Source organism: Colias eurytheme, chromosome 23, assembly GCF_061535395.1.
Source record: "Colias eurytheme isolate Ceu_HAF_F1 chromosome 23, ilColEury1 Martin Lab GWU primary, whole genome shotgun sequence".
Lineage (NCBI taxonomy): Eukaryota > Metazoa > Arthropoda > Insecta > Lepidoptera > Pieridae > Colias > Colias eurytheme.
The window spans coordinates 116,705-243,177 of NC_143002.1; the positions used below are offsets into that span (position 1 = coordinate 116,705).

The 126,473-nt window shown below is 36.6% G+C and overlaps 6 protein-coding genes and 2 long non-coding RNA genes across 11 annotated transcripts; 4 read left to right on the forward strand and 4 right to left on the reverse strand.

Annotated features, from left to right (window-relative positions):
- Window positions 1-16,483: 16,483 nt before the first annotated feature.
- Window positions 16,484-17,400, reverse strand: LOC149898069 (uncharacterized). Its single transcript, XR_016458095.1, has 2 exons — window positions 17,310-17,400; window positions 16,484-17,005 (listed from the first exon to the last, which is right to left on the reverse strand). It is a non-coding gene; the product is annotated as an uncharacterized LOC149898069 (long non-coding RNA).
- Window positions 17,401-17,648: 248 nt separating this feature from the next.
- LOC149898070 (uncharacterized) lies at window positions 17,649-32,068 on the reverse strand. The gene is made up of 7 exons (XM_090115555.1): window positions 31,968-32,068; window positions 30,222-30,339; window positions 29,837-29,907; window positions 21,655-21,730; window positions 19,240-19,386; window positions 18,491-18,650; window positions 17,649-18,209 (listed from the first exon to the last, which is right to left on the reverse strand). The coding sequence occupies exons 1-7, from the start codon at window positions 32,061-32,063 to the stop codon at window positions 18,071-18,073; spliced, it is 807 nt and encodes a 268-aa protein (XP_089971681.1). The 5' UTR covers window positions 32,064-32,068; the 3' UTR covers window positions 17,649-18,070.
- On the forward strand, window positions 22,614-28,950 carry LOC149898071 (uncharacterized). Its single transcript, XM_090115299.1, has 2 exons — window positions 22,614-26,218; window positions 26,288-28,950. Exons 1-2 carry the CDS (start codon window positions 23,024-23,026, stop codon window positions 28,442-28,444), a joined length of 5,352 nt encoding a protein of 1,783 aa, XP_089971425.1. The 5' UTR covers window positions 22,614-23,023; the 3' UTR covers window positions 28,445-28,950.
- A 2,533-nt stretch (window positions 32,069-34,601) lies between the features above and the next one.
- On the reverse strand, window positions 34,602-89,062 carry htt (huntingtin). The gene is made up of 43 exons (XM_090115255.1): window positions 88,920-89,062; window positions 88,702-88,843; window positions 88,396-88,517; window positions 87,915-88,132; window positions 86,470-86,601; window positions 85,597-85,730; window positions 85,089-85,281; window positions 83,902-84,050; window positions 80,948-81,082; window positions 80,532-80,641; window positions 79,986-80,110; window positions 78,862-79,550; window positions 78,066-78,262; window positions 77,611-77,730; window positions 70,160-70,415; window positions 69,849-70,023; window positions 68,229-68,477; window positions 67,613-67,788; window positions 66,815-67,327; window positions 65,410-65,570; window positions 64,846-64,939; window positions 59,111-59,213; window positions 58,496-58,590; window positions 54,786-55,019; window positions 53,825-54,212; window positions 52,942-53,128; window positions 49,747-49,879; window positions 49,424-49,606; window positions 48,944-49,062; window positions 48,610-48,741; window positions 47,660-47,806; window positions 46,493-47,528; window positions 46,103-46,296; window positions 45,619-45,771; window positions 42,618-42,809; window positions 41,989-42,137; window positions 41,634-41,761; window positions 39,857-40,048; window positions 39,269-39,444; window positions 38,225-38,360; window positions 37,022-37,157; window positions 36,094-36,455; window positions 34,602-35,753 (listed from the first exon to the last, which is right to left on the reverse strand). The coding sequence occupies exons 1-43, from the start codon at window positions 88,982-88,984 to the stop codon at window positions 35,343-35,345; spliced, it is 9,141 nt and encodes a 3,046-aa protein (XP_089971381.1). The 5' UTR covers window positions 88,985-89,062; the 3' UTR covers window positions 34,602-35,342.
- A 14-nt stretch (window positions 89,063-89,076) lies between these two features.
- LOC149898073 (uncharacterized) lies at window positions 89,077-91,096 on the forward strand. Of its 2 annotated transcripts, XR_016458083.1 has the most exons (4): window positions 89,077-89,431; window positions 89,703-89,880; window positions 90,660-90,764; window positions 90,929-91,096. It is a non-coding gene; the product is annotated as an uncharacterized LOC149898073 (long non-coding RNA). The 2 variants fall into 2 exon arrangements; XR_016458082.1 differs by lacking the exon at window positions 90,929-91,096 and having other exon boundaries at window positions 89,083-89,431; window positions 90,660-90,845.
- A 3,178-nt stretch (window positions 91,097-94,274) lies between these two features.
- LOC149898074 (pyridoxal phosphate homeostasis protein) lies at window positions 94,275-96,140 on the forward strand. Its single transcript, XM_090115427.1, has 4 exons — window positions 94,275-94,423; window positions 94,505-94,862; window positions 95,447-95,688; window positions 95,898-96,140. Exons 1-4 carry the CDS (start codon window positions 94,331-94,333, stop codon window positions 95,964-95,966), a joined length of 762 nt encoding a protein of 253 aa, XP_089971553.1. The 5' UTR covers window positions 94,275-94,330; the 3' UTR covers window positions 95,967-96,140.
- Window positions 96,141-100,118: 3,978 nt separating this feature from the next.
- Window positions 100,119-120,373, forward strand: LOC149898075 (uncharacterized). 3 transcript variants are annotated; one of them, XM_090115402.1, is made up of 5 exons: window positions 100,119-100,372; window positions 114,951-115,347; window positions 115,701-115,868; window positions 119,350-119,485; window positions 119,709-120,373. In XM_090115402.1, the coding sequence occupies exons 2-5, from the start codon at window positions 115,122-115,124 to the stop codon at window positions 119,839-119,841; spliced, it is 663 nt and encodes a 220-aa protein (XP_089971528.1). In that variant the 5' UTR covers window positions 100,119-100,372; window positions 114,951-115,121; the 3' UTR covers window positions 119,842-120,373. The 3 variants fall into 3 exon arrangements, with proteins under 3 accessions (XP_089971528.1, XP_089971529.1, XP_089971530.1); XM_090115403.1 differs by lacking the exon at window positions 100,119-100,372 and adding an exon at window positions 112,241-112,386; XM_090115404.1 differs by lacking the exon at window positions 100,119-100,372 and adding an exon at window positions 112,272-112,294.
- On the reverse strand, window positions 115,992-119,160 carry LOC149898076 (uncharacterized). Its single transcript, XM_090115405.1, has 3 exons — window positions 118,092-119,160; window positions 117,745-117,836; window positions 115,992-117,000 (listed from the first exon to the last, which is right to left on the reverse strand). The coding sequence occupies exons 1-3, from the start codon at window positions 118,241-118,243 to the stop codon at window positions 116,822-116,824; spliced, it is 423 nt and encodes a 140-aa protein (XP_089971531.1). The 5' UTR covers window positions 118,244-119,160; the 3' UTR covers window positions 115,992-116,821.
- Window positions 120,374-126,473: the final 6,100 nt, after the last annotated feature.

Genomic DNA, 126,473 nt, shown 5'->3' on the forward strand with positions numbered 1-126,473 from the left:
CCATTCCATCCATTCATTAATAGTTGTCCATATTTACTATTCTGCTGTCTTTATAAACTTGTATAACTTTACATTACATATTATACCGCAACTATAAACGTTTTCTGTCTTAGGGTTGTGAATTGAGATTGTATCGAGTCACCTTCGTGCAAAATAGCCTCAGAAGGCTAAAACCCGATATATAAAACCGAAGGTTGCCATGTTAATCTGTGCTCGATAAGAAAAGGTTAACTCACAATTAAACATTAACAAAGTAAAACATGAACCAAATTAATTTCACAGAAATATTTGAGGTAGTGTTACCGCACGCAATATTTTTACAACCTACCCCCAAATTGCTTTAATTAACCACGCGGAGGACTGTACGTAATAAAATGAAGTTACGACAATCCTGGATTGTACCTTTTTAGGGTCTTTTACGTACATCGTAAAACATAGCTAATTATAATTTAAATTTGGATAACTTTTCTGTCTTTATATTGCCGTTTATATAATAATAAATCTAATTTTTTGGACATTATTAATTTGTTCCTGTTATAAAATTGCTACTCCCTTGCGCCACATTCGCTCGTTGACACACAGTTGACCATCGTACGGCCATCATCAGTCAATAAAAATTTTCAATTAAAGTAATATATAACTAATATTGTAACAAACAAAAAAAACATTCCTCTTCATAATATTATGAAGTATGAATTATGTAATACTAGCTTTCCGCCCGCGGCTTCGCCCGCGTTTTCAAAGAAAAACCCGCATAGTTCCCGTTCCCGAGGGATTTCTGGGATAAAACCTATCCTATCTCTCAAGTTGGATCGAACTGCACATGGTGTGCGAATTTTATTATAATCGGTTAAGTGGTTTAGGGGTCCATTGAGGACAAACATTGTGACACGAGATTTATATATATATTAAGATTTACATAATACGATTATAATAATTGTCTTTAGTTGTTTAAATGAACTCGGACTATACATAATTCAAATTAAATTAAATAAGTGGGTACTTAAAATAAAGCTCTCAAATATTTGCTTTGACTGAATTTAAAATAATAACAGCCGCAGTGGTCAAACGTGACCAAATTATGTATTTAAAGCTTTCTACGAACTATTCTAAAATTGAATAATATTCTATTTGCATATTAAATAAAGTTTTATTTTTTAAATATTATATTTTTTTTTATTAATCATTCTAATAACTTCTCCCACCGAATGGATTACGAAAAATTAAAACTGTGTTTATATAATTGAAAATCATATAAAAACTGAACAATACCTACAAATCACAATTTATAAATTCACTCCAATTTCCTGGTAATTGTAATAGGTACATAACGACGATATTAATTTTGTCTCCTTTTCGTCGTAGCTGTAGGTACCATTCGGCAGAACAACATCACGATTTTCACTTGCTCACACGAGCGAAAGAATTTCTCGTGAATAACGCAAGTTGTAAAATTCACAGTCAAAGAGAATAATTCGGTTATAATGCACTGGTAAATATGGAACAACTGCTATTGTCTTTGTTATTTAATTAAGAATATGGGAATTAACAAAGAGGGAAGGTTGGCGATTCTTGAGCTATGTTCCGTAGTTTGTGAAAAAGAGCTTAAGTTAATTGTACTTACATAAATGAATGTCTAGTCTACGAAGGACGAGGAAAAAGTAGTGAAGGCCTGATAACTCAGTGCAAAAAAAACTGTGTTTTCAATGTAAATATAATATACTTAGATACAAATTACAATTAGCCTGAAAATCCAGTCAATTTGAACAAGAAAAACACAATGTTAGTGAACTTAGCAGATCATTTTTAGCAGATCAAAAAAAAAATGTGAGTTCTTATCGCGTGCAGTTGAGTTCTACAGTTCCTGATACTTTTTAGAAATAGTTCTGGCGTTTTTACCTTAAAAAACGACATTTGAAAAAATGATCTGCAACTTCCCGTAGCAGATCATTTTAAGCAGATCAAAAAAAAAATGTGAGTTCTTATCGCGTGCAGTTGAGTTCTACAGTTCCTGATACTTTTTAGAAATAGTTCTGGCGTTTTTACCTTAACAAACGACATTTGAAAAAACCCGACCTGGACCCGGCTTAACGTGATGCTAAGACGTAATGCTACGACGTGATGCTAAGACGTGATGCTACGACGTGATGCTACGGCGTGATGCTACGCTGTGATGCTACGGCGTGATGCTACGGCGTAATGCTACGGCATGTGTTACGGCGTGATGCTACGGCGTGATGCTACGGTGTGATGCTACGGTGTGATGCTACGGCATGATGCTACGGCATGATGCTACGGCGTGATGCTATGGCATGATGCTACGGCATGATGCTACGGCATGATGCTACGGCATGATGCTACGGCGTGATGCTACGGCGTAATGCTACGGCGCGATGCTACGGCATGATGCTACGGCATGATGCTATGGCATGATGCTACGGCATGATGCTACGGCGTGATGCTACGGCGTGATGCTATGGCATGATGCTACGGCATGATGCTACGGCATGGTGCTATGGCGTGATGAAATATGACATAAATAAATTTTCTAGTGTTTCATTTTACGCGAGTATTTCTAAAAAGTATCAGGAACTGTAGAACTCAACTGCACGCGATAAGAACTCACATTTTTTTTTTGATCTGCTAAAAATGATCTGCTACGGGAAGTTGGCAGATTATTTTTTCAAATGTCGTTTTTTAAGGTAAAAACGCCAGAACTATTTCTAAAAAGTATCAGGAACTGTAGAACTCAACTGCACGCGATAAGAACTCACATTTTTTTTTGATCTGCTAAAAATGATCTGCTACGGGAAGTTGGCAGATCATTTTTTCAAATGTCGTATTTTAAGGTAAAAACGCCAGAACTATTTCTAAAAAGTATCAGGAACTGTAGAACTCAACTGCACGCGATAAGAACTCACATTTTTTTTTTTGATCTGCTAAAAATGATCTACTAAGTTCACTAACATAAAAACACATACCTCTACTACGTATACCTCCGACAAACAATTATTAATATTGAATTTGTTAATTTATAGACTTTAAGTTAGTTGACTGGATTTTCAGGGTAATTTGTTTATTTATTTATTTATGTTAGATTCATCATCACCACCATAATATCACTATAGGGTTGCTTGGAAGAAATCGTTCACGAGCGATAATGCCGCCCAGATTACATCTCTAGTATGAGTAATAATAACAAACTATTCATTTATTCATTCATTATCTTTTTAAAGTTTAAAATAATTTAGCCAACACTTAGTTACTAAGTCTTTACATATTATTACTACTCGAAAACCCCTAACAAAAACTAATAAAATGCTACGCATTTTCAAACATTCGCAAAAATAACATTTACATAACAATATCGTCAAAAGTCAAAGCGGCAATCTTCAGCCAAAGGGGACATTCTGATTCGTTTATTCGTTGACTCCAAAAGATTCACAAACACGGATATAACACAACACACAGATAATATAATACACTACGTACTGGCTCGTCTCGAATATCCGGTGCTTTCATTGTTAAAGATCCCTTCAAACGCTTTCCCTCAAGGCCGAAGTTTTGGCGGGAAACGTGATAAAAATACGGAGCTAAAGTGACAGAATAAACTATGTGCGGTTTGAAGTCGAGTCGGGAATGTTTTGAAGCGTGAACTACAAGCTCAGTCCAATGATCAAATAGGAAAATTGCTTATATTGGCGCTCGGAGCTATGGTTACAGGAAAATCGGACGTTTAATACAATTATTTCGATCTGTTTTGAAGCTTTCATGTGAAGTGTCGTTGTGGCTGTGATCAAAGGAAATCACGGAGATTTGGAACTAATTTTGATGTGAAATAAATAGTACATGATATTATATGTATATTATTTTTACAATGGTACATATAAAAAACATTGCTTTTCCTTTATTAAGTTGGTGAATATTGATGGCATTTTTTTAAGGTGAATTTAAAAGCTCTTTAGCATTTTTATCTCGATAAATACGATTATTTACACCAGCTTATTGAAGGTGTGAAATGTTTAAAATCCTTCATTAGTAACATATAGGCACAATATAAGTTTATAGAAAGCTTCATATAAGTGCTGAGTCATTAATATACACGTTTGATATAATTAGCGACGTAATTGCTGTCATTAACACTCAATTAGTGAAAATTCAATTTACAATAATATTATATTTAAGCTGAAGTCAGAGGTATAAGTATTGTTCTACATAACAATAATATTTTATTTTTAAAACAGTTTAAAATTGCTTTCAAATATGTACATATGGATATAAGATAAGTATGGAGTCTGCTGACTGCTGTAAGATGTCAAAGCTTCAAAATACGAGTTAACATTTTGTTAAAATGTTAGCTTGAATGTAAATTAAAACTACGTAAAAATGCTATAGATATTTTTGTATCGCCAATGTTAAAAAATACGTGTATTTAGCACGGAGCCAATCCATAAATATTGCCCTAAGGGAAAATCGCTTAATGCAGCGAAAGCGCTTAATGTAGGGAATACAATACCATTGAGCTACTTAAATGTGTTTATATTTAAAAGTATAGAAATTTTATTGTTTTACTAGCTTTTCGCCCGCAGCTTCACCCGCGTAGTCAAAGGAAAATCCGCGAAGTTTCCTTCTATATGATAATCCAAGTTACCCTCTATATGTGTGTTTTAAATTTCATGAAAATCGGTTTAGCAGTTCTTGCGTGGAAGAGTAACAAACATACAAGCATTCGCGTTTATAATATTAGAAGGATATCCTGAGTAGATGTAATTTAGGAAGTTGACAACGTTACTCCTGTCCCTGTACCTTGTCGCGGAATACTATAAATCTTTTGTAGGATCTCATTCATTTCATCCTACACCCTACATCCTACAGGCTCCAGGAAAGGAAATAAAGATTTGGTGACGTCAACTTTGGGTAAGGTTTAATGCCACCATTTACCTGTGAGAAGAATAGCCGACCTATGATATTATTTTACTGAGTTTTGACTGATTAAACAAGGGGATGAAAGCGTGACAAATAATGATTATATACAGTAGTAGGTACGATTACAATAACTACAAATATTTAAATACTAATGTTGTATTGTTTTAAATGTTATTTTTCTTAATTGATATTAGGTAAGTACTCATTTATTTAATTTATTTAGAATCGAATCGGTGATAAATGTTAAAAATAAGTAAGGAGGATTCGAAAGTGCTTCTAAAAGAAGTCTGATTGAATAAATAAATGTTTGAGTTTGAGTATATTAGAATATTGTTTATTTTATTGAACAGTGCAAGTATAACAGAAAATATAACTAGTTCGGAACACAAATATTCAAATATGAAGCACCATTTTATAGGATTTTCTCTTTTTATCATAATCGCCAGCTTTACGAGAGCCATTAACGTAAAGGTAGCCCCCGACAAGCTCCCGACTGGCTCAACTGAAAAGTTACGTAACTATTATATCCTACCAAAACTTCTAAATTTGTTCGCATTTGGTCAATACTATAGTAGAACTGTAATCTATTTATATAAAACAAAGTCGGGTTTGTTACAATACTAGATCTGCTGGACCAATTTCCATGATTTTGATTCGTTTGATTTGTGAATACACCTATTAAAAACTCGACGAATAAATATTTCCCTTGATTGTTCCTTTTTTTCATCCATCCATAGTATATTAATGAAATACTGTAGGTACCTTTGTTAATATTTATTTCGTACCTATCATTGTATTAGGTTCATCAAAGCCTAAATTAGTTCAGCTAGAAACTCCATAGTTTGATTATTGAACACACTTTTTCTTATTTAACGTTGGTAAAATCTTACAATAGAGTACGGACCATCAACTAAGGCATCAACCGGGTCATAAAAACGGCAAACAAGATATTAGATTCAAATCAAATCAAATTTAAATGAAATCAGTTTACAGGAGAAATAAAATGATATCATCCATTTGTTTATTGATACCAAATACAATTTTTTATGTTAGCACAGTAAAAATACATATTTTTATAAAGCCCATATTCAACTGTCACTAGAAAATAACATAGTTTAAGCTTTATTATAATATATAAGTAAGAGGATCATGTCACGATAACCCGTCGCGCCACTCGGCCCGCCGAACGCCATAAACCACACATAAGCCGACAGAAGTTTTTCATTTATTTAAATACCAAATACGCGCTTTATCAAAATTTCGGCTACATTATGCAAAGTAGAGTGAAATTGCTCGCCTTTTTGTAATTTTATTTACGAATATTTCGCCGTAAATTCGTTCGAGGGAGACATAAAGTACGGTGGTTGCTCCTTATCTGAACCGAGTTAGGATAATTATTTTGAGAGATTAAATTTCACGGTAAAAAACGGGTAGCGTTAAACTTTTAATGTACATATTTTGAGGAATAAAAATTACAAAATATTATTTAATAACCACAGGACACATAAATACGAGAAAGTATTTTACAAAAATACGAGAAAGCATTAGATCTTTTAAAAGCATTTCGAACCAGTGGTAAATAGTTTCACTGTATTTTAACAATTCAAAAGCACTAGTTGAATAAATGAATGTGTGCGTTTGAATGGCTTGTTTTTTTCAGTAACAAGGACTGTAATAATACTGTAATACGTATATAATGAAGTATCATTGTCATTTTTATAAAAGTTAAACGTATTTTGTTATCTTTAAAAAGGCATTAAGTGTTATAAAGTAAATAATACTTAACAAAAGCGGATAGTGTTCCATAGAGATGCTATCTTAGCTGAGAGGTCAGTAACGAGCGTCTTTGTCTCGTCTCAAAGCTTACGGATAACATCTGGAAACGATATTCTTTAACAAATATATATTTCAAATCGTGCAATTTCATCGACTTAGATTTATTGTATTGCTTTATTTTCAACTGGGTTTTAAAAACAACTAGCTTGCTACACGGCTTTGATTCGGTTGAAATTTTCTTTGTAGAGTTTGAAATTTTTAAAAACTTTATAGTTTATAAAAATATGATGATAATGTGTTTTCCCGATTGAAACTATCTGTATTCAATAATCTATAGAGATAATACCAAAGGGCCTACAGATGTTGGCCCTGCACTCACCTCTCCCCGGATAAATCATTCATCATAATATCTATTAAAGTGATGAAAAAGGGATCACATTTCATTTTTTGTCAAATATCTCTTCTCCAGTTCCTTTGCTCCAGTAGAAAATCAATAAGAACTGTTTTAGTAAGATTATCTAAAACACACTAATTTACTTTAAAAGCATTAGTAACTACTCCATTAAGTATTAAACCCAAGAGCAGAAACGTGTAGGATTTAATTAAAATCAATTATAATTCAAAGATGGATTAGTGGAACATGTCGCGGGATATTATAGTAGCATAAATCAAGTTCAGTCTATATTCTAGTGTTCAAATGTTCACTGTGTTAACGGGAAAGGATTGCGTAGAAATGAAACTAGGCGTATGTAACAGCTCAGCAAGGTGTGGTGCAAGTTAAAAGAAATTGAATTTATAAGCGTAATAAATAAAATTTCATTGTAAAATGAACGTTGTAAATGCGCTACATTAAAGTGCGTCACTCACGGTGAAGATACTATAATATTTTATCTTCAGATACTGTTATATTTTATATTACAGTATGTTATGGTATCCGGTATCAGCGTTCTGACCATCATTTTTCTTTTTGTCATTGCGCACTAAGACCCCTGTAGAACCGCCATCCTGTTACAAATGACCCACAAAATTTCGGGTCATTTGTACGCGCTTAACTCTGTGCGTAGAGCAATGGTCGCGATAGCTTTCGTGCGTTTTTTCTTTAGAAAATCAAAGTACATAGGTAAACTAGTCTTCTAGACCAAAAACAATATAAGTAAATTATAAAAAAATATACTGTTTATTGTGACTAGTGTTCATTTAATCGCTGAATAAAGCAATGTTTATTAACAACTAGCGGTCTGCCCCGGCTTCGCCCGTGGTACATGTTTACGTTTTCTCTACATAAGAACCATCCTCGTACTTCAAGGAATAAAATAAAAAAAGAATTATGGAAATCGGTTCAGCCGTTCTCGTGTTATGCGCTTACCAACACATTTTGCGATTCATTTTTATATATAAGACTAGCGGTCCGCCCCGGCTTCGCCCATGGTATATAATATTTACGTTTTCTCTACATAAGAACCATCCTCGTACTTCAAGGAATATAATAAAAAAAGAATTATCGAAATCGGTTTAGCCGTTCTCGAGTTATGCGCTTACCAACACATTTTGCGATTCATTTTTATATATAAGACTAGCGGTCCGCCCCGGCTTCGCCCGTGGTACATATTTACGTTTTCTCTACATAAGAACCATCCTCGTACTTTAAGGAATATAATAAAAAAAGAATTATCGAAATCGGTTCAGCCGTTCTCGAGTTATGCGCTTACCAACACATTTTGCGATTCATTTTTATATATAAGATTTGAATGACTTGTAAACTAGCTTTATTTATTTTTTTATATTAATTTATTAATTTTCGGTTTACTTGTTAAGATTAATACCAAATTCAAAAAAACATAATTTATTATATCGAACTTACATTTTCTATAGAATCTTGTGGCTCGCTCCTCCAAAATATGCCTAAAGTATAGAAAAGCCGGTCGTAATTCCGCTCATCAATCATCGAGATCGGGATGCAAATGTGTAAACCATGTTAGGAGCGCGATGACGTCACGGATTTAACTCGATGTGATTGGCTTTTGACACATTAATGTGATTCTTTTGTTATACCCAAAATGGCCGCGTCATACGTTCGTTATTTGCTGTTTGTTGATCAGTTCGACAGTCATTAATTTCTGTAAGTGTGTAATTTATCAGAGTGTTTTAATGTGTGAGTAAAGGTATATTATTTATTTCTTTGGATTGATGGCAATAAATCGTGAAGCATATTGATTGTGATTTTTGAGCATTTAAGAAAGAAAATTTTACTGTAAAATACGAATAACGAAAGATAGGAAGTGTCTACAACATAGTAGTTTATTTTTTGTTGTAATTACACCATTAGAAGTTTGCTTCAAATATTATACACATAATTATGTGGCTAAGTAGCCACATTTTACTTCTTTGTCTCTTTTTCACTCACAATAGTCGTGAGTGCCGTGTTTGAAGATCGAATGTTGTGTTGGTAGCTTATCTACACCTTTTTACTCATAATATCATTTCCCATATCTATTTACCTCAAATATATACCCTGATTTAAAAGACACGTACAATATCCTACATTTTGCCTACACAAAGGGCGTTCAAAAAGTGCGTATCCCGCTAATTTAGTTGGTATGTAAATCAGCGGTGGGCTGCTCAGCGCTCGTGCAGAATAACATCGTAAATCATGGTCCACCTGCGCCAAAACTGGGATGGATAAATTGGCAGAGAGCATCTGTCTATGAAAGCTTTAAACTGCTTACATTTTAGATTTTTGTAGGTAGGTATATTTTGGTAAAATTGTTCACTTGGTTACGAGTACAGAGGCGAGTCAGTAAATACGCTCTCGGCCGAGAGAGTTGCCGAACCGAGTGGGTGTTTACACGTATTTCACTAGTGGCGAGTCAGTTCAGTTTTGATCACTACGCGGACGTCTGCAATGGATCGAAAAAAAAATGAATTTAAACGGGTTTTAAATCGGCTGTTACCAGATATTATTAACGAATTGTGGGATTTATTAGAAGAGGAAGATCAACGAATTTGGACCAGAAAATGGATTTTAAGGCGAAATTTTTGATGGTGGTTTCCAAGCTCCATTGGCTAGCGGCCATTTTAATTGAGATTTTCGATCAATAATTCTTTGAAAAAATACAATGACGAAACGAACGAGTGGCGAGTGGCCATGTGACGCGACGAGTGCGTGTTTATACCTGCCGAGCGGGATAGCGAGTCGCTGCGGGGGCAGAAGAATGAAGCGGGGAGGTGGGTACTCGGCCGAGTAAACAAATTGGGATTCTAGTGACTGTCTCGCCGTTCTTCTCGGCCGAGTACTCGGCCGAGCACTCGTTAAAGTGTTTATACCAACCGAGCACTCGGCCGAGGACACTGACTCGCCACTGTACTCGTCAGGTGTAATCGCTCTATTAGGGAATAGTCTGGTGTGACTTAAACTGATGAAGCTTTCTATTAGTAGAAACATGTTCAAAATTCGTTAAGAATACAAAAAAATGGGTCACGAAGCGGAATTCGAACCCTCTGCAGATACATATTTCTCATTTATAAAGCATTTTTATGCTATAAAAATAAATTTCAAGCATTTAAATCCTTCTTCGGTTTTGTTCGAACATTGCTTTTAAAATGTTTCATATGAATGAAAAAAATAACAGTGATGATGTAATTTAAAGTTAAAAGGGAAATTTAATATGTATAAATTATGGGAGAGACGGTTCGGGCGGTGTTTATTACAAACTCTCTCAATTAATCATCAGGCTTACGATATATTATTATCTTGTTTATGTTGTTTTCGCGATGAAAACAAAATATGAAATTTGATTTTAAAATGGGTAACGCAAACAATTCGAAGCTTTTCGTTCGAATTCGAACTTCTTGAAAATTTGTGAAAAAGGCAAAAGGTCTTGTTTGATGTTGGTTTAGTTTTGATTATTTGAAGGCGGTTTAGGTTTTTGTTACAAAATAATTAATTATTATATTTTTAATCTCATCGCAGCTGTGCTAGGATGCATATCCTAGCAGAGCTAATAATTCTCACACGAGAAATTCCGCAAGATTTCATTATGCCTTCCTTTGTGGGGTTTTATGTTTAACTAGCCACTTACCTTTGTACGTAATTACTCATTATAGCTCTTATAAAACATGATTATAATTTTTTCTAGTGGTGTAATTAGAGTTTATAATGGTAGTAAATTTGAATGGCTTACTAGCTAGGTTATTACCTACTTACATCTATGATTTTCTGTTTAGTATTTTTTGTTTACTTTATAGGAGAATCACTATTTTTTATAGTTTTAATATTTTATTTCTTTAAATTCAAATTCAGAATGGTGTTTTATTGTAATTTCAGGTTATTTTTTGTTCTAGGTACTTATACTGACATACAATAAATAAAAGTGGCTGGTATAAATGAATTCTACGAAATAGCAAAGTGTTGCATGAAACATTGTAAGAAAATCTTTCGGAAAATGAGCTCTACCTATTGTAATATTAATCGTTTTTCATTAAGGCTCATTTTTCATTCCTTCAGCACTTGTAAGTGCTTTAGCGGCATTTTGTTACCTTATACTTATTGGAATTTGCTGTCCTATACTAAGAGATTTTTCAGAAACTGACTGTGTTAAAAAAAACTAAGGAAACAAGCACATTCTTAAATATTATTTAGTAACATAATTTCAACATGAAATAGTTTTATGGCTAGAGTATGGCGCCAAACGAGATTCAACTGTCAATAAATCAAGTAATACGATTAAATCCTTTAATTTCAAAGGCAGTATTAGGTAAGCCCAATTAACAAGTACATAACTGACCAGTTACTTAGATGGTTCAAGTAACACCCACTTAACTTCTCAAATAACACTTAACACTAGAGTACGCCATAGGCACCAAACCTCTGAATCCTGATAGCATAGCAATAATTTTGATAGCAAATACCTACAATAATAATATGTAAATTACCTACTTTGTGTCGATCGGCTATGTATGCAAGGGTTTGATGAATAAAATGTTATGTACCGTGCATGTAGGATTCTAATTTTACGATATATAATTTTATGTGTTATTTGTATATAAAAGTATGTACCTAATAAATCAATTACATAATTGATTTAAATTGAGACTATTTGACGAAATACTTCACTAACTTCATTTTAAGTCAGCAATTATTGACAAAGTGAAGCATTCCGTAAAACTTACCATAATAAACTTACCTGAGAATAAGAACACTCATAAGAGCAATCATCAGCAAAATGCCGTTTTTATACCAAAGCTTTATGGACGCAATAACCTTTGGCTGTGGAAAGAAATGAAGCATTCTGTGCGTTTATTTACATTCATTATGATCATTTATTTTGCGTTACTTCATCGATATGAATGACAATGGGAAGGACCCTGGATTTTTTTCGATGGCTCTTAAATAAATGACAAGATTACTTACAGTTCTGTTATGTTTTTAAATAAAGAGTCTTTATTTGTTTTTGTTTTTACTTATCGCCTTAATAAACTGAGTCTATTGGACTATTCGCTAAATTTAAGATGGCAAAAATCACACATTAATATTATTTTATATTAGTTTCAAACTTAACTTTATCATGTAAGATAATATATTAGACTTAATTTAATTTCTATAGTACGTATTTTTATATTTTTAATGCGTTAATGCAATGTCAAATGGCTTCATAACATTTAAGTCAGTATAAAATCTAGGAAAGTGACTTTATATAGGTCATATAAAAACTTTTTACCATTTCTCCAGACGCTCTTAAACTTTTGATGTAACCGTAAACGTTTAACGATTTGAGATAGTCAAATTATTATTATCTTTATTTCCTAATCAAAATCTGTTCAAGGTTACCACCAAAGTTTGATATTCTGTATTACCTATTCATTTAATTTTCATTTTAAAGAAAGCAATAACCTTAAGTTGAATTTTTAAAATGCTTACCTATCGTTCTGATTTTGTGTTAAAAAAAACCTAATATTCCAAAGTATTTTGAGCACCAAATGACGTCTATTATGCTGGCCACAGCCAGACACTTCAAATATATTGAGAGCAAACAAAAAAGCAATGATTTACAGCCGTTCATTACATCCAATAAGTAGGTTTGTGCGAAACGCGCCATTGTGGTTAGAAATAGCTGGTTATTGCGTTTTGTTCCGCTTTGCCCCGGGATAATGTCCTTTTGGCGTGTTCAGGGTATTGTTATTTATATATTTGCTGAAAATTTATCGGGTTATACTTTTTTGTTGTCACCATTATATTTATATTGTATTACAAAATTAAGATGACTATGTTTTTAAACGATACTAAGATAAACTTAATTAATGAGTCACATCGTTCAATCGTTCGATACATATCTTTTTCACTTAATTTTCTTGAAATAATTCATTATAATTCATTAACTATAATTCATTGTAATTTATTTACTTATATTATCTATTCACTGAGCTTCGGAGCAAGCTAGTTTGCTCCTCAATCCTTATACAAACATTAGATGCTTTTGCAAACTGACAGTGAATATTAATTATCATCATCAACATAATATGGGCATATAATATGTTCCCACAGTGGAGCTAGAAACACAGACATCTTATGAGGCTTCAAGTCATAAACAACCACACTGGCCAAGTCAGTTTGGCGAATGCGAATATTGACTTATTATTAATTAATTATCTAAACACGCCACAACAAAAAATACCAAGCGGAACCCACCACAAGCACTCCATCGCTAATGTCGTCTGGAGAGTACACTCACAGACAGACCGCTTTGTTCGCAAACAATGCTCTGTGCCGTATCGGGTTCACATCTCGCCGATTGCAGATGCAGGGTATGGTCAGATAACAAAACTCTAAATGTATTTATTAAAAAATGAAATGAGCACATTGTGTAACTCTATCGTTAAAAAATAACACAGACACGCATGATAGACTTCTTGTTTCTTTGTCTATCTGTATAAAAATGTATCGCCAGATGTGTTGCCAAGCCTAAAATTCGAGAACGGCGCGGCCAATTTGGGTATTTTTTTTAAATGTTTTTGTTAAGGCTCGAGAAAGGTATAGGTAATATAGAATTATTTCCAAGCAATGCTTGTAGCATTAGCCTAGTTATATAATTATATTGACTTACGAAGTCGCGACTACTAGTTCATTTCTATAAAGTGCAACACAAATATACAATAACAGCACTTTATTTGCGGACCTTACCAGTTATCTATACTAATATTATAAAGAGGAAAGGTTTGTATGTATGTATGTATGTATGTATGGTTTTCACGCATAAACTACTGGACCGATTTTGATGAAATTTGGCACAGACAATCTTTAGACCCTGAGAAAGAACATAGGCTACCTTTTATTGCGAAATATGTACCACGGGCGAAGCCGGGGCGGACCGCTAGTCGATACAATAAAATATGAACGGTATCAGTTAGAATGTAATACCTAATATTGGCAGGTTTAGGTATATGTTTACATAATATTGATTACTAGATATATTGTAACAATTATCAAAATCAGTTCATTAGGTTTTCCCATGAATTAGTAACAAACATACATAATATATCCTCACAAACTTTCGCATTTATCATATCAGTAGGACTTGTATAATTATACCTACTACGTCACCTGTATGAGGACCCTAATATTGTCAACTAGTTTCAGAATCAGTGATAATTTGCGATGTAAGCGCATTCACTGAAATATGTTACAGTTATTTATTACCTAGCGATACAAACTGTCATAAGATAACACATAAATATTAGTTATGGCTACTAAATCGTGCAAAATGTGTTAAATAGTTTGTTAATAAAACAAATCGAATACTTAAATATAGATACTTTTTTTTATTTTAGTTAAACTTATTGTTGTTGTATTTCAAAATATTTTCTTATAAAATAAAAGCAAAGAAATATGTAGGTTTGAAACACGAATTTTTTCTATTACATAAGTGACGTTTTCGACCGCCTCGCCACTTACGAATTCACCTCAGCAATTGAATTTGTTTCTGAAATTACATATGCTATAAAAATAATAAAATAAAGAATTCCTATCATTTTCGTACGAAATATAATATTTTAGTGCGCTCGAGGCGTGAATCGAAAAATTCAAATAGAATTCGCCCTTTGAAAGTTAACTGAGAGCTTTTCACAGTCTGATGAACAAACGCACGGAAAACTGAAGTTTCGTGTACATTTATTTTAATAAAAAGCATCATATTTTACTCGCATCTCACCGTGTTTAATGCATTTCAGCATATGCGGTGCATCGGAGCACGAACGTTCACAGGGAAGTGAAAATATTATTGATGGTAGTAAAAATAATATTTTAATGAACTAAACATTAAAACATATTTTTATAGGTTTTAAGCTTCGTAGTTTAATATGAAACTTACAATAAAACAGGGATTGTCTTATTAGTTATGCAAAATTCAACCACATTCAATCACTTTTTCCGTTGCGTAATCTGTTGCAATGTGATAAAAACTATAATCCAATGTAAAATAATGCTTAGATATTAAATGGTATATTTTATTTCAATATAATTTATATATAACAATACATTACGAGGGTAACTTTTAACATACCGTTAACAATTCCATCGCAAGATGAAAAACTCTACGTTCATACAACATATTATTATGAACGAAATTTAATAAATAAAGAGGTAAAAGTATTATCTAAAGAAAAATGCAATAAGCTGGAGTGCTATTGAAATCAGCATCAAATGAAAGGCTCTAATGATAGGATGCAACTCGATCGCCGCTACAAACCACTTGAAAATGAAATGATGCACTTTTCTAGCCTTTTGTTTATTTCTGAGTACCAGTATAAAATTACATATATTTAGAATATAATATGAATAGTATTCATGAATCTGTTGATAAAAATTTATAGATATTATTTGTATCTAGGTATTAAATTTGCTACGCATAGGTTATTTGCTACATATACTTTCTAATTTCAATAAAACTTTCATCACTAATTATTTAAAAAAAAATTTTTTTACTCCTTATTACTCAATTACATCGTTGTATAATTTACAAAGTTATCAATGATAGGCAAAAGAAAGAACTATTAGTTTTTTGAGGTATTTTCATTACATTAATTTAAATGGCATTGAATACTCAAATAACTAAATAGATTGAAAAACTGAATAGTCACAGTCCAGACTATAGTCACTACCCTAACTCCGTTCGTTTTTTGCTCCGTTTTAGAGAAATTTCAATTACTTAAGTTGGGAACGAATGATTCAGTTCGCTATTTCGCTTTTTCGCACAAAAACGGACTCTTGTGTATTCCATTCAATTAGACCTACTTGTCTGTAGCGACATTTAACTTCGTTATATTTTAGATGAATAATATCGATCGAGTGTTTTAAATTATTAAGTACCAACTACAAGCATCACTGTTATAAATGAACATAAATGGTTTGTGTGCAATGAATATTCTTTTTACTTGATAAAATTATCTTGATATTTTTTAAATTCCAGCATTAAGCATACTCAATCTCAAACATTTAGGGGAGACCGAGGGGAGTTGAAACAATTTTCACGTTTTGTTTGATATGACTCATACTATTATCAGAAATCTTATGGTACTGGTATCAATCGATAGGTTATTCTATACACTTCCGAATGGTTAGCATAAATAAACGGTAAGCGTTAAAGATGGTGCTTAAAAATTGACTTAGTCGTAACAAGTCAACTTGTTTCAATTCCCCTCATACCGAGGTAAGATGAAACAGAGGTCGAGGAGAGTTGAAACATAATGATTTTGGGGAGTAATAAGAGCTGCAAAATAAAAATGATGATTTAATTCAAAGGTTTTAATTAAAACTTATATTTTCAAGTAATCAACGACTTTTATAAGTAATATTTTAATGACATTTCAGTCAAGTAGGTCTAATACAAATAATAAACACCTAAATAACCAAAAATTAACATGCGTAACATCAATTATAATCAGTCAAATCAACAAAATGTTTTACATTTTTATAAAACTAAATCTTTGACATAAAATAGTTAATAATCAGTCGTTTTTTAAGTATGTATTACAATCAGTACCTACTATAAACTATTTAAGGAACAATAATCTACAAAATGTCAAAGACAAAGTTCTCCACCAGCACAAGTTTCATGAGCCCACAATTGGCATTTCGAACATTGAGCCCACTTTTCTTTGGATCTGTTATTTGAATATGATTCCATACAGCAAATACAACAGGATTCCTCTTCTTCTTCATCACTATCTTCGTTTCTTGACAACCTTAACCTTTTTAGTTTTACAGCCTGGTTTTAAACTTATTCTTGCTTTAGTTCCTCCAGTAGGCATGCTTAAACAAATAAACACATTAAATCAACAATAAAATCCGATAATCTTCGTACTTTTTAGCTATAATCAGATATTAAATTGAAAACAAGGAGAGTTGAAACAGTCTGTTTCAAATCACCTCGGTGAGAAAAAACCTCCCAATTTTTATTCAAATCACGACCAAGCAGTAAATACACAGAAATCAAATTTACCAAGTATATTTCAAGAATCAATAGATAATAAGTTTTTAAAACGTAAATAACTCAACCCAAAAAACAATACCAATATTAAAGTACGAGCATCGTAAAAAATCATGAAATACTTACTTTTTACGATTTTCGGCACATGTCATTCAGAACTACACAACTGCACAACTGACGTCATCGGCATGAACTGACGCGATAGCTGGTGGCGGGAGTTGGTTAAAAAAGACGTTGCCAGATCGCTAACAGTTTTAAGTTCGAAGAAATCGAGACTGTTTCAACTCACCTTTGTTTCAAAACCCCTCGGTCTCCCCTATCTATTCAATTAGATTTTATCTAAAATTGAATCGTGAAAGCATAGTTTTAACATATACCACCAAATTCAAACATATAAAGCAAATTAATGACAAAAATAAAAATACGATCGAGAAGTACATATAGAGGTAATAAATAAAACACACATTAATATCAAATTACTTTATTTAAACATACAAATAAATAAACTTACAACTAAATACGCTTATCATTACAACTTATAGTTTCTAGGTTAAATGTAAACAGTAAGCAAAGTACAACTTTACGAATTGTGGTCAATTAAGCCGAGGAAGTTGCCCTCAACTCCCCACTTAAGTATTCTGAATCTGAACAATACTCAACTTAATGCGCACAATTTTAGGGTCCCTACTTTGTTTGTTTCTTAACAACTGTCCCATTGAAGACGAAAACTCTTTAGCGAATTCAAATGTATTTTTCAATTTAAATCTTCACGTAATGATAGCAAATTGTTTGCATGAATTCGAAATAAAAATAGATCCTTTAAGTAATTGAGCCAAATTAACATACGGATAAATAAGTAGATTGTTGAAGAAAACTGGTGATTGTTTTTAATACAAGAATATGGTACCATCAGAGTGATTTTCTACTTTAATGGTGGGGGGAGGAGGGTCTCTCTCCAGAAGGTAGTTTCTCAGTACGATCAAACCGACGTTGGCGACGGAACACAGATTGGCACCGAGCAGTACCCTGAAATTATATTATTATGTTTGTAAAGCAATTGTTAGTACATTTCAATTTTATCTAGATTTTAAAAAAAGCTATTCAGTGTATTTATCATTATTTCGTCATCTAGGTAATAAGTTTTTTTAAGTGTATTAAAATATTCACTACTTTCTGTCTGGTACTAATATAATAATAAAAAAACGTATTTATTACGTATTTATTTAATGCAAATAGTTAATACGAAAAGAAAATCGATTTAGTCCAATAAGCGTCAAAATAAACACATAATATTATGATAAACTAACCAGTAAGAATAACCAAGTCCAGGGCCAGGGCTCAAGGAGCCCAGCGCAATGTAAGAGAAGGCGAGGTGGTCCTTCCACCCGGAGGTCAGCCAGTAGATGCCGAAGAACAGCATGAATGTCATACCCACCACTGTGGTAGCCACGTTCGACCAGAGACAACCTACAAGTCATAGCTCATAATAATATGAGAAAATGTAAAACATCGAAAATCTTAAGGCTATTTTATTTCAGTTATTTTAAGTCCCTCGAATATTACGTAGGTAGGTAGTAGGACATTGTGAAGAATAATATAGCTATTTCTGCAAAAAAGTGCTGGACAAACTATTTTTTATTTTTATTTTTGAAGTGAAACTTCTGTATCGGGGTTGAAAAAAAATTTAGTGTAACATTTTTTCGTTACGCGTGACATTTTTCCGTTATGCGCCAACTTTTTCTTATCCCTACCACGCGTGATTCGACGTATTTCTGTAAAATTGCATATAGTAAATTTTTTTTTGAAAAATAAGGTCATAAAGAAGTTTCACTTCTTACACTATTATAGTACGCCGCACACATTTTTTTAATGTTCATAAATGTAGTTCAACCTTCTCTACTTATAGAGGTCAGAAAGCGTTCTCTGAAATAACAAACATTATAAATGGTAAATGGTAAAACTACGTCAAGACGATTCAAAAGGGTTTCTTATTGAATAAATGTTTGAATTTGAGTTTGAAAGCATCATCATGAAATAAATAAGCTAATTGCCTTACCTGGCAAACCAAATATCGGTTCTGTGGGGTTCTTAGTAGCGTTGAGTATGGCGAGTCCCGCGGACAGCACTGCGAGTACGAGCTGCAGGAACAGTAGCGTGAGCAGACTCACGTACACTCCGTACGATAGTACAGGCGGCTCTGATACTGGATAAATCATTATAATTAATATGCTTGAATAAGATTAACTCATGAGTTTTGTCACCGATCGTTTTGAATTAAATATATCCATTTAAAGTGGGTCAAAATCGGACTGACTGTAGCGAGTCGGTAGTCGGTACATACAAACATACAGTTAAATAAGCGTGTTATAAATAGGTTAAATAGGTATAATAAGTTTTAATTATTTTACAAATGAAATATGGTGAAAAATAAAACATGAACAAAAAAAATTGTAAAATAATTTGGAAAATCCAAAAGTGCACGCCTCATAATTTTTTTTTAATAAATATTTATTATTATTTTTGTTTATTTAATAACAATTAAACCACATCGAATCAGACCCTGAAAAATGAAAGGGTTCTATTCCTGAGCATACTCAAGCGTAAGAGAAAAAAAAAGACTCGATTAGTAAAGTATTTCGGTCGCTATCGTGTTAACAAGAAAAAGGATCCGCACATACAGACACACGGACGTCCAAGACAGAACTTTTTTAAACTGTTTTTTAACTAGTTTAAATAACAAAAATGACATCAAAAATATCATGAACGTTAAAAATAGTGTTTTTTCTTAATATGTGTGTGTATGTATTATCTTACAAGTGCAATGTATGATACATAAAGACATTTTAAGTTTGAAAAATCAGGCCCAGTAGACAAAGTAACAATTACAAAACGATAACGAAGTTAGAAATCGCAAAAATGTATGGGATTGACATACGCCGCGTTAGATCACGTGGTCTATCTAATGTCAATCCCATACATTTTTGCGATTTCTAACTTCGTTATCGTTTTGTAATTGTTACTTTGTCTAAGGCCCCAGATGTTTTGCGCGAAGTGACAGTAGTACCCACCTCAACGCTTCGCTTATGAGGCGTGCAAAAGTTATTAAAGTGACTTTATCTGTATCTTTAATCCACAATATATAAACGTTGTTTTATAAATATCGCACCCAACTAATAATTCATCACTTAAATCATAATCCGATTAATAATTTTTAAATACTTAGATTTATAAATAAAGCACTTTTTAATGGATTTAAAAGCCGTAAAGCTTTTGAAACTAAGGGAAAATCAAGTGATTATCATATTGATATTTAATCAGCTTTGAAAGTTTTGTATGTTAATCCATACTAATATTATGAATGCGAAAGTAACTAAACTACTGAACCAATTTGCATGAAATTTGGTATGGAGATATTTTGATACCCGAGAAGAGGACATAGGCATACTTTTTACCCCTATGGAAAATGACGCATTCCCATGGAACATTCAGGTGGGCCGATCCCTTTTACGCCTAAACTACTGAACAGATTTAAATGAAATTTGGTAAGGAGATAGTTTGAGACTTAAGAAAGGACATCAGTTACTTTTGAAGGCGGGAAAACAACCCATTCCCATGGGAAAAATAACTTTACGGTGAATCTGATCACTTTCACTCCTAAATTACTAAAAATTGCTAATATAAACTTTTCACGTTTAATCACAACGAAAATATCGTTTCTGAAAACGTACATGCAACGCATAATCGAAATTAAGAAATGTCTATTATGTATGTATTTAAAAATTTACACCTTGCCTACACAATAATAATGTACAAGCTTTATACTGCAATTTAGTGATACAACTGAGTGGTATTTTGTTTAAGCTGAATATTAATATCAACGTTTAGCAGTTAGCTAGTATTCATTTCGGAGTCTGTTTGTGTGTGCCTTGTGTGTGCGCTGTGACAAAGCGACGAGCAATCTGTTACTAAAAGTGACTTTACAGTTTACACGACTTTGTAAGTTTCGTTCGGCTTCGGTTCGGATTATTTGGTGCCCTTTGTAATTTCTAACTCGACATGAGTTGGAAATTAGAATGTCATAGATTTTTTATTTGATAAGAACAATATTTTTGTGTGTTTGAAGATTATAAAGCCCAGTATTCATGTTTAAAATTTTTTAAACAACGAAGTTGCAGATTATATTATTGATGAAATCATTGCGAATTACAGATTTGATAAAGAATGTTCGTTCGTTTGTTATAGACAAAATTTAACCAAAAATTCCATGGAAATTGTTGTTGCTCAACAAATGTTTACATGTGAATTTGTATTCATGACTTGACGCAGACGTCTCTCAATTTTCTGTTCATGTAATCATCGTTCAGAATATTAAAACTTACTTATAAAGCGGTTTTGTCATACTTTTAAGGTATTATATAAATGTAGAGACAGATGAAAAAACAAGGTAAAAATATAATTGGATTATACTTACGCGGATTATTTGTGTCAACAGTGGTGAACGACACGCAGGCTAAGTTTGGTCGGAAGCCCTGCGCAAGAGCACGCACCTAGAAAAATTATAATAAAAGTACTAATATTTTTTTCTTTTCGTTTACTGTTTGCATGCAGTTCTCAATCTAATAATAAATAAATATTATTTTAAGACAAGTTACGGCCCTGCCTTCATACGAAACTGATGAAAACGCCGTTCGCACGGGAATAGAATGTTGGTCCGATTTCCCTTAGTTAGCATCCAAGCTTACGTCTTTATAATTATTAAAATGTATAAATTCATTCTTTAACTCCGGTCTGCATCGTGCAGACATGGGTGTAAAAGTCTCATTTTAGTCATTAAATGTAGTTTCTAAGTGTAAAGGACGAGCACACGCAGGCGGTAACGGGGCTCCCCGCGCAGCGGCTCCACGTGTATGAGGCGGAATATTAACGCTGCACGTGGAAGAGAGGCGCACCGCGGTTTCGACGAGGCGCACCGCGGTTTCGCCTATCGCGCTGTACTCAGTACGCCACGTGCATTGCGTTTACACGTGGAGGAGGCGTGGCCTAGGCGGCACATGCAAGACAGCCGCCGCCGCTTTGAGTCTCGCCGCCGCTTTTGGATGCCGCCGCCGCTTTGAGTCTCGCCGCCTTTTGGATGCCGCCGCCGCTTTGTGCCTCGCCGCCGGGCGGCCGCTTTGAATCTCCCCGCCGGCGACGCATATAAATAGCCCGAATTTTCAAATGTAATCAGTTCGAGCAAGTGCTTACTCCAGACCAGTAGCGAATAAGTACTAATAGTGATCAGTTAGAGCAAGTCCTTATTACAGACCAGTAGTTAATAAGTAATAGTGATTAGGTATAAATTGTAATTGTAAAAGGAAAATATATGTATGTATGTCGAAGGGAGGGTTTTATTTCGACCACGAATCCCAAAATTATACAGTCCACAACAACGTGTGGTCCTTCGATCGCCGGATAACAACGTGCGACCCTTCGATCGCCGGATAACAACGTGTGATCCAACGAGCACCGGATACTTCAAGGAAGAAACGCTGCACGTGGAAGACCAGATCCTGCCGAAGAGAGGTACACATCGGCGACGAGCTCACCTTCGAGGGACGAATATCGGCAAACCGGTAACGTTGGTACTAGCCTGCTGGTGTTTTTGATCGTCACCAGGCGAGTCAGGTACCTACCGACGGGGCCGCGCTGTTGGTACTAGTCCAATAAGGTGAGTCGTAAGGTTTTTTACGGGCAGACACGGGCCGCCAGTGGTGACCTAGTGGTACGCGCCGGGAATCAGGGGTGCTGGTCAGCGGAACGAGTCTGCCAGTATAAGCCTGCGGTGCGTCACCTCTTTAGGCATGGTGGTAACCCGCAGCCAGGGTGACGCTGTGGAAGTTGAAGACCGGAGCCAGGAGACAGAGCGTGTGCGGCAAGAACGAATGCGGCGGCTGGTGCTGGACCCGTTAGCATCGCCGTCTGACGCACGCTTGACGTCAGCCACAGAAACAATGGAGATCCCGCCGCAACCGCGACGGCATTCGCCAGCGAGATCCGCTAGATCGGTGCGGTCGTCGGCGAGTACGGCGCGGCGGATTAAGGCGGCGGAATTAGAAGCGGCAGAGCGACTCGCCGCTATCCAGAGAAAAGAACTACAAATTGAGAAAGAACTAATAAATAAACGCTTACAGTTCGAGGTGTCCGCCATACAGGAAGACGAGGACCTGCCGGAAGATATCGTCACCGCGACAGAAGAACGAAACAAGGTGGACGAGTGGCTCCAGTCACATCCTGTGCCGAAGGATGACAGACACCAGAGATCCGAACTAAGAAGAGGAAGATCGCCGACGCCGACCAGACGAACAGGAATAGAGCAGCTGGCGGCGTCCCTAGAGAAGATGGCGCGACCGCGCCTACGCCACGCGGACCTTCCTATATTTTCAGGTGCGATCGAAGAGTGGCTGCCGTTCCGAGCAGCCTACCGGGACACAAGCAGCATGTACCAAGTGTCCGACGCAGAAAACATCCAGCGGCTGCGTACATGCCTGAAGGGGGAAGCAAGGGACGCCGTGGCAGCGCTGCTTCACACTGCTTCATCGCCTGAAGCAGTCATGAAAACCTTGGAGCAGTGCTTCGGGAGGCCCGAGATAATTATCGACAGGGCCATGGAGGACCTGAAGAAGCTGCCGCGACCTGGAGCAGCGGCCAAGGACATCAACAGCTTCGCGGTGAAGGTACAGAACGTGGTATGCATACTTCAAACCATAGATAGAAAGGGATATTTATACAATCCTATGCTAGCAAGGGAGATATTGGACAAACTAAGTCCGCACCTGCGGTCCAGATGGTGCGACTATGCATATTCACAGGAAGGTACGGCAGATCCGGAAATTGTGGTGCTGTCCCGCTTCCTGATGAGAGAGGCGGACCAGGCGCTCCGCTACACATACGCGCCGACGAGCAGCACTGCGCCAGCGCGCAGAGACACCACGGCAGCAGCGGCAGCAGCGGCAGTGCGACCTGCTCCATCAAGAAGGAAGTCGGCAGTATACGCCATAGTTTCCAGCAGTGGTGATGAAGAGGAGAAGAAAGAAGAGAAGAAAGAAGAGAAGAAAGAAGAGAAGAAAGAAGAGAAGAAAGAAGACTTCTGCCTGTGCTGCGGGCGCGACCACACCATGGTTGCCTGCCCGCGCTACGCCAAGCTGTCGGTGGATGAGCGGTGGGCGCTGGTGAGGGAAAAGGGCGCCTGCTTCAAGTGCGCCACGAAGAGACATCGGCGCATCTACTGTCGAGCGAAACCATGCGGCGTGAACCAGTGCCGCCGCCCGCATCATTCATCACTGCACGACGTAAGAAGAGAAGAGCCTGCTGCGTCGACCGAAGAAACCGTCATGGCGGTTGCTGACCGCGCAACCGCACCGCCCCGCGCCGTTCTGCTGAAGATGTGTCCAGTTACCGTCGTCGGCCCACGGGGGGAGGTATCGACGCACGCACTGCTCGATGAGGGCTCCACCATCACCCTCATAGATGAGGACCTGGCGCAACAGATCGGCGCCGAAGGTCCCGCCACGCCGCTCCGCATCCACGGGGCGAACATGGAGCAGATTGAAGAAGGAAGTCGACTGGTGACGGTGCAGCTGCGAGGGCAGAGCGACGGGACACTACACGACCTGCGCGCCCGCACGATGAAGAAGCTACAGTTGCATCAGCAGTCCATCCCGGGTTCCCTGCTTCGGTACAGACACCTGCGCGACATACCGGAACATGAGGTATGTTACGAACAAGCACGCGCGGGTGTCCTGGTGGGTACCGACCACTGGGAGCACATCGTGTCAAGAGAGCTTCGGACGGGCGGCGCCGATGAACCTGCCGCCTCCAAGACAAATCTCGGCTGGGTGATACATGGGACAACGCCGCGTCGAATGATCATCGAAAGGGACTGCGTGCTTCACGTCCGAGAACAGCAGCAAGCGGACCTACGGCTACACAACCTGGTGGAAGAACACTTCAAGATAGAATCATTGAACATAGCCAGTAGACCGCGCATAGGTGAAGCCGACCGACGAGCAACGTCAATCGTCGAGATGACTACGAAGAAGACGCCGGGCGGGTATGAAATCGGCCTGCCATGGAAGAGAGATAATGTCCGCATGCCGCCGAGCTACAATGCCGCGCTGCGGAGACTTCTGAAGATTGAAGCCAAGATGGACGCCGCGCCGGAATTCGCAGCCGAGTACACCAAGCAGATGAACAACTTATTTGAGAAAAGGTATGCGGTTCCATGCGACGGCAGTGAAGGCGAGAGCAGCGTGTGCTGGTACCTGCCGCATTTCGCTGTGACCAATCCCAACAAGCCAGGGAAGCAGCGATTGGTTTTCGATGCGGCAGCCAAAAGCCACGGGATTTGTTTAAATGACGAACTGCTTGAGGGCCCAGACTTGCTACTATCACTGCCGGGTATATTATTTCGATTCAGGGAAAAGGCAGTGGCAGTCACGGCAGATATAGAGGAGATGTTCTTACAAGTAAAAATAAGACCCGAAGACCAGCCAGCGCAGCAGTTTTTATGGAGGGGGAGCCGACGCGACACGCCGCCACAGCACTACAAGGTGACGTCCATGATATTCGGTGCAGCGAGCTCTCCGTTTATGGCGCATTACATCCGTAATCATAATGCGCAGCAGCACGCAGAACAGTATCCAATGGCGTTGGAAGCGATAACGAAGAGCCACTACATGGACGATCTGGTGGTGAGCTACGCCGACGCGGAGGAAGCCAGACAAGCAATCGAAGAAATACGGACGGTGCACGCGGCGGCAGGCTTCAAGCTACGAGGATGGAACGCCAACGACAGGAGCGTGCTGAGGGACGTGCCACGAGAACTGCACGCCAGCACACCAACGCAGCTGGGAGGAGCGCAGCCAGCCCCGAAGATCCTCGGGCTAATTTGGGACGCCGAGCAAGACGCGCTAGGATTCAACACAGCAATGAACAGGGTACCGGTGGAGGTGCGAGATCGCAAGCGCCCGCCAACCAAGCGCGAAGCATTAAGTGCGGTAATGTCAATTTATGACCCATTAGGCCTCTTAAGTTATTTCACCATCCGTGCTAAAATCATATTGCAGAGCCTGTGGCGCCTCCAGATTTCATGGGACGAACCAATACCTGAAGAAGAGGGCGAGCAGTTTGCGGGCTGGCTGGCGCAGCTGGAAGCGGTCGGCGCGCTACGTTTGCCGCGATGCTACACAACGGACAACGTCGAAGACATCGAGCTGCACGTGCTATGCGACGCCAGTGAACAAGCGTATGCAGCCGTGGCGTACTGGCGTATGCGGCGAACGGACGGCAGCATACAAGTGAAACTCGTCTCGACGAAAGCAAAGGTGGCACCACGGCGCGCGCAGACAATCCCGCGCCTAGAGCTGCAGGCGGCGGTGATCGGCGCCAGACTCGCCGATCAGATAAGAAGAGAGCACAGGTATGACATATCTCGTACTTGGTTTTGGACAGACTCATCGACGGTGGTGCACTGGGTGCGCAACGATGCAAAGAGATACACGCCGTTCGTCGCGCATCGCCTAGGTGAGATTGGAGAACTAACACAAAGGGAAGAGTGGCGGTGGCTGCCGACTCATGAAAACGTTGCCGACGACGCCACCCGCCTAAGTTTCACCACGGGACATGATCGATGGTTCCAGGGTCCAGAATTCCTGACAAAGACGGAGAACCAGTGGCCCACGGAGAAGGAACTTCGAGAAACAACGGACGAGGCTGATGTACTGCATGTAAGCGAGCTGCCACGGAAGATGGAATGGCTGCCGGATCCAGAGCGCTTCTCCAAATTCCGCACACTGGTGGGAGCAACAGCAAGGGTGCTCGCATTCATCGACATACGCATCAGACACACGGCGACGAGACTAGAATGTCGCCACCTGGAGCAAGCCGAACGACTGCTGGTGCAGCGCGCACAGAACGACAGCTTTGGAGAAGACATAAAGCGAATCAAGGACGCGCGCCCCATCAGCAGATCCAGTAGACTGTACAAATTGGACCCGGTAATGGAAGACGGCGTGCTGAGAGTAAGGGGCCGCATAAACGCAGCCACGGCACCCGACACAATGAAGAAGCCGGTAATCCTCGACGGCCGGCACAGAATAACCAGACTAATAGTGTTACAGGAACATTGTGCCGCCGGACACGCCAACCGCGAGCGCGTCACCAACGACCTGAGACAGCGCTACTGGGTCATCCACCTGCGGCCTACAGTGCGCGCTGTGGAGAAGAACTGCGCGCTGTGCCGAGTACGCCGAGCAATGCCGCAGGTCCCAGCCAAAGGGGACTTGCCGCGCGCTCGCCTCGACCCGTTCCATCGACCCTTTACCAACTGCGGGGTCGACTACTTCGGGCCAATGATGGTCAAGATCGGACGAAGAAGAGAGAAGAGATGGGGCGCGCTGTTCACATGCCTGACATCGCGAGCCGTGCACCTGGAGCTCGTCGCATCTCTGTCAACGGACTCAGCCATCATGGCGCTGAGAAGGATGGCAGCTCGCAGAGGGTGGCCTCGTCTGATGTACTCAGACAACGGTACAAACTTCAGGGGCGCCGATCAAGAACTGAAGAAGGCGTACAACGAGTGGGCGCCGGCGCTACAAGAAGAAGCGCTGCGCCACCGGATGGAGTGGCGCTACATACCGCCGGGTGCGCCGCATCAAGGCGGTGCATGGGAGCGGCTGGTGCGGTCGGTGAAAACCGCGCTCGGCGCGACACTACGGGAGAAGGCGCCGCCAGAAGAGGTGCTGCGGACTCTACTCACCGAGGCGGAGTTCGCGGTGAACGCGAGGCCGCTGACTCACGTGAGCGTGAGCCCAGACGACCCCGAAGCCCTCACGCCCAACCACTTCCTGTTGGGCTCCTCAACGGGACTGCCGACGACGGGGCCGTGCGACGAAGCAGACCGACGGACCTGGCGCGCCAGCCAGGCACTCGCCGACCACTTCTGGCGCCGATGGATCAAGGAGTACCTACCGACGCTCGTGCCACGGGGGGAGGCGCGAAAGGACACGCGACGCCTCGAGGAAGGTGACGTGGTCATTATCGTGGACCACGTCTTGCCGCGCAACACATGGCCCATGGGGGTCGTGGTGCGCGTTCACGCCGGGCCGGACGACGCTGTGCGGGTAGCCGAAGTGAAGACCAAGAGCGGGATCTTCAGACGCCCCGTCAGCAAGCTCGTCGTGATGAAGGAGGCTACGCAAGCTACGCCGGGGGGAGGACTGTAAAGGACGAGCACACGCAGGCGGTAACGGGGCTCCCCGCGCAGCGGCTCCACGTGTATGAGGCGGAATATTAACGCTGCACGTGGAAGAGAGGCGCACCGCGGTTTCGACGAGGCGCACCGCGGTTTCGCCTATCGCGCTGTACTCAGTACGCCACGTGCATTGCGTTTACACGTGGAGGAGGCGTGGCCTAGGCGGCACATGCAAGACAGCCGCCGCCGCTTTGAGTCTCGCCGCCGCTTTTGGATGCCGCCGCCGCTTTGAGTCTCGCCGCCTTTTGGATGCCGCCGCCGCTTTGTGCCTCGCCGCCGGGCGGCCGCTTTGAATCTCCCCGCCGGCGACGCATATAAATAGCCCGAATTTTCAAATGTAATCAGTTCGAGCAAGTGCTTACTCCAGACCAGTAGCGAATAAGTACTAATAGTGATCAGTTAGAGCAAGTCCTTATTACAGACCAGTAGTTAATAAGTAATAGTGATTAGGTATAAATTGTAATTGTAAAAGGAAAATATATGTATGTATGTCGAAGGGAGGGTTTTATTTCGACCACGAATCCCAAAATTATACAGTCCACAACACTAAGTATATCTGAGTTTCTTTTGGGGCCTCCGGCTGCGGGAAATGTAATTGACACAATCCTGCTGCATGCATTACATAAATAATGTATCATCGACGAATTTTTATACATTCTTGTATTTTTACTGTATCCATCTATGATCTAGCCTGTTATTAAAAAATGGCACTTAATTGCAATTTTGATTGGTCTAAAAGTAAGTATTCGAAAATATCTCTACAACTCTATAATTATCATAATGCACTATCTATCTGTTTTAAGCACTTCATTCATGAATAATATTTGATAATAATTAAAACTAATCATAATAAAAATATCGTAAAATCATTCCTAGATAATCAAAGAAAACAATGGGAGTCACATGAACATCAATAATGTTATGACTATGAGAAATAATGTATTTCTGTGAACATAATATCATATTAGTTAGGTATATAGTTACTACTGAAATTAATGAAAGGAAACTTCGTTAATGAAACCCATTTTGACGACTTGTGACATCTACGAAACCCTACTTAATTACGTGACGAAATAGGTTACGTCTTGTACATTATATTTTAAGCAATCCACCAAGTCTATATTATACCTACATGTTATTATATAGATACTTAGTCCTTTTATGATTTGGCAATTTCATATACTTATACTTGTGTACCTATACTAATATTTTTGTTACAATAGCAACTCAAAACAAAGTTTCCAACTTCAACAAAATGCATCAAAATTCGGCACGCAATACAATAAAGTTCGCCTCTTTACGAGTCGCATGTCAAATATTATGCCACAGATACTAAGTTGTTCTATAAAATTATGGTACTTACCTCGTCTTCCCTCGCTTGTTTCTCCGTTTTACAGCTCACAGCGCACGCGTTTATGTCCGATAAACATGTCACTGGAAACAGATTCATTGGATTTTAAATTCATGAATTAAACATTATATTGTGAACAAATTACCCATTTATTATGGTTCTCTTTAAAATATAATTTATGGATAACTAAATAAATAAGCTAATTACTTAAAAATTTAAGATTCTGTGCCTGTTTAATTTTCATGTCAGCGCCTGACGAAGACAGAAAAATACGAAAGAAATTTGAATTTAATAATATGCAGGACGATAAAATATTATCTTAAGTCTACAAGCACATATAAAATTGCTCTATAACCTAAAACTAATTCCTATTTTCACTTTCCTAATTAAAACTTACTGTAAAGTCGATTATAAGAGGGAGTGATGAAGATATGTAATGCCAATTCCCCGTTGAACATGCCATAGCGGATAATGCTGTCCTTGTTCTGTTCAGCCGTGCTTCCCGTAGACACTACCTAAAAATATATATACAACAGGGATGTATTCGTAATTCATCCTGTATTTAAATAAAGTTATCACACTTTTTTACCTATGTCATGAGCGTTCAATATGAATAATTATATCATTGTTAATAAGCGTTCAATTCGCGCTAATCTTTAAGAATTAACTTCGCGAATTCAATGCATTCAGCATAATCAAAACATTTACTATCTGATATCAAGAATAAATTTATGACTAGAGTAAAATGTTATCTATTACAAAGAAAAAGTTGCAAAACTGATATTTTATTCAGTATTGGGGCCGAATATAACAATCCAGTAGGATTGAGCTGGCCAGCTGCGTCAGATGATGTAAATTCAATTGGTATATAACTTTGCTAGAGCCTCGCCTAAATTGAAAATTGTTTGTCTATGTATAAAAAGGTGAACAAGTTGGAATATTTATTCCGTTTGCGTTTGTTCGAGGACCGCGTTTTGTTTTTGTTTCTTGCTAATACTTTTATAAATGGAAAGTAGACAGAATTACACGCAAACTTTTGAGTAAGGGCCGGCGCCCACTGCCGGCACGGCACGGCATGGCACGGCAGAGCATCCCGCGGCGTGCAATGGCATCCCGCGGCGTGCAGTGGCATCCCGCGGCGTGCTGCGTGATCCCGCGGCATTCAGTGGCATGCCGTGGCATCCTGCTAAAAGCCCCACTAATGCTGCATAAGTTTCAACCTTATTTCAACTAGCTAGCAATCATAATTCCTCGACCCCAAAGTGACACATACGCCTCGCGGGATGCAATGGCGCGCCGCGGCATTCCTTGGAATGAAACAGCAAGACACGTCATGCCGCCGCATCCCGCGGCGTGCCGCGTCATGCTGCAGCATCCTGCGATACGTCGCGGCATCGTGGCATCGAAATAAAGTAACTTGAATTCTAAACTGATTGAAATAAGATTCAAAATAACTTCATTAGTAATAAAATCCTCTGCCCTGCCATGCCACGCCGTGCCGGCAGTGGGCGCCGGCCCTTAATGTTTATTTTAAATATTAGTTCACGATTATTGTTCAATAGGTACCTATAGGTATCTTCAGTAATTGTGATTCCTCTTTATTGTCATTATAGAGTCTACAGAACCTTTCTTAACATAACAAAATATATTATAACAGTGCATTGTTGTCGATAACATTTATAATTAGGTAGTAGACCGTACCATAAAATTATTGAAAGAATTTCACTTTCTTTAAAACATAACATTTGTATTTATACCTAGAAAAAATAGATTAAAGGCACCTACATATTTTAAAATATTCAATTTTCAAGCACAGGGAGCATCCTTAAATGGAGAGCTTTATTTTTTGCATTTTATGGTAGGTATATTATTGATATCAAGTCGATGTGGTGCAATGTGTTAGAAGTTTTATTTTAATGTTTAATAATAAATTATGATTTGAAACAAATCGAGTACCGCAGATAGCATTCCTATTTAAGAGCATAGGAATATAGGTTAATGAATAATTAGGTCAGTTTATAGGTATTTTTGTCGTCATAAAATGATAAACATCGCATGTTCTCACCATTGTCCATGTTGTCCATTGTCAATGTTTATCTAAGTTAGTATTTGGTAACTTCAAGTAAACGAAACATGAACTTACCCACCCCTCGCTAGCGAGTGCGACAATAATTAACAACACACTTAAAATTCCTGAGAGAAATGCACAAAAAATGTAACTTCGTCGTGTCTCCGCCATCACGATCACACAATACTAATTATTATCAGATAATTACGATAAGTATTGGATAAGCTATTGCTGATAATGTATAACGACTCATCAAGCTTGATAAAGAAAATATTTTGAATTGGATATATTTTCATCTTGGTTGGCGGAATTAGATAAGGTTATATGCGAATTAGGTTGTTGTGTTGCGTTTTGAGAATTACCTACTAACCTTTCCTACAAATAAATCAATTAGCTAAGTTAAAAACACATTTGAAACAAAATCCCACGAGGGTACTATTCTTAATCACACATTGAATATTCGTTTATGTTCACATTATGGTAAGCACTCCTTATGGCATGTATAATTGTGTAAAAGGGTTGCTTTGGGTTGCTTATTGTATCCATCCTAATTAAATTATTTGGCAGCAATTAGGAGAAGAAATAAAACAACAAAATATATTAAATAATTTATTGCGGAAGCTTTTAAAAATATAATTTAAACTAATCTATAAAATACAGTTCAGAATCACACGGTGCGACTACATACACGTTTACACTTACATTAGATAAACCAGTAATTTATTATTGCGTTTATTTTCAATAATTTCTCAAGTTTATTCATTATAAGGCTATTTTGGGCGATCTAAATCAAGATTTAAAGTTTTTTAAAAGTATCAAACAATACATGCGAGCTTGTCTTGAATATAGCAACCTAATCTTCTTATATATAAAAATGAATCGCAAAATGTGTTGGTAAGCGCATAACTCGAGAACGGCTGAACCGATTTCGATAATTCTTTTTTTATTATATTCCTTGAAGTACGAGGATGGTTTTTATGTAGAGAAAACGTAAATATGTACCACGGGCGAAGCCGGGGCGGTCCGCTAGTATATTATATATGTATATAAGTATATAGTTTATTTTTTCAATCCAATTAGCATACCGATATAATTATGTCAAAATTTATTGAATTACTGAATTTTCGCGCCAAAATAGCCTTATCCCTCGTCATCGAATAACATCTTTATCTCCAACATATTTGCTTACAAAATTTTAAACTATTTCCTACATATTGTATAAAAATCACGTATTTTCACACAAGACATTCATTATTTCAATTAAGGCTAAAAGCAGTTTCCCTTAGTTAGATTTTTATTTCAAGCAGGATTTGTTTAATCAGTATATGAGTTAAATTTTTAATACAACAAATAATAAAGATAATTTATTTCCAACTGAATCTTATTATTTAATACGATATCATGAACACAAACACAAAAAAATCATTCATTTCTGTATAATATTATGTACTAAATTGTTAACATATTAAAAATAATACTTCAAAAATCATTTGCGATCGAAAGAAAAACTCTGTTTGACCCGGGAAAGTATTTAGGACTCTACAGAAAGTTGCTACAATGACTTCTAGACTATAACAGTAAACACTAAGGCCATCCTAGATTTTGTACTACTATTCGTAACAACTGATTTCATAGTGTAAAAAACTGTACAGTAGGGTTGACACTCTATAGAAATAAATAAAATAATTAAAATAATATTTTTATGGAATGCATATGAAAATAATAAATAATAAATAAATAATAAAAATCTTTATTTATCCATACCTTCAATTACACTGTGTATGCCGCTCAATTTATATAAACACAATACTTAAAACTATGGACATTATCGTCTAAACTAGGCCGAGCCTGTATCTTAGACGATAATATCTTCCCACTATGTAATATAAACTAATTATTCACAATAATACAAACGTGATGCAAGCGTTCACAAAGTTATAAAAAATATAAACAAGAATAATTTTTAAGCACCAAATGAAACGACTAGACCGTTTTTGACAGGACCCAATGGTACATAGAGAATAAAGCAAACTCTTTATTCATATAAACACTTACAGATGTAAATTTATTAAACGAAATTTAAATAATTCACAGGGTTGGCAACAAAATTCTCATGTAACCAATGCATGTAGAACAAAATTAAAAAGTGACAACCCTTAATGGCTGTTGTACTGTACAGTTTTATACATTATGATAATATTATTTAGGGCCGATTTTTCAATGCTTGGATAAAACTTATTCGTCGAATAATGTATAAAACTACCATTTTAAAAACGTATTCTAATTGCCCGTTCCAGTTTACGTGGCATTTTAATATTATCGTGTAATACTTTATTGGACGGATAAGTTTTATCCAAGCATTGAAAAATCGGCCCTTAAACTACATACTAGACTTTCACAAAAACTTCTACTCAGCGATTACTTAAGTCTATAAATGTTTTAATGAACACTAAGTTTCGACAGTCGATTATTTCTTTCTATTTTAGTCTCGAAAATGTGTGATGTATACAAAGTGTTATTTAACTATACAAAAATATATGAATATTATTTTCATATCTATCATTTAATAAGAAATAAAATCATTAACTATATTCAGTTTAGTATCATCTTTATTTTTATTGCAATTTCTATACAATAAAAGAAACGGAAATGAAAAAAAGTAAGTATTTAATTTTAAACAAATGAAAACGGAATGAAACATTTAATTTCTTTTTCTTAAATATAACTAATTGAATAATTGTCCTATAATAATATTATATAGCCTAAACTTTACAGAAAGCGTCAAATAATCAAATAAATATATTATTGCATTTCAATTTTATTAAATTTCGATTAAGTACAAACTACTAAGGGGGTCTACGAAAAAGGAAAGTGGAAAATTCCTAAGATAATTTTTGAACAAAATTAAAAATGTGTTGTTTTGCAGAACAACGAAAAACTCATAAATCATTATATTGTATTTTAAAATGATTTTGTTGACAACAGCCGATTTCTATAAAAAAACATTCGTCTATAAAATAATATTTTGGAATATAATATAAAGGCATTGTATATTCTACATTTAACTTACAACCGCGTTTCACAAACTTTTTGCATAATATTAGAAGCCGATCACTCAAAAGTTACTCAAAATTGAGGCGCTCTTAAATTCTCACTTTATTTTTAGGTTAAACGGTTCAATTTTTTTTCATGGTTTGTATTAAACAGTATAATTATTTTGGTTTAATTTCAAGTAATAGGAGTTAATCTCAAAATTAAGTGACGTTTGAGTGGTCGTTACGAAACATATTTAATTGTTTTTTAAACATAATACAATCATTGACTACATTCGCATTATAAGGCATAAACAACTTTTTCAATACACAATTGACTAAAACATTTTCAAATTACATACTTTGACAAATTTAATCCATTTATTCATATAAAAAAATAATTTCAAATCTCAAATCACTAGCTACCCTCATTTACCAGATTCAAACATTGCTTCAAATCCTCCAAAACTTCATTCTCCTCGCACAACTCTTTCAATCTCATCAATTGCGGCTCAGTAAATTGCGAGTGCACCGCCACCAAACACAGGAACCTTCTATCCGCGAACGGCATACTATCACTTGGCTGGAGGAGATCGCTAAATATGCCTAAGTCTTGCTCCTGTTTGTAGAAGCCTTGTCGGAAGATGTTTAGGGCCAAAGGGAAGGAATCTCTAAAGTGGGGGGTGGGAGAAGCGCTTACTAAAAGGGGTAAAAGAGTGGGGGGGAGTAAGGGAGGGGGGATTTTCCCCGATACCAAGTGGCAGAGGGCTTCGAACATCCAACCACTGAGGACGGGCAGTTGATTCTGTGATACTGACGCTTCGAACACCTGTGGAAAAGTTACAGTTAATGAAAGATGCAAGGTATGAAAGATTACAATTGTTTATTACAATAAAAATAAAAAGATGAATGGCAAAATATTATAGTATAAGATAGTTGTAATAAATCATATTTAAAACAAAAGTACTGCATTATTAATTTAAAAGATCAATCGATAAAAAATAGAGAACTTCACGGGCATGTTAAAACGGGCCTGTTATTTTGTGATAAGAATAAACTATAATAAGTAAAACATCAATACATAGTTCAAGTATATTACGCAAACATTTACAATTTCTAAAATAATCATTAAAACAAAATTAAAAGCACATTTTTACACAATAACTCACCTCAAACACAACTTCACAGTTGGCCACACACCGCCGTATCCACTTCTGTCTATCCACCAATGTACTACAAGAACCACCCGCACCCTTCCCATCAATACAAGAACCACCCTTGCCGCACACATTACACAAGCGGCACGTATCCAAGAACTCAATAACCACCCGACTCAGCGTGGCCGCGGGCGGTAGAGTCTCCCGCAGGAAGTACCGCAGAGCGTTACACGCAGCCTGTATAGAGTCCCTTGTACGGGACGTGCGCAAGAGTCGATAGAGTAAGGTGATTCGCTCCATTGTGCTCATTAGAACGTCCGGGTCCATGTTGGACACGTCGGACGTTTGTTTCGGCGAGATTAGCTTGTTGCCCGCTGTGGAACAAACGAGCAATATGCTTTTAAGATAGGTATATTTAGGTAGAAGATAATGTTTAATGTATCCATTTTTTGAAGTGAAACTTCTTTATCGGGGTTGGAAAAAAATTAGTGTAACATTTTTTCGTTACGCGCCATCTTTGATTCGACGTACTTCTGTAAAGTTGCATATAGTAAATTATTTTTTGAAAAATAAGGTAATGAAGAAGTTTCACTTCTTACGTGTATACACTAGTACACGCACACATTTTTTTTATTAAAGCATTCTTATGTATGCGTACGCTGTATTTTACTTAAATGAAAGAATACATAGGTTTTATTTAATTCGACAGATTAAATTGCATTCATATCGCTAATCCATAGTTTCTTTAATATTTTTTCTACATTCTATGCATTTTAAAAATATAATTTTTCTAATGAATAGTATGCATTACAAATTATATAGTTAAATGAAAAAGTACGGTAGTGGGATATACTGAAATTATACAGATAAACATCTTCGAGCAAAACGATTTATCGAGCACCAAAAACTAAAATATGTAAATACATGTATAATTACTGACCAGAAAACAGATGCACCATGAGTATCTGCACGGCGTGCTGCTCCGAGTACTTCGTCATGTTCTCCAGCAACGTCTCTATTGTCGTCTTCTTTAGATCCTTCGGCAATATTCGCAGCCGCAGGCAGGATATTATACCCTAAATTAATTTTACAATTTGTATCATTTTAAAAATAACAAATTTCTGGCTTCAAAAAGAAAATAGTAGTAGTATATATAATTAATATTAATTGGTAAATTTTAAAATATGTAATGACGTTTCAAAAGTGCTTCTATAAGAAGTCTAATTGAATAAATAAATGTTTGAGTTTGAGTTTGAGTTTGAGAAATTTTACATCAAAAGGAAAACTAAAAATTTAATTTAAAGACGTTTAAAATAAAAAAGAAAACAAAATCCACAAAAGGACTATTCGCTGATACGATACGAATGGTAAAGTGTAATATTATTAAGAAACGTTAAAATATAATCACGACTTTCTTTTCTGTAATAACAAACAAACTTTACTGCAAGTGCAATCGAACAACTAAACAAAAACGCTACAAATTATGACCCTCCGTCGTTTCTAATAACGTCTGTAGGGGCTAGCCGTTCATCCTGAGTCAACGCTTTACACGATTCTATTTCATGACGGTAAAAATATCACCTTTACCAACCCAGCCTACGTTCGCGGCTCGTGTAAAGCGCTCGAGGTGTAGGCACTATATCATTACCAAAAAATCATTATCACGAAAGTCATGTGTGGTATCACGTGTGTCGAATGTCACGTGTTGTGTCGCGTCTGTCAAATGTCACGTGTGTCGATTGTCACGTGTTGTATCACGTGTTTCGATTGTCACGTGTTGTGTCACGTGTGTCGAATGTCACGTGTGTCGAATGTCAAGTGTCGAATGTCACGTGTTGCTGATTTTCAGCGATCTGGTTGAGCAACAAAATCATCATTATAGCAACTAATTAGCAACAAAAAAGCAACTAATTCTGGCGTTGTTTTTTTTTTCGCTAATTTTTCATCGCTAGCTTTACAGACCTTCGGTAAACTGTAGTATAATTAAAATATGTTGAAATATAATGTCTAGAAACTGCAAAAACACTATTAATTATGAACCTCCGTCGTTTTTAAAAACGTCACCTATATACGTACTTTAATTTTTAATCAATCACTTAATCTATGTTTAACGTAATTAATAAAAAAATAAACAGAAACTCACCCTAACAACCAAATCGGTACAATAATGTTGCGGGTGCTTGAGCAAGAAATCCACAGCTCGAGTGACCAGTTCGGGCTGCCAGGCCGCCAGCTCGAATAGTAGCGTCCAGTATAAACATTGCGCGTATACTGATATCCTGCGAAATAATTTAATTATTTTGTGCTACCGACATTACCAACAATACAATAAAAAATATTAACAATAATAACTAATAATGGTTTTAAACTTTGAACACACAGTGTAGATTTGGCATAAGATGAAAATAAATCCTATAATAAAAAGGAAAAATAAACAACAGACATAAAATATCACACAAATTAATGGCTTATTGTTGTGATCAACAGATTGCCATGATGCAGTTAAGGAGAGAAAAGAAAAAAAATAGAAAAAAGGTATACGATGACATTGCAACTATTTACCTATTTATTAGTGTTCGAAACGTCGGGAAAATAATATAATGAATAAATCGCGTTTAAAATCCGTTAAAAAGTCTTTAATTTCTAAATGTATAATACTCGCGTAAAATCAAACACTAGAAAATACTATTTACCTTATCTCAAAATATTCTATTCTTTGCATCGTTTAATGTGTACGGTATCCTGTGTACTATTTTCTATTCATTATTATATGTGATGTTAGTTGTTCTCTAATTTCTGTGCACCGTTTCTGTGTATTTACTGTGCTATTTCATATATTTAATGTATTTTGTTTCTTGTGAATACATTTTTGTACTGCTTATTGTGAATTATTATCTGTCTCAATTTCCGTCTAGTTTAATGTATCTGTGTGCTCTAATATGTGTGTGTGTAAATTTCAGTATAAACATTAGGTATCTAGGTAGTTAGTTAGGTGTGAAAGGGATAAAAAAACATACAGGCGTCATTCAACGTCATATTTTCTTGTTACAATTTAATGGTCATAGTGCAATCTCCAGTGTATTAGATATAAGCTTCTTGGTCGACCTATCGGCCGCATCCAGCTGCTGCAGCACCGTCTAGTTTAATGTATCTGTGTGCTCTAATATGTATGTGTGTGTGTGTATACCTATTGCCCGCATCCAGCTGCTGCAGCACATGGTCCAACAACGCAGCCCGCACGTCGCGCGCGGGCGCGGGGCGCAGCGCCAGCTGCGTGAGGCAGCCGCGCAGTGCGGCGTGACGGAGTGGCGCGTACGATGCTGAGAGGGAACGGATCAGCTTCTCGTATACCGCTGATGAGTCCTGTTATGGAGAGTATGTTATTATGTTGTGCATTTCTTGCGGTTTTATAGTGTCGTAAGTTATAAATAGCAACGACGTGTATAAGGAATAGTGTAGGTCCCAATACATATCCTTGGGGGACACCTGTTTGAGATAAATATAAATAAATAAATATTAAAGGACATTAAGTAATCGTCCGCAACACTTTTCGTTGAGAGATTTTTAAATCTGATTACAAAATTTGTTGTAGAATCGATGTAAAAACAATTAAGACAGGAATTTCTTATGGTATACCATGTCGAAAGCTTCCGCAAAAGCTAAGTAGGTAAATCTGAAAGCAAATAATTTTTTTGTGTTTGGTTTTGCATTATATTGTTGCAATGTGATCCGTTCGCATCTCCTCCTTGTTACCGTTGCCTGCGCCCCGCTGTACCTGTGCGCGCGTGACGGGCAGGCAGAGCGCGAGCGCGTGCAGCGCGGCGGCGGCGGCGCTGGGCCAGTGCGCGGGCGGCGCGTGCGCCAGCAGCCCGGCGGCGCGCGCCCACTGCGCCCCGCCGCTGCACGCCGCGCCGGCTGCACCCAGCGCAGATACCAGTGCCACGCGAGCCGCCAACCCAGTGTTGGCCTACGACAAAAAATACCTCATGTCGTACAAAAGATAATTATGTTGAAACTAGCGATTCACCCGCATACCTCCACTCCTGTTGGTCTTAGGGTGATGATATATAGCCTGTAACCTTCCTCGATAAATGGGCTATCTAACACTAAAAGATTTTTTCAAATCGGACCAGTAGTTCCTGAGATTAACGCGTTCAAAAAAAAACTATTCAACTTTACAGGATGTCCCACTGTTGGTATACTAAGATCAAAGGAGGTTATAGTTTTGCATACGCTGAGTACGTAAAAAATACTTATGAAATTCCAGACGCAGTTTTTCAAATAGATGAATTCTTAAAACTCTATGTGTATACCCATAACAAGCAACCCGCCCAGCTTTGCTAGCAGCATGTGACCTATCGTTTAAGATTATGTTTCCATAGACAAAATGCTCACATTAGCGAAGCAGTATATGCCGGCTGCGCGAAACTAGAGAAGAGAACATGGATTTTCAGGAAAAATTTAGCAAAAATTTTTTGATGTAATTTTATTGTTTTAGTATTATTTTCGTGATCAGTGTATGCAAAACTACAAGTCCCTTCGTACTTAGTATACCAATAGTGAGACACCCTGTATAATATTAGTAGAATAAATAATAATCACAAAAAATGATCCCCGAGGCAGCTTTCTTTGTATAAAAATATCAAAGAACTTATTAACAAAGAATAAAAAGAACAACCGTTTTTTGCAACAATAATATTTAAAAAAATGCTACTAAAAAAACTATGATGTACTTGATTGAAAAAATAATTATAATGTTTATAGAAAAACAATTTCTCCTATAATTCCAATTCGAAATTATCTTCAAAATCAAAGAAAGACGATCGACTTGTATGACACCTTTTATCAAATTGGAATAAATGAAGCTGATTGATTGAAACCTGCCTTTTACGTTCCACGACGCAGAAAGTTAATATTTAAGGCAATGGTATTTGGTTAATTGAATTCTCCAGCGATATAATAGGCATTTATACATAAATGGAACCGATATTCGAACTAAAGGTCTTCGCATATATAGACGATATAGTTTTAATAACTATGAGAAGCATGGTCGATGCTATGATATCAATTCGAGTTGTTTTCTAACAGATCGTTATAAAGAAATTAAATATAAAAATATGATCCTCCGAGGCATATCTATATTCAGTTTAAAAAAAAAGAAGTAAAGTTAAAATAAAATTGAAATTTTACTCTTTTTTTTTAATTTGGTCCGCTAACTGGACGTTACAACATTTAGAAACAGTGAAAATACAATCATAATCTTTGTGACTTAGTTGGACGGCCTTCTAGGAGCGAACACAACATGCAAACAATTATAAACCTACACTTGTAACAATAATTAAAACTAACAATTAAAACATATTAGTTACATATTTGTTAGAAAAAATTTTTTGATTGGTCTGACCGATGCATTAAACAAGTCAAGCTCATGGCAGACAGTATTATCAGTAGAACACATACGGTTGATAGGTGAATTTTGGCCGTATTTAACACGCCTAAAGACTCAACTCAAAAAAATCATATAATTATCATCAAACAAGCCATTTAAATACCTTAGGATCCAGCATATCATCGGCGACATCCATCAGCAGCTGCAGACAGCTGTTCAGGTCTATATCGGTTCGTTTGCGTTTGCGTTTCACCTCACGTCGCACGCGCCAGTGCGCGTCGTCGACGATATCTGATAATAATATTAAATTTAGTTAGGATATGACATTTACGATTGAATATCGAATTACCTGAATTAAAATCTATAGTTAAAGTAGCTTATTAGTCTTTTTAAATGTTTTTTGTCTGTGTTTTAATATATAATATATACGTGTTTTAAAGGTGCAACAAACTATTATTTCTTTCCTTCTAGTCAATATTTTCACAAATTTAAAAACTTCGAAAGCTCTAAACACTTACCGGACGCCAATTTCAGATATTCAGTACTGAACTGCGCGTACTGGTAGCCGTCGATGCCGTCGTTGAGAAGTGGAATGTGTTCGAGGTTCTCGTCGTCGAATATTTTGTACGCAGATGTGCCCACAAGGATGCTGCGGAGCCGCTGCATTCTAAAAATGTTGTTTTTTTTTTTTTTTGTTATTTTTATGCATATTAGGACACTACTCGTAACTTACTGAAGTTACTACGAATGGCAAATAAAATACAGTTTCTTGCTATTTTGCAACTGGATATTGGTGCTACAGCTTAAAAACTTAGTGTAGCCGATGCTTCGTAAAAATTATGCTATTTGTATATTGTAGCTTCTTGTCAATTTCATGCGAGCGAGCAGCTTTATTTTTACGCATCAGCGCCTACTATACTATTATAGTCACACCTGGTCAATGTACGAAAAACTGTACTTCGCGACCGTAATCACTACATAGTATAAAACAATCGCTTTCGCTATCCCTGTTTCTATGTATGTGTAAATCTTTAAAACTACGAAACGGATTTTGATATGTTTTTGTTTTATGTGTGATTCAAAAAGATTTATTTATAAGGTTTTAGACAAAGCGGGCGGAAAGCTAATATACAATAGTAGCACTAACCCATCACTAAGCGGCAGGTACCGTCGCGGCACGTGCGCGAGGCGGCCCCGCGGGCGGCGCGCGGCGGCCGCACACAGCGCCCGCGCCAGCCCGCGCACCGCGCAGTGCGGCCCGTTGCCCTGTAACGCGCCCACTAGACCCACCCAGATCTCCTCGAACTGCTTCTTGGACGACCAGCCGATCAGGTTCACCCTGCATGGAAAGCGCGGAAAAATATGCAAACAACACAAATTTAACAATATACAATTATAATATTTTAAAAAACCTGTATAGCCTAGCTGTGTAGCTGTAACTCTAAAAACCAAAGATAAATATATCTATCTCATTTGTAAATAAACGACTTCTTGATTTTATTCTTAAAAACAGCCAAGCTAAACCTGCTTCGAAATTGACATCACAATCAAAAGGAAACCAATATAGACCTGTCTGAAGCTTTTTATCAAATTGTGATGAATAAAACTGATCGATAGAAAACAGCTTTCTACGTTCCCTTAAGCAGAATCTTTACATTTAAAATAATGGTAATAATGGTTTGGTGTAAATGTTTCAGACACATAATAGTCAATATATAATACATAGATCAGGCCGATATTCGAACTACAGGTTTTCGCATATATAGACGATATAGTTATTATGAAAAATGATCGATGCTCTATGATGTAGACTGTAATTTCGAAATGTAATTTTTAAATGGATATCAATTCTAAGCTGTCTTCGAATTATATCAACACATGCAACGAGAAATCGATGCCTCCTAAGTATAATGAGTCAACTGACATTTTAGTAATTTTACAGGAGAGTGATTTGAAGGCAAATCGTTTATATTTTAATGAAATCAAATTAATTCGAAACAAAGTAAATGATTTTTTAATAAAAATTGTAAGCCCTTCCTTTGGTATAAAATGATTTTGCTGATATTTGTTTTTAAATGGCTTTTTTTGTAGATAGCTGGGTATACGCCGGCGGGACTCAATAGTGAAATGGTACAACTACCAGTTATATTTATGTACGTTGTTCATCAAAATCTATCGTTAACACCAAAATCACATGAAATAATGATTGTCATTTTATTAATTTAATTTTACTTTTGTTTGTTTTCGGGTTTGTTTATCTCAATAAATAATAAAATGCTGAAATTATGTCACTTGACTCATTATACTAGGAAAGTAATTAGCAAAGTTAACATTTGAAACCTCAACGTATACTGGACCAATGTAATTTACTGAGGTTTATTTTTAGGAATCTTTTTTTGTAATACCTTTCGATGTGTGGGATTAATAAAAGCTAGGAAGAAGAACATGAATAAGAAACCAATAACAACTCATTTTGAAGAATCACAATGTATTTTTAGCCATAATTAAGTAGGAATATCTTTTTAACATAATAGCTTTACTAAACGCTACAACGTGAACAAATCGCTATTAAAAAATATCAATTGGTAACTTACGTTTAACAATAATGAAAATTATAGAAATTAATAACGTAGTAATCCAGACATTTCTAGTGCTTAACAAATTAAAAATCAGTCGTTAGATCCATTAGAATCTATTCTAAAAGCTACAAGTAAAAACAAATCAACATTTAACAAATTAACAATGTTCCATCATCAAAGAGAAATAAATTAATAACGTAACAGTCTAAGGCATTTCTAATACTCAAAAATATCAATTTTAACAAATTATAGTCATATATCTATAATCAGAAGTCAGAATCGCTGTCGTTAGCTGCATTAGAGTTCGTTGAAATCAAATTATTATAAAATAAATGATACTCTTTAGGAATTACCAGTGCCTTACAAAGATCCATCAAATCTTTGTGCTTATTTTGGTCAACAGGAATGGGTATCTGATAAGCTAAAGAAATATTATTATCTACGTCAATATTTAACTCTTTTCTATTTCGTGTAGCTTTTGATATCTTTACACAATCTATCTACTTGTAACAACATCTTAGTATCTCGTTTTACAAAACAGCCTATATGGATAATCCGCTTAAACTAGTTCTTCTGTTACTTTATTCCAAGGCATTTTTGATCCATCATTGGTAGTTGTCCAGTTGTTTATAAGTTATAGCTTTGATTTAAAGTGAGTGAGACACTTTAGTAACTTTGTATGGCTTTTCATCAGATTTGGCAAAACTAAAAGCTGTAGCTGTCTTTCGTCGGTCTTTCAATTATAGCGTGCATACTGTCACCTTCATTTGGACCCACTAATAGAAAGCTATGACTAATATATAACAAACTTTGTTATAGATATATTATACATATTATAATACATTAAGAATATAATTCTGTTTCTATTTTGGCCTCCACAGTTGTCTGACCTGAACCGGTAATCTTTGACACCATTACCCACCGTGTCTTCTATAAACTTGAAAACACAGCTGGAAATTTCATTAGCGCCTCTCTTTGCTGTCTGTTGTCATAAAAAACAACAACCATAATATCATTCATTCATGTCATCAATCATCATAATATTATCGATTCCTGTGTAAATTTTTAAAATTTTCGCGCCCTGTTTGACTGCATTCTGTTAATATTATTAATTTAACATGTTAAAGAACAATTATTATCTAAAATGGCGTGCTTACTTGCCGCCATTCATAGTCTACTGAGCCGATATAAACTTGTATATCGATACAAGTTTATTGTGTACCCCCTCACGCCCCGCGTACACTGGTACAATGTCATTTAGATCAGTTTACGATGTACGATTTTAACTGATGCTGAAATTGATTTAGTATACGTGAAATTATCTCGGTAATTATTGTACTTTTTTAATTTTTTTTAACACGAACGTCTAGATCACGATTTATCATGTTCGTTTTTATAAAAATATGAAAATACCTAAATTTGTTAGTTGACTCAGTATACTTAGGAGGCATCGAAATGGTTACAATTTTGCAAAAATAATTACTTACAAAATAATGAATAAGTTTTGTATAAATCAAGAATTTATTAAGTGAAGGTACAAAGTACGGAAATTACAGAAGTAAAACCAACCTAAACAGGAACGCCTCAAGCACGTCCAGGTCCTGCAGCGCCTGCAGCGGCAGGTCCACGCGCTGCAGCAGCTCGCGGTCCTTGCGCGTGCGGACCTCCACGCACGACCACGCCAGTGGCGGAATTAGTGCCATGTTGCTCACTATTTCTATCCTATAATCATTGGGATTCAGATTGAATCATTTCGATAGAATTTTAGAAACGAATTAAAAATTAATATACGGCAAATAAAAAATATGAAACTGAGAAAAAATCTTTTGAAAAATGAAATCGTATTTATTGTATAATATTCATTAAAAAAAATGCAATAATCCTTACCTTGTAACAACATACAAGTTTCACATATTCAAAAGGCGACTAAAGTGTCAAATATAATGCAGTATTTAATTATTTCAAAGAAAATCGAAAGATTAACACGTGACTGTCAAATTCTTTACTTTCTCTTGCATTTTCAAAAATCAAAAATTTCAAAGAAACTGCTTACCTTGATAAACTAACAATTAGATCTTCAATGGGCTTCTTATAACGTCTTCCCAGAATATTTTCCCTTCTCACGTAGAAGTTCTGTTCCCAATATTCGATAAGAGTTATCAGTTTATCTCCAGTTATTATTATGTCCGGTTTGGGCCCTGGATCTTGCGTTTGTATGTGAGATTTGGATGTAAGTGGTTTATTATCCTGAAATAATTGTTTATTTAAATTTATTTATAAATCAAAATACATCTTAATCGATAGAATAAACGTGTATTAAGGTGCAGTTCATTATAAAAGAAATTTAAGCATTTCTATTGGAATAATGCATGAAGGAAAGCATTGTACATTCATGAAAAAAATAGAAATAGAATTACACATTATAAATAACTTATTATCATACCTTGACTAAATACTTGACCACAGCGTACAAACAACAAATAGCCGACTGTATTCTATTCATCTGGTTTTCCACGTTAAGCTCTGACCAAATCTCCTCAAACTTCAAAGCCTTTGCTACATTATCTATGGTCTCTATAATCACGTGGTCCACACATACATTATCTGGCATATTGGCGCGAAACGACATGTCATTGTGCACCGGACTTTCTAACACCTTCTTGTTACTTATCAAAAACGACAAATACTGCAACGAGACCACACAGAATATCGCCAAATTGCGTGCTAGAGTGCTCGGGAGTATGTTTTCTATACACTTTTCTAACAAATCACAGTCCGTATCATCAATGAGGTTTACTACTCTTTCTAGAGATGGAAGGAAACCGGTTAGAATTGTCTGTATCGTCATAAACTCTTGATAGAACAGTTTATCTTGAAATACTTGGTGGCACCGTCGCGTGTATCTGTCTATCGTTTGTTCTACATTCAAGTTAAAGTTCTCAGACTGACTGAGCGGTCGGCTTTGTTTTGGAAATAGTCTTAATATTTCTGCCAAGGATTTGTCTAGAGACGATATACTGCCTAGATACAATTTGGGCAATTCTGGTATGTTAATTTCACACTCTTCTTCGGTAATTTTTAAATTGCCAAAGTTTTCTTTAACCTCATTATCAACCATTGGTATGAAGAACTGTGATTTCGACTCTTTGCTGTCGCTTTTCTTGAAAACGTGGATGTTAACAACGTTCATCTTGTTGCTATCTATAGATGACGTCATTTCCTCTTTTTCCCTCGCCATTTCTCTTTCTTCTCTGGCTATCTCTCTTTCCATCTCTTTCAATTCTTGAACGGATACGACATTTAGGAAATCTCGTATAAATGTATCGCATGTTACTTTGAAACTGGCGCCAAGTATTTTTCTATCAAAGTCGGGACAAGACATCATCGTGTTGATGTCTTCGAGGGAAAATTTCGTTAATAAATTTGCTAAATCTGTATATTTTGGTACTTTTGGTAGTGCGCTATCTTGCTGACAGCATCTAGAATTTCAAAAAATAATATTGTTTACATGACAATTAATACTGTGAAACATGCACAAAATTATATACCTACACTTGTGACAACTTAATAAAACTAACAATTAATTAATATTAATGATACATATAGTTACCTGGCTTTAACCTGCGCCATCCACTGTTGGTCGGGTTCGGCAGCCCTGACGGCGCGCGGGTTGAGCGGCCGCGCGCCGCCCGCGAGCGGCGACAGGTCGAACGCGCTGCACGCGAGCGTGTTCAGCGCCGATACTAGCGGGCGGTACCTGCGTTTGTATTGTGTTGCTTTTTATTTATTTATGATTCCTTACAGCTATTCATAGAATAATTACATAATAATTGAACAATAAGCCAATGAAAAGGAATTCCGTTAATAGAATTATTATAAAGAACATGTGACAAAGAAAATTGATTTGAATTGATTGAAAAAAAAATGGGCTTATAAACTAATGACTAAAAACATTTGCAGTGTTATCGATAAATTAGTGAGCACATTGATTTAATATTGTTGCTACAGTAACTCATTGCCGTTCAAAACCAATTTTACGCCTTAGTAAGCTATATACAGCTGACTATATTACAGTCAAAGCAATGTGTTTTGACTGTAATATAGTCACTTAAATTAACCTACACCTAAAACAAATAAAAAAGAAACTTAGCACTATTATTACAACTGGTTTAAAAGTAGCATAGTTCTAAATAAGTTGTTTTCATTAAATACAAAAAAGTTTAATAAATATTGCGTCTGGCGTCTGCTTAATTCAGATATGAGTAAAGCGTTTGATTCTGTAGATCATTTTTTGCGTTCATGTAATTGAGAAAAGTATGCGGTCAGAAGAAAACCAATAAATAGATTAAAAAGTACTTAAAACAAAGGGAGCAGCGTGTTGAAATAATGAAAACTGTTAACGTAAATAAAATCATAATTTTAGTTTAATGACTGCGGAGTTCTGCAAGGGAGTAGTCTCGGTCCGTTTCTATTTCTATTATACATTAACAATTAACACAATCAAACAACACAGTTTCATACTAATAATCCTTCATCGAACACATATATTAAAGAACTGACCTCAAATGCACTTTGTCCTTCTGCAGTATCTCTAGCGCCACCTGCACGTCTTCTTTAGTCAACTGGCCCGTGATCTGCTCTAGTGGTAACTCTTTTAACATGTTACACCTGTCTATTGCTAGTTGCGCGAACCTGGAATACAGTTTTATGAATGAAATGTTAATTATTTTAGTGGATGACATCATTTTTTTAAAGTTTAATGAGTGCTGTACACATACAAAAAATATTTTTGAAGAAAATAAAACTTGATCAATAACAAATTTTAAAACAATGTTAATAGTATTTTTAGTGTCTGACTAACAAACACGTAATGACCTAACCTAACCTAACTTACCTAACAGCCAGTGAAGGCTCCAATTTACCAATAATGCGGCATATGAAGAATATCAGAGGCCCCGACTGACTCTCGTGGCATGTCGACAGTATTTTGTACGTGTTCAACGCGAATTCTCCCTGGAAATTTACAGTTGCCATAAATAAATTGTATACTAAAATTATTTTTTGAAGTAAAACCTCTTCAGGCGCATTGACTGTAAAATTTCAAGGTCGCGTCATGGCAATACCGTCACGTCATGGAGTACGGCAATTATTTTGGTATCTTTGAATTTTTTTTGTCGCCAGAGAAGTTTCACTTCTGACACGTGTGCCTGGCACACAAGCTTTTTTTCTATCTCACAACTTTCGACCGGTGAATTGATTTTGACATTTCTTTTCTTTAAAGCTGTTGCTTGTCACGTGGTCCCATTCAAATTTGGTTTAGTTCGTTGCCCTCGTCACTCGCAGGTGGCCGGCTCCCCGCAGCACACACACACACCTGGAGCGTGTCGCGGCAGCGCGCGGGCAGCGCGTGCAGCAGCAGCGCGGCGGGCGCGGGCGCGGCGCACAGCGCGGCCAGCAGGCGGCGCGCGGCCCCCTCGCGGCACCAGCGCACCAGCTCGCCGGTGCGGTTGGCGACCACCCACGTCGCTGCCACTGCGTCCCCAAGCCCGCTCTCCACCTGCGCACGACGTAAAACAACGTAGAAAAACGACCAGACCAGACCAGAAACCTAACTTTTACAGGAACCTAACTTTTACAGATACGTAACTTTTACAAAAACCTAACTTCAACAAAAAGCCAACATTTCCAGCCACGTACCACGTGGTCGGCCGCGGCGAGCGTGACGGCGAGGTGCAGCGCGTGCGCGGGCGGCGCCGCGCGGGCGCACAGCGGCGCGCGCCGGCTGAACCCCGCCAGCTGCTGCCAGTAGCCCGCCGACACGAAGCCCAGCCTGCACGCGACACACGAATGAAATTTTTATTTTATTTTATTTGTATAAGAACATAACAGTCATACATGCTTTCATATAAAAAAAGTTTTAAAATTCACAATGACCACACGACATGTTAAAATACAACATAATATAAAAAAACGAGCCTCACGCAAATGAATTAATCTATATACAGGGTGTCCCAAAAAGTAGTGATGGACGGAAGCCGGGAGGTAGAGGACCTAGAGGGCTATCCGAATCACCCCCATGTATGTTATGCGATTTTTCATATTTTCGGAGTTATGACATTTTTTTCAATTTTTCATCAGTCGCTGAGTACGACGAGATTTTTATTTATGGTGACGTGAATCAGTCGGGGCTGTACACACCTGCACAGCAGATGCGACCAGTGCGCGGCGAGCAGCGGGCGCGCGTGCGCGGCGCGCAGCACGGCGCGGCTCAGCGCGTCCAGCTGCAGCGGCACGTTCTCGTCGGGGCTGTACACACCTGCACAGCAGATGCGACCAGTGCGCGGCGAGCAGCGGGCGCGCGTGCGCGGCGCGCAGCACGGCGCGGCTCAGCGCGTCCAGCGGCACGTTCTCGTCGGGGCTGTACACACCTGCACAGCAGATGCGACCAGTGCGCGGCGAGCAGCGGGCGCGCGTGCGCGGCGCGCAGCACGGCGCGGCTCAGCGCGTCCAGCGGCACGTTCTCGTCGGGGCTGTACACACCTGCACAGCAGATGCGACCAGTGCGCGGCGAGCAGCGGGCGCGCGTGCGCGGCGCGCAGCACGGCGCGGCTCAGCGCGTCCAGCGGCACGTTCTCGTCGGGGCTGTACACACCTGCACAGCAGATGCGACCAGTGCGCGGCGAGCAGCGGGCGCGCGTGCGCGGCGCGCAGCACGGCGCGGCTCAGCGCGTCCAGCGGCACGTTCTCGTCGGGGCTGTACACACCTGCACAGCAGATGCGACCAGTGCGCGGCGAGCAGCGGGCGCGCGTGCGCGGCGCGCAGCACGGCGCGGCTCAGCGCGTCCAGCGGCACGTTCTCGTCGGGGCTGTACACACCTGCACAGCAGATGCGACCAGTGCGCGGCGAGCAGCGGGCGCGCGTGCGCGGCGCGCAGCACGGCGCGGCTCAGCGCGTCCAGCGGCACGTTCTCGTCGGGGCTGTACACACCTGCACAGCAGATGCGACCAGTGCGCGGCGAGCAGCGGGCGCGCGTGCGCGGCGCGCAGCACGGCGCGGCTCAGCGCGTCCAGCGGCACGTTCTCGTCGGGGCTGTACACACCTGCACAGCAGATGCGACCAGTGCGCGGCGAGCAGCGGGCGCGCGTGCGCGGCGCGCAGCACGGCGCGGCTCAGCGCGTCCAGCGGCACGTTCTCGTCGGGGCTGTACACACCTGCACAGCAGATGCGACCAGTGCGCGGCGAGCAGCGGGCGCGCGTGCGCGGCGCGCAGCACGGCGCGGCTCAGCGCGTCCAGCGGCACGTTCTCGTCGGGGCTGTACACACCTGCACAGCAGATGCGACCAGTGCGCGGCGAGCAGCGGGCGCGCGTGCGCGGCGCGCAGCACGGCGCGGCTCAGCGCGTCCAGCGGCACGTTCTCGTCGGGGCTGTACACACCTGCACAGCAGATGCGACCAGTGCGCGGCGAGCAGCGGGCGCGCGTGCGCGGCGCGCAGCACGGCGCGGCTCAGCGCGTCCAGCGGCACGTTCTCGTCGGGGCTGTACACACCTGCACAGCAGATGCGACCAGTGCGCGGCGAGCAGCGGGCGCGCGTGCGCGGCGCGCAGCACGGCGCGGCTCAGCGCGTCCAGCGGCACGTTCTCGTCGGGGCTGTACACACCTGCACAGCAGATGCGACCAGTGCGCGGCGAGCAGCGGGCGCGCGTGCGCGGCGCGCAGCACGGCGCGGCTCAGCGCGTCCAGCGGCACGTTCTCGTCGGGGCTGTACACACCTGCACAGCAGATGCGACCAGTGCGCGGCGAGCAGCGGGCGCGCGTGCGCGGCGCGCAGCACGGCGCGGCTCAGCGCGTCCAGCGGCACGTTCTCGTCGGGGCTGTACACACCTGCACAGCAGATGCGACCAGTGCGCGGCGAGCAGCGGGCGCGCGTGCGCGGCGCGCAGCACGGCGCGGCTCAGCGCGTCCAGCGGCACGTTCTCGTCGGGGCTGTACACACCTGCACAGCAGATGCGACCAGTGCGCGGCGAGCAGCGGGCGCGCGTGCGCGGCGCGCAGCACGGCGCGGCTCAGCGCGTCCAGCGGCACGTTCTCGTCGGGGCTGTACACACCTGCACAGCAGATGCGACCAGTGCGCGGCGAGCAGCGGGCGCGCGTGCGCGGCGCGCAGCACGGCGCGGCTCAGCGCGTCCAGCGGCACGTTCTCGTCGGGGCTGTACACACCTGCACAGCAGATGCGACCAGTGCGCGGCGAGCAGCGGGCGCGCGTGCGCGGCGCGCAGCACGGCGCGGCTCAGCGCGTCCAGCGGCACGTTCTCGTCGGGGCTGTACACACCTGCACAGCAGATGCGACCAGTGCGCGGCGAGCAGCGGGCGCGCGTGCGCGGCGCGCAGCACGGCGCGGCTCAGCGCGTCCAGCGGCACGTTCTCGTCGGGGCTGTACACACCTGCACAGCAGATGCGACCAGTGCGCGGCGAGCAGCGGGCGCGCGTGCGCGGCGCGCAGCACGGCGCGGCTCAGCGCGTCCAGCGGCACGTTCTCGTCGGGGCTGTACACACCTGCACAGCAGATGCGACCAGTGCGCGGCGAGCAGCGGGCGCGCGTGCGCGGCGCGCAGCACGGCGCGGCTCAGCGCGTCCAGCGGCACGTTCTCGTCGGGGCTGTACACACCTGCACAGCAGATGCGACCAGTGCGCGGCGAGCAGCGGGCGCGCGTGCGCGGCGCGCAGCACGGCGCGGCTCAGCGCGTCCAGCGGCACGTTCTCGTCGGGGCTGTACACACCTGCACAGCAGATGCGACCAGTGCGCGGCGAGCAGCGGGCGCGCGTGCGCGGCGCGCAGCACGGCGCGGCTCAGCGCGTCCAGCGGCACGTTCTCGTCGGGGCTGTACACACCTGCACAGCAGATGCGACCAGTGCGCGGCGAGCAGCGGGCGCGCGTGCGCGGCGCGCAGCACGGCGCGGCTCAGCGCGTCCAGCGGCACGTTCTCGTCCGGGCTGTACAGCCCGGGGTTCAGCCCGCTCTGCTCCGCCTGCACCAGGCTCTGCGCGGACTTCGCCGTCAAAGGGAACTGGCAGCCGGCTGGATGGAAAGCGGCCAGTTTAACCAATAATGACAAAAATATCATGGAACAGAAAATATCATCAGTAATAGAGCGAAAGATGAAGGCGAGTGAATTGATAAGATGAGCTAAAAGGATCAGATAATGCACAGTAAAACACGGAAATATCTACACAGAAAACAATGCACAATAAAAATATATGAATAGAAATTAATTAACCTTATACGATTACTGTGTAAGTAAATGTTGCACAGAAAACAATGCATGTTAAATGTATAAGAAAGTGATGTAAAAATAACGAACATTAATCGATGCTCAAAAATAATGAAGAGTAAACTGAGCACCGCAAATAAAAGCACATTCAACTGTGTATAATAATGCATTGTATTCGGAGAACAAAAAAATAATTTAAAATTATTAAAAAGGGAACAATGATTGATCCCTGTGGTACACCGAGCATAACCAGACGTTAAATATAAAAATAAAGTTATTATTTATTGTAATGATGACTTTCAGCGAACGTTTTTTAAGGTTTCTTCATCACTGAGACTAGGTATCGAAATACGAAACATAATATTACGATAGCTTATCAAAACGCATAAGTGTATAGTGTCAAAAGCTCGAGCAAAGTCAAAGAGTGCAAAAATTTACGCATTATCATAATATACATTTTTACAGTTAAAAATACTGCAAGTGAATAAAACACAAAAACTCACTCGTCAAATGCAGCATATGCTTCACTTGTACAATGATGTTCACCACAACCATATACAGCAGTTTGTCGTCTTCATCGCAGTTCTCGTCTTCGACATCGCTGTCAAAGTCTTCCATCTCCATTATTGCGAAAGTCAGAGTCTTGAACAGAAATCTGACCAGAATAACATCTGGTGAGAGGTTAGCACAGCTTTCGTTCACATTTTGCACATTAAGTGGATCTGTGTTAGGTTTCACGTTGAAGAAGATCGCTTGTGGCGCGATACAAGTCGCCTTAAGGTAGTTGATGGATAGAAGGATTTCACTTTCAGGTATTAATACAAGAACTTTGCGTAGGAGCAACATTATCGTCGTGAGGTATTGCAGTTTCTCTTTACGTGGCGCTGTGTCCTGAAAAAGAATGTTATGTTAATGGGGGTGAAAGTCTGAAATACGCACGACATTAACAAATAAATTTTAGTTATTTTAATTCGAATAAAATTTCCATCAACATTATAGTCGAGCCAATTTAATAGGCAACATTTGACGTCTATCAATTTTATCTTTGTAGGGAGGTAACCTGCAACTTGCTGAAAAGTCAAATAAATGTGCAGTTCTAACAAAACAAAATGACATATTATTCTATGCCGTCGTTACGTTATTGAATTTTGTTGAACTATCAAATGTTGCCTATTAAAATGGCTCTACTATAGTGGTATTTTTATACATATAGTAGGGTAGGTCTATGGCCAATTATAAAAATATTTGTAACTAGCTCTGCCGCGCGGTTTCACCCGCATTACTCCGCTCTTGTTGGTCTTAGCATGATGATATATAGCCTATATTACTCGTGGATAATGTAGCTTTCGAATGGTGAAAGAATTTTAAAAATCGGTTCAGTCAGCCTATTCATAACAGACAAACAAACAAACAAAGTTTTCCTCTTTATAATATTAGTGTAGATATGTAATTGGGCAAAACTACCTGGGGGGGCGGGGCGAACAGCGCGCGCAGCAGCAGCTCGAGCTGCGGCTGGTCGGCGAGGTGCGGCGCGAGGCGGGTGAGCAGGCGGGCGAGGGGGCGCGGCGCGGGGCGCGGGGCGGGCGGGCCGGGGGCGCGGGCCGCCAGCGCGCGCGCGCACGTGCCGCCGCACTGCGCGCCCCAGCGCGAGCCCGCCCCGCCGCTCGCCGCTAGGATGCACGACACCAGCTCCACCACCTGCCCACACACACACACACACACACATATATACATATATACAAGACTATACAGAATGTAATCGTTAAGTGTGCACAGGCGATTACTCCGTAACTATTGCAGATTAAAAAAAACTTTATACTGATATCGAAAGCCCTTCATCTAATGAGTAAAATACAATAATAACTTTTAAAAAATAAAACGGGAAATATCCAAAAAGTTACATAAAACACTCCCCATACCACAGATCACAGAAACTAAAGGGAGATATGGTTAGGGGGCGGGGCCGGTGTCGCAGCAATATACCCAAAAAAAGAACACATGCTGTTTGTTGCATTCAGTTGACGTTCGACCGTCGGCCGGGTATTATTTGACAATGCCGTGTTGTTCCGTTAAAGTTTGTAAAAACCGAGGTGAAACCAGCAACTTTAAGTCAAATGGAATCACATACCATCGGTAAGTACTGAAAATTATACGATTTTCTTACTAAAATTTCAAAAACAATATTACGTAGAGTGATTTCTTGCTTTCATTATGTGACAGAACGACAGTCACAATAATTTATGTAAATAGTTTACAATGCTTCTTCTGTACGTGACTCTATTCAAACGCGAAGTTCGAATACCGCAATGTATAATGAACATACTAAAGCTAACAAAAACGTTCGATCGTGTAGTACGGGGTCTGTACGGCCGCTGCTCGCGGTCGTTAGTTGAGGATGCGCGTCGAGTGTGTCCATGTCGATAAGATTCGGATTTTTTATCGTATTATGTATTATTTTACTACCTTATTTTTATATCATAATGTATTACTATTAGCTTAATATCTGATTGTATTATTATTATTTGATAGGTACTCGAGCAATAATTTTATAGTAATTATTATACATGGATTAAAAAAAGAAGTCACTTATTTCATACTTATATTACTTTACAATAAGTCAATAGGCAATGCTTTATGTACTTCATCACCATGAATGCTACCATCAAGGTGTCCATTTCTATTTTCTACCTAGTTACTGTATTGCCTATAGGTAAATTGTTTTAATTTTAACGTTTCTCATTTTATCGACAAGCAATCCCTATCGTAAACGCATATCTTGCGGCTGTGTGGTGCTGTATACGTACGTTACTTACAATCTAGTGTGCGAACGAATAGTCGCTCACAAATTTTTGTGTGATGACACGCACACAACGCGAAGTATTGTTTTTATTTGTTTACTGTTGTGTGCGTAAATTTGTTATGAGACACCAGGTTTCGTACTCAGCGCAAGCGATTGGCATCTCTCTAGATCTCTATGCCCCATACATTGAATTTTCCATACATTTTGTGTTCAAAGCAAATGTTAAAAGTGACGTCCTCGTTTTGAAATACCATTGTATTCATAGCGTTACATCTGTGCTTATGGCCTTTCACGATACTTCTGAATGAATTCATATACCTATTTGAGTTTGGACATTATAAATAAGCATAATATAGTTTAGTAAAATATGACCATCACGTAATATAACTCGCTGCTACGCACAACTGTAAGCCAAATGTCACTTATTGAAAATAGGCACAGATTTTCACACAGAGATTTCCACACAGAGATTTTCACACAGAGATTTTCACACAGAGATTTTCACACAGAGATTTTCACACAGAGATTTTCACACAGAGATTTTCACACAGAGATTTTCACACAGAGATTTTCACACAGAGATTTTCACACAGAGATTTTCACACAGAGATTTTCACACAGAGATTTTCACACAGAGATTTTCACACAGAGATTTTCACACGGAGATCTTCACACGGAGATTTTCATATAGAGATTTTCACACAGAGATTTTCACACAGATTTTCACACGGTTATTTTCACACAGAGATTTTCACACAGAGATTTTCACACGGAGATTTTCATGCAGGTTTGCTAAGCTGAAAGATAGGCCCATTCAATATGGTAACATTTACTATCGTTAGATCTTCGAATGGAATAAAAAAAGACGTGTGGCACTCGGGGACTGCCGCGGTAAAGCTATTGCATAGCATGCCTTCAAGCCACGCCTCCGAGCCCGTCGGAGTGGGGAGCGTGAGGTTTTTCGTTACGGAATTTCTCGATTCGGTCCCCGCGCTCAAGGCCCGCGATAGAAGCTATGCAATAGCTTAAAAAATGCCAAGAAAGATAAACTTACCCAGTGGTGAACATCACCACTTCAAGGGCCCGTAAAAAAATAAAATCACACAAAAAAAGAGCAGAAGAAACCATTAAAAATGATAAAAGGGCATTCAGACATTTAAAAGACAATAGCCTAAGATCCCACCGCAGGATCAGTGCGTTCATCGGTTTTTTGCTGAAAAGCGAATTTTTATGTATATTTATAATTAGGAGAATATACATATATCGACTAGGTTGCCAGTCAAAATTTGGCCGCAAGCATGTTTTATTAAAATTTTTCTAATCGATTTTTGGGAAAAAAATTCGTTCACTAGTTTTTTTGAATAAAATGTAGTCTGCATTACGTCAAATGATATAAAAATTCTAAAAAATCACGGTTGCCGCTTTTCACCTGGCCGCAACATCTTGGCAGCCTGGTGCAAACACGTATGATTTCGATTCATTTTTACGTTCATAACGCACATTTATGAATCATATATCAAATTAAAGCTAATTTTTTTCTATTTATTATCATATATGGTTGCCTAATTAAATCCCGCCGCAAATAAGGGTTGCTGGCTTTTAAAAATTATAAATATAGGATTAGTGCGTTCATCGTTTTTTGCTGAAAACCGAATTTTTATGTATATTTATAATTAGGAGAATATATATCGACTAGGTTGCCAGTCAAAATTTGGCCGCAAGCATAACTCCGCATAAAGTCATAACTCCGAAAATACGAAAAATCGCATAACATACATGGGGGTGATTCGGATAGCCCTCTAGGTCCTCTACCTCCCAGCTTCCGTTCATCACTACTTTTTGGGGCACCCTGTATATTAAGAATTTACCTTTTATATGTGTGCTAAATTTCATTTTAATCTGTTCAGAAGTATTTGCGTGAAAGAGTAACGAACACACATGTACACATCCTCCCAAACTTTCGCATTTATAATATTAGTAGGACTACATATTATGGCGAAAAGTGATAAGATAAACGAAAATAGAGCGCGTATGCCGAGCACACGTGTCAGAAATTAAAATTGGCGAGATTCATAATACGAAAATGACATGAAATTTTACTCTAAACGCGCTTAAAAAGTTTCACTTCAAAAAGTTTTAAAAGTATGAAATTAAAGTTAAACGAATAAAATAGTGTGATCGAAAATAGTGAATGGAGTAAATTGAAAGCGTTAAAATTTGATAATAAACTGTATGGTATAAAAAAGAAAGAAGCAGTGCTTAAAGTTGATAATAAACTATATGAGATTGAAAAAAAAGAGAAAGTTAATAGAAGAATTAAGAGAAAGTAATAATTATTATTGCACAAAAACAATAAAAATACACAATTTCTTACTCTTGGTAAATGCATTGTTTTCTGCAGCATATAGAAAATCACCTCCCGCGTAGCTTGCAGTTCTTGCTGTTGCGTGCGGCCCAGTGTGCCTGCCCCTAGAGATAATACATGATTTCTAGGAAAAATTTTAATTTTTATTATTATTTTTCCCACTCGAAGGACCAAAAATTTTAAATTTGAGTAAAATACTAAAACAATCCATATTAGGTATATATGCCATTGATGATTACATTGATTTTAACAAAGCAATCGATTTAGTCAATCACGAAATACTAAACGTAATGAGAACAATATGTTCTTTTTTTTTCGGAATTGGTTTAAATAATATTTGAGTTTGCATTACTTTTTTTTACATTACATTACTTTTACGTGATATCGGGTGTCCCTCAAGGTTCATAATAAGGTCCGCTCTTATTTATTGTATTTGTAGACAATATAACAAAATGCAATCATAATCATAATCCCGAACCTTTGCACAAACAATTAAATTGTTATAATAAAGTTTTAAAACGCAATCGCTTCTTGTAGCTGAATATAATTTCAATCACAAAAGGCGTAAGTAGAATGCTGCTTATTGCTGAAAATGTAATTTCTATCACAAATGTGTTAGCTCACCGGTACCGAGCGATGTGAAGACTCTCAGTGCGACAGGCTCGAGGCCGGCCGCGCACGCGTCCTGCTCGCCCGCCGCCAGCAGACCGTCACACAATTGGATCAGCTGTACACACACACACATACAGATAAATTGACCTACTGATAAAATTAATAATAATAGGATCATTTTATTGGGTTCTCCACTTTATATTCTTGATTTGATTGATTGATTGATTATCGATTGATTATCGATTGATTGATTGATTGATTGATTGATTGATTGATTATCGATTGATTGATTATCGATTGATTGATTATCGATTGATTGATTATCGATTGATTGATTATCGATTGATTGATTATCGATCGATTGATTATCGATCGATTGATTGATTGATTGATTGATTGATTGATTGATTGATTGATTATCGATTGATTGATTATCGATTGATTGATTATCGATTGATTGATTATCGATTGATTGATTATCGATTGATTGATTATCGATTGATTGATTATCGATCGATTGATTGATTGATTGATTGATTGATTGATTGATTGATTGATTGATTGATTGATTGATTGATTAATTGATTGATTGATTGATTGATTGATTGATTGATTGATTGATTGATTGATTGATTGATTGATTGATTGATTGATTGATTGATTATCGATTGATTGATTATCGATTGATTGATTATCGATTGATTGATTGATTGATTGATTGATTGATTGATTGATTGATTGATTGATTGATTGATTGATTGATTGATTGATTGATTGATTGATTGATTGATTGATTGATTGATTGATTGATTGATTGATTGATTGATTGATTGATTGATTGATTGATTGATTGATTGATTGATTGATTGATTGATTGATTGATTGATTGATTGATTGATTGATTGATTGATTGATTGATTGATTGATTGATTGATTGTCGATCGATCGATCGATGGATCGATCGATTGATTGATTGATTGATTGATTGATTGATTGATTGATTGATTGATTATCGATTGATTGATTATCGATTGATTGATTATCGATTGATTGATTATCGATTGATTGATTATCGATTGATTGATTATCGATTGATTGATTGATTATCGATTGATTGATTATCGATTGATTGATTATCGATTGATTGATTATCGATTGATTGATTATCGATTGATTGATTATCGATTGATTGATTATCGATTTATTGATTATCGATTGATTGATTATCCATTGATTGATTATCGATTGATTGATTATCGATTGATTGATTATCGATTGATTGATTGATTGATTGATTGATTATCGATTGATTGATTGATTGATTATCGATTGATTGATTGATTATCGATTGATTATCGATTGATCGATTGATTGATTGATTATCGATTGATTATCGATTGATCGATTGATTGATTGATTATCGATTGATTATCGATTGATTGATTGATTGATTGATTGATTGATTGATTGATTGATCGATTGATTATCGATTGATTGATTGATTGATTATCGATTGATTGATTATCGATTGATTGATTATCGATTGATTGATTATCGATTGATTGATTGATTGATTATATTATAAACACATGATATTATAAAAATACACAATATGATTTATGCCCATTCTCGATTCGATTAGATATTAAGTTGAGCAATGAGAATATGGATCGTTTTGAGTCGCTGACCAATAAATATGTATGTCAGTGTTCAAACAATGACAATGAGCAACCGTCGCCCCATAAGCCTGACTACACAGACATACATAGTGTTAAACCCACTACCACAATTACAACCAGTAATACTAAATACCTTTCAAAGCAGGAAATAATTGTGTTGTCAGATAATATTGGTCAGGGATTTGGCGCTATGCTCAACAACTTAGGGCTTAAAGTTACTAATGTTTGTACGCCTAACAGTTCATTTAAATATATAATCAAATCACTGGATAATTTCAGCTTTAATAAGAATAATATTGTAATTATATTATATGGGGAAAGTTTAAATATAAATAATAAGGATATTGATGTAGGATTAAAAAAAATGTTAGATATTAGTAGTAAGACTAAATGTAAATTTATGTTGTGTACCTTGCCATACCTACCTGGTTTAACACAAGAACAAAATAGATTAATTCATTATATGAATTTAAAATTGTATAACCTAACAAATCATCATCGTGATGCATTTATTTACTTTGACATTAACTCATGTATTAAATCTTTTACTTTGACAAAGAATACAGTGTATCTGCCATATAGATATAAGCGTGAACTTGCTATGTTAATAGCATATAATATTAACCAGTCTGGTACATGTTCGGTATCAGACCATCAATCTACTATAATTTTATGTAGTAGTAATTTTATACATCAACCTAGATTAAGTGTAGACAGACAATCTAGCCCTAAGCTAGATTTAAACTAGTATATAAGACAACAGCTAAGCAGTCTTTTTCCATTGTGCATCAAAATATTCAAGGCTTGGCTAGCAAATTGTTAGAAATAGAATTGTTTCTGAATGATAACAATATTAAAATATTTTGTGTAACAGAACATTGGCTTAAACAATGTCAGTCGTTGGTAAATATTGAAAATTACAAATTAAAAAGTATATACTTTAGGACACAGGCTATTCACGGAGGTTCTGTTATTTTTGTACATGATAGTGTAAAATGTAAAGAACGAACTGACATTGTTAGTCTTTCTGTAGAACGGACCATTGAACTGTCCTGTGTGGAGCTGGAGCGTTATATTATTGTTTGCGTTTATAGACCCCCTTCCAGTGACTATAATATGTTTGAGACAGTCATGGAAGAAATATTAAAGCGTCTAAGCAGGAGTAAAAAAAAAGTTATAGTATGTGGTGATTTTAATATTGATTTACTTTTACAAACACAAACGGCTACACGAATTGTTAATTTGTTTCAGTCATTTAATCTATATAAACTTTTTAACGAACCCACACGAATTACACCTACTTCTGCAACTTGTATTGATAATATATACTGTGACTGCATCTGTTTAGAGAAAAATATTCTCAATACATTGACTTCGGATCACTGTGGCCAGAAAGTAGTTTTTGAATGGGATTGCATACCTACATTTAAAAGGATTAATGTTAGGCCTATAACTAAAAAAGGCATTAATAAATTTAGGAATAATATTAATAAAAACCTGCCCGTACTAAATGTTCAATCCTATCCTAATAGTCCTTGTGAAATGTTTAAAAATCTTTTTAATTTAGTACATAAAGAATTTGAAAAAATATTTAAAGTTAAATCTTTAAATATTACCAAGGATTTACCATTTAGTAAATGGGCGACAGCTAGTATACATAGGTGCAGGAAAATTCTTTATGAATTATATGGTATGAAGCAATATAATAAAGACCCATCTTTTCTTAGTTATGTTAGAAATTACTCAAAAATTTTTAAAAAAGTTTGTTTCACTGCAAAGCGTTTGTATATCAAAGAAAAAATACGCGACTCTGATAATAAAGTTAAAACAGTTTGGTCAATTATTAATGGTGAAATGGGTAAAAGCAAATCAAGTAATACCATAAAACTTGTAAATAATGACAGGGTTATTGACAAAAGTGCTGATGTTGCGCTTGCTTTTGAAGAATTCTTCAGTAGTGTCCCTGCTACTATTACTAATAGTTTAAATTCGTCTTCAGCACTTGCAGAGACCTTTTTGAGGGACCATGTTGCGGAGTGCAGTACATTATTTGAATTACGACACGTAACTGCTAATGATATTGTTGCTGCCTTTAAGACGCTTAATCTTAAAAATACTTGTGATCTTTGGGGAATGTCCGTAAATTTTGTTAATAATATAATAGAAAATATTGCGAAAAATTTAGCTTCCATATTTAATAAGTGTTGTGACTATGGTACATTTCCTAATTTACTAAAGCTTAGTAAAGTTATACCTTTATTTAAGAAGGGCGATCAAGAAGACTGTAACAATTATAGACCTATCTCTATTTTACCAACATTAAGTAAGGTATTCGAGAAGTTAATATTAAACCAATTGAGTAGTCATTTTGCATCTAATAATTTACTGCACACCAAACAGTTTGGTTTCACAAAGGGGCGCTCAACCACAGATGCTGGAGTTGCACTTCTAACACATATATATAAGGCATGGGAAAACTCAAAAAATGCTCTAGGGATATTTTGTGACCTCTCCAAGGCATTTGACTGCGTTGAACATTGTACTTTGTTACGTAAACTTAATCACTATGGAATTAAAGGAAAAGCCCAGAACCTCATAGCGTCATACCTGCATGATAGGATACAGACTGTAGTTGTTAATGGAGAACGTTCTAGCGGTGCGTCAATTAACATTGGTGTTCCACAGGGGTCAATTTTAGGTCCCTTCTTGTTCTTGGTATATATCAATGATCTTCCCTATTATTTGCAGGATAGGTGTGAAATAGTTCTGTTTGCAGATGATACCTCATTAATTTTTAATGTGGATAGGCATGACCCAAATGTTGACGAAGTGAACAGTGCTCTTTTACACATATCTGAATGGTTTACTGCCAATAATTTATTATTAAATGCCAAAAAAACCACTTGTGTTGAATTTTTACTTCCTAATGTAAAAAAGTTGAACAGAGATATTACCTTGAACGGGGAGGTATTGCATCCTACTGAGTCTACTGTATTTCTAGGGTTAACATTGGACGAGAAACTACAGTGGGGAGCCCATGTCAACACCGCTGCAGGTAAGCTCAGTTCTGCTGCATATGCAGTCCGAAAAATAAGGCATCTCACCGATGAAGATACGGCTAGATTGGTTTATTTCAGCTACTTTCATAGCATTATGTCCTATGGAATTCTACTGTGGGGCAGGGCTGCAGATATAGAAACTATATTTATCTTACAGAAAAGAGCCATTCGCTCTATATATAATTTACGTGCTCGGGACTCACTAAGAGATCATTTTAAGAATACTGGTATCCTTACTGTACCATCACAGTATATATTTAATAATATTTTGCATGTACACAAAAGCTCTGACTTACACACAAGAGTAGGAGATAGACACGATTATGGCACAAGGAACAAGAATAGAATTGAAATGCCATTTTTCCGATTAGCTAAAGTTAAAAATTCATTTATGGGTCAAGGTATACGCTTATACAATAGAATTCCTCACAATATTAAAGAGTTTAGTAGTTCTAAATTTAAAACTTACATAAAAAATGTACTAGTTCAGAGAGCGTACTACAGTATTCAGGAATATATGGACGATAAAGACCCATGGAGGGTTGTCGCGTAAAAACCACAGGACAGTTCTTTGGCATATTATGTAGTTAGATATAAGTTACATATTATGTAAATTTATTGACATTATTTAAAAGAGCAACTATGGAGTTTCTTGCCGATTCTTCTCCATAGATACTGCTTTCCGAATCGGTGGTAAATGTTAAAAATACTATGTAATGACGATTCGAAAGTGCTACTAAATAGTAGTCTAATTGAATAAATGAATGTTTGAGTTTGAGTTTGAGTTTGATTTAGTTACTTTAATAAGATGGTTTGATTAACATAGTCAAATACTTATAACCAGAAAAAATCTTATGTATTTAATAAAAATAAAGTATGCAAGAGCTGTTGATATTTTATCGTCTTCAAATACATGTTTCTGCGAACTAGTAGTGATGAAATCACACATTGTGCGATTCAGTTGCGTGGATTTAATTATTAAAACAAGACGTAGGTTACCTAGCCTTACCTTAGGAATTTCTATAATTTGTTTCGAGTGATGTTTCGATGACGAGAGTTGCACCAGGAATAACATTATACTGTTGACTAGTTCGCAGCAATTACTGAAAGAGAATAAGCGCATAATTATATTTCAATAAATCTAAAGGTGAAGGTAAAGACGGAGAAATTTTAATTATGTAAAATAGACAGAAATTTGAAACGAAGCTAGCTAAAATATTGAATGGTAAAGCACAGCATACATTTATTGACATAGATGAATGAGATAAAAATTTAGTTTTTTCTACTTACAAGGTCGGCAACATATTTTTTGACATCAGCAGTAGACTCTGCATCTACTCTAACTGAAACTTATACAAAAAGAACACTTTGCAACTCACGGTATCTCGTGGTGCTCGAGCAGGTCGAGCTGCTTGAGCAGGAAGCCGATGAAGAGCTGGTCGCTGTCGAGCATGCAGTAGTTGACGCGCAACTCACGGTATCTCGTGGTGCTCGAGCAGGTCGAGCTGCTTGAGCAGGAAGCCGATGAAGAGCTGGTCGCTGTCGAGCATGCAGTAGTTGACGCGCAACTCACGGTATCTCGTGGTGCTCGAGCAGGTCGAGCTGCTTGAGCAGGAAGCCGATGAAGAGCTGGTCGCTGTCGAGCATGCAGTAGTTGACGCGCAGCGAGAGCAGCTGGCACAGCAGCTGCAGCACCGCGCGCTGCAGCCCCGTGCCGTTCTGCAGCGTGTACATCTGGACACACGCGAACGACGGAACGTGTTAAATAATATTTGAAAAATATTATAGAATTATATTGGTCTAAGATCCGAATATAGGTCGACCTGCACCGGCGTGATAATAGAATGAGACCAATTTTAAAATAAATATTGTAGTCTATTAAAAAATCTATTAAAGATGGGTTGACTGAAAAAATTCCTAGACAGGACATTTTTTTTAATTTTTAAAAAATATTTTTTTTAATTAATTGCAGTAAGTACTATCAAGATAATAAAAAAAATTATGATAGACTTGAAGTATGAAACCTACAGAATGTGCAGTCATAGGGTTTTCTATATTTACCTGGACAAACTGCTAGGTTGGCAGGTATAAACTTACTTTCACTTGATGGGATGATAGAAAAAAAATATATATCAGCATGAGCGCTGTTTTATAACAAAATTGTTTATTGTCTCAACACTGCATAAAAAAAAAATAAAAAGATTTTTTTAATAATTAACTAAAAATATCCTGTCCAGGATTTTTCAGTCAACCCATCTTTAATAGATTTTTTAATAGACTACATTTATTATAAAATTGGTCTCATTCTATTATCACGTCGGTGCAGGTCGACCTATGATCGGATCTTAGACCATATATTTTTTTAATAGAATGACAATCATCTCATCTTTCTGCCTTTCCGAGGCGAAAACAGAAAAATGCGGGTTCGATTTCCGCGTCGCGTTTGATCTATTTTTCTATTCCTTAAAAAAGATATCCACTATACATAAACCTGATAGACTGTCATTAATCCATACTTAATATTATAAATGCGAAAGTAATTCTGTCTGTCTGTCTGTTACTCAATCACGCCTAAACTACTGAACCAATTTGCATGAAATTTGGTATGGAGATATTTTGATACCCGAGAATGGACATAGGCTACCTTTTATTGCGAAATATGTACCACGGGCGAAGCCAGGGCGGACCACTAGTATAAATTAAAAATAACAGTGGCCCCAGATCGAAGCCTTGAGGTACACCGAATTATTTATAAAATAATCAGGTTGATGATTGATGATAATATGAAATAATGTAATTAATCGGCTTTCATAAAATCGTATTGTTGTATTCGAGGCGGGTATTCCATATTTTTCCAATTTATTCAATGTAGGTCTATGTGTAACAACAATCAAATGAATGAAATGTCTTAAACTTTATTAATTTTGTTGAAGATTTATTTTAGGTTCAATTTAATTTAAAATTTCTAAATCACTAACCTTCAAAGCCTGTATCACAACCGGTTCGAACAGCCGTATATATCTTTCCAACTCCTTTTTATTAGTGCTCCACTTGCGATCCATTCTATTCTTGTTAAAATTCTCTATCGCCAATAGCAACCGTTTCTCTTCTATTAGTATGGGATCTTTAGTCTCCTTTTGACTTCCTTCAGACGATACACTATCACGCCTAGTTTCAGTTTCAAGGCTATTTATCATTAAAACATCATCGTAGAAGCTAGCTGGTTCTTTTTTAGGCACCGGATCAGCTATATTCATATAGTCTTGGTACTGATTTATCATGTTAGTACCAAATAGGCATTTTAACAGTTGCGTGACGCAGTACACTGCGTTTTCGGGGCAAAGGGGCATTATCACTTTGAGGTAATAGAGCAGTTCTTCGGTGAGGGGCCCGAATTCATTTTCGGTTGACAGTTCTAATTGTATGGCTAGCGATTTGAGAACGGTAGATAGAAATTCGTAGAATATACTGCTTTTCGGGTCCAGGTTTATCTACAAAAATAATTAGCAGGATTAAAATATATAAATATCTTTATTTAAAACTGTGTAACTGAACGGAAGTTTGAAAAAGAAATTATTTTTGGGAAATAGCTTTTTGCTATTCTAACTGTAACTTTACATACTACTTTGTAGTCAAGGACATATATCTGTGTTAAAACTTATACTAAATTTTAACAAAAAGTTTGTAAAATTTAATTCAAATTTTCAATTTTCTTAGTTCATAAAAAGTAAAAGTACCCTACTTTACCCTACCCTAAAAGTTAAAGTATCTATTACCTTATGGTTAGAGTACGTAGCCCGCAAATTATCATACATCTTAACGAACACGGGTTCGTTCACAAAGTGTCCCGCGAAGCTCGCCTTGAGCGTGTTGGCGGGAGTCGTCGGCTTCTTCTTCAGAGATGCCTTGTCGTCTGTATCGGGTGTTATGCTGCTCTTGCGGGGGATCGAATCTTTCATGGAAAATAATACGATTAAAATAATATCCTTTATTTAACACACACATACAGAAGAAAAAAAGAGAAACATATTATAACATGTTAAAAATGTGTGCATCTTTTTTATTCGTAAAAATTGAAAATAATTAATTTTATTCAGTTTCAAACATGTGCAAAAAGTACAAGTCTTCTTTTTTCTTTTCATAATCATTAGATTAAAATTTAGTTTTCTGGGAATAATAATTAAGTCAGAAAACGGCTTTTTCGAAACAAATATTAATATACCTAGTTATTGGAATGTCCAAAAACATAAAAAATATTTTTCTTTTATGATAAAGCTTTAAATTAGTCAAACAGATTATAAAAATAATATCTAAACATGTAAACAGATTATCATTCACTAATTATGTCACGTAAGAAACAATCATTCACTCATCATTCACTCATTCACTCACCTTGCGTCTTCCTCCTAACTGGACTGCCTGGCAGAGCAATACTGCTCTTATTCACATGTACATTAGGGTTAACTTCCTCTATCAAGTGCACCAGCACATTGAGCATCTTAATCGTGACTTGTAGGAACTTCTCGGAGAGTGAAGCAACTCTTTCGTTCTCTAAGTAGTGCCATTTCTCTCTAAACTCTTGCGGATCGCGCTCGAATATGTCCTTGTTGGTTTTGTTGCGCATTATGTGGTCGATTTCAACTGAAACATATGTTACTATTATTGGTTACTATTATTTATTATTTATGAAAATATAATTATGTGTATGTGTAACAGTCAAAACCCTGAACCAGTCAATATCCTTATTGACGGTTATTAAGCTTATTGACTAAGGGCGTCGGTTAATATCTTTTTATTATTATTATAATTAATTTTTATTTTTATTTTTATCTGATAAAATCAGTAAATAAGGATAAAGACCGGCACCCTTAGTCAATAACCTTATTAACTGATTTAAAGAGCAGACATTCAGTCAATGGGTTTGAATACATTTTAACACTTAAATCTTTCTGTAATGAGCAAGTAAAACAATAGCGAGTCGGTTCTGGACTTCTGGCACTCATCATCGTCATCGTCATCGTCATGGTCATGGTCATGGTCATGGTCATGGTCATGGTCATGGTCATGGTCATGGTCATGGTCATGGTCATGGTCATGGTCATGGTCATGGTCATCGTCATCGTCATCGTCATCGTCATCGTCATCGTCATCATCATCATCATTTTAAATAATTGGAATAAATAGCTTCGCAACATTTTTTCGAAATTTTTTGCTTTATTTTTGCAATCATTGATTTCTGTGCACGATTGAAATAAAATATGAGCTATGCACAGTTAAATGTACATAGTTTTGATTGTCAAATGATTGCCAACCAACTTGAAAGGAGGTTTCGAATTCGAATATGTTTTTTTTTTGGTTTTGTTATCTCAACTTTCGACTGAGTGAACCGATTTTGACGATTTTTTTTTTATTATTAGACTGTATACATACCGGGGTACAGCAGCCGCAGCACGTCCAGCGCGGCGGCCGCCCACAGCGCGCCGCAGCCGCGCTCGCACAGCGCGTGCACGCAGAGCTGTATACATACCGGGGTACAGCAGCCGCAGCACGTCCAGCGCGGCGGCCGCCCACAGCGCGCCGCAGCCGCGCTCGCACAGCGCGTGCACGCAGAGCTGTATACATACCGGGGTACAGCAGCCGCAGCACGTCCAGCGCGGCGGCCGCCCACAGCGCGCCGCAGCCGCGCTCGCACAGCGCGTGCACGCAGAGCTGTATACATACCGGGGTACAGCAGCCGCAGCACGTCCAGCGCGGCGGCCGCCCACAGCGCGCCGCAGCCGCGCTCGCACAGCGCGTGCACGCAGAGCTGTATACATACCGGGGTACAGCAGCCGCAGCACGTCCAGCGCGGCGGCCGCCCACAGCGCGCCGCAGCCGCGCTCGCACAGCGCGTGCACGCAGAGCTGTATACATACCGGGGTACAGCAGCCGCAGCACGTCCAGCGCGGCGGCCGCCCACAGCGCGCCGCAGCCGCGCTCGCACAGCGCGTGCACGCAGAGCTGTATACATACCGGGGTACAGCAGCCGCAGCACGTCCAGCGCGGCGGCCGCCCACAGCGCGCCGCAGCCGCGCTCGCACAGCGCGTGCACGCAGAGCTGCGCCGCTCCCACCCCGCGGTACGCAGCTCCGTGCTGTGCGGGCGGGTGGCGCGAGCAGAGCGCTCGGAGCGCTTCGATCGCGCCTTGCTGACAAAAAATATTCACAATAATAATGTCAAAATTCTATCTAAAACATAAAAATCAACAATAAAAAAATAAAAAAATACCTGAAAATCACAAAAACAATTGTAAAATGAACAATCAAAAATAAAAAAAATCTCACCGCAAAATTCCTACATCCGTTCTGCATCATGCGCACCACGAGTTCCCCCACAACTTCTGCCAGTACATCATCGTCGACATCACTCCTTTCCTGTGTGAGTTGTGCCGGCAAGTCAGCAAGACAATGCACACGACGTAACAACGCAAGCGAATGTTGTTTCTCGTGAAGGGAGAAGATCGCGCTGGAGCGACGCGCTTCTTCCGCGAGCCAGGACGTGCTGGTCGCCCGTGGGGGTATGTATAGGGAGGGGATTATGCTGCAATGTGTTAGTAGATCATTTATTTAGTTGCTTATATTTATTTTTATTGAAGTGAAACTTCATTAGGCATGTTGAGAGTAAAATTTCAAGGTAATACCGTCACGTCATGGAGTAAGACGTCAATTTTGGTCCCATCTTTGAATCTTGCCAAAGAAGTTTCACTTCTGACACGTGTGCTCAGCCCACACACTTTTTTAGTTATTATTAAAATAAATTACTGTAGTTGCCAAAAAAATAAATATTTTTATTTATTATTATAATAAATAATAAAACTTGCAAAGCTAGAGCACTGCTACCAACAGATCATTCGTTCGATCATTCAATCGTTCACTTAGTGATTAATTCGTATACAGTAAATCCAAAAAAAAAAATTACAATAAATAAAACCTGCAAAGCGAGAGCACAGCTGCTACCAACAGATAATTCGTTCGATCATTCAATCGTTCACTTAGTGATTAATTCGTATACAGTAAATCCAAACAAAAAAAAACTTGCTGATTTTATTTTTCTTGTTGGACTGAATTTTTAAAATTGATTAAACATATTCATTATAAATATTTAATTTCACTGTGTACAGGGTGTCCCTTCGTTGGTGTACTAAGCTCAAAGGTTTTGCATGCGCTGAGTACGTAAAAAAAAAAAAAGTGTGTGCGTGTAACCTTTACGCGCGATTGAAGTAAAACGCACATGTCAATATAACCTTGTTATTGAATATTATAAAATGTCGCAATTGTCAGAAAATTTATTTTTAATTTACTTATTTTAAAAGTAATAAATAAACAAGTATATTTAGAGATTTTCAAAAAATTTTGCAATTTAAAATAATGTTTTTAAAACTGTTGAGTTTTTCATTCACTTTGCTATTCACAATTGATCCGTTTGAAAATTTGAAAATAAATAATCCTAATTGATTATGATATTTGCCACTAGCTGGCGTATAAGTCAAGAAGCGTGTAGTATATGACATATACTTACAACCAATCAGAATTATTATTTTTAAATGGCGGAAACTACACAGCGTTACTTCCGTCAGAAAAAAAATCTGAGTTACTCCCTAGTCGCGCCTAAAGAAGTTTTACTTCAAAATAGTTGCAAAATTCAAGACGCTTTTTATATTAGATGTTTTTTTTTAAACTTATGTGGGTTGCCAATTACCATTTGCCATTTTATGTTTAAGATTATGTTTACAGATAAATAATAAATGTAAACGGTGGTAAAGTATTTATTTCTATATTTTATCGATAAAAGCTCTTCTTAAGGTGATTCCTACGATCTGTTCCCAGCCAATGTCCCGCTAGATGGCGCTGAATTCTACATTTCTAGTTTATTTGAGTTTTTGCGTAATTGGAAAAGATTAAGGTCGTAGGAATAGTCATGGCGGTTACTGAATATTATATTTTATTGAAATATGTCATATCATTGCCTTAAAATCCACCCAATTCGGTAAAAAAATGCATTATAACATCTGTCATTGCATACAGGGTCGTTTACACACACAGACGTATACAAAAATGATAAAGATTTAAGTCTAGATGGCGTGAATGTAAAACAAGTAGGATTGTTATAAAAATAAAAGTTATATTTGTTGGCGTAAACTATTTTGTTGTAATTTTGGGAAATAAATAATGTCAAAATTGATTACAATAAAACGCAGTTTTATTTTATTACATTACACTATTGTTTTTTTTATCAAAACATGTATTTGAAGTAGCATATACCTATGATATAATATTATGCTAAGAATAATTATTCATACAACAACAAATCTAAAACACTATTTACTATGGAAAAAAACCAGGAAGGTGAAAAAGATATTTACGATTTCGACGCACTCGACTTTTAGTAAAATATAGTAGGTAAAAATTAAACAATGGTAATGTAAATTCTAAACAAACTACTACCAAAATACAATTAGAACAAAAATCATTTGACTTGTTTATTTCACCCAGAGGCCAGAGGCGGCTCGTGACAAAATTGTATAGGTGTTCACTTGAAATAAAACAACGAAAATACAATAGCGTTCGGGATGATTTATTACAAAAAAATGAGCACCACATTTTATAAATGTCTATAACACTAAAATTTACAAAGTACAGGCTATTTCAAAACGAATTCAATGACTAGGTATCAATAATTAGTAAATCACCGAATTTGCATTCGCGAGCGTAGGTATCCATAGTGTTTGTCACTGACGGTCACTGACCTCTATAACTTATAGTTATAGAGGTCAGTGGTGTTTGTTGTGTAAACATGTATGTATTTGAGTAGTTAGTAGCATATTATATTCTGAATTTCTGATCCATGCCTATTCACTCAAAACTAATAACACTAATGATTTGTAACAGTAAATTATTTCAATAGGTAGGTATTTGAACATTTCCCAACAAGACGTAAGAATAATTATTCGTAGGTATACAAGATACAATAACAAATCTAATACACTATTTATTATTTTATTATTTACTAGCGGTCCGCCCCGGCTTCGCCCGTGGCACATGTTTACGTTTTCTCTCCATAAGAAGTAATAGCTAGAGAGCTAGCGCAAAGCTACCTGTATGTATTTGACCAGACCTGGATTTTTGTGTGTTGATTCCCCTATACCTACTATACATGAGATGAGGAGTCACTAAGCCCAGAGTGGTGGACGGGGCGCGCGCTTAGGTAAGACAGGTGGAAATTTTTGGCGAACTTTGAAACCATTTGACCACGTCTGCCATTTTGATATTTGAAAATAGATTATTATTACTATCGGAAAATAACAATGGCAGACCATTATCACGCGGATAACATTCTGGCAGACACTTATGAAAGTGCTGAAAAAAATACAATTTTGAAAGTATTTGACCAGATCTGCCATTCATATATTTTATTTATTAGGGTCTTAAAAACTTATTTTCGAAACGGCAGACATTATCATTGCGTACAGACTTCAGCAGACAACAAAACTTTACAGACTTCAGCAGTCAACAAGACTTAGCTTCTACATGGTCAGATGTATATATGTATTACGTTCCCTGACCTTACATCAATGATTTACTTTATTAATGTTTTTATGGTCATTTACATTTAATTTTGAAAACTATGGAATAAAATTTATAAATTTGATGATACAAAACTAAATATACATTTGTAAAGAATCTCAAATATAAAATTGTGTTGCAAATAACAAATCATCATTTAAATATTTAGTTTATTTCTTTATTTAAGAAACAATTAACAATTACAAAACAACATAAAAAAACACGCATGCATTTATTGAAATGTTCATTCATCATCACTATCGTATGGCGTTGTGTGACTCGTCTTCATAATCCATTGAATCGGATTCTGTAAAAGTAAAACGTAAATTATATAATAAAAGAAATGAGTAAAGTCAAAAATAATTATTAAAGAGTTAATCATTATAAACTTACCTAGTAAGGCAATGCCTTTGATGTCGCACGATGCCGCCGCGCCGCCAGTGTAGGTACTTCTGCTGCTACATGAAAATATGCTAGGGTTGCAACAAATGGGAAATAAAACAATTGTGATTATTACTATTATGATGTAATCATTTATTCATATATACATTCAAAACAATTGCGATTATTAAATCTGATGTAATTATTTTTTCATAAATATATAATTATTATTAATTACATAATATATTGCACTGTGAAATATTTACGTATCACTTTATTTTTGATGTTCTTAATTGTCTTTTATAAAATTTTAGTGACGCATTCGCATTGGGATCAACAATCCGATAAGAAAAGAATGGAGACAACATATACATAGCTTTGATTTCAATTCTACAGATACAAAATATACAATCTATCTAAAATGATACAACGGATGTTTCCTGCGTTTTCTCGTCAAAATACCGAAACAACGTAATTATTGTATAGTAGTTGGGCGTGAAAGTAAAAAAACAAATGAAAAGTGTTTTCCATATGATTATTTATTAAATTTACGCGATTAAGAATAATTTCAACGATACAATTTAGTAACCGAGAATTCAGAGGATTAAAGAAAATACCTGCCTGATCATTTTATCAAACTCTCAAAGAATTATGGTTATTTCGCATCACTCGGTTTATTAGTTTGGTAATAATTATTAAAGGTAGTTACAACCCTAGCCATTGAGTCGAACGGTAGGCAACACAATATCGACTTTGTGCGGGTACATAATTATGGTACATTTCTTCTTGCTGTGAAGCGTAATTATTATTATTAAGATTTTTTAGGCTATTTTGAATCAGCTGTTCTAATTTAATTCTAGAAATTTATTAAAACGTGATTTTTTTAAAAGTATATTATGAGTTTATAAATACCTCAACCAATAGTTATTGTGTCCTATCCTCATTTCTTTATATCTTGGTAGTTAACTAAAGTGTTAAATTTACATAACCTCAACAACAACATTTACACTGCCACTGCACTAAAACTAATATGGAATCCATCACACAGTCTATTGATCAGATGTTTGAAGTGTTTAACCACAGAATGGATGAGTTCCAAAAGGATCTCCAGACAATTTCAACAGCCCCAATGGGTAGCCCGTCTTCTAAATTAGCGTCTGAATTTACAGTCTTTCGCACATTTGTCTTGACATCACTACAGTGTCTACAGTCTGAGGTTATCCTCCTGAGTAACAAAACAAAAGTACCTACGACGGACGACCACGCTTCGAGTTGCCAAAGTAAAGCAAGCAAGTTTTCCATTTTTCTGTATGAGTAGACAGAACTTCAAAACGCCACCTGCTACGGTTTATATTATGAACGATGGTTATAAAAATAAAAGTTATATATGTTGGTGTAAACTATTTTATTGATCAATAATTTTGGAATTTAAAACTGTCAACATTGATTACAATAAAACGCAGTTTTATTTTATGACCCTATTGTTTTTTTATCAAAACATGTATTTGAAGTACCATATAATATTATGCTGATCCAAGCATTTTCACTCAAAACTAATATCACTAATGATTTGTAAAAGTAAATTATTTAAATATACATTTCATAACGAACAAGTAAGAATAATTATTATTATTCCTACCTACAACAACAAACCTAAAACACTATTTACTATGGGAAAATAACCAGGAAGGTGAAAAACATTATATTACCTATTATTTACGATTTCGACGCACTCGACTTTTAGTAAAATATAGTAGGTAAACATAATATTATGGTTTTGATTTTTGCTACTAGTATAAGAAAACTGCGTGTTCAAACTACTTGTTTGTCTGTCTGAAAATTCGGAAGTAGGTACTTTGGTAGTTTACCGATTTATAATAATATTGTATAGGTATATCGTTGTTTAAAAAATATTCAAACACAATAAAATATGATATACTGATTTATCACTGGTTTCAGTGATGAACTGATGAGTCAATGTTAGCCACTATACTTTCGTCATACGTGTGTATGATTGATGTGATTTGCAAAGTGGTGATATTTCAGAAAAATCACGGGTCAAATTGTCCCACCGAAAATATAACTGCGTTATAAGAATAACTATACCTACGATAAATTATACATAATACAATATAGTCTCAAATGCATACTAGTGAAATATTTTATTTGAATCAATAAAATAAAAAAAAAATAAAAAATAATAATAATACAAAAATAAATTCACAACACAAGAAAATCCGCGCGCAAATCATAGCGCGTGACAATGAAATCAAGAACTTTCGAGCCGACGCGGACGACGAAGGAGCCTAACAAAAGTACCTACAATCATAGGCGGCTCGTGACAAAATTGTATGGCCGTGTTCACTTGAAATAAAACAACGAAAATAGGTACCTACAATAGCGTTAGCAGTACAAAAAAATGAGCACCACATTATAAATGTCTATTTATACACTAAAAATTATAGAGTATTTCAAAACGAATTCAATTATTATTTAGCAATAATTAGAAAATCCCCGAATTTGCATTCGTGATCGTATTCATAGTGTTTGTCTACACTAATATTATAAAGAGGAAAACTTTGTTTGTTTGTTTGATTGTAATGAATAGGCTCATAAACTACTGGACATTTTACCAATGTTTGCAAGTTTGTGATTACTTTGATAGTTTACCGATTTATAATAATTGTATACTTATATCATTGTTTAAAAATATTCAAACACAATATGATATAGGTACTGATTTATCACTGGTTTCAGTGATGAACTGATGAGTCAATGTTAGCCACAATACTAATCACTTTCGTCATACATGTGTATGAACTATGATTGATGTGATTTGGAATGTGGTGAAATTTCATAAAAATCACGGGCCAATTTTTTGTTTTGAATCCCACCGAAAATACATATATTACTAATTGCGTTATTAGAATAATTAATTACTATACCCACGATCAATTATTACAATTTACAATATAGTCTCAAATGCATACTAGAGAAACATTGCAATTTGAATCAATTAAAATGCATAGCATACAAAAATAAATTCACAACACAAGAAATTCCGCGCGCAAATCATAGCGCGTGTCAATGAAATCAAGAATGTAATTTTATATCAAGCCGATGACGACGCCGAACTAAAGTACCTACAGTACCATTTACCTTCAGTGTACAATACAGTTTACAGACCTACGACGGACGAACAATAATGAGTAATAAATTGTTTACAAAAAAAAACATAGTTTCTAAGGTCATTAGTTTTATTTTATTTTATTGTTATTTTCTTTGAACGATTGGAAATGAAATTACTTAATTTTTACACAGAACTTTGATTTATTAGAATTATGCTCATTATGTATAAGATAACGAACGCGAATGCACGACATCTAGCGCGTCAATGTCTAAACATCGCCTTTCGTTTAGACATTGACGCGCTAGATCTGTAATAAGTATATAGTCTATGCGCTAGATGTCGTGCTTTATGTCGTGTTTCGCTTGGCAAAAGTCACGCACACTACTGTAGAAGTGTCAAATTTTTCCGGTATTTTACTGTTGTTTTTCTAAGTAAATATTGTAAATTATTGATTAAAAAGGTCGAACGCGCACACATTTCATTATAGAGAAGTGATAAAATGATTAGTTTTAAAGAAATAGTGTCTGTGTTAAGTGTTTAGAGGTAATCAAAAATGTATGGAGGGACGGTCGGAACATCCACCTTAAAGCCAAATCGAAATTTTTCGAATTCAATCGAATTTATGTTTGAGTTTCAGTTTAGTTTTATTCAAAGAACTCACACAGCGATGGTATTAGCTGCCGCGGATCGTACTTTTTGGTCCGTGTCAGCGAGAAGTCGGTATAAGGTGTCCATTATTACTTTACTCTGTTGCTTGTAGTTTGGACTCAGCATGAATAATCTGAAAAAAACAAAATTGTTAATTTTGTTGTGTCAATAAATTGAAAAGTGAAAAGTGATGGTGATATAGCAACATAATTATATGAATCACACAAGTGAAATATTATTGTTACAGAGACTCAACATTATCGATCAACCAGTCAGAATCGGCCCGAAGAATTTGAGTTTGTCCTAATGTAACTGATTAAAAAAGGTAGTTTTTTTTAATGGTACAATAATATTTCAAATCGATCTCGTAGATTTTGTAGGAAGATTCTATTTCTAAATTTTCTTGGTCCTAAGTAAGTAATTTAATTTTTACGTTTTACACAATACTAGTTAAGTATAATATCGGACCTCGCATACGGCATCTTCTCGTACACCTTGGCGAGGTTGAGCCGGCACAGCCAGTACGGGTTGGCGTGCACGTTGGCCAGCGCAGCCAGCACGGCGCACAGCTCGCCGGCGTGCGTGCTGTGTGCCAGCGCCGCGCTGAGCGGGGCCAGCGTGCACAGCGTGTGGTTCACCGCCGAGTGGACCTCGTCCGATAGACCCTGCCCATTCATAAGCTATGTGTAGAAACAATCGAAACACAGTCGTAAAAGTAAAAAAATATACCGGCCTAATTGAGAGCCTCCTTTTTTTGAAATTGGTTAATAACGAGTAACGATAACAAATTGTCATCGCAATGTCATTCGAACGTTACGTGTGTGGAAAGTCAAGTGTTGTGTCGCGTGTGTCGAATGTGACATGTTTTGTCACGTTTTATGCCACGTGTGTTGAAAGTCACGTGTTATGTCGAATGTCGAGTGTCGAGTGTCACGTGTGTCGAATGTCACGTGTTGTGTCGAATGTCGAGTGTCGAATGTCGAATGTCGAGTGTCGAGTGTCGAATGTCGAGGGTCGAAAGTCACTTGTTGTGTCGCGTAAGTGGAATGTCACGTGTGGTGTGTTTGCAAAGTCATAAAATATCAATTATGTTCAGGTAGGCATAAATTTATTAAAAATCAGTTTGCATTGATCTGGCGTGTTTCATAGACGTCCATGTTTAACACGTCGTATGTCATTTGTGATGTCACGTGTCGTGTGTATAACGTTTGCAACACACGTCCATGGTGTTAAACATTGTACATCACATAACATAAAAACGAACCTTCAAAATGACCTCCATCAGTTTCTCCACGCTCATAGCCTCGGCGACATCTTTGGGCAGCGACGCGTAACTCCTCCAGCGGCTGTAGTCCCCGTGCGATAGATCCAACGCCCCAACTAAATAGCGTCCCAAGCAGACCCTCAACAACCCCCTTATTTGGGGGTCACTGTGATCTTCGAATAGTAATATATCACTCAAATGCTGATATTCCAATTCGCTCTGTTCGCTCATCGACTCGACTTCTATCTTCTTCGGCCGTCTATCGAACTCTTTGTCGAACTTGACCGTTTCGTTTGTCGAGTCGCCGAAATGGTCGAACTTCATGTCTAAGTCTATGCTGGAAGATAAAATACCGCCGCTACTGGACATCGGATATCCGGTCGATTGTTCATCTGTGGAATTCGTCGTGAAGTTGCTGTTCGTCATGTTTGTATCAGCGCTGAGTTCGCTGGCAATCAGTTTGCTGTCCAGCATGTTACTGGGCGCGTCTTTTAGGCTTTTCAACTCGCTTTCTATGGACTTCTCTATGGATTTTGTGTCTTTCGTGGTTTTGGATTGTTGCGTGCTGTCACAGCTCTTTAATAGATCCTGGCTGAGAGATTCTGTGAGCGAGTCTTGGAAGCAAACGTTTCGTTCTAGAATGAACTCGTCCAAAGTATCTTGGTTTGATTCTGCACCTTCTGATAAACCTGTGGAATTTCAGTGAATGGTTGAATTAACTGACTAAACGACATCTGCTGTATTACATTTTTATCGGTACAATACACATTATTTGAACAGAAATAATCATTAATGTTTTGACATACCATTATAGCAGCATAAATGCTTCAACAATATCAATACAGAATTGAACAGATTTCTATTGGATTCAATTCAGTTTAGAAATGTTTCAAAATTTTTGAAGAAAATAATTATTTATTTAAATGTTTGTGCTTTCTTGAAATAGCTTGAAAACAGTGAATTATAATAAACTAGCCGTGCCCTGCAGTTTTACCCGCAGTGCTCTACTCCTGTTGATATTAGCCTGATGATATATAGCCTTTCTCGCCTTTCTGACATTAGCGCGTTCAAACAAACAAACTCTTCAGCTTTATAATATTATTATTAGTATAGTTGACACTTACTAGAATAATTCAATAGTTTAGTATCAGCGCCCTTATCGAGGTACAGTGTCGCTATTTGCGGGTACAGTCGCAGGATCTCCGCGAGACACGACAGCGCTGACGACTTCACAGACACACGGACAGACCTGGGTTTTGATATACTTTTTAGATACGAGCAATAATTTTTATTATCGGTCAGACTTTCAAAATACAATACACAATACAATACAAAATTCTTTATTTAACACACACATACAGAAGAAAATAAAAAGAAAAGAGAAAAACATATAGGCGACCTTATCGCTTTCAAGCGATCTCTGCCAGGCAACCTTTGGATAGGATTAGTTTTATGAAATAGAATGAGATAGGAGGTGTTTAAATTAAATAACATTATAAAATACCTGACAAAATTGAAATGAACACCCCATTTTTTATATGTTAGCAGTGCGATATTTCATGATTTTTAAACAAATCCACCAATCAATAATATTTTTTTAATTATTGTTTCCGTTGTACAGTTTTTTAAACATTATTTCATATATCAGAGCTAATTAAGTTTCCACTCACCGATCCGACACGAGTTGTCCTTTACAACCAGCGAGGAGGAACTTGGAGACAAGCAGTCGTGCGCAGTATTTCAGTCTTACGTCGTCGTCTGAACTTGATCCGATGTTTATCTGTGCAAGATATGTTTATTTTGATGAAATGGAAAAAATCAAGTAGTTAATAAGAAATATGATTCAGTAATAATTCCGTATTAGACTTTACTCTATGTGGAATCCTAAAAATGGTTTGGATAATATTTATGAAGCATATTATCAATTGAAATGGTGGTAAACAATCATTTTCGATTATATTTCATTTATTTTTGTAAGATAAATATATTCGATAAAATCACGCCCTTAATTATCATTGATTTTGTTATTCGCAATAATTATTCAAATACAACCTTAAACAATATGCAACTTAAAATTTAACTTTACCTTAACAGTCTCCTCACACTCCCGCATAACGACATCCCCGTCTTCATCCGCGTAGTGCTGCAGGCGCTCGGCCACCGCACGGGACAACTGCTCCGCGTCCACAGACGCGCTGTCGCTTTCGGGCGTGTCTGGCGTCTAAATGCATATCTTTATTTGTATTATTAAGCTATTGCATAGCTTTTATCGCGGGCATTGAGCGCGGGGACCGAATCGAGAAATTCCGTAACGAAAAACCTCACGCTCCCCACTCCGACGGGCGCGGAGGTGTGGCTTGAAGGCATAGCATGCAATAGCTTTACCGCGGCAGTCCCCGAGTGACACACGTCTTTTAATAGTATTGAATTTGTTTAGTACATTAACGTACAATAAACAAATATATTCACGGTCACGCAAATAAATTGTCCGAAGCAAAACTCTGCCCAAGGGTGTAACAAGCAGAGTTTTCTACAATAAACTTTCAACATTATAGCCATGAAATAAGGTGATAATTTGAATGAACTTTTGTTGACGACCTCTTTAAGGGGGCGCATAAAGCAAAATAACCAATCCTCTATTAGATGATACGTGTAATATGCAAGACCAAATCTAAAAAATAAAATATATATCAAACTAGATGATATGTTCAACGATTCTGTTTAATCAAAAACATAAAATATTAAAATTTACTCGATAAAAAAAAAATCACCAAGTTAGCTCTAATTTTCACACTTTTACGTTTTCTACTTGACATGGTAATACTTATTATGATTTTTTTTTCATAAACAATTATATTAAAACATTTGCAAGATATTTGTCAGAGCATTTTGTGTAATTACTTTTAGTTTTGGTTTTATCTGCGATAAACCACTTTTGGCGCTCTTTTTTTCTCGAGATAAACGTTTGATTTTGTCACGATAAAAGTGGTTTATCGCAGATAAAACCAAAACTAAAAGTAATTACACAAAATGCTCTGACAAATATCTTGCAAATGTTTTAATATAATTGTTTATGAAAAAAAAATCATAATAAGTATTACCATGTCAAGTAGAAAACGTAAAAGTGTGAAAATTAGAGCTAACTTGGTGATTTTTTTTTATCGAGTAAATTTTAATATTTTATGTTTTTGATTAAACAGAATCGTTGAACATATCATCTAGTTTGATATATATTTTATTTTTTAGATTTGGTCTTGCATATTACACGTATCATCTAATAGAAGATTGGTTATTTTGCTTTATGCGCCCCCTTAAACGGGATTGTTTAGTTCAATTTTTTTTTTCGAATTTTGTAATTTTGTCTGAATTCACTACACGTGATTTTTCAAATCATTCTTTTTCTTTGTTCTTTTCTAGTTCTAACAAACTATTTGTGTGCGAAGTTTCAACTCTTTCTTACACGTAATTTTCGGGAAATATTTTTTTTATACGAAACTGCATTTGAATTTTGTCTGTTTGACCGTTGCATGTACCTGTATGGGCAGGTCGTGCGAGCTGTGCGTGGGCGTGTGCAGCTTGTTGGCCGAGCCGAGCCGCAGCGCGCCGCGCAGCGCCAGCTCGCCCGCGCCGCCCGCGCTGTGCGAGCTGTGTGCGAGCTGTGTGCATGTACCTGTATGGGCAGGTCGTGCGAGCTGTGCGTGGGCGTGTGCAGCTTGTTGGCCGAGCCGAGCCGCAGCGCGCCGCGCAGCGCCAGCTCGCCCGCGCCGCCCGCGCTGTGCGAGCTGTGTGCGAGCTGTGTGCATGTACCTGTATGGGCAGGTCGTGCGAGCTGTGCGTGGGCGTGTGCAGCTTGTTGGCCGAGCCGAGCCGCAGCGCGCCGCGCAGCGCCAGCTCGCCCGCGCCGCCCGCGCTGTGCGAGCTGTGTGCGAGCTGTGTGCATGTACCTGTATGGGCAGGTCGTGCGAGCTGTGCGTGGGCGTGTGCAGCTTGTTGGCCGAGCCGAGCCGCAGCGCGCCGCGCAGCGCCAGCTCGCCCGCGCCGCCCGCGCTGTGCGAGCTGTGTGCGAGCTGTGTGCATGTACCTGTATGGGCAGGTCGTGCGAGCTGTGCGTGGGCGTGTGCAGCTTGTTGGCCGAGCCGAGCCGCAGCGCGCCGCGCAGCGCCAGCTCGCCCGCGCCGCCCGCGCTGTGCGAGCTGTGTGCGAGCTGTGTGCATGTACCTGTATGGGCAGGTCGTGCGAGCTGTGCGTGGGCGTGTGCAGCTTGTTGGCCGAGCCGAGCCGCAGCGCGCCGCGCAGCGCCAGCTCGCCCGCGCCGCCCGCGCTGTGCGAGCTGTGTGCGAGCTGTGTGCATGTACCTGTATGGGCAGGTCGTGCGAGCTGTGCGTGGGCGTGTGCAGCTTGTTGGCCGAGCCGAGCCGCAGCGCGCCGCGCAGCGCCAGCTCGCCCGCGCCGCCCGCGCTGTGCGAGCTGTGTGCGAGCTGTGTGCATGTACCTGTATGGGCAGGTCGTGCGAGCTGTGCGTGGGCGTGTGCAGCTTGTTGGCCGAGCCGAGCCGCAGCGCGCCGCGCAGCGCCAGCTCGCCCGCGCCGCCCGCGCTGTGCGAGCTGTGTGCGAGCTGTGTGCATGTACCTGTATGGGCAGGTCGTGCGAGCTGTGCGTGGGCGTGTGCAGCTTGTTGGCCGAGCCGAGCCGCAGCGCGCCGCGCAGCGCCAGCTCGCCCGCGCCGCCCGCGCTGTGCGAGCTGTGTGCGAGCTGTGTGCATGTACCTGTATGGGCAGGTCGTGCGAGCTGTGCGTGGGCGTGTGCAGCTTGTTGGCCGAGCCGAGCCGCAGCGCGCCGCGCAGCGCCAGCTCGCCCGCGCCGCCCGCGCTGTGCGAGCTGTGTGCGAGCTGTGTGCATGTACCTGTATGGGCAGGTCGTGCGAGCTGTGCGTGGGCGTGTGCAGCTTGTTGGCCGAGCCGAGCCGCAGCGCGCCGCGCAGCGCCAGCTCGCCCGCGCCGCCCGCGCTGTGCGAGCTGTGTGCGAGCTGTGTGCATGTACCTGTATGGGCAGGTCGTGCGAGCTGTGCGTGGGCGTGTGCAGCTTGTTGGCCGAGCCGAGCCGCAGCGCGCCGCGCAGCGCCAGCTCGCCCGCGCCGCCCGCGCTGTGCGAGCTGTGGGCGCTGTGTGCGGACACTGCGCTCGTGTAACCTGCAGGAAAGTGGTTCAAATGATACTCTTGCCACACCCCGGACACTCCATACAAAATTATCGTTTTGACAGTCACACTGTAGCGACTGCAAATGTGTGTGTTAACGCTTTATGGTTGGCACATTTGTGACTAGCGTAAAAAAAAAAATCGCGTTTTTCTGATGAAATACATCCGTAAACAGCACAGTATCTAACCATTTTCTACGAAAAACGATAATCACAAAACCAAAATAATAAAATTACTTTAAGTCAATTTGATTAATGTTGTCAATCATCGTTGCGTATCGTCCTTGCAGAAAAATGCGGCCCATTTTTATCATGATCGTGCGGGGTGAGGTAAGTGTTTAATTTTGGCGGGAGGTGGAGAGTGTCCGTTCTGTAGCGTTTATCTACTATTATGTATTCTGTGCTCTTGCTCCGATCGAATCGGTGGTAAATTAAAAAAAATATAATGACGATTCGAAAGTGCTTCATGAAGAAGTCTAATTGAATAAATAAATGAGTTTGAAGATAGACATCTTGAGTAACCACAAATGGTGCGAAACGTAACTCTGTGGTAAAAGGAGGTAGAAAGGTGAATTTCCATTATCAGAAAGAAATAATCCACGACCACTCGACACGACTTAACGGCCGGTCAGCAGAACCCTAATGCTTAGTTGTTTATATGCTCAAAAGCAAAAATATTTCATTGGATCGCTTCAGAGCGAGGTGTCTTTATAGAAACGTAACTCTCAGATAAGTTCGCTTCAAAAAAAAATAGTGAAAAGTAAGTAGTAAGTCGCCTTAGAAAGTAGTAAGTCTTGAAACATTCCGAATTTTTATTTCAAATCTCAGAACTCAACCAAAAAACAACCAAAATTGTATTGCTAGAACATATTATGGTCCTTCGAGTCGGATTAATATAACTATAAAATATTTTTTCCTATTTTGTTGTTTGTCGAATGGAAGCTCTTAATTTATTTTGATATTTTAGTTTTATAACATTCAAATTTTTTTATAAATATAAATTTCTATATAAAACAAAAAAAAAATACTGACTAAAATTCCGTTTATGCCCTTTTCCACTGGTCCTTGAATCCAAACACACAGGGCTCGGATGTTTATCCAATAACGCTTTCCTGTATCCATGATGAGCTTGCGATATAAGCACTGTTAGACACTCTAGTACTGCATTTTGTACATTATGCTCTGTTGTTGTAAGATCAATGTAGTGTATGCATAGTTGATATAACTGGAAAAAAACCAAATATTATTAAAATTGGGTTTTATTTTCGAAACAAAAACACTGATTTTCTAGAATAGACTGAAAGTAAAAAATATTTTTTTGAACAATATTTATTTTTTATTATGTTTATTATTTAGAATAAGAAAGACACGTGAAATCGTATTGTCAACAATCCTTAATAAGTAGAAAAAGTTTGACTTAACTAAATCTTTCCGTTTAAAGAGGGACAAAATCAGAACTAAACGAGTCTGTTACATACAAACATACAGATGAAGCTAAAATAAGCTTTTTAAAAATGTATTCGCGGTATCTGCAACTTACTTCTAAAAAATCCTGAATAGAGAAAACGTTATTTTCACTAAATTTCTTGATTTCATTCTGTTGGAAGATAGCTTTGAAAACGCAAAACCATCCGATAATAATACTGTCTTCAGCAGCTGTGGGCCACAGTTTTTCTGTAAATAAAATAATTGATTGTCATTGCCACATTAATTAAATATGTTCAAATAAAAATCATATAATATTTGGCTGAAATTTAATAATTTTTTGAAAAATTAAATAGGAAAATTTTATTTTTATTTAAAATTTGTTTAATCTTGTGTATTTTTCTATCACGTCGTAAAGATGCGAGTTTGTGTCTATGTGACGGTATAATAATTGTAACTTAGTGTGTTGTTTTATCGCAGTGAAAAGTGAAACATCTCATTCCCATGTGTACCACCGGGGCACAGCGTTGAAATGTTGATGGATATTGATTCATTGATAGAAGTTTGCTCTGTGTCTGGGTGTTAATTATCTATAAAAGTATTAATTTAAAATTGTATGTATGTTTATCAGCCATCTGGTTACCATAATTCAAGCAAAAGCTTAGTATGGGATCAGATCGTGCCGTGTGTAAAATTGTCCTAAAATATTATTTACTAGCTTTCCGCCTGCGGCTTCGCCCACGTTTTCAAAGAAAAACCCGCATAGTTCCCGTTCCCGTGGGATTACCGGGATAAAACCTATCCTATGTGTTATCCAAGTTACCCTCTATATGTGTGCTAAAATTCATTGTAATCGGTTCAGTAGTTTATGCGTGAAAGAGTAACAAACATCCATACATCCATACAAACTTTCACATTTATAATATTAATAGGATTATAATATTAATAGCATCTCATTTTAATCATGAATCATTGTTAGCTATCTCACCATATCCCTTGTCCAGCACAGTGGGCAGCGCAGTCTCCCGATGCTGGCAGAGCGCGGCGAGACAGGCGCCTAACGCGCGCCGTACTGACGCCTCACCGCACTGCACGTGTGACAGCAGAGCGATCGACAGCTCTGCAGGGGATTATATCAACATACATAACTTAAAAAAGAGCATGTGTGCCGAGATTACGTGTCAGAAGTGAAACTTCTTTAGCAAGACTCAAAGATAAAAAATCATCGCCTTACTCTTTGACGTGACAGTATTGCTATGACGAGAAGACTGCAATAATTACTACTTATTTTATACACAGTTTAGAAAATTAACTTTGTTCTTACTTTTCTGACATTCAAATTATTGCATGAATAACAATAGGCATGACGAAAGATTTTGAAAACCTCTTCCATAATGTGTGTATACGTTTATTAAACAAGAAAAACCCTATATTTCGCTAATATACTTAAATTTAACGAAGATAAAAGCCATTTTTCAAAAAATATTTATTAACTGTGCCAAAACAGCTCACAGGTGTTATTATATTATAATAATTATGATGTTACATATGTATTTTGTAAAATTGTAAAACTGACATGATTTAAAAGAGCAACTATGGAGTTTCTTGCCGGTTTTTCTCCGAAGATACTGCTTTCCGAATCGGTGGTAAATTTTAAAATATGTAATGACGTTTCAAAAGTGCTTCTATAAGAAGTCTAATTGAATGAATAAATGTTTGAGTTTGAGTTGAGTTTGAGTTTGGCGTAGGCGTGACGTCACTCTTACGTAAATACGTAATTATCTGTATGCATAGCGAAGCAAAATTAAACAAATATTTAATTATTAAGTGTTATAGAATCTAATTACAAAGTTAATAAGTGGTGTGCAGTATTGCAATTTGAATCTACATAAAAATAATACCCAAAAAAGTGTTAGTAATTGTTTAAAGCGAGATAATAATATGAAATGATTGTATAAATTTGACGCAGAGAAACGCGAACCACATATTCTGGAATTCGCAATTATATTTCTGTTCTGAGTCGATAAGGCATACGTGAAAAAATAGAAAATAAATAAAAATGTGTATTCTCAACATATTCATAAAAACAAAATACACCTGACGCGAAGTTGTTTACATAGACGTGACGTCACGCGTGTTTCAGTCAATATGGCCGACTGCAGAATTTCAATGTTTTATTTTATTGATAATCTCATTAATCTTAATGTTTTTAATATTTCTAAGTCACTATTTTTAATTTATTTATTATACATTTTCCCTTAAAAACACTAATTCGATCATTTATGGATACTGTCGTCATGCCTATTACAGTACTGTTTATTTCTTAATGGATTTAGAAAAATACATTCTTCCTGTGTCATATCCACATTAATAAGTGTTTTGATGTGGATAATTATCAACAAAACACACATACCAAATCTTTATCTAACAAACCATATATTTCTTCATCAGTTGTGTATTCAGCCAAAGCATTTAAAATCCTCGGCAGGTTACTTTCCAGAGCCTCAACAATTAGCGGCAGTTCACTTGTAGTTCGCACAATTTCACTCAACTTTGGGAAAAGGGTTTGAGCTTGAGATCTTATCTTTCCAATGCCTGGGCGTAACCAACTGTCTCCAAGGCAGATACGGGCTAGCGATGCTCTTATCCATCTAAAAATATTAACAGTATTTATTTAATTATTTATTGTACCACACTATTTATCATTACAATATAATATAGTTGTGTAGTAGGGCTGTAAAGTAAGTATTTATATTATAGCTTTAAAAAATGTTTTTTTTTAAACTGAATTAATTGTTTCTTTTGATTTAGAACCACAAAATGATAGGAAGAGATATATATACAAACATATTATAAAGTATAAGAGTAGATTTATTTTAATTATGTAGATTTTTCTTTATTCTATTAATCATACCTTGCATTTCTAGAGACCTCAATCTGATTGAGTAGTATGGCATTTGTCTTATAAGAATTGAAAGCAAATCCACCAACAACCACTCTGTTGAGCGCTTCATCTCCCACTAGTCTTATTTCAGCCTATAAACAAGATAATTATTTGTTAAATGTTTAAATATTAAATTGGAAACGTATATTGGTTCTTATTAAATAGCAGATATAATAATAGCAGTTATGTTTGGAATAAGTCCAAAATTCTTAACAACATAATATTTTTTAAGCTATATGGAACTGGAATTCTCGACAGTTAAATAGGCTTTCTTACACTTTCATGACTGGCCAATGCAAGCAAAGTCGGAACAGCGACGTTAAGTAAATTTGCATAATGCCTAGCGCAGTTCGGTCGCGTGCCGAGAGCTCCCAAACACCGGCCCAGTGTTCCAGCTGCAGCTTGTAACTCATGACCTCTGCAATAACGCAACACTCATCAGTAAAAACCCACATAATCCGACAGAAACACAACAAAAAGTTTACAACTCTTACTTAGCTACACCTTCGTAATTTTTTAAATATTCCAGGGCCTTCTCGGCCTTCTCGAGAACGTTCATTGCTACTTCTTACTTCACTGAAGAATATACAGTCATTTTAATTTGTAAATACCGATTTCCGCAAAAGAAACGCAATATACAAACCTCAGAACAAAGAATCCTATGGAACTGCCGTAATTGTTCAATTTGACGCGGAAATAATAATGATATACCCATCTCTTTCTCACAACAGTGGTTTTACCTTAGAAAAAGCATCTACACTCTTTTTATTAGCGCCCTCTTCATTGGCATTGATGTACCTTTGCTGCCACGGACGCCATCTTAGTATACGGTTTTGTTTACATGTGAGAAGATGTCATTGTGAAATTTTTATGATTTTCCAGTGTTTTTCGACCATAATCGAGTGTAATAAGTATAATTGAAAATAATAATAGGTACCATGAAGTGTTCTATAGTAGGTTGTGGCCTATGCCAAAGCAAAAACAGGCCGAATCTAACCTTTCAACGGTAAGTGGCTAACATTTTGTTACATTGTTGCTTATATTAAAGTGTATTTATTATCAAGTGTATAGAAATCTTTTAATCATTTTACATTTAATCATCTTAGTTATTATGAGCTGTAGAAACCCGCAATATTCTCCTTATTTCATTTGCATCGAAAACATAAACATGAGTGCTAGTGTCGAACATCATCGCATAAACACCTTATCGATAAATTATTAATTTGTTTATTAATTACGTGCGAAGTTATATATTGTTGTATATTTTCTCGTTTTAGTTTACCAAGTAACGAATCCCGGCGAAAGGCATGGTTGGAAAAGATTGGCATAGAAAATATCCGGCCAGGAACTAAAAACATTAATGTGTGCTCATTGCACTTTGAAGAGAGCGCATTTAATAAGACTTTAAACATTGTTTGATTGAGAGATGATGCTATCCCAACAGTATTTGCAAAGGTAAATAATTCATCAATCTTTTTATTAAACAACTAGCTGCTCCGCGCGGTTTCACCCCCGTGGCTCCAATACTGTTGGTCGAAGCGTGGTGATATATATTATATACCCTATAGCCTTCCTCGATGAATGAGCTATCTAACACCGAAAGAATTTTTCAAATCGGACCAGTAGTTCCCTAGACTAGCGCGTTCAAACAAACAAACAAACTCTTCAGCTTTATAATATTATAGTATAGATTTTATTTAGCTCATCCTGTTTGTTTTTTTTTAGGTACAAGGTAGTAATTGAAATTGTACCCCCTTACTGTTGACCGATTAATCTAATTGCTATATGCTTCACAATATCTTTTTTGACTTATATGCTCTAGAGACCTAGAGTGTCATGAGACAAGTGGTGTGATGACTGGTACTTAAAACCTACTGAGTTATTTTTTAGTTTTTAAGATATTACCTACATTATTAAAATCTTTTAAAGTGAAACTTTTATTACATCGTCTCAAACTTTTTCTATACTTAATATTGTAAAAAGGAAAGATTTGATTGTGTATGCACAAAAAGACCTCAAAACTACTGGTCCAATTTTTTTAATTCTTTCGTTGTTGGAAAGCTACACTTTCCATAAGTATATAATACACTTTGTTTGTTAAATAAATTATTTTAATAAAAAAAAAATACTAAAAGTTTTACAATTTACCAAACATTGAGTCCATGTTTCTGTAGCAATCTATTTATTATTACTTGGGACCATATTATCTAATGTAACATTTTTATCTCTTTCAGGCAGACCATCCATCTCAATTTGCTTTAATTGACATATCAAATACTACTGATCAACCATCATGCTCAGGTTATCCACATCCACAAGATGCCAAGGATCTTGAATTGGTAAGAGCAGTTCTTGAATAGAAAACCTATATGAAATAATTCTTGTTTAAAAAAAAGGGAACTTCAATACGTAACTTTTTCATAATCTTAGTCATACATGCTGAGATTCATGTGTATAATTATGAGAACTGTTATCAATAATTAAAATTTATTTAATGTTTTAGGCTTCAGCACTCGAAGAATTAAAAAAAATAGAAGAAAAAGTGGAGAAACAGAAAAAGAAAATTAAATGTTTAAATGAAGTGGTCCGTCAACAAATTTCCACACTGTATATGGCCAAGCTCATTTGCCGCATCTGTGACTACTGTCGCATGTACCTAAACATATATAGTAACCACTATAACTGAAATAAATTATTTTATGAAAAAATTGTGTTTGTTATTTATCTATACTTGCCCTTGAACATCTGCTTGAGTCACTCACATGTATTTAAGCCAGCGGCTCTGCTCTTTTTTATTTTCGTACATGCGAACGAAGTCGCGGGTAAAGAATGCTCTTATGATCGAATGTGTTGCTTGGAAGAAATTGCTTGGAGCAATAAAGCCTCCTTTTGACTAAATATGTCCTATTAAGTAAAATTTGTATTTTCTGTTTGTGTGCAATAAAGCTTATAAATAAATAAATAAAGTACCATATGGATGGCTCCATGGTCAAATAAAACCTGATGTTAAATTTCATCAAAATTGGCTTATCCGTTTTAGCGTGAAAACGGAATATACATACATACACACTTTCGCATTTATAATATTATAAAACCTATCTTATGTGTTAATTCAAGTTACCCTCAATATGTGTGCTAAATTTCATTGTGATCGGTTCAGTAGTATTTGCGTGAAAGAGTAACAAACTTACACATCCATCTTCACAAACTTTCGCATTTATAATATTAGTAGGAAGTATGATAGGATAGGATTAGTGAGGATACATAGGTATATAAAGAAAACCCTGTCAATCGCGAAAAAAATCAGCTGTTTCATATAAAACTGCAGAACGAAAATATCAAAATGTATTGATTACACACTACAGCTATCCCTAGTAGGTAGGTACAATTGCAAAATGGTTAATCCGAATCACGAATTACCGAGTAACGATTGCCCGATAGAAGTAGTTATCTTTTTTTATTTTGTTGAAAGAAGTACCTCTTACTAGGTAAGCACCTACTGCATACTTATCATTGAAAAAGACAAAATTCTTATTACCTGAATTACCCATTCTTAACTCTATCATCAATCGATACAATATTATCGACTAGACGAACAAGTGAACGTCCCTAGCCCGCCATGTTTGTTCCCCGATTTGTTTACTTAGGTATGCAGGAAAAGTACATGCATATGGCAGTTCCATATGATCGTTGTTCAGAGATACAAACAAGAAAATTCAACACTCGACAGACGAAAACAGAAAATCAATTCATGTAACATTGACGTTTGTAGTTGTCGTTCAGAAATCTTTATATTTATATGTATTATGATGATAGTTTAAAATAGGGAATATATTATTAAACCAGAATCTGATGGCAAATAAGGAAATCAAAATTTTGAGTGTGCAACCCTGGGGAAAATGGACTGAACGATCTTGATACTGCTTATTTTTTATTTTGTCCTCAATATCATTAGTCACATTACTTATGTGGACAATACTGTAAGTTTAATAATGAGATATCCACTTAATATTATGTAGGTACATTATCCGTACATACGTACATATGTCCGTACATATGTATAATATACAATACATATTAATTTTATAGAGGTCTGTGATACAGGTAATACATAATATTATTTACACATACCTATATTTGTATATTCATAACCATGTGAAAATATCGAAGTTCGATATAATGATAATGTAGATAACTGCTTATAATTTTTTATAAAATGAAATAAAAATAAAATAAAACTATGTTTATTTTCGTAAGTATTAACAGATACACACATTATAAAATTGACTTGGACAGCTTGGACTTGACGAATAGCCGTATTGGAAACTCCTGTAATAAGTTTTCATAAAATTATATTCTAATCAACAAACAATATTATACCTACATATAATATTTTTTTTAATTTTAAGTATCAAAACGGGTAAGTCCTCGGTAAGTCCAATTTACCAATAAAATCTTCAAAATTGAAAATTGTGATGTGTGATTCTAATCAACAAACATTATTATCCATCGAATGTTTTTCTATACACATTATAAACAACACCTCTTGCTTGTGATCGCAGCGGCTTTTTCGACATTTTCGAAGATTTTTTAGACAAAATCCTAAAAATTATCCATCAACTGCAAAAAAGACAAATAATTTGACAACCAATTTGTTAGTTGTCAAATAAGTTGCCACATGAAGATCTTTTATTTCTTAAATATAAATATGCCATCAGATTCTGGTAGACCTATATATCTAATACACTGGAGATTGCAATATACTTAATTATATTCAGAACATTAACTTGTAGCAAGAAAATATGACCTTCTAAAATATGAGATTCTTGGTTAGTATGTAGTCCGTCGTTATTTGAAGTTTCTGACAAAACATGTCAACAGTCAATCTGGGATGTCATTGTCAAATGTCAATTATTATTGTCAATATTTTAATGACCCTGAACCTGAAGCTGTGCGTGCCTGAAGTTTGAATTTTCTAATTCGGCTATAATAACCGCTCATATGCTTGAGAAAAAAAAAATGACCCCTTACTTAGCTACGCGCAACCACAGTTGCAAAAACACGATCGAGAATCTTGTTTCGCGCAACTGTGGTTGCAAAGCGACTTTCTTATTTCAATTGATTATAAACTCTATTTCATACTCTCAGAGTCTAATTTTTACGTATTTAAACCAAAGACAACTAATTGATTCGTCTATTTCTCCCCAGTACTACCAACCTTTCAAACAGAATTTTGGGAATATCTTAGTTTGTATCTTACGTGTCCAACAAGGAAGTGTTAAAATATGCCGTAATTGTTGTATTTTATTGATTTCTACTCGTGTTTACTTACCAGATTATTCTCTAACATGTGTTTTATTGTTATAAAGTAATATTTTAGTGACCGTTGTAATAAATATGTAATAAAGACGACTTTAAAAGTTAGTAGACTTTAGACGATTTCATAACTTTTTAAGGTATACGGTAATCATATATTGTAAAAATAACACAGTTTTGTATAGTATTATTACAATAGCAATCGATTACAGTCAATATATTTGAAGTACTCCTCTCGCGGAAGTCATAAATTAAGTTTTAATAGCGGTGCGTCGAACGCGCGGCGCACGTTCCAGAGCACTAGCAAAGTAGGCTACTTTTATTTTTTTTGCAAGCTATTTAGCGTATTTTATTTTTGCAACTGTGGTTGCGCAAAGCATATGAGCGGATAAATTAATTGTCTATTTCTTATTTGTTACATAGTGATAAGTAATAATTATTGAGGTTCGTGTTTTTATAGTATTGAAGCAACAATAAACGCAGCTATTTCAAATCATTTATAATCAAGTTCAAGGGTATCGACCAACGAGCTCAATTACCGGTGATCATAAAATCCTAAAATAAAATAAATTGGAAGAAGCATTAGATTATGTCTGGTGATAGTGAATACGAAGTTGATGTAATGTATGGTTTAAAAAATGTCTTGAGTCGTATTGAAGGTGCTGTAGCAAGGAGAAATAAGGTTAGATATTTTTTCAGTCAGTATTACAATTACGTTATGTGTTTAATGTGAAGCATAATATTCTTAACCTTCTAATTTCAGGATCTACCACAAATACTACCAACTCTAGTGGCTGTCACTAAAATCAAGCCAATTCCTCTTATCATACAAGCATATGAAGCTGGACAGCGCCATTTCGGAGAAAATTACGTCAACGAGCTTGCAGATAAAGCAAGCGACTCACAAATATTGGAAAAATGTCAAGATATAAAATGGCATTTTATTGGACACTTGCAGACTAATAAAATCAATAAATTAATTCAGTCTCCTAACTTGTATATGGTTGAAACCGTGGATTCCGCTAAACTTGCTGATAATTTGAACAAACAGTGGGAGAAATTCCGTAAAACTGATGATAAGTTGAAGGTCATGGTGCAAGTCAATACCAGTGCTGAAGAAGGTAAGTGGTATAATTTAACAATACACATACAAAATGTATACTGTTATTAATAACCGCAATATAATTCTTCATTGCATCATCCATTTCATGACATTTGAAATTTTGGTAAAATTTGACAATGCATATAATATTATTTAAAATAGAAGTGTAATTCTTATCTTTTTCATGTTGTACAAGTTTCTCAACCTTTTCCTAAAAGAAATTTGGTGTTGGTTAAATAATATAAAGTTTTTTATGCAATCATATTGAAATGATGACATCTGTTGTTATTATGTCTGCCTGTCTTATCTAAAATAGGCCTTATCAAGTCTGATATGTAAATAATTTGTGTTTGTACAGATATAGCATGCGTTTCTATGAATAGATTTTTGTGTACTTATCTAATAATAATTTTTCGATATGATAATTCTCATTTATATTTAGGGGCACAATGAAAACATTTCTAAAGTTATTTGATCATGAGATAATAATACATTGATTTAAGATCAATTCAATGTAACAAAACAGATTCATATTTTCTTTATTAAAATTGATTTAATTATAATATTTATATATACAGCAATACTAATGACACATTTTTGCAGCTAAAAATGGTATAGAGCCACAAGAAACAACAACATTAGTGAAGCATGTTCTAGAGAACTGTGCCAACTTGGATTTCAAAGGGCTAATGACTATCGGCCAGTATGACTATGATGTATCCAGAGGGCCCAATCCAGACTTCATATTGCTTGCTAAATGTAGGCAAGAAGTATGTGAGAACCTTAACTTGGATGTGAATAATGTTGAATTGTCTATGGGAATGTCAACCGACTTTGAACATGCTGTAAGTAATGTTACTAAGTTATTTCAAATGCAAGTTCCAATTGAAATAAAGGCAAATTATAAAGTTAATTCACATTTGATTTGTTGTTGGACTATTTTTGCTCTTAAATAGTTTTTTTGTTTTGAAAAATAAGTAAATAAATATGTAGTAGCAAGTAAGCTGCATTTAGGTAAAAGAAACTAAATAAAATATGATACTACTTCTTTTAGATCGAGTTGGGGGCTACTACAGTGCGTGTCGGTACTACAATCTTTGGTGCAAGACCAAAAAAAGCTTAAGCTATTTATGAAATCATAAAATATCAGGGCTTCCATAAAATACAAGTAAGGTTTGTTATCGTAGTTGATCAATATAATTGATATGCTAGGACATGTTACTGCTAAGATATATTGTTTTATTGTTATTTAGTTTTTCCATTATACTTTTCTCTGAATAAATATTACAAAGATTAATTTTTGTTTTCTTATATTTAAGGACAACTGTAAAACTAAATTATAAACTATGTACAACCTTCCTCTTGAGTCACTCTATCTATTAAAAAAAACACTGTTCTGTGAAAAAACTCATCAAAATGCGTATCGTAGTTTAAAGATTTAAGCATACATAGGGATATGGGGACAGAGGAAGCGACTTTGTTTTAATACTATGTAGTGATGTACAACCAAATAATTTTTTCTACTTCCACCGCTTTTATCAATCTTTTCTGAATATCTAACTAACTAGCGGTCCGCCCCGGCTTCGCCCGTGGTACCTACATGTTTACGTTTTTTTTCATAAGAACCATCCTCGTACTTCAAGGAATAGATTCCGCAGCGCACGCGATGATAGAATTTTTATTAAGGAATTTTTTACACCTTGGGTTACATTATTGCATTTTTGGTAAGGATCTCTATTTTTTTTGTAAATGCAATATAGCCTATGTTGCTCAGTGAAGATGCAGCTTTCTAATGGTGAAAGAATTTTTGAAATCGGTCCAGTAGATTATGCGTGAAAACCATACATACATACATACATAATTACAAACCTTTCCTCTTTATAATATTACTAGCGGTCCGCCCCGGCTTCGCCCGTGGTACATGTTTACGTTTTCTCTACATAAGAACCATCCTCGTACTTCAAGGAATATAATAAAAAAAGAATTATCGAAATCGGTTCAGCCGTTCTTGAGTTATGCGCTTACCAACACATTTTGCGATTCATTTTTATATATAAGACTAGCGGTCCGCCCCGGCTTCGCCCGTGGTACATATTTACGTTTTCTGTACATAAAAACCATCCTCGTACTTCAAGGAATATAATAAAAAAAGAATTATCGAAATCGGTTCAGCCGTTCTCGAGTTATGCGCTTACCAACACATTTTGCGATTCATTTTTATATATAAAAGATTAGTATAGATAAAAAAATGACATAAAGTTATAAACAGACGTTCGAATTTGGTACGGACCGCACCGTGACCTTGGTGCGCTCCGGACCATATTCGATCATGTGTACAGTGGTCCGCCGGACATAATTATTATTATTGACGGTACGGTTGGTTCGATGGTTTTTTCATCCGAACTTGGTGCGGACCGTACCAAATTCGCGCGTGTGGACGGGCGATCGCACCGGACAGCGCATTAGTCATAGACTATATACTTATTACAGCTTTAGTCATAGTTCTACCGCCAAACAAAACGGACGTCGGTCGATCGTTATCAATGGCGATGGCGTCGGATGATGTGGCTAATACTGAAAAAAGATTAATAATATAAATTTTAGAACTCTACAAAGATTTATGATATGACTGCATAGTGCATATGTCTGAATGAATCCCTGTCTTTTAAATATAATTTTGCCCATTCTTTTCTCTTCGTTTTCTTCTTTTCAATGGTTGTAACTTGTACTTGTACCAAAAGAAGCCTTGAACTGAGGTCTACATGTGAAAAAAATACAACATTCTAACCACGAATTTATTACGAGAAATAGATTTTCAAGGAATTCGGTTTGACTTTTAATGAGATTACTATGATCAATGCTCGAAATATTCACAAAAAAAGGAGATTAATTTGTATTAATTTGATATTATTGAATTGTCTTATAAATCTAAGATATTTTTTTTGTTCAGTATATTTATAACATAACTATAAGGATTAAGTACCTACCTATAATAATATATTGAAATATCGACTATAACTAACGACTAAAACATAAACAAAAACTTGGTAATAGATAGATGATATATATAATTTTGTTTACTAGGGACAACCCTGACATTCTTTGAAAATCTATATCTCGTAATAACTTCGTGGCTAGAATGTGGTATTTTTGTCACACGTAGAACTCAGTTCAAGGTTTCTTTTGGTACTAAACAGAGCTTCTACTAACGCCTGCATATAATATAAAAAAATAAAAACGAAAATCAGTAAAAATTACAATACTTTCGCCTCTATCGACAATATCGAAAATTTCAAAAAGGGATAATTTGCACCTTTAATCACTTCATATATTAGCAACGTAATAAATTATCTAGTCACTAGTGTATCTATTTTTTTATACGAATTTATTTAGCTCAGTCGGCCGCGAAAATTCCAATATTTTAAATGTTTTTTTAAAAATCGTAAATTTAATCATAATTTTTAAACAAAGAATATTTTCTTTGTGCGGCAATGCTGGACTGGACGGAAAGCCGAAACCGATTGAATATTGAAACTGTAAAGGTGAAGCTGCAAATTAATTAAATGTAATTTTAAATTATCGTGCAAAGATTTTTATACATTCGCTTTAGAAAATGAAGAGCTATTAAAAGCTGTTTCTTCCAACAGCAAATATAAATGCCAAAAATAAATTTTCTCTATTTAACATTGCTGTTTTAATTATCTCCCGTAAAAAATAACTAAAACTCGTATTTTTGATGCTGTTAACCCTTAATCAAATACTGGCAACCCTAGGTGCGGTGCGGTCGTGTGGCGAGTCGATCGCACCGCACCGTAGAGTGAGAATGAACCATAGAGGAGGCACTAAAATGACAAGTAATGCGTGAGAGAAATACACTTATGACTATAAAGCTAAGAGCAAGCGAGACAGAAACATTGTTTTTTGTTTCTCTCATGTTATGCGATTTCTTTTGTTGGGGACAAAGGCAGTTTGTCCCAAACAAGCGGCTACAGTCCATTGTTTTGCTAGTTTTCTGTTTTTTCTCGCTGTTAAGTGACTTCAAAGTTTAATAAACGTTGACAGTGATCTGTTTTAATCCGACTTTAAGTGAAAATATGGTGCGTTGTAGTGTGATTGGTTGTAAAAATCGGCCGGAACGAAGATTACCAAATATTACCTTTCACACGTAAGTAAACTTATTTGAAGTATATTGTTTTATAGAACTGGATATAGTTGATACATTTTCATTAACTCTAATGTGAAATTATCTACAAATATATAATATTTTCATCGAAATAGACGTAAACATTTCTTTGTGTTATCCGACTAAATTACGAAGTGTTCTTGTTGTTCAGGACGCCATTTGTTTTTACGTAGTTTCAAATTTATGGTATAATCATGTGATTAACATTAGGGATACCAGTACAGGGTAAAATTTTCCCCAAAATCGTGAAATGTTTTTTTAATATTAAATGTTAATGTTTGTGTAAAGTTTGTTACACGGTTCGGTTTTCCGGTTCAGTTTTCCTCATTTGCATTGGTTTAAGTATTTTTTTTCAATGTCGGTTTTTTTGTATATTCCAGGTTACGATGCACATCATAACGCTGAAGACTGCGAAGCTGGCCCTTTCACACGAGCTGCAGCTGCCACTGAAGGCAGCGAGGACGCTGCACTGCCCCGTCAGGAGAGGCCGTGTTGGAGTAAAATCCGGAAGGCCACCCCCCCGTGCCTTCCTCACCGCGGTGCGGCGCGCCTTTATAAGAACGAACGAGCGGCGGAGTCGTCCATTTTCGTCTGCTACTCGCGCGCACATTATCGCGGAACCTCTGCCCATTTATTTCTACCGTCATTTTGCTGTTCATTTTCAAATAAATGTATTTCGTTTAATTTGCTTTTAATTTGAACTATTTCCAGTACTTTTTTATTAAAGTAGGTCGTTTTTATGGCGGGTCGCTAGTTAAGTTAATAAATAACAAAATCTTTTCAAATCTGTCTTTTTCTTCATAAACCTATCTTACAAAAAAATACCCAAACATTTATAGATATTTTGCCAGTTTTTCGGATAAAAAGTTTTTGTAATAGTTGGCAACATTGACGTAAGCATTCGCCATCTCGTTCGGGTATACGCCGATGTCGTCTCTATAGTTCATTCTCACTCTACGCACCGCACGAGTACGGTGGTCCGGTCGCACCAGTTCGAACGTCTGTTTATAATTTTAGTATGGCAACTCCCGATCCAACTGAAAGCTTTGTGGTTTGTTTGACTTTGACAGTTGTCGATTTCATTTTCTGAACGTGACGCAAATGTCATTTGTAATCTGTCGTCGACAGAATTGACATCATCATACGCGCTACGAAATTATTATTTTTAAGTTTCGATTTTATAGTGTTTAAAGTGAATAAATGTGTGATAAACTTTAAAAAGAAATAAAATTGTAATCCATATTAAGAAGCTATCTGTGTTTGGTGTATAAATATAACTAAGAAACGTCCATATCCTGTTCAAAATTGAAACAAGGCCGACGGACAAGTTTGTTTTAACTTGGGAGGTAAGAATTTTGTTTTTCTGAAAAAAAAAAGTTAATTATTAAAATTATGCGACCTTTTGGATTATGAACTTTGAGCGATTTGTAGGAGTTTATATTTATAAAACTTTATCGATATATTTAATGTTTATAGATATATTCTTGTTTTCTAGATACATATTTTAATCTTTTATTTCAATAGTTTTGGATCAATTATTCCTAGTGATATCCTGTGCATATAGGGAAAAGTATGATAACAATTAAAATTTATAAGTTATCAAAGTTATCTCATTTAAATCAGTGATAATCAAATCAGTAATATTAGGTTTTTTTTACTTCTATTATGAAAAAGAAACAAATTAATTAGTATGAGTATTTTTAAATTATCGTACGAAAATAATTTAATTATTTGATGATGAAATCAGTATTGATATTGTTATGAAATGTAGTGAAATTTGTGAGTGTGTTTCTAATTATTAACTAACTAAGTACTTACTAATAGTTTTGCATTTAAAAGTAAATAGAAACATGGGATGAGAGCTGATTTGGATAATCAAAATATATATATATATATATATATATATATTTATATATATATATATATATATATATATATATATATATATATATATATATATAGTTTCTCTGTAAAATAAATTATCTTTCTTTATGAGCCTTGGCTTTTATTAATTAATCATATGAAATGATATCTGGCCATTTAATATTACGGCACTGAAACTTAACCACTCGCATAGTCATCATTAACAACATTATAAACTGATTGCTGGAGGAAATTAACAATTCCCTCTATTATATTAGACCCATAGAGATATCCCTACTCTATTATCATAGAAAGAAGTATCCTAAACTATAATCTTTCGACCAATAAAAAAATCAAGTTACGACACTAGAATATTTCAATGTAACAGATGACTAGCTATGTTACGGCTCACACAGTTTCGACACATAACAATAAGTTGCTTCATTGTGATACTGATCTTTTAAAACTTGATACTCTTTTACGATTTGTAATTCTTCACTGAAAGCTGTCTCAACTTAGATACGTTTATTTGTTAATCGCTATTGATGACTTATAGTAATAATGTATGTGTTTGTGTTACATGCTGATAAATTGATGTTATATTAATTATAGAAATTAAGACTTTCTGGACTATGTTAGTAAGCCTGATTGAAACCAGAAATTTCCTATAATTAGTCATTAAACATTTCCTATAGTTAGTCATTATACTTACTAGGTACTTTATTTTTGCACGCCTCATAAGCGAAGCGTTGAGGTGGGTACTACTGTCACTTCGCGTAAAACATCTGATTTTTCAAACTTAAAATGTCTTTATGTATCATACATTGCACTTGTAAGATAATACATACACACACATATTAAGAAAAAATACTATTTTTAACATTCATGATATTTTTGATGTCATTTTTGTTATTTAAACTAGTTAAAAAACAGTTTAAAAAAGTTCTGTCTTGGACGTCCGTGTGTCTGTATGTGCGGAGGATTTTCTTGTTAACACGATAGCGACCGAAATACTTTACTAATCGAGTCTTTTTTTTTCTCTTACGGTTGAGTATGCTCAGGAATAGAACCCTTTCATTTTTCAGGGTCTGATTCGATGTGGTTTAATTGTTATTAAATAAACAAAAATAATAATTAATAAATAATTATTAAAAAAAAAATTATGAGGCGTGCACTTTTGGATTTTCCTAATTATTTCTTAAATATTAGCATTTAATAGATTTTTTTAAGTCTTTATTTTTTAGAAGTATTTGTAAAACCAATATGTAAGCAATTATTCACCTAATTTGAAACAAAATGTAGGTTAAGCTCTGTATCTACCTTATTTATCTTAATCTCGTTAAAAAACAAATAGTTAATGTTGTTAACTACAATCGTGGGTAATTACTAATTAGTAATTATTATGTAGTGTCCACTGTATTTAGTTGAATGTTTAAATTGTAAAACTTGTACTATTTTAGCTTGTGTGAATAACTCAAACTAATTTTGCTACAGAAACTAACTAAATTCAAGTGTGTTAGAACACTAAAAACAATTTTAATATTCGTTTTAGACAAAAAAAGATTCTTTATTCATAAAACGCAGCAAAAAAAATTTTTTTAAGTGTGAGTGAGTGAAGTCCCGTGTCCCCGTAGTGGGGTAAGGGGCAGATGCATTATTCATACATCTGTTTCACTGATCGATTTTTCTTTAGGGACAAGTAGGTGATCAGCCTTCTGTGTCCTGCCAGACCGAGACATTTTTTTTTCTTCGTCTCCACCGGGAATCGAACCCAGGACCCCTCGGTTCTACGCTCACGCGTCAACCACTGTACCAAGGAGGCGGCGGTTTTTAAGTGTAGGGTAGAACTTATTCTTTTGTAAAATCGTGTAACCATAATGACGATCTCGAATCTTCCAATAAACACATTGCAACCAATAATTTAAAATCCAAAGCTATTATCTTCTCACACAATTATGACACACTCCCATAGCAAAACGAGTACAATTGAGTAATTAAATCTCAGTTAATTTCTACACATTCATATAATATGGGCTCGCGTTTCACCGACTTTCACGCAAAATGTATGATGTTATGTCGAGACGCAGGGCAGAACGTAACAGTTACCTATAATTGTGACCTTGGACTTCGAAAGGAAAGGTTCTAGTTATGAATCGGATTATTTTCCTCAGGATTGTTAAATAATATATCAGATATATTTATACGAAATTCATAAACTGTAACGTAACGAGAGTTCTAAATATTCTAAATAATTGTTTTTATAAGTGCATCGTCATTTCGTTGTGTATTTATAGAATGGACTATTTTCTATTTATTCTGTGTTTTAGATACTAAATTTACTCTTATTCCAGATTTTATAAGCTTTAAAATATGACTATTAAAAATTGAACTTCTGGATATCCGCCATATTACGTAACCATAGGTTTCAATTGCCCATTTAAACTTTTTCGGTCTCACAGCTTAGTCATCTCACAGAATTCTCACTAGAACAAAGCAAATCTTTCCTAAAACGATACAAAACAAAGTGCCGTTTGTTTAAACTTTGGCAACATTCTCTCGGCCCTTCCGCTTCCTACGTAAAATGGCGTAAACGTAAAACGACCCAACTTTGACACACCATTGTTCTGGTTACAATGGCATTGCATAACTATAACTTATATCATATTTAAGCACAAGACGGGATTAGGTTTCACTTACATCGGAGAGTGTGACATTTGTCAAACGACTTTAAAAAAGAGGTTTCATTTTACAATTTTGTGTTTGATACCTCAGAACTTTCGATTGGGTGAACCGATATTGATGAATCGTCTTTTATTTGAAAGCTTATTCGTTCGTAGTTCGTGTGGTTCGATTTAATGATCTAGTTCTGACAATTAGAAGACGCTTTCGTTTTTGATAAAAATAATAATTGGTATTTTTAACTTTTGGTATAATTCCGAATTGAGTAATGTATTGATAAATATTCTGCAGGTTACGTTCGCATCTGCTTTTCTTGTTTAATCAGCTGTTCTTGAAACTTTACGTCATGTAGGTAGGTAGTTTTACATTAACTTTGTGAGAAATAATCGTCGGTAAAAACACATAGGCACATGTAAAATCTAGTATATACAAGCTTAGTTATTTATTTAATGTTGTTGTATCCAATCGAAATATTACTACAATAAAAAGTACCTAACGATTTCGGTAATTGAATATGAAAATGAATAACAAGTTTGTTTTTAATGATTGAAGGCTCCATAAAAACCTACTTATCATTAAAATAAACATTTTCGTTCCACCAATGTACATATTAACTATTTGAATCACGTCATTCTTTAAGTGATATTAAACATAATTCATTGTCTATTATTTGCATGCAATTTCCTACGGATATGAAACATCACAAAGTTAGGTATCTACTTATGTACTTACTTAGGAAGGAGTTATTATTTCTTATTTATAGGTGTTATGAAATTCACTTATACCTATGTATATCTAAGTACATAAAGGTTTTTTATTTACTTCAACTACGTAGGTAGTAGGCAGCAGTGAATCCGTCATCCGATTAGCATAAATCTAAAACATCGAGCCTTGCCTAAAATTTGCATTACGAAGGTCATAAGAAATGTTATAATATTATGCTAAACATATAAATGTCAATAGAATTCATGCGAATCGTTCCGCTTGGACCGGTTTGTTACGTGAGCGAGCGCAGCCACGGCGCAAACTTGTTATGTTCCGCTTTGACAGCTGATTGGTTGAACTCTGCTCCAGATACGAGGTAGTATGGAAATTAGTATTGCGTATTGCGAAAGATCAGTGAATGAATGAATGAATAAATGAATGAATAAATACTTTATTTGCACCAGAAACAAAATAATAACAAAAAACACAGACAATAGAAAAACGTACAAAAAGGCGGCCTTATCGCTAATACAGCGATCTCTTCCAGGCAACCTTAGGTCAAGGATCATGAGAATCAATGTTTGATTTGTAATGCTTTATGAAGTGAAGATTCAGTAGAAAGCGCAGGGAATTTGTCGAAGGCAAATTTAATTGAGGAGGTAAAGGCTTAATAAGAAATTAATTCGTAAATCGTACGGCACAATTTCATTCATGAAATTTAAATGTACGACATTGACAGCATCGAAGATAGATTGTCTAGTCCACAAATATATTTTACTAAGTTAACAATTAACTTAATTCAACAATTATCCAAATTTTAGGTAACTGGTTACACTAACCTTTTTTTTTTTTAATGCCGTAACTAATGAATCCTTAAATCCTTTCGTTTTTTTTCTATAATAATAAGTGGATGTAGCATCTATTGCGTGATAAAGTATGATTATAAATACATAATATACAATTTATAACAAATAAACGAAACAGGAGGAAGTTACGCGATACCTACGTATACTACCACAAACCACAATTTATATAATAGTTTACAATGTAATGAGTGAAAACGAAAATCGAGACGATTAGGCACATTTAAATGGTAGCCACGCTCACAATCGAAAGTGCATAATTTTCTATGCCCGAAATATTTCTTGCGACGACCCGACGCGACGGTGAAAACAATTGCGCATTGAATATTTTGCTTATGATAACGTTGTCGTGTGTTGGAGACAATGGGTGTAATTTGAGCTTTTTATAATGTATAGTTATGATATATAGGGAATCTATTCGAAATTATGGTGCAGCAAAAGTGAAGGCTTGATTTTATTACCATTTCGGTCACATTCGATCAAACTCTCTGTGATAGCTACCATGTTGAAGATATTCATGAAATTGCTAAAAATGTCTTTCAGGGCTTTTTGTGAAGTTTAAAATTGAATTCATTTTCATAGAAATTGACCTCTGCATAAAATTACCATAAATATAGTAAATACCTACATACTATGTGCTTGTCTGATATAAGTATTCTTGAATTGTACGATACAATCAATCGTATTTGCGGTAATTGCTTAATTTAACAGTGATTTTAATTAAACAAGTTCTACCGTTAATGAATGCACTTAAAAAGCAATTTATTTATAAACAAACACTCAGAAAATCGTGTATTCAATATACTTGAAAATAATTGCCTTTAATAAAATACATAGCAAATAACTCAGAAAGTACACGTATCGAATGGCTAACCTTTTTGAAGTCGGTTAACATAACAACGTTACGCATTGTAACGGATCAATTAACCGCGGCAAGTTAAATGTCGGTTAGATATAACAGTTTAACAAATACAGTTTCTTTTTAACGCCAATTAAGAATATGGAGGTCGTGTATAGAACCTCTGTTTAACCAGAGTTCAAGAGAAGGCAGTAGTTATACTATTAGTTGATTAAGTAGTTAGTGAAGTTAGTGCTTCAGCTCGTAGATTCACTCGCATGGTAATCCTGTCACCTGTGACACAGATAAGATTATCTCTTTCTAGTTTATGCGGGAAAGAAAAATAAACATTAATCCATTTAATCTTCCAAGATTAGCGTTCATGATGGACATGGTAGAACTCATTCTAAAACTGGAGTTTAAGTTCCTAAATTATATTGTTATTTGTTATGTTAAAATTCGATGTGAGTAGTTATCTTCAATCATTAACAATTATTATTTCGGTAAGCATGATTTTCTTGGTAACATTCGTTTATAAATAAAAATTAATGCATTTTTAAATGTATCGATTAATATTGGTTAAACCAGTTTGGGTAATGTTTCAATTGTAATCACTGTTAGTTATTAACACTTGGTTAAGCAATAACAATCCATATTGAGTTATAGTATTCAATATTCATAAAAAAATCAACAATAAATCATACAATAAGCGCAATTTGGCTATGATATACATACACTATATACATACAATGCAAAATAGTTGAAAACCTACTCGGAGTGCAAGGTATAGTACTAGAAAATGAAATAAATCCCTGGCCATCAATGATGGATTGAAATTTGAAATAATGGAAAACTGTGGCGTTGTTCTGCGGTTGAAACGGCAGGACACAGCGAGTAAAATTTATAGATTTATTACTGTCTCATAAAGATGTCGTGCATAGTGATTGGATACGTGATCTTGATCTAATATCTGTTATTATGTTCGTGATTTATTTATCAATGACAGAATTTATACGCGATCCATTTTATTTATTTTCACCCTCGTAGTTATCAATTTGTGACCTATTTATTCCTAAATAACAATTATAAAAATCTACCTAGGTATTGAAAAAAATCAACCACTTCTAAAAGTTATTAAATATGTATGTATGTGTTATTAAAGCAAGCAAGCAGGCTTGAATACTGCAGATTGCAAGAAGGCTTGAATAATACAGATGCGTAATATTATGTAGGTATTATATTTTATGCATATTGTAATTAGTAAACTCCATTCATTGCCTTGAGCGTTCAACAAAATGCAATAACAATAAAATGTTTACAGTTATTGTAGATCGTTTGGAACTTTTCAATGAATAACTGTTTCTGTGAATGTACATTCGATTCGGTAATGATTACCTTGTATAAATAATAATTGTTTATTGTTTTTTCAAACCAACTATATTTTGGCTGTTGCTTTTCCTGGTTTTGTTCGTCTTTTAGCTGAGGGAAGAAAATTCAAAAAAATAGCAATAACACAAAATCATGATGAATTATTATGGATGCAAAAGTCTCTGTTAGTTTGTTTTTTACTTTATTAAATTCACGCAGACCAAAATACCATTCTTGTTACTGATTTTTATTCTTCATAATTATTAATTGTATCATTATAATTGATTCTTTTAATTAATCCATCTATACATTTTACAATATGTAAAATAATGCACATTTACAACGGGACTGCAACGGATTACAATGCAAGCGTTATCTAGTTCACACATTGTGATATGACCCGCATATTTGCGTATTCGATCGACATACATACAAGCTTTTATGCTGGCTTTACTCGATTACAATTGAATCTAGATTTAGTTAGAAAAGTTATTATAGAGGAAGGATTTTGTGTTCATTTTATTTATTCATTTCATATGTTTTAGGTAATTTAGCGCACATATCCTAGGTATTTATGTAAGAACATTTCGATCTAGTTTTTCCGCAGTAACATAAGCAAAATTAAAATATACTTACTTCAGTTTCTGTTATTAAATTCCTGATGAACATAATTTTTACTGATGTTCTTTATTTCGCTATATTTAAATGGCTCGATAGATTCTATGTATGTTATCGTTAAAAATGTGACTCGGTTAATGATTATTAACCTAATATTATAAATAATTAAGTCACTTCTCCTTTAATTACCTTGTAATTTGCGTAAACATACCCACACAGTGGTTACACGCATCAAGTTATTACATTGTCAATTTAATATGTAAAGGTCGTTGGTAACTGCCCTTGCCTAGACTGTGGTTAGCAGGTTAGTGTTACAGGCAGGTGGTGTTAAATTAAACGTTGTAAAGCCTTCAGGCATGGACGTATAAAAAAAGACGGACGCCGTATTACGAACAAAGAACGTGAAGCCACCGTAGTAAGCTAGCGATCGTGTAAAGACAATGAACACGCACACACTCTTACCATAGTAAGCTAGTCGGCCGCCATTACGTCGCGAACTACCGACTGATTAACTGCGTCACTGTTTCACTAAAAAATATTTAAAATGCCGTCTTGCGTGGTTAAATGGTGTCGCAACAGTACAATTTTAAATAACAAATCACAAGGGATTACATTCCACAGGGAACAAAGTTATTTCTTTTACGTTTTAATGACAAAATTATTACGGCAAAATTTATAGAAAAAAATACAGCCGCCATTGTCATCAGGACAGCTGTTGCCATGGCAACATGGCACACACACATGGATGTTTCACCGCCATTACTAGGCTTCACTCAATGTTTAGGCGATACTCAGTCCGTCTTTTTTTATACGTCCATGCCTTCAAGATTATAAATAAATATTACCTGGGGTACCTATGTGTCATCAACACTTGATATGTTTAAAAAAATAAGCCAAAGAAAGCGATGGCCAAACCTACATTCTTTCTAATAATTTCCTTTCCTACCTGATTGTTGTAGGTATAATAGTACCATTCAAAAATTGATATTAAACCGGGTCTCACATTTAATTTTAAACATTAAACGACACCTTAAAACTCAACTCGGCTCATGTGTCGGCACAACCAAAAACACAAGTTTGATATAATATAACCTTAACCACACGAAAGATGTCAATGCTGACACTATTGCATTTTACACTATCGTAACAGAATTATCACTAGATTAACATAAGTTTACCAACAAGATTAACCTTCACACTGCCAAGCTGGTCGTCGAGGTGGTTGGACCACGGGGGCTCTCATGCTTGACGGCATTGGTTGCCGGAAGCATATACATACGTTGTATGTTTTGGATAAGTTACAATGACTTGTGGTTCGTTGTATTGTGGACTTTCTTTAGCATTTTAAATTCTAGGTAGGTTGTTGGTGTGTAGATTCACTTAGGGTTTTGGCTGCTTGATGCTGTATATCTTGTAATTTTTTTTGGGATGATTACAATGGAATATGTACGGATAATTTTTGACGACGACATTTAAAAAAATCGCCTTAAAAGAAGTAAGAAGGTAATATTCAAGGTATATATTATAATAATGATATCTAACGTAGTATTCTGCTAGGTGTGTAACATTTAAATATGTGCATACATTAAACAAATGCCACATTGTAAATGCAAGCCGACAAGCACTTTCCTTTTACTTTTCAATGCTATCACTGTTCTTATTATATTCGTGAGTCTGAGCCGAATTATAGAGCGCTCATTAAATGTGCTGATAAAAGCAAAAGTATATATGACGTAGGCTCTCAATTCTTTATTCTATCTATAACTATCTGAACTAAATAGTATTAATATTATAAACCTGAAGTGTTTGTTTGCTTGAACGCGCTTATATGTGGAACTACGCACATATACAATTAAAAAAAATCACTATTAGATAGTCAATTTTTCGAGGAAAGCTATCGGCTAAGACATGTGCTAGGAGCAGACAGTAGGTACAGTCTAGTACAATTTCGCAGCTTAAACTTAACAATCAAGCGCCTACCTATAGCTTCTTTATTAAGCGGCTCCAATTTAGTAACTATGTAAAGTACAGTGTAACAGAAATGGTTTTATTGAAGGATAATAAAGCCAGTAGGTGCACACGATTCTATATAATCAAACGAACTACTCCGGACAGAGATTTCACCCCAATTTGTGTAATTGTTTCTGCGTGATTGAATAAAGAACGTTCAATCAAACGTACCGACTTTCACCTTTATAATATTGGGATGGATTATTATCGATTGATACATTTTTCTGTGTATATTTAAATTTTACGTGCCACACGGTATAGGGCAGAAAAATTAATATCCTAGAGGTATTGAAGTAACTTTAATATATTATTTAAGTCATGTACGCAGATATTCTGAAAAGCTTAGTTCGTCATTTCACGGCTATTAGATATACGCAGTTCTCTCATAATATATTTTTTGCCATTTGTGAATATCATGAATATTTTTGTAGATAATCTTGTTTAATTTTAAGCCTAAACCCTCATAACAACATCTAAGACCTTTCTTGTAGTGGAAATAGATTAATAATATGTTGAATAGTAGGTATGGTTTGTTATAAATATTTTTTTAAGCATTTGTCCAATATATTATTAAAATTCTCGTATCGTGGTTTTTGAAGTTAAACTGCTCCGAAATGGCTTGACCAAGGTTACCTATCTTTATCTCGAATTTTAATATTCCGAATATCATAATCCAGAAAACGTTTGGACATTTTTTCATAACACCGAATTTTAAAATTTCGAAGTTTTGTTTGCCATATAATCGCAACTCCGAATTTCATTTGCCCATTTCTTTATTTGTACGACGTTTTACAATCCAGACGAATGAATTCCAGACATACGAAATCTAAATGCACAAAATCCAGATGACCGTAATCCATATGCACGAAAGCCAGATTTTTAAAACACAAATTTTTGAAATACAGTTAATTGATATCCAGACAAACAATGCCCAGATTTTTGAAATTCAAATAAACGATATCCAGCGAAACGAAATCCTTCCAGGGGGTCGCAGCACGAACCTAACCTAACCTTCTGAATAGATTTTAACACTTTAACCTTTCTGTAATGGGCAAGTAAAACAATAGCGAGTCGGTTCTGGCACTCGCCGGCCGCTGCCGCGGCACGCTCGCTTCGCTCGCTCGGCTCGTGCATGGGGGGTCACAGTTCAAACCTAACCTAACCTACTGAGTCGAATTTGATGCTTAAACCTTTCTGCAATGGGCAAGTAAAACAATAGCGAGTCGGTTCTGGCACTCGCCGGCCGCTGCCGCGGCACGCTCGCTTCGCTCGCTCGGCTCGTGCATGGGGGGTCACAGTTCAAACCTAACCTAACCCACTGAGTCGAATTTGATACTTAAACCTTTCTGTAATAGGCAAGTAAAACAATAGCGAGTCAGTTCTAGCGTGGGGGTCGTAGTTCAAACCTAACCTACTGAGTCGACTTTGACACTAAAACCGGTCTGTAATGGACAAGTAAAACAATAAATTTACTTACTGACAATGTTTATTTTCAGTCGATAGTAATAGTATAATCACGATTGTATGGAAATCAAATAAAAAGATTATGAAAATCTGGCAATAGTTTATCTGTTATACGATTATATGGGAACCAAATAAAAAGATTATGAAAATTTGGCAATAGTTTATTTGGAAAATGGTACGATGGGAAACAAAAAAAAGTATTTTGAGAATCTGGTATAATGAGATCTGTATTATGAGAATACGGGAAACAAAAAAATACTTTTTAAAAATCTGGTTTTGGTGCATCTGGAAATTGATTCATCTGGGAAATTAAAAAAGGAATTTTAAAAATTTGTCATTCATTACATCTGTCTTTTAAAAGTTCTAACAACCGTTTTCGGGGTTTTAAGATTCGGGTAATAGAAATTCGAGTTTTTAATAGGTTACCCTTGACCAATCATGGAAATTTTTCATATCGGGTAGGTCTTTGAATCGGACAACATCCTATCTTCATACCCTGATTAGAGTAAGGCAGAACACCGTTTGCCGGGTCAGCTAGTAAACAATATATTTTAATGTGTTATTGTAATTTAAAAATTAGAAGAAGCAAGGACGTTATTATGACCCTCCAAACAAATATGTGTGAAGTGATGTGTAGACTGTAGGGGAACTGTATGGTACATGACCATAGACCGTCCTTTCGTCAGTCGACAGGTGGTCAGCGGTGCTCACCCCACGTGACGGTATCTGCCAAATGACGATGTGTTTTGGACGTTTTTGTGTACTTACTTTGTTATTGATGTTGATTAGTTCTAGAAGTTTCGATTGTGATGTTTGTTACCTATGTGTGAGAGTGGGATGTTGATTTATATGTGTTAATAGTGAGTTATAGCTAACTGTAAAAGAAATACTTTTTTTAATTACCTTATTAACACGTCGAGTTTTTTTATATGGTGGAATTGGTGAAGTATTAGTGAGTAGTTAGTAGTCTATACAAATATTATAAAGAGGAAAGGTTTGATTTTTTGTTTGTTTGTTTGTATGAATTGAATAGGCTCCGAAACTACTTGGCAGATTTGAAAAATTCTTTCACTGTTGGAAAGCTACATCATTTCTGAGTGACATAGGCTAGGTTTTATCCCGGAAATCCCACGGGAACGGGAACTATGCGGGTTTTTTTTTGAAAACGCGGGCGAAGCCGCAGGCGGATTGCTAGTATATTATATAATAGGATTGTATTAAAAGCGAGTAAGTGAATAGTAGAATTTTCACTAACACTTTCTAGACACCTACAGACGCTCTTTGTAAAATTAGTTTTAACTAGCTTCTGCCCGCGACTCCGTCCGCGCGTGGATGTCGGTCTTCGCATGGATGGTTTATTTCTCCATTTTGAGTAACTCTGACAATGACATCTTATAAATATCTATTGGACCCAAATACGGCTAGGCCTGTAATAATACGCAACGTGTGTTCGCGGTTCTACAGAACAACGTCTATGGATAAAACTGAAAAATTAAGATTAATTTTTTTTTACGTATTTTTCCAGGATAAAAAGTATCCTATTTTACGCCCAGGATAATAAGGTATAATTATACCAAGTTTCATCGAAATCGAACCGTTAGTTTTCACGTGATGTCTTCACATACAGACAGACAGACAGACAGACAAAAAATTTTTTAATCACATATTTGGGTTTGGTATCGATCCAGTAACAACCCCTGCTATTTATTTTTTCAATATTTTCAATGTACAGAATTGACCCTTCTACAGATTTATTATATGTATAGATAAATGTTTACGTCTGCTTATGTACGTAAACATGATGACGGTATTTTAATTTCTGAGGAATAACTAGTAGGTACTAATTTATAAATAAAGATCACAATTTTCGTAATAAGAAGTTAGTTTTTCGTAATACGAAGGTCAGATTGCGCTTTATTCTTTAAATACTTCCGGTGTAAGGAAACTTTTGTTATTTGTAAACAGAATCGTGTAATGTTCCTGTCTGAATATGCTAAAGATATCTATTATTAGTTATTACTCTTACTTATATTTAATTCGGCTGAAATTACCTATTGTAATAAATTTGCTTATGTATTTCGTTAATAATGCATTCAATAGAATGATTTTCATTTCTGTATGCCACCTTAAATTAAACAGTAAGTGTGAATAATATTTGTTACGGAATTCATTGTTGTTTTTAAATATTTGTATCTTTATACATTATGTAACACAGGTATATTTATGTACTGAAGTATAACTACTTAGTCACGATTTTTTTTATTTGCAACAATAAACTATTATAACATAGTGTTATACATATCGCACGTTATAAAATCTCAGCTCATTCAAAACCCGTCTACACGACCAGACTAACCTATTTCACAACCAACCAGATTCAATAAGCATGTTCAAATCGGTACATTACACACGTACATGCAGTGCTAAATAAAACATGAGAGGTGAAATCTATGATGAAACAAGACAACCTAGAAAGATAGATAGCAAGATAGATACGTAGATAGACCGGTCGGTCTTCCTATACGAGGAATGTCGGGCGCCGGCTACAAGCGACCCATTGATATGTAGGCTGATTGAATAACTTAGACTTAGTCATAACTTAGGGAAAATGTGAGTGCACATACTCGTATAATGTTGTTGGCAGATAAGGAATTATTTATTTTTTCTTTTTTAAGTAGGTAACTAATTTACTAAGTAACTTGCCCCGGCTACGTAACGGCCCGTTGTTCCAAACTACAAACCTTAGCACCTTAAGTCAACCCGTTATGAAACTCACTCGATAAAAAACTTACTGATAAATTCTTTGGGAATTTTAACCGATTCACTACGGCCAGATTCACTCGTATATTTCAATTATTGGCTCCCCATACCCGCGAATATAACGTTTTTGACCTCTCAAAATTAGTTTATTAGGTGTGAAAACGGAATAGACGAACAGTTACTTTCGACGTAATTGTAATGTTAGGTTGCATTTGTTTTAAATAATTGTTAGATAATAATCTATGTTGAATTGTTTAACTTTTAAAACTCATAATAATTTATGTATGAATGTCATCATAAAGGGCAATTGAATTATTATAATATTATACGTGATTACTTGTAAGTTATAGGTCTCATATCTTATTTTAATTCATTCGGTTATAAATGTAGAATTGCATGTTATGATAGTTGTGTGAAGATAGGTTAATGTTTTAATGTAAACATAATTTCTAGAAATTAAACTCACAATATTCATGATAAACATTTAATTAATACCACTTTTAATAGTTAATAATTAATTGTCTAACATACCGATAGTGGAAATGCTATAAAAATATTCTTACCAATGCATGGCAAATACCATTGCATTGTAATAATTTAATTTCCTATACTTCGTGATAAGCGAATAACTATAGTAGAAAACTTTCTCCACAATGTTCAAGTTCAAACCGTTTAAACGAGTTCTCGGTTCGTTCGCAATTCGCATCAATTTACATATCATCAGCGACTTGACACATGACATTCGCATTGTTTCAGCTTTTCCATCAATCTCACCGTGGGAGATCATAGGAAAGCTCTGTTATGACAGACAATGGCCGTTTCACTGTCTCCCACGCTCGATTAGAAGATTCGCGTGAGGACAAGTGACGCAACGCCATCTAGCGGCCGCTGAGTGAACTGCGATAAGCGGGTTCGAGTCTGGGCAAGATGAAGCTCAACCTGTTTAAGCGGTCGATGATTTTCGCGACGTTCTTCGGCTCGTGCCTGTGCATAGCGCTGATTGTAGCGTCGCTGGGCACGCAGCACTGGGTGGACGCGACGGCAAGACGGCTTTCAAACCCCACAGAGTCGATGGGCAGGATAAGCTTCGGCCTGTTTGAAGGCCACAAGGAGTTGGATTTCGGATACAGATCGCGGAATGTTGATTTCAGTAGTGAGTATATTTCTTTTATTTACTTACATTCTTTATTAATTAGTAATATGTGTTGTTGTCTCAGTGTGGTTATATGTATGTTATTCCTTAACCATGTTATCCATTTTCAAATACAGAACTTTTCGTCTAAGAGTATTTGATACTGATTGTATCACTTGTTGTTTTCTAATAGCTCAGTAATTAAGTACCGTTTCATGCGATCAATTGTCTACTTATCTATTTGCCTCATATTCTACCTGTCTATCCAAATATTCGCGCAGTATTTGTACGATTAGTCTATTTAAATCTTATCTATTTGCCTCATAATCCGCACATCTGTCTATATATTCACGCAGCGTTTGTACACTTTCCAGTAAAGTCGGGCACGCACCCCGCGCGGCGCTGGGCGTGGTGCGGCGCGGCGGCGCAGCTGGCGGTCGCGCTGGCGGCGAGCGGCGGCGCGTGCGTGCTGGCCGCGCTCGGCTCGGCCGCGCGCGCGCGCTGCTCGCCCAAGCCGCTGCTCGTGTGCAACTGCGCCACTGGTGAGTGTCCTCCCCCCCCCACACACACATACACATACATATACATAGACACGTACATACACTCACACACGTATACGTACATTCACACACGTATACATATAGATGCGCAAGCAGGCACGCACACACACACACGTTTCTTTTCAAATGCGTTATTAGTGGTGAAAAACTTAAAATCATATTTATACTAATTATACCTGTACTTATCACACCACATGTCTGACGAATCAGTACGCCCGTGATCACGCTCGCTGTAAAGTGTTTGAACGTTAAATAATCTAAATCGAATCGAAATCGCGTTAAATATCCATAATACACGCGTAAAACATGTAAAATTAAACACATGAGAATACTATACTTGTAAGTAGGTAGATGTTCGGAATAATAGAAATAGAAAAAAATACACGCCGCGTATCGTTTAGTAATATGTACATCTATTACATTAACTCGTAACCCGTTGATAATAAACGGTATAAATTAAGGAATTGTATTCAATAGAAAGTGTAGCGACCTTCCCACGGGCCACGGAGCGGCGAATATTACGTGCTTTCATTTTACACTAATTAATTATCTCAAGCGGCTATTATAATGTCACAGTTTCATTTAGCGACTTTGTTTATGTAATTGTTACTTTTTTGAGGAAAAAAAATTCTAATTGTAATATCTAAATATCGCATAAAAAGACTAGTGTCCTACATACAAATAAATTACACTGGACTTTATTATTTGCTACTCTTAACGGAAACAAATGACTACTCAATAATACATTGTAGTGTGCTTAAATATGTAACAAAAAAATACTATTCGTGGTTTTAGTAGATTTCTGAAAATGGCAAATGAAAAATTATAAAACGTTTTATTCAATTCTATTATGGCATAAATTTTCGTTATATTCTCAAACAAACACAAAACACTTTAAATATTAAAAAAATAACAATAAAACGAAAATCTTAACTCTACGGGCTTTTATCCGATTTAATATAAAAACTCAATGTGGTATTCGTAACGTTCGGCTGCAGGTTATTCACAAGTATTTCGCCCAGTTCTCGTCCAAAAGCGTCGCTATAGAATTTTCTTGTATGAAGCTGGTAGTACTCGCAGACCATTTCGAAGAAATTCATAAGGTGGCCGTAGTCTGTAAAGAAGACATAGCTATGACTCATTTAAGACGGCACGGCAACGTCGCTGACTCGCTGGCCAACATATCCAAGGCTTTGGTACTAACTGATTTGGTGACGGTTCGGCAACGTCGCCAAATTGGACATTTACGTAGGTGGCGACGCGACGTTGCCGTGGCATTGTGAGGCGGATCTCTGAGGGTAATTGTTGATGAAAAATAATGATAGAAGTGTGAAAAAAGGATAGTATAATAATTATTTGTTACGGTTTAAATCTATATTTAAAACTAAGTATATGTATTTATCCATAGAGCGCAACCGATCTAGCATAGGTGCGGATAAAGAATTATAAAAAATTAATGCAATATTAATTTGCCCTGAAGAAAACCAAGGCCTTTATCAACATCATCAGCCCATATAAGTTCCCACTGCTGGGACACGGGCCTCCTATGAGGCTACAGGCCATAATCCACCACGCTGGCCAAGTGCGGGTTGGCGGATGACACATGTCGTCGAACTTTTGATTCTTCGACATGTCGGTTTCCTCACGATGTTTTCCTTCACCGTTCGAGCAGTGGTGATGTACAACATGCGCAGATAAATTGAAAAATCAATTTATTTCCTGCCCGCTCGCCCGGTCTCGAACCCCGGACTTATCGATTCGAAGTCCGAGGTCTCACCACTGAGCCACCACTGCTCTAGCCCATTTTTGGCCTTTATCTGAAATCCAAAATTAAAATACTAAAAAAATATAAATTCACCGTCAACCGGGCCGAACATTTCGCTGCACTCTTGCCGCAGAACACCGCATATCGAGTCGTAGTAATTCTCTTTGTAGCATATCTTCTCTGGTCTGCAACCGAACGAACATGAATGCACATAACGAATTATTATATACAAAAAAAATATACCGGCTCAATTAGATCCTTTTTTTTGCAGTCGGTTAAAAATATAATTAAGAAAAAAAAATAAAACTAAATATTCTCACTTATATCTTCAGGATCGACAACATTTAAAGACTTTACAGTTTTCAGTTCAATATACTAAGCAAACACTGTTGATCAACTACTTAACTAATATTTAGCATGAATACTAGCTAGTTCTTTACCTGATAATCTCCCAGCAAGTGAGCAGCTCTTTGCCACAAGACGAAATGTTCATAGTCCCGCGGTGAATGTAGTCGAATGTGAAGTTGTGGTACGGCTTATAGGGGATGGAGAACCCGTTCGCGTCGTTTGCTTTTACATCTAAAATGTACATTCAATACATTGTTTTATAAGCAACTAGACTAAAAAACGCACAAAATTGTCTGAAACGAAACTCTGCGTCTTATTACTGCATCGAAATATGTTGCTAGTTTTAATGCATGTTTATGTTGCATTTTATCTACACAACGCGCGCCGCTCGGACATTTTGACGAGCTTTTGATAAGCGATTGTCTAGTAATTGATTGAATGATTATTATTTATAACATTAGAATTAAATAAATCAATCCTATAACCTGATACACTACTAAAATAAGAAATTTTATTGATTAAAATTTTAGTAAAGATACACGCCCACTTGTATACACTAGTAGTTTGCTTATAATACGTTTATTTTCTCATAGATGGCGCTTAATTTAAAATTTGGTTTAAATTGACTTATTCCAAGGAAGTTTCCAAGCAATAGTTGTTTCGAATGAATTACATAACAAATTACAATAATACGTTAAGAATAACCAGCGTATACTTACAGCAAACGGTGTTTATTATAACAAGAAAAATAAACAAGAAACCCTTCATGTTCTCAAGTTATCAGTAAATGCAATGAAGGTGTTTTAGAAACGCCATTGAAGTGATAATAGCCTAGTTTTAATTACCGTTTGTTAATTATTATAGGAAAGTTAATTAGTAGATATTGATGAAGTTGCGACGTAATTCAATCAGATATGAATTAATACTAGTAGTACTAGTTTTTTTATAACCGGGTAAAGGTAAACGGACTAAAAAGCTTTATATTATGTACACTAAAACGTGAAAGTATTTTTTATGGAATCAGGACAATCTATCTACTTATCAATTCTTCAAGAACGTCCGTTTTAAATTGTATTAGTGAATATTATCTATAATAGTAGCCAATATTATAAATATGTATTATTAAATTGAATATGTTTGTTTCCACAAATATGAAATAATGTTGCGGGTAGTTTTAAACAAAACATTTGTTCTTACAACACATATTCCAACACATATTCCAACACATATTCCAATGCTGTTCTGCCTGGGCGCAATGCCTGTGTTATTTAATAAATTGTTTTCCTCTAAAAATGTTGCGGGTAGTTAAAAAAATATTTGTTTTAACATTACCATTATAATTTATTTCAGTGCTATTCTGCCTAGGCGCGATGTCAGTGTGGCTGACGGAGTTCTTCCTGCGACTGCAGCACAACGTCATGTCGGAGGAGGACCTCGCCAACAAGTGGTCCTCCGACATGACCGCAGAGCTCGGGATCTCTTTTTGGTAAGATTACATTTTAAATAAAATATTATTATAGTTTTACAAATGTAAAGGGGGGCTAAAAAAACCCATTTGATCACGACCTTGCCTTCTTGTCAGCTGTGATGGAGAAAAATACCAACTAAATAATGTTTTAACGCTCATTTTGCTCCGGATTCGTTTTTACTTGATTATTTTTTATTCCTCTTTAAAATAAGATTTAATATTTTTTATATTTATTTTGCAGGCTAGTAGTAGCGGCATGTATAGCGGCGTTCATAAACAACGTGTGTATTTTGAGTGCAATGGCGGACACACCCGCACGTGACGCGGCGCCCGCGCTCGAGGAGAAGCTCAACGGCGCCATCATGCTGTATTAACCCTTATTGCTATAGCAAGACGCAAATTGAGTGGCAGTACTGGCGTGATCATGCTATAATAGACTTTGTTGGTATAGCAAGAGGGTCGCATGTCGAGTGGCAGTAGTATCGCGATGGTTGACCCGTTATCATGCTATAATAGATCTTATTGCTATAGCAAGAGGGTCGCAAATCAAATAGTAGCAACGTGCCTAGTGTCGTTCGTCAATGACGTCACGCATACGCTGTCATGCTATATTAGACCTTATTGCTTTACTGAAAAGGTCGCATGTCGAGTGGCAATAGTAGCGCCGTATATATTGGCGTTCGTCAAAGACGTCACGTTTACGCTATCATGCTGTATTAGACCGTATTGCATAGTGGAAAGGTTGCAAATTGAATAGAAACGTGCATAGCGGAGTTCCTCGATGATGTTTCACGCGCGCGCACGATATCGTGCTGTATTAGACCTTATTACTATGGTGATTAGGTTAAGTTTCGAGTGTAAAAGTTGTTAGTGACTTGGACTTTATTGTTTTGTTGTGGTTGAGTTGCGAGTTTAGAAGTTGTTGGATTAGATGATGGTTAATTGGACTTTATTGCTATGGGGAGTGGATTGAATTTCAATTAACGCATGACACGTGATTTAATATTGATGCCTGTGAATTTTGGACTTTATTTCTGTGGCAATTCGGTTGAATTTCAAGTGTTATAATGGGTAGTGGATGAACTGGATAGTGTTGAATTGGACCTTATGTATACAGTAGTTGAGTTCAGTTTTCGTTACGAACCACACTGTATTAATTTATAAATATTTTTGCACGATCACGGTATTAACGTTAATTTAGTATTTTCTTGTGTTCTATGTTTTTTGGTATTGAAGATTTTTAACTTGGAATAAATGAAAGAATGATAAGTTCTGTGTTATATCCGTGAAAAGTTTTTATTTCTAAATGTTTGGTACTTCTGATAAAGTTATTCTATGGAATTATTGACATGACAATGATTCTTAAAATATATGTTTTAAATTAAAAAAAATTAGGGCAATGTTTTTGTCAAGCGCCTAAATAGTTTTGGCATATCACATAGCGTCCTTGCGAACTTAATATTTTTAATTAATTTTATATTGATAAGTATTTTAACAGTAAAAGGCTGACTCATATTAAGATCTGTAAATCCGTCCATTTAAATATCTTACATATTTGTATTTTTGTAAGTAAGTAATTGCTTTACACTTTATTACGTAATCTTTGCCTTATATCAAACATGAGTGATAATATTTTTAAAATGTTAATACGTAGTTACTAGATATTTCAATATATATTTACAGTATTATAAATGGATACGTAAACTTAATCACTATGGAATTAAAGGAAAAGCCCAGAACCTCTTAGCGTCATACCTGCATGATAGGATACAGACTGTAGTTGTTAATGGAGAACGTTCTAGCGGTGCGTCAATTAACATTGGTGTTCCACAGGGGTCAATTTTAGGTCCCTTCCTGTTCTTGGTATATATCAATGATCTTCCCTATTATTTGCAGGATAGGTGTGAAATAGTTCTGTTTGCAGATGATACCTCATTAATTTTTAATGTGGATAGGCATGACCCAAATGTTGACGAAGTGAACAGTGCTCTTTTACACATATCTGAATGGTTTACTGCCAATAATTTATTATTAAATGCCAAAAAAACCACTTGTGTTGAATTTTTACTTCCTAATGTAAAAAAGTTGAACAGAGGTATTACCTTGAATGGGGAGGTATTGCATCCTACTGAGTCTACTGTATTTCTAGGGTTAACATTGGACGAGAAACTACAGTGGGGAGCCCATGTCAACACCGCTGCAGGTAAGCTCAGTTCTGCTGCATATGCAGTCCGAAAAATAAGGCATCTCACCGATGAAGATACGGCTAGATTGGTTTATTTCAGCTACTTTCATAGCATTATGTCCTATGGAATTCTACTGTGGGGCAGGGCTGCAGATATCGAAACTATATTTATATTACAGAAAAGAGCCGTTCGCTCTATATATAATTTACGTGCTCGGGACTCACTAAGAGATCATTTTAAGAATACTGGTATCCTTACTGTACCATCACAGTATATATTTAATAATATTTTGCATGTACACAAAAGCTCTGACTTACACACAAGAGTAGGAGATAGACACGATTATGGCACAAGGAACAGGAATAGAATTGAAATGCCATTTTTCCGATTAGCTAAAGTTAAAAATTCATTTATGGGTCAAGGTATACGCTTATACAATAGAATTCCTCACAATATTAAAGAGTTTAGTAGTTCTAAATTTAAAACTTACATAAAAAATGTACTAGTTCAGAGAGCGTACTACAGTATTCAGGAATATATGGATGATAAAGACCCATGGAGGGTTGTCGCGTAAAAACCACAGGACAGTTCTTTGGCATATTATGTAGTTAGATATAAGTTACATATTATGTAAATTTATTGACATTATTTTAAAAGAGCAACTATGGAGTTTCTTGCCGATTCTTCTCCATAGATACTGCTTTCCGAATCGGTGGTAAATGTTAAAAATACTATGTAATGACGATTCGAAAGTGCTACTAAATAGTAGTCTAATTGAATAAATGAATGTTTGAGTTTGAGTTTGAGTTTGATATATTATGCGATTTTTAATAATGATGGCTTGAAATTGTATTTTTTTATGAAGCTATTTATTTGCTATTATTCAGTTTCCTAAATGTGGTAAATTTTTGTTAGGAACAGTATTTAGGATTTTTGCAAATTCTGAGAAATTTATCGCTTTTTAAATGCAATATAATATTATATACTTGCCAGACGTAAAAATTATACGTAATTAAACTTTGTACCATCGATATAAATTTTCTCGAATACTTCGAAAACAAGCCTAAAAAATATATTTTCACAAAATCACTGTACAGACAATTAATATGAAATACGTATTTACTGTAATATTTTGAACTTAATAATGTCAATAATATTATAAGTAAAAAGATGTAGATAGACCAACACAACATTCGATCTTCACACTGCACACTAACGCACGATTAGACGTCAAAGTGAGATGGCATGATTCTACTATCGTGAGCGAAAGAGACAACTGAATTCTGGCTATTTAGCTCCTTTTTACTTATAATATTATTAAATAATTGAATTTAGTCATAGGACGTATCTAGCTCAAAGTTAAGTTCTATTGTATTAGTGCCATTAGGATAAGTTTCTGTAATTACTTGCTTTTAGTTGCTAATTTATATTGTATACTTTATATTTTGTAACATTGTGGAAATAAATACAAATTTGATTTATTTTGTGTTTTATTTTGTCTCATTGAATAAGAAATATGATCACCTAATGTTTTATCGGAAATAATCTATCAAGGACTGCGCAGAAATTTTCTGTTATAAACGAAATCTGATGCTAAAATTACTTTTATTGATAAATATGTAAATATGTACACGTATAAAAAATTATACGAATTAGGTACAGAATTAAAACAGCATTTACTATGCCAAATAATAAACATCATTCTGGAATTTGAAATACTAGTTATAATTAGCTGTCCTGGCAAACGTTGTTCTGCCTTTATCTTATCACATAAGGGCATGAAGAATAGATGTTGTCAGATTCACAGACCTACCCGATATGAACACACAGAAATGAATTTCAACTTACTTTGTGATACGAGATTTATAGAGATCAAAAAAATGTCCATGGTTCGATTGAATAACTAGTAATTGAAAACCGTGAATGAGTAAATTAATGACTAGGTAGTCATTACTCAAATTTTTCATCTAAATAATTTATCGTGACCTATTTTTGTAGAAATGTACAGTACCTTTACCTCGACCCTCGACCGATGCCTTTTTAATCTTCAAAACGTATCGTAAGCAGAAAAGCAGGAAAGCAACTTTGCTCTACAAATATCTAAAACCCTAAAGCTTACCCTACTTAAACCCCGTATAATAAATACAATATTAAAATCTGTCCCAGTTTCCATTTAAATAATTCCGCTTGGTCAAAGCAACTAACAACAAAAGCTATTTGATTTGCTAATAATAGTTTACCTCAAGTTGTGATGAAAAATTGTTAGAATTTATGCCGACCATTAGCATATTGCCTACTCTGGAACCCTTTATAATGCTTTGAACAAAATACATTTGCGGTATTATTAAAAGAGTTTAGTAAATGTTTTTAGGTAAAATAAACACATTTTTTTCGTTTGAACATCTTTATTGTATACTAGCGTTCCGCCCCGGCTTCGCCCGTGGTACATATTTCGCAATTAAAGGTAGCCTATGTTCTTTCTCAGGGTTTAAAGATTATCTGTGCCAAATTTCATCAAAATCGGTCCAGTAGTTTATGCGTGAAAACCATACATACAAACCTTTCCTCTTTATAATATTAGTATTGATGAAAATTGTATGACAACCATTCCGTATACAAAATTACTTAAATCTAGTGGTATAATAATAAATGTATTATGTGAAATGGTCCGGATGTAACTTATAGGAAGTATATTGGCTATCGACTTTATATTAGTTACCTACTACCTAGGTACCTACTTCTATTAATTCCCCATCAATATCTAAACTTGACAACATATATTATAAAATATTATATTTTATTTATTCTAATAAACCGCGTTTTATACATTTTTGTGTACGAAATATTAAATTGTTCAACTTGTACAATAATTGCAAAGTATTCGCTTCAAATAAAGCGAGTTCATTCAGAACCTTGAGCTAAATTTCGCATAATTATAAGCCTTTTGTAAAAAATGAAACTGAACTAGGCTTCTGTAAGCGCTCTTCTGGTTGTTTGTGATTGTTGGATTCCGTGATACTTATGGTAGCCCACGGCTTTTCTCGGCTTGACTATACAAAGCGTTTTGAGTTTTTTGACGAATTCTTCATATTCAAATTCTTTGTTGAAAATTTTATTTCACGAAGTAATCATAATATTATGTACTTATTGCTATTTAAATTAATATGTTTTTCTTTCATTTCAATACTAAGGTACCTTATATAATTAACCGAAGTACCTATCATTGCAATTTGTAAGGCGGGATATACGAGAGATAATGAAACATTTTTTTTTAATAATTTATCTCATATCTGTGACCGAATGATCAACGAATCAAATATTCTATTAGTAGGTACCTAATATTAGTTGATTTATTATATCTAGTATAGAGGTCCGCGCCGCAGTCCAAAAGCCCAGCGGCGGCGCGCCGGGTGCGGCACCCGGCGCGGCGCGGCGTCGCCGGCGTGGGCTAGTTATTTTTAAAGTTATTAGGGGGTGGGTGGGCAGTAGAAAAATCTCTCTTTAAGTTTAATAAAAAAAATATTTTTATTAAAATCAAGTATCTTAACTATTTAGTGATGAACATTATAATCAGAGGCGGCTCGCCCTAAGGAGCGCTGGTGCAGTGAACTCCCATAAATAATTATAATAAAATCATACTCCTTAATTTCATTATTAATATTAATTATTACTATTTAAAATCAATCGTAATCGTAAAAAACTACTGTCAATACCAATGAATATTACACTGGGGTAGAAGCCTTTGAAAATAATGAAAAGATAAAAAAAATCGCAGTCGGATGAAACCCATTAGAAAAGGAGGGGAATATGATAAAAATGTAAGGAAAAATAAATTACGGTCAATCCGAGTTCGGGAAGCGGGAGGAGGGAGCTTTTAAGAGAAAAAAATGGTTTCTCTCGATTTCCGACAAAACTACAAGTCCTATAGAAAAAAGTTCAATGGCAAAGTTGTAGGTAATTAAAAGTTCTACAACTTTTGTATTCACAATTTTTTCACATAACCTAAAAATTTAGGTGAAAAATTCAAAAAACCAAGTTTTTGGTCTTTTATTTCTATCTACTTCAAAATTTATTTTTTTTCTACGAAATTTGGTGGAAACTTACTTTATTATGTCCCAAATACACTGTAATTTATTTGATTGAAAATATTTATTTTTTCGCCTTATTTTGAATTAATACCAAAAAAACAACCTAATTTTCAATCGAAAAGTCACCCGTCAAAATATCAGCTTTTTTCAAAAACTTGGGATGCCTTTTATTCATTGAAATCTCTACTTTCATATGGTGTAAAAAAAATAAACACCACCATAGTAAATGTTCTCAGGAAATGCATACAAACAGTGTGATAATGAGCTTTTACTAAATCAGGCACACTTCTTGAACTCTATATCTTCTCTTGTATCGGCTTTTCGGTAATATTTCAAAAGAAAAATAATTATCTGTTCTAAGTTTAATATTTTACAGCATATTCAAAAGCAAAATGATGTCGATAAAAACATTTCAGGTAGTTCGAGAAGTGTGCCTGATTTAGTCAAAGCTAATTTTCAGACTGTTTGTATGCATTTCCTGAGAACATTTACTATGGTGGTGTTTATTTTTTTTACACCATATGAAAGTAGAGATTTCAATGAATAAAAGGCATCCCAAGTTTTTGAAAAAAGCTGATATTTTGACGGGTGACTTTTCGATTGAAAATTAGGTTGTTTTTTTGGTATTAATTCAAAATAAGGCGAAAAAATAAATATTTTCAATCAAATAAATTACAGTGTATTTGGGACATAATAAAGTAAGTTTCCACCAAATTTCGTAGAAAAAAAATA

Coding starts and splice junctions, on each gene's coding strand:
- LOC149898076 (XM_090115405.1), bottom strand. CDS start 118,243: ATGTACATTTTAGATGTAAAAGCAAACGACGCGAACGGGTTCTCCATC. Junction 117,837..118,091: donor ACTTGCTGGGAGATTATCAG/GTAAAGAACTAG, acceptor GTTCGGTTGCAG/ACCAGAGAAGATATGCTACA. Junction 117,001..117,744: donor AATGTTCGGCCCGGTTGACG/GTGAATTTATAT, acceptor TCTTCTTTACAG/ACTACGGCCACCTTATGAAT.
- LOC149898071 (XM_090115299.1), top strand. CDS start 23,024: ATGGTGGTAACCCGCAGCCAGGGTGACGCTGTGGAAGTTGAAGACCGG. Junction 26,219..26,287: donor AGCGCGAAGCATTAAGTGCG/GTAATGTCAATT, acceptor ATCATATTGCAG/AGCCTGTGGCGCCTCCAGAT.
- LOC149898074 (XM_090115427.1), top strand. CDS start 94,331: ATGTCTGGTGATAGTGAATACGAAGTTGATGTAATGTATGGTTTAAAA. Junction 94,863..95,446: donor CAATACCAGTGCTGAAGAAG/GTAAGTGGTATA, acceptor ACATTTTTGCAG/CTAAAAATGGTATAGAGCCA. Junction 95,689..95,897: donor CAACCGACTTTGAACATGCT/GTAAGTAATGTT, acceptor TACTTCTTTTAG/ATCGAGTTGGGGGCTACTAC.
- LOC149898075 (XM_090115402.1), top strand. CDS start 115,122: ATGAAGCTCAACCTGTTTAAGCGGTCGATGATTTTCGCGACGTTCTTC. Junction 115,348..115,700: donor GCGGAATGTTGATTTCAGTA/GTGAGTATATTT, acceptor TACACTTTCCAG/TAAAGTCGGGCACGCACCCC. Junction 119,486..119,708: donor GAGCTCGGGATCTCTTTTTG/GTAAGATTACAT, acceptor TTTATTTTGCAG/GCTAGTAGTAGCGGCATGTA.
- htt (XM_090115255.1), bottom strand. CDS start 88,984: ATGAACGTTCTCGAGAAGGCCGAGAAGGCCCTGGAATATTTAAAAAAT. Junction 80,111..80,531: donor GGACAACTCGTGTCGGATCG/GTGAGTGGAAAC, acceptor ATCAAAACCCAG/GTCTGTCCGTGTGTCTGTGA. Junction 38,361..39,268: donor CAGCTGGATGCGGGCAATAG/GTATACACACAC, acceptor ATTATTTCGCAG/GATATCAGTATACGCGCAAT.
- LOC149898070 (XM_090115555.1), bottom strand. CDS start 32,063: ATGGCGGAGACACGACGAAGTTACATTTTTTGTGCATTTCTCTCAGGA. Junction 29,908..30,221: donor CTCTTATAATCGACTTTACA/GTAAGTTTTAAT, acceptor ATCTGTTTCCAG/TGACATGTTTATCGGACATA. Junction 18,210..18,490: donor GGACTTGGTTATTCTTACTG/GTTAGTTTATCA, acceptor ATATAATTTCAG/GGTACTGCTCGGTGCCAATC.